The 144179-nt window shown below is 43.6% G+C and overlaps 3 protein-coding genes and 1 pseudogene across 3 annotated transcripts; 3 read left to right on the top strand and 1 right to left on the bottom strand.

Moving 5' to 3' along the window:
- Positions 1-60885: 60885 nt before the first annotated feature.
- On the top strand, positions 60886-61782 carry LOC116897068 (ubiquitin-conjugating enzyme E2 L3-like). The gene has a single exon (XM_032898692.1). It carries the CDS (start codon positions 61114-61116, stop codon positions 61576-61578), a length of 465 nt encoding a protein of 154 aa, XP_032754583.1. The 5' UTR covers positions 60886-61113; the 3' UTR covers positions 61579-61782.
- A 782-nt stretch (positions 61783-62564) lies between these two features.
- Retreg1 (reticulophagy regulator 1) lies at positions 62565-96004 on the top strand. The gene is made up of 7 exons (XM_032898691.1): positions 62565-62977; positions 86149-86275; positions 88344-88428; positions 90119-90256; positions 91524-91588; positions 91828-91954; positions 93920-96004. The coding sequence occupies exons 1-7, from the start codon at positions 62943-62945 to the stop codon at positions 94411-94413; spliced, it is 1071 nt and encodes a 356-aa protein (XP_032754582.1). The 5' UTR covers positions 62565-62942; the 3' UTR covers positions 94414-96004.
- A 5449-nt stretch (positions 96005-101453) lies between these two features.
- On the top strand, positions 101454-112984 carry Znf622 (zinc finger protein 622). The gene is given in 7 exon segments (XM_032898690.1): positions 101454-102363; positions 104014-104204; positions 104206-104263; positions 104374-104536; positions 109035-109147; positions 111662-111805; positions 112717-112984. Coding segments are annotated over 7 exon segments (1413 nt in total). The 5' UTR covers positions 101454-101747; the 3' UTR covers positions 112845-112984.
- Positions 112985-123553: 10569 nt separating this feature from the next.
- Positions 123554-125948, bottom strand: LOC116895601 (annotated as a pseudogene).
- Between the last annotated feature and the right edge of the window lie 18231 nt (positions 125949-144179).

The raw sequence follows: 144179 nt of genomic DNA, 5'->3' as shown, positions 1-144179 counted from the left end.
AGGGGCACATGAAGTGGGCAGCCGTCTTCGATCTGAGAGGCAGTTGGCACAATGGTTGAGCTAGACAGCCTGTGTTCACATCTTACTGCCACCTCACCTCATCTTGGAGCCCTAGGCAAGTTTCTGGCCTCGCTTTGCTTGTCTGTGTAATGGGATAATGATCAAACCATCCTCATTCACAGTTGGGCGTAAGGAGGAAGCAAGTGACTGTGAAACCCCAGAGGGCAGAGCTCTGCCCATTGCATAGCTGATATTTCATTCACCCTGAACTTGGCTCTAGAGGATGTGCCCCACACCAACAAGTAGAGGGGTCAAAGGCTCAGGGCACGCCTCCTAACTCTTAGGCTCTACATGCTCTCCTGAGAACATGGTCCTTTTCAACCTGGAACATGCCTCTCCTTCTCACCTGGCTAATGTTGACTTCTTTTGGAAGACAAAATTTTAAAGCCATCCTTGTCCTAGAACTTTGTATTTCTTTTGCAGTTAGGGGCTCTCTTCTGCTCCTGCAGCCGCTTGAGTGGTTCTTTGATACAGCATGGTGACTTGCCTATGCTTTCCCAGTTATGGGGCAGAGCAGGATTCAACACCATCCCAGCTGCTAGCCCAGTGTCAGACACATGCTTAGCAGAATCAAGACAGTAATGGTAGCATACAGCGGGAAGTGGATGACACAGGGATGTCGGTGCTCGTGTTAGGTGAGATGTGTTAAGTAGAGGTCCGTGATTCCATCCGAAGGGGCTCCTGGACCGATGGAATGAAGAGGGCTCCTTCCATGTTACTTGTGCTATGACAGTGACCACATTTTTCAGAGGGTATGACACAGCCCTGGCTGTGGGATCATCGATGCAGACATGCTTGGGATTGCAATGTTGACATTCTTTTCTGTGTAAGGATTAATCGAAAATTGCTTGGTTCATCACAAGATCAGTTATATCATTCAGGAGTACTTATCTGACAGAATCAGACAGTGTATCTCAGAGATGGTCGCACAGCCAAGTTTATCATAGGATTGCTTACACTAGTAAAATTACAATATTGGCTAAATGATTAAAAAGGATGTCACCACACACACACACACACACACACACACACACACACACACGCACACACACACACACACACACACACACACACACACACACACACACATACACACACACACACACCACAGAGCTGTTAAGAACAAAACAGTAACCAAAGAGTACACATGGAGGGACCCATGACTCCAGCTCATATGTAGCAGAGGATGGCATTGTCTGGTATCAATAGGAGGAGAAGCCCTTGGTCCTCTGAAGACTCATTTCCCCAGTGTAGGGGACTGCCAGGGAGTTGAGGTGGGAGTGGGTGGGAGGGGGAGCATCCTCACAGAAGCAGAAGGAGAGAGATGGGAGAGGGGGAAACTGAAAAAGGAGATAACATTTGAAATGTAAACACAGAAAATATCTAATAAAAAAGTGGAAAGAAAAAACAAAACAGTGCTGTTTTCAGGGAAGTTACTATATATGGAGATCATGTTAGCCAAAGTAATCTAAACCCAGAAAGATAACTACCGCTTGTCTTCCCTTACATGCTAGACCTAAGAAGAAAGAACATGAAAAGGAAAGTAGAAGGGACACAAAGAACAGAAAGGGGACCAGAGGAATGGGTGGGAAGGATACAAGTGGGGAAGGCTGGGGCAGCGATGTATATGTATGTAAATGCATATATACATATATAAGTACCATATATATGTGTGTGAAAATGTCATATACATACTATCTCATACAGCCAATATCATGGATTTTAAGGCAAATTGATTTGGTTAATCACTTTTAATTATAAATTTGATTTCAGTGGACCATAAGATAATATCTAATGTATACAACATGGACATTGCACCAATGACACCTGGGGTGATCTACACAACATCTGCACAAGACTGGGCCTGTCAGCATCTCATCATGGATGGAGAGAGTATCAAGAGGTCCTATCCTTCCCCAAGGACTGTTGGCAGTGGTTGCTAGGGGTCTTTTTTTCAGTAGTCTAGCCACTGAAAAGCAGCTACGCTCCAGTAAACAATCTTTCACACATCCTTGTGTCGGGAAGTTTATAAACATTCACTGGAGCACTCATGCGCACACACACACACACACACACACACACACACACACACACACACACACACACCCTCTGAGACACGAGGTAGGCAGGGGACTGCTTGAGATAAAAGAATTCTTTTTTCAGATGAGGATGGAGGATAGGGGTGGAAACAACTAAGACTCTTTATCCAAGAATAAACAAGAAAAATAATTTTTATTTTACAAAGTTAGAAATAGAAACCCCTCACTTTCTTTGCTTTTCATTTACCTTTGTTCATATGTTCAATGTTGTGATCATACTTGGCCCTTGTTACTCCCCCCACCCCACTCTTGCTTACCCGTTCGACATCCCAGCCACTCCCTACTTTCATGTCTGCTATTTGTGCACACTGAGTTGTGTTAGTGGTGCATGGACAGCTCACCATGAGTGACACCACGAAGAAAATGGCACCTCCCTTCCCAGTCTCTGCCAGAGAAGTCTCTGTCTGCAGTGGGCAGTTGTTATTGCAGAGATAGATCAAGTGCTGAGAATGAGAGAGACTGGTGAGTGCTCAGCCCTAAAGAGGACATCTATACCCTCCCTCCAAGGCTCAGGGAGCATCATGGAAGAGGGGACAGAGAGAATAAAGAGCCAAAGTATGGGAGTGAGTCCCATGAGGTAGCGTGGCCTTCAGAATCATGAACGCACAGCAGCTGGATCACACGAGACTGGCCCATCCAACGATACATTGGACAGGGGAGGGCTTCATTAGGTCCCACTCATCCCTGAGGAGTGATTGGCAGTTAATGGTCGGCTGAAGCACTAGTCCATGGGTACAAGTGTGACAAATGTAACACAGTTTGGCTACCTGTCACCTTGTTAATGAACGAGGTACGCTTTAGCAAACGTTTTCAGGAGAATCCCTGGAGACTGTCTGGTTTTATTAAGAAGCCGAGTTACAGTTCTTTGAACACAGCATTTGACATTTTCTCTGTGCCTTTAGTATTTGTTGCCGTCAAAGATTTTTATAATAAGGTTGCCTCAGAGGGACTCAGGAACCACCAACCAGGAAGGATCTGCAAGCACAATGCTATGGTGGATCTAAATGTGTGTGTGTGTGTGCAGATTCTTGGGTAACATGGGGAAGAAGAAGAATGAAATCGCTTTGGCCACTTGTGGAGGTGACACACCGAGGAACGCTGGTAAAGAGAGGCGAATGTTGAGCATTCGTCCTGCCTTGCTTGGGAACTTCATCTTCCCCGCTGATTACAAACATCCTTTTCAGAGTTGAGACCCAGCAAGGGGTGAAGGGTCTTTACCCTCACACACCACCACATGCCTTAGGTTTTCCAGGAAAAAATTTCAAACCTGATAAAGCTCCTAGATCCAACTACCAAGTATTAAGCTACTCCCAAGGCCCGGGGAAAATGTTAAACTCTATCACCAGAATTCAGCAAGTGTTTCCCAGAATCTCCAAGCCTTTGCTGAGCAAATGAGTCTGCTCCCACCACAGAAGCAGCTGTCATGGAAGGCCATGGTGGCAGAATTAGAGTGAGGGAGAAGCATGACCACAGACACCAGTCTCAGTCTCTGCTGTTGTTGAATCTACGGTCTCTGTCTTTTCCAAGAATCTGTGAAAGTGGGGTTGCAAATATGACCACGGACAAAGGTCTGTGATGGCATTGAGGATTAAGGCAGAGCTTGGGGAGGTGTGTGGCAAAATGGCTCAGTCATTAGAGTTGCTCACCGCAGAAACATGGTGACATATTGTCAGAGTTCCGTCCCCTGTAAAGTCAGAAGGAGAACTGACTCCGTGGACTGGCCCTCCAGCCTCCACAGGTGCGCTGTGCCACGTGAGTGCTCATGTATACATCATATGTAAAGTGATTTTGAAGAACAATCTAAGTATTAAAACGGGACGATGGGAGGATGGCTGCTCAGTGGGTCACTTACTTGCTGTGTAAGCATGCAGAGCTGAGTCTGCACTCATGGAGAAGTCAGCACAGTGGCGTGTGCCTACAGTCCTGAGCACTGACACTTGCTGGCCAGACAGGGATCTGGTGAGTCAGCGGACTTCCAGGGCTCTGGTCAGGTCTGTGTTTCTTTGTATTCAGACAGATACTTACGTGGCTTTCTGGTTAGCTTGAAAGCTGTTTGAACTCAAGGGAGCTTTTGCTCTCCTCAGGGCTTTGCCTCATTCTACAAAGACCATTTTTCTGATACATACGAACCTCGCATTGATTCTCACTTGGCAGGGAGAGACCTTGTCCTCCAAAATGAGCCGGAAGTGACCGAAACAGACTTCCCTACCTACAGATAGCACAGAAGCTTCTGCACAGATACATACATGAACATGTACACACAGATACAGATACATACATAGAAGGACTGAGGCAAAGTTTCACATGTTAACAGTGGTATAGTTCAGTTAAAAAAGAGCTTTGGGGGAGGTTGAGTGGAAACATTGTCAGATTAAGTTACTTTTGTGGGGATGCACTTCAAGTAGGACATGGGTATTTAAGGTGGGGCACTGGGTGAGGATATGGAGGGAATGATTGTGCATGGGGAATTGTTAAGGCTGCGTTAGTAAACCCTGGCCTCTCTTTCAGGGCATGTTTGAAACTTACCAAAGTAATGTTTTAATGACCCAAATTATCAAATAACATAAGCTCTCTAAAATGTTAGGCAATTTCTTAAAAGTGAATGCTAAATTCATCAGTGTTTCTAATATTTTCATTTCAAATCACAAATATAAACTACAGAACTATGGGTGATTTTACGGGCAGTGAAGAGATGGGTTATATTCAACATGATACATAATTAAGATAGCAAGTGTGTACAGATGTTTCTATATGTGCGTTTATTTACCTTAAATATTTGCTTGTCAATGATATTTCGTTCGTTGGAGCAACAGACGCTAACCTCGCAAGGAGGCAGCTGAGCGGTCCTGAACGCTGGGGCATCGCTTTCCCAAGCATTGTTGTGTACCTTCTCAGCTGACCATGGATTCTTAATGACCATCAAGACCCTTGGCCGAGATGCCAACTGGGCCTTTGCCCAGGACACAGAAAGGCCTCTAGAGTGTTCTTTGGCGTTGCTATGGTAGTGCTGGCCAAATGAGGTCTGTGGGTTGAAGTTCTACCATTACCTAATTTTTTTTTTTAATTCCTGGAAGTTGGAACTCCCAGGCTGAGAACAAGTAGTGGCTTCCAGAGCTTCAGTTAAGTCTGTGTTCTTTTTGTTTTCATCCAGACAATTAAGTGGCTCTCTGGCTGGTTCTAAAGATGTTTAAACTTGAGTGAACTTTCACTCTTTCCAGGGCTCTGCATCACCGATACATGCTAATCTATCACTTGACTCATGTGAGCCAAACTGCAAGTTACAACTCATTAGTGGTACTGAGTCAAGTCAGTGAGTGACCAGAACCCCACGAAGAACATCTGAAAATAGGCAGGTGGTCAGAATGCAAAATGCCTCCTGGAACCCAGGCCTCATTGAGAAATATTCCATTGTAAATACATCACTAGTTCTCAGTATATTGTCCAGAATATACTCCTGAGAAAACATATAGCACCAAGTGCAATAAATACATAAATAAAACATTTTAAAGGTAAGAATTTTCTCATGGTGGATTCCCAACAAGAATCTTGAAACCTGCCACTTCCATATGATTTGGCTAAATCTGTAACATGGACATTGGCAAGGACTAATTATAAACCGAGACTAGAGAGATATCTTAAAAGAAAACAGATGTCAAAATGCAGCCTGTCTTAAATGTAAAAGGAAAATAATAATAATAACAACAATAGTAATAATAATAATAATAATAATAAGAACAACAATAATAATGTTGTTGCTCCGTGCTGCATAGTTTTATGTCAACTTGACACAAGCTAAAGTCACTGTAGAGATGGGAACCTCGAAATGCTCCTGTATGATCAGGTTGTAGGCAAGCCTACAGGGAATTTTCTTAATTAGTGATTGATGGAGGCAAGGTGAATCCATCTTCAGTGGGGTCATCACTGGGCTGGTGGTCCTGGGCTCTCTATACAAAAGGAGGTGGAGCAAGCCACCGGGAGCAAGCTAGTAAGCAGGGTTCCTCTCTAGCCTCTGCTTCAGATCTTGCCTCTAGGTTTTTGTCTTGAGTGCCTGCCCTGACTTCATTTGATGACAGATTGTGATGTCAAAGTGTAAGCAAAGTAAGCCCTTCCTTCTCCAAGTCGCTTTGGGTCCTGGGGCTTTATCACAGTAATAATAACCTAAGTAAGATGGGTTTATGTCCCTTTGAGATGGAGGGCTTCATTCACAACTTCATCCAACCTTATGTAGAATCATACACACACACACACACACACACACACACACACACACACAAACTGCAAATAGATGACAAAGTGTACTGCATAGCATTCTAGAAGGGACCTTGGTTACATATTTCCTTCCTAGTTCAGCTTATCCACTTAAATCACTTAGCATTTTACTTTTCTGCTCCATACCTTGGGCTTTCTCTCTATAGCCTGTGGCATAAATGCCGGAATGCTACTTTCAAAATACCCAATGAAAGCAGATTAAGGAAGGAAAGGTTTATTTTGGCTCATGGTTTAAGGGGAGACAGTCCCATCACCAAATAAGGCCTGGCAGCCAGATCGTGAGTCAGATGGCCTCATTAGATCCACAGTCAGGAAACAGTGATGAATGTTGCTGTTCAGTACACTGTCTCCTTTTTATTCAAGCTTCTTCAGTGCTTTTGCTTTTTGTTCACAGTCTGGTATGTCACCAAGACTTGCCATGGCCATTGTTAGCTTAGTCTGCATTTGTCTGGCAAGAGAGTTCATAGAAACAGTGCACAGCTCCTTCTCTTCTCTTCTCTTCTCTTCTCTTCTCTTCTCTTCTCTTCTCTTCTCTTCTCTTCTCTTCTCTTCTCTTCCCTTCCCTTCCCTTCCCTTCCCTTCCCTTCCCTTCTCTTCCTTCTCCTCTCCTCCCCCTCCCCCATCTTTCTTTCTCTTTTTCTCCTTTCCTACTTTGGTTTTGTGCAACAGGCCTCTGTCTACATGTAGTACTGGCTTAGAATTCATTGTGTAGACTAGGCTGGCCTCAAACTCAGAGATCCTCCTACCTTTGCCTCTAGAGTATTGAGTTTATAGGCATGCATCACCCCATCTAGCCCCTTTTTTTCTCTATAGAGCCTTGCCACTAAACATAACTTTTCTAGGGGGTTTCTGAGTTCATCCAAGTTAATTTCAGTTATCAACTTGGCCAATTAACATATGACAATCAGAGGCTTCATCCTTTAATCTCATTGAAGAATCCAAGTCTTCTGAGCTCTTGGCTAGTTCTTTCCCTTGTAGGCCTAGCCAAAAGGAGTCTTGCAGGTATTATGTACTCTGTATGGTTAGGGAATTTTAGTTTGTTTTTCTTCAGAGAGGAGGTGGCCATATGGACTAGACCCTTGGGTGATCTTAAAAGAGGAATGGCTAACAAACTGGATCCTTTTCTTAAAAAAGAAATGTGACTATTTATTTATTTATTTATTTATTTATTTATTTATTTATTTATATTTAATGTGCACTGGTATTTTATCGGCTTGTATTTCTGTTCTGGGTGAAGTTGTTGGATCCCCTGGAACTAGAATTACAGACAGTTATGAGCTGCCATTGAACTTGGTCCTCTGGAAGAATGGCTGTACTCTTAACGGCTTAGCCATCTCTTCAGCCTACAAATTGGATCCTTAATACCATTTTTTTGCACATGTGTATAAATGTGTGTGTGTGTGTGTGTGTGTGTGTGTGTGTGTGCGCATGCCCAAAGCTGATGTCAGATGTCTTTCTCAATTGTTCTCAATTATATATATCAAGGCAGAGTTTGCTTCTGAACACAGAGTTTGCAATTCTGGCTAGTCTATCTTACCAGGTTAAACTCCCTGTTACTGTCACCGGGGGGCTGGGAACATTGGCAGCCACCATACCTGCTTGGCTTTTACATGGCTGCTGGGGATCCAAACTATGGTCATTGCACACAGCAGCTAAAAGTTACATTAATACAGCCCCAGAGCATGCTGGAACACACATGGAGAGGCCAGGCAACCTGGGAAGCTGGCCTTCTCCTTTCACTGTGGTCCTAGAGATCTAACTCAAATCAGAAGGCTTGGTACCAAGTGCTTTAACCCTCTGAACCGTCTTACCATTCCCCCTCAATGGCATTTTTAAGAGACAGGGCATCTTCTGTAGCTGCTCTGTGTTGGTAGAGCATCCTGTGGCCCTGGCTTCAGTCAGTCAGAACTCAGCTTCAGGCCATTTCCATTTCACCTGCAGCACCCACAGTTGCATTTGAGTCAGACTCAAGAGAGAGACTCCTCTGCCAAATTAGAGAGGGAAGCCCAGTGCTGACATAGACATGGACTGAGGGATTTTTCTGAGCTTGATTCAGCAAGTTTCACTGGCGTGGATTTTTTTAAAAGAGAAATTATTCTTGAGTATGATTTTTGTTCCTGTGAGAGAAAGTCAACTTGGTTTTTTTGTTTTGTTTTGTTTTGTTTTAATTGAAAATCTTCACAGTAAAATGGAGTCTCGTCTGTTTCTTTTGGCCCTAGGTTCCTTGCCTTGACTCCGTGGAGAGTGTATCATCTCATTTCTGTCATGATACTTGGACGTGTTATCATGCAAATCATCAAGGACATGGTTTTGTCCAGGGCAAGAGGTAAGAATATGCAACTTGATTATTTTTTTGTGTGTGTGCATTTTATTTCTAGAGTCTAAATGTGTAATTTTTGTGTGGATATATTTATCTTTTGAACATGAGGATCATGTAACAGACATTTCCTGTCCCCACCCACCCACCCCGTGTGTCTGAGATGGGGTCTTACTCTCTTCCCAGGTTAGCCCAGAACTCCCAGTGATCCTCTTGTCTCAGCATGCTGAGTGCTGGGATTTAGACAGGAGTCACCATATCTTAGTCTGTGTTTGCTTTTTACACACACACACTCACACACTTTAAATTTTACTTTTTTCTTCAGTGCTGGGGGTTAAACCCAGGCCCTTGCACATGTTAGCCAAACAGTGTACCACTGAGCTAAGTCCCAAACTTATAATCTATTTTATGATTCCGCCTCTTGTCAGAACAGGTAAAAGATCCGTGTGCCGGGCTCTTCCTTGGTTTTAAGAGATGTCACATACCAGGGTGATATTTAAGCAGGCCGCTGTAAGAAGAGCGGTTAAATATTTACTCCACCCTACAAGCTCATACCCGGCCCCTGGAAAATGCAGTAGTCTGAGAACAGCGTTCTTTCCCCTCAGCAAAGGAAGCAACAAGCTTAGAACGTCACCAGTAGTTACATAAAAGTTCTGGGTGGTGTGTTGGAAAGAGAAGCAAGGGTAAGCACTGCACGTTAACTAGGGTGGGAGCTTGACTCATTTTTAAAGAGTGCTTAGTTTCCTTAGGAGCTATGTCTGCCCCTGAGTGCAGACTTTCTAGGCATCTCCATGCCTCCTCTACCAGTGCTTGAACTAATTTTTGTAAATGGGCAAAAATCCCTCCTGCACATAAGAGTCTACAAACATCCTTAAGATGAGGCTTCAGTTAGGGTCTATATGGACTACTGTGAAAAGGAACTTTCCAGATTCCCCATCATGGGGATGCATTATGAGAGAGGCACCATCTCTCAAACAGGACCTTGAGCCCTGGAGTTTGACCATCATGGTGTTCCGTGGGTTAGCTTTAAAGCTGGTTCATGTTTAAGTGCCCAGTTCTTAAACCGAGTGCTACACCAACAGCTTGTTTTACGTTATGGTATGGGGGTGTGGAGGTGACTCCTTCACGCCTAGCCTTTCTGGGAAGGTAAACAAATTCATTTTGTCTAGTTTAGGCATCTCAACAGACCCACAGATTCAAATTATATTCTCACATAGACATTGCCTTCTTCCCCTCACACCCTTTCTTCCTTCTCACCCCCACCTCTTTCTAAGAATAGATGCCCAGTTCCCTCGCTTTCAACCCCAACAGCATTTGCTGTTGTGTCCCAGTTGCACTGCACCATCCTGAGGCTAATACCTCACTCCTCAGGATCTGAGGAGATATTGGTTAGGCAAGCCTTGTGTTTCTGTGTTGATTCATAGTGAGAGGAGGAGGGCTGTTTTTTTGGATGTATTTTGTAACAAGTTCCTCCCTCAGGAGAAAGCAATTCGTGGATGTGCTCAGAAGCCTCTAAACCCCATTGACCACCCAGGAGGTTGAGCAGCTGAGTACTCTCCCTTGGGTGTGCACGCTGACCACAACGCAGGCCATCGTGAGTTAAGTGAGTCAAAAAGATCAGAGGAACGAGGAGAGGAGGAGCTGAAGGACTTGGCTTCCTAGTGCGAGTGCGGGGACATCCTTGAAAACGAGGCTGTCCAGAAGTCCTTCGGCTTCAGCTCTCAGAGCCCACCAGGGGCTTCAGTTCTCACTTAAGCCAGCCATTCTAGTAGCTGCACCATGGAAATTAATGTCTGTGGAAACCCCTCCCCCCCCTTGTAACAAAGCTGTCCTTAAAAACACTGAGGAGGGGACAGCTGAGGTCTACCAGCCTAAGAGTCTGTAATTCTTGAATTTGCATTGCCAAAGCAGGCCTGCGATCTCAGTGACTTGGGGGCCAAGGCCGGGGGATCGGAAGTTTGAGGCCCGCCTGGGCTAGGGAGGAAGTACAAAGCTACCAAGGGGCTGCTGATTGAGATCCTGTCTTAAAATAAAAAGGGGATCTAGTTCAGTCGTACAGTGCTCACCCACATGCACCAGCCTTCGGTCTCGGTCCTTCATGGTGCAAGAAGAAAGGAAGGCTAACCAACATGAAGAAAACAAGAATAATTCTTATATTTTTGGTTGTGAGCCTAGCCTTTAACGGCTGAGCCATCTCTCCAGCCCACAAGAATAATTCTTAAGCTACTTGGTGTCTGTTCCCAGCTGTGGAGAAGCTGCAGGGTCTATGGTTTCCTGTGGCTGCTTTAATGAATTACCACACGCTTGGTGGCTCTGAAGCAGCAGACAGCACTTTCCCCAGAGCTCTGGAAGACGTCCGTTCAAACAACACACCAGGTCTATAGTTACCATGGAGGCTCTAGTGAAGGACCCACCCCTGTCTCTTCCTGACTTTGGTTGGTGCTGTTGCCCCTGGGTTAAAGCTGCATCATCATGGTCCTCAGCTCTATGGCTACATCAGCTTCTCTTGTGCTCGCTCAGACCTCCCTCCGCGCTCTCTGCAAGGAATGCTTGCGATTGTGGTTGGTGCCCACCCGGGTGACATGGGCTGATCGTCTCTATTCTTAACATTTTGACACTTGTAAAGTCCCCTTTTCTCTATGAAGCAACATTCACAGATACGCAGCCTGCTTTGGTGACGAAATGGCTTTATCCTGTAACAGAAGAGAAACCATGTTTTTCCCTTTAGGATTTATTTATTTCATGTATGTGAGTACACTGTAGCTATCTTCAGACACACCGGAAGAGGGCATTGAATACCATTACAGATGGTTGTGAGCCACCATGTGGTTGCTGGGAATTGAACTCAGGACCTCTGGAAGAGCACTCAGTGCTACTAACCACTGAGCCACCTCTCCAGCTTGAGAACCGATTCTTACACCACAGATTCAGGTGAAGGGCTACAGTGAGTGACAGTGACATTGTGGCTGTCTCCCCAAGCCCCTTCAGCTGGCAAAGTCAGGACATCTGGGGCGCTTTGTCTTCCCATCAGTCAGTCTATAAGTGTCTCTTTGAGCCAAGGGGACTTATAAGCATCAGTTTCTAACGAGGATGCAGACATGCTGGCCTCCGCAGCAGACCCATCTTTCTCTTGGGGTTTCCACTGAAAGATGTTCTGAGCACAGCATTTCTATGCATGAAAGAAGGGAAGAGGAAAAGATGGGCTTCCTTCTTCTGTTTTCCCCAGGCATTGGCTGGAGAAACCCTAGGGCCTTCTTTGTCCCTCTTTACTGAGCCTTTTAGGACAAAGACCCAATTGAGCCACATGAATAGCTGGCCAGGGATGGCAGCAGGGCTTCCAGCCCAACACAGTGCTGGCTCACTGGGCTTCTCTCAGGGAGACATAGACTTCATTGCAGGCTATATCTAGAAGCAGCTGTGGGATCCAGGCAGCTCCCATGAGTCACCCTGAGATCCTGCTTCTGCTCACAACAGCAGCCAGTGAAGCCCTGGTCAGCAGAGCTTTCTGGGACCTGCTGCCTCTTTCCCGTTCTGAGCTGCCCACTTTCCACATTCTTGGCTACAGATAGGAACTTTGCTGGCTATGAGCTTGATTGTGTCCTTCCCCCCACCCCTGTGTATTTTTTTTCACTATACATTCCGTCATTTTAAGTGCACATCCCTATAAACTGTGTGCACATGACTGAATAGTTAATTGTGAAGTTTTTCATGTTAGACGCGGACTCTACCCACTGAGAAGCAAGCAAAACCCATGCCTTCTCCTTTCTGCCCCCCATCATCCTCCCTGACATGCCCTTCATGTGAAACAAATGGAGGAAGGGAAGGAGAGACGCAATCGTGTGCATTAGTTTTTCTCTGCAAAGCATGTGGTGCCCAGGCCAATATCCATAGACCCTGGAAGTATGCACCCCTGTGCACCCCTGCATCACGGCTCACTCTCAGGCTCTGAGGCTGTCTTTGTAGTATGAACAATTTCTCCTATGCCCTTAAACTTGTCCGTGACCATTCCCACGGTTATCAGGGTCAGCCGTCTCCACATCGGGCTCTAAGATCTACAGAGACTACCTGTGAGGAAAGAGGGGCTAGTAGGTGTCCCTACCTCTGCCCACAGCCATGTGGCAGGGGGTCATTGTGTAACCACTCTGTCTTTCTGTTTTCTCTTCTGTGAAATCCACATTACCTAGTGGTGCCACAGCCTAGCAGTCTCTTGATTATTAAGATTAGACCTAGTTGAGGTTGGGCCTACAGTCTCTAGTCCTTCATACACTCTCCCTTTGTTATTCTGTCTTGGCTTATCTGTGTGGTGGCTGCTTGTCTGAGCTCAGCCCTTGGGGGCTTGTCAAGGTAACCTGCAAAGTCCCAGAGTCAGTGCACTCTGCTCACTTTCTACGCCTCTGCTCCTGTGTGTCAGCTGTGAGTTTACCTTTTCCCTCCTCAGCCTTTTGCTTGCCGTGCTGGGCTCTGACCCCATCTTTGTCAGAACTTCCTCTTTCTACACAATCCCTACTAGACCCATGCTCAGTGGTGGTAGCAATTTCACAGTTTCCCAGCAATCTTGTCCCCCAACCACCCATACTTATTTCTCCAACTCTTAACAAGACAGACACCTCATGTTAGAATCTCTTGTCTTTACTGTTGGCTCCAGAGTCATTGGAGAAACACTGTGAAGACTCAAGTTAGACTATTGTGAGGTGAGGGCAGACTGCTGTGTTTTCTATCCAAATCAGTAACTCCAGTCCACATTGTTGCTCACAACTACCTGGGTTAAGTTGACTTCCCATTATATGCTCTTTGACTCTAGACAGTTTGAGCTATTCTAGAAGCTACAGGAAACACAATTGTTTCAGAGGCCCAGTGGGGGCAGAAGTTTAGCATTCTAACATGATTTGAGGAACAATTCATACTTACATTTATGCAGCCAAGACGGTAAAGGAAACCAGGTCCATTGCATGATTGCCAATTGTCCAAAGAATTGGAAGCCAAGAATTTTGTGCAGCTTTTCCATAGCAGTAAATGTTAAGATGAATTTGATATGGGATGTTCAGCTCATAGGGGATATTCAAGAACACACAAGGCGATACCTTTGGCATTTGGTTCAATAGAAAGTGCAGAAAATGATTTATAATTGTTTCAAATTGAGCTTCATTAAATCTAGTAGCTAAGAGTATATAATCAAGATTTGGTCCAATAAGGGCAATCCCTGGAGTTTTAACAAGCAAATTGATTAATCGGTCAATCAATCATTCTATCTGTCTATCCATCCATCCATCCATCCATCCATCCATCCATCCATCCATCCATCTACTTTCTATCTACTTACCTATCTATCTACTATCTTTCTATATACTTATTTATCTCTCTCTCTCTGCCGCCTGTCTCTGTCTATTCATCCATCCATCCATCCATCCATCCATCCATCCACTTGTCTATCTATCTGCCTGTCTATTTATCTACTTATTTATCAATTGATCTATCATCTGCCTGTCTATCTATCTATCTATCTATCTATCTATCTATCTATCTATCTATCTATCTATCTACTTATCCATCAATTGATCTATCATCTGCCTATCTATCTATTATCTATTTTATCTATCTACTTAGCTATCTATCTTCATCATCATCTATCTACTATGTAACTTTCTATCTAGTATCTATTATCTATCTTCACATTTTCATCAATTATTTTTTTCTGTTGATTTCCCTGGAGCTTAGATACAAGTTTAAAATATCTGAAGACTGTACCTTCACTTCAGTACCATTTCTGTTACTCCTATTTGAGCAGTCATGCTTCTGTCCTCTCTGAAGTATAATGGTTTACCTCTTGTCAAATTTCGTACTGATTCTTTGATAGCACCTTTTCTTAAGTGGACATGCTTTCTTCCCCCCGGGCAGGGATTATGTTCTAGAGTTCCTGTCCTACCTTTATGATACCTCCTTAAGGGTTTTACAGACTGTCACCTGCATCCTTCATGGTAATGGACACTGACACTGTATGGATTGATAATATATACCACTCAAGAGACGTGAGCATTCTGCTTGCAGAAGCTTGGGATATTTCTAAGCTGGCAAATGCCCCTGGGGAGTGATGGCTTGCTTAAGTTTTACATTTCACTTCCTCTTGCAGGTGCACAGTTGTGGAGAAGCCTCAGTGAAAGGTAGGGAATTTTTACTTCAACAGTGTGGCTTATGGATGGCAGGGCGGTGGGATGGGTGGGTGACTTGAGTTGCAGAGGTGTATCGCTAAATTGATGTTGTGGCGACAGGGACCCAAGTCCCTATAATGATTTGCAAGACTGTGGAAAGTGAAGCTGAAGGTGAGGACAAGATGGGGAGTCACTCCAGGGATACACGCAATTCCTGAGTGGCTGGGCAGTGGATTTGTGAATCACTTGTGTGAGGATGCAGCAGGGAGGGAGAGGGACCTTTCTGTTTGATGTCTTCTCTCAGATTCAGTTTTGGAGTGTGAGTGACAGTTGTTGCAGTGGAAGAATGGGGGTAGTTGCAAGTTATAGACCTCTGTTAATATGTTCCAGAAGGGCTGGCCATGATGTCAGTTAGGGCTTGAGAGAGGAGGAGATTAAGGAAGGACAAAGGCCTCAGATACTGACCAGCCACTTGGCCTCTGTCTCACTAGGGTTACATCTGCTCCTTAACTGTCATCTACCCTTCAGGGAGGTGGATGTTTCCAAGTGGAAGAAGGCAGAGTTAGGGCAACGAGGAGAGACACAGTTTGCCTCACCCACAGTGCAAAGGAGACAAGAAAGATGGAGAAAGTTTAAGGATTAATATTCCAGTGAAGTCAGTGATTGTAGGAGCTGATTTTTTCTTTCTTTTTTTTTTTAAAGAACAGATTTGTCCATATGTATTTGTGCTAGTTAAGAAAGGATGGTGGGAATACCTTAGACCAAAGAAAGCATGAGAAAATGAAGACACAAAAGTGAGGAACAAAATAAACAGTGCCACGAAACTCCCATGATGACACAGGCCCTTCATTTCCTTGCTTTGAGAATCTGGCTCTCCTGGGCTTTGCTCACTGCAGTAGCTGATGTGGCCTGCACCGTGCACTCTGCAGCTGATGAGGCAGAGCCAGCACATCCTTTCTTGTCTCAGTCCACACCCTGCGTAGGTTTCCTTAGTTGTTGTGTGATGCCCTTTTCCAGCTCCAGGGCTCCTCTCAGTCACCTAACCTAAGTGCATCTCCCATCCTATCTTTGAGCGCCTTTGGGCTGCAATAGCTTTTTAGACTTCCCTAGTTTGCTTCAACAGCGGCTGGGCATGCTGCAGGTGCACAGTGACATTTGTCTCTACTCACCCTTTGCCCCAGGCTGTTCTCATGGTAACAGGCCTTGGTGTTTGTTTCTGGGAAGTGGGTGTAAAGGTAAAGCACAGGTGCCATAGAGCTGTTCCCAGGTGTAAGTCAGGAAACTTAAGGAAGGACAGTGACCATGACAATGCTGTCTCCAGGCAGCCCACATAAGGCCAGTGGCATTGCAGAGGGGTTTATACCATTTGCATCACATTGGCATGGTTTATGCCTGTATGATGTCCCCCTGGACCACCTGGTCTGGGACTGCCTTAAAGTCAGCTCTCCTTTAGAGACTGACTGATTCTCTTGGTAAGCTGGGTAGTCAGGAGGCTGCTGCTGAACACAGTCAGAGGAGGGATCTGAGTTTCCAGAATAGTGTTGTTGAGACATTCAAATGGCTCCGTGAACAGGCCCAGTGTCAGAGGTCTGGTCTTGTCTTCATGCTGGACCACAGTACGTGGCTTAGGTGTTCCGTGCTTTCCATGATGTACTGGCTGGTTCTGTGTGTCAACTTGACACAGCTGGAGTTATCACAGAGCCTCCCTTGAGGAAATGCCTTCATAAGATCCAATCGTAAGGCATTTTTCTCTATTAGTGAGAAGTGGGGAGAGCCCATTGTGGGTGGTGCCATCCCTGGGCTGGTAGTCCTGGGTTCTGTAAGAAAGCAAGCTGAGCAAGCCTGGGGAAGCAAGCCAGTAAGTAACATCCCTCCATGGCCTCTGCATCAGCTCCTGCTTCCTGGCCTGCTTATGTTCCAGTCTTGACTTCCTTTGGTCATGAACAGCAATGTGGAAGTGTAAGCTGAATAAACCCTTTCCTCCCCAACTTGCTTCTTGGTCATGATGTTTGTGCAGGAATAGAAACCTTGACTAAGGCACATACATTGGGAAAAATATGGAGGCTTACCTTCTAATTGCGGTGGCTGTAAGATTAGACCAAGTGAGTTCACATGATTTCAAAGCTTTGTGCTCTTTGATACAGAGTTCTCAGATTCAGTGATGCTTGGACCAGTCTGTGTATCTTTTGTTCTGGTTTGGGAAGTGTCCATCCAAACTCATGTGTCGCTACACAGTGGCTAGGTTATGGGGCAAACCTGTGTTCAGCCACAGAGGGGCTGCTGATCTTGAAGGTGTGGTTAAGGTATTGTTTTCAGCCATATAAGAGATAAAAGAGGATGGCATTACATTGTTGGCAGGAAGATAGACCTGGAAATAGTCATGTTAAGTGAATCACGCCAGTTCTGAAGGACAACTGTCACACACTGTTGCTCGTTGGTGGTTTCTGGATTTTATGCAGTTACCTAAAACCATGTATGCATACATCAAATGGAAGTGGAAGTGAGACTGTCTAGGTCAACAAAGGGAGAAACAGGAAGGGGATGGGCGTATGGTCAGAAATATGTTCACTGTACAAAATGTACTTGTATGGAAAAAATATAATGTAATTAAACGAAAATCTGAAAAAAAAATCTGCATGTCAGAAGTGTAATTTCCCTAACAGTAGTGGTCATTCCGTGTTCTTTTAGTGGTGGGGCGTAGTGGGAAGGGCGTAGGTCACATGGACTCGGCTATAGAGGTGACGGCAGTGGGTGGGGAGTTGCAGCTCTTGCTTACTGTATGGTGCCTCTGCCCCAGCAAGAAGGCCTGTATCACATGTGTCCCGACCGTGGCCATCTGTGTTTGGTCACTGAAGTTCCCAGTGATGAGGATTTCTAATGCTTCTGCTGGAGCTTCCTAGGTGATAACTTGGTGTGTGTGTTCCATGGTTCTCCGCTTCTGTCTGGTCTGGGGTAATGCTTATTTATGTATTTACCAGTGAAAAAAATGAAAGAAAAGAACTTACAGGTTAAATACACAATGATGGGCAGGGGTAGAGCGGGCACTCTGGGCTCATGCAGCTACGTGCGAGTAGGATTTTCTTTATTCCATGTTCACAGATTCTAATGCTAACCCTGACTCTCACCCTCCTCCTTGGCAGTGGCTGGACATTGTCCCCCACTGTCCTTTGGTGCAACAGCTGACATACTCAGGTTACTCAGCAAGGGTTAGTCTTCCCTTTTCCAGTGTCTGCTTTCAGTTTGGGCTTGATCTCAGCATACGCCTGGCTTCCTGTCTGTGAGCCTTTCTTCAGTTGGGGCAAAGCATTTGACATTTTTCATGGAGGTGGTGGTGCACACATTCACGTGTACGATCCTTCAGACTTTTAAGAACTGTCTGTAGCCTCTGCAAGAGTTTGCACTGCAGCAGTTCACCGTGCCAAAGCCGGGCTCTGATTTTCAACGGCATCAATAGTGATTGGGAACTTTAACTCAGATGCCCTGTCAGCCAGCAGAGGTGCCCAGAGCAGTCATTTATGCAAATGTGATTCTAGGTGAGCACACGCCGAGAACAGCTCGTGTTTCACTTGTCTGTCCGTCAGGAGCTCTGCAAACTGTTTGCAGGATTATACAGAGGTTGCTGTCTGCCGGACTGAATTAACTCTTTTTAAAAATTTATTTATTTCTTTTGCTTATTCACTTTACAGCCCACTCACTAGTCCCCTCCCAGTTAAATCTTTGCCATTCATGTATGTGTGTGTGTCTGTGTGTGTGTGTATGTATATACACACACATATATAATATATATCACCTATTTATTTAATAGTTTGTACATTATAACCCAATAGTTTGTTCATTATAACCCAAATTAAGGGGCTAGGTTTTCTGCATCAGAAGTCACTTTGTCTTAAGGTTTATTTCATTGGCATTAAAGTTGTAGAAATAGAGACGGAGAAAGCACTGGAGGATTTCTGACATCTTCTGGGACATCCAGAAGCTTCTAGCTGGGAACTGTCTGTAGGAGGCAGTGGTGGCCCTTGAATTTGGCTGCTGCTGGGCACGGTGCACCAATCTGACTCACCTTGAGGCAGAGCACAGGTCATCCTAGCCAGCAGGGGTGAGCAGGAGTCCTGGGGTTTTGCCCCTGTGTGCCCAGATCACCCTTCTTGTTCTGGGTCTCACAAGCCTCTGTTTCTTACACGCTCAGAGCAGCAGTGTGGGCACTGACATTTGGCATTGGCAAGCAAAGTTCTTTTGTTCCATGGGCTTCCAGATAATCCCCACAAGCATTGCTTTTGCTGCTCTGTACTTTGAGGGACAGGGAAAGAATCTTTGACCATTAAGGCCAAGTCATGGTGTCCACCCAGTTCACAAGCCTGGAATGAGTCAGAGCACTTAAGTCTGATGGCTCGGACGTTAAATTCTGAGGATATTATTCCTCTCAAAAAAATGAAAATTCACTTAGTGTCTCTTATGTTGCTGTCTATCTCTTCTGACAAATGAGACATAGTTTAAAAAATGTTTTTTGGTTTGTTGTGTGTGTGTGTGTGTGTGTGTGTGTGTGTGTTGCAAGGAGTTGAACCCATGGCTTTTGCATGCTAAGCAAGTGTTATTCTACTGAGCAATGCAGGTTCTGTGGGTGTCATGAGGGTAAAGGGGTATCTTTGGTGGAAGGTTGAGTTAAATGGGGAAGCAGGGTTTTCTTTTTCAGAAAATATAGTCACTGAGCTCAGATCTGCTGGATGCCTGCACAAGCCTGTTCTGGCTAGGGAGACCTGGGCGAGCCTGGAAGCTCCACACACTTGAAAGACTGCCTTCTGCCAAAAACGGAGACCTCCAATAGGCCTTTTATGACTTAAAAAAAAAAGCAACAGTTGAGCACAATTCTGTAGTTATCTATTGTTCAGTGGGATTCAAAGCCCCTTTCTTCCTCTCCTGACAAAAGAAGAGGCCCATTCATAGACAGAACAAATCCTCACAGGGGTTGATGGGCTGGGTCTCCAGGCCATGCACAGGGCTTCCCAAGATTCAAGCCAACTCGGCTATGTTCAAGTTGTACTTAGCTGTTGAGACCCATCGAGGTCAACTGCAAGGCGGGACTCAATTGTGAAGCCATTCTAGAGGAAATGACGTGGATAAGGAGGCTTATCGTCTCTCAACAACGGCCGTATGCTTACACAAAAATTATTACCATCTAAAGTGGCCCGTGCTAGATGTTAAATACCCATATTCTTCTTGGGGTGCAGACTGTGAGACTGAAGGAAGTACCAGCCCGGATGGGAAGTCAAACTCCCTGCATATGGATGGCCGTTTTTGCAATGGCAATGAATATGTTTTTCAAACAGTATTAACAATTAAACTCAAGGTATTAAAAATGAAATGAAGGCTGGGAATGCAGCTCGGCTGGTGAGTGTCTGTCTAGCATGCGTGAAGCCCTGGGTTCAGTCCTTAGCACCTCATAAAACCAAGGCGGTGGCACAAGTCTGTAACCCCAAGCCTAGCGTGGTAAAAACAAGTGAATCAGAAGTTCAAGGATATCCTGGGCTACACAGTGTTTTGGAGGCCAGCCTGAGACATAAGAATATTCTCTCAATAAAGTATCATAGTTGTGCTTCTGCATCCAGCTGTGGTTCACTCATGGTTTTATGTACCTAAGGTTCCATCATGTGCATGCAGCACAGCCTTTAAATCTCATCTCTGTGCACTGCTCACAGTGTCTGTGAGTCTCTGAGCTTAACTACACTGCAGTGCAGACGCTTGAAAGAAGGCGAAGAGGAACGCCTGGTGCACGTGTGAGCATCTGCTGAAGTCAGGAAGCTGCATCTGCTGTGTGTTATAAAAAAGGAGAAAGAAGCCAGGGATATGTTTGGTAAAGTGAAGTATGGTGCAGGGAGGGGGTGGGGGTGCCTCTGAGGGCCCATGCTGAGGCAACCCTTCCCCTGAGGTACCAACCACAGGATGAGTATAGTATAGAATAGAGTTTATTTATGGCATGGGGAGGGGAGTTGAAGGAGTAGTAGAGACAGAGAAAGGGAGGGAGGGAGGGAGAGAGAGGGAGAGGGAGAGGGGGGAGAGGGAGAGGGAGAAGGAGGGGGAAGGAGGAGGAGGAAGAAGAGGAGGAAGAAGAGGAGGAGGAAGAGGAGGAGGAGGAGGAGGGGGGGAGGAGAGGCCGGTCATGAGCACACACAGAGAGAGAGAGGGGGGGTGAGGGGAATGGAGAGAGAAGGGACAGAAGGTAAGAGAGCAAGATAGTGAGAGAGTGAAGAGGGGCAAGCAGCCCCTTTTATAGTGAGGCAGGCACACCTGGCTGTTGCCAGGTAACTGTGTGGTGGAGCCTAGGAGAAATGCTAACAACATTCATGGAAGGGTGGCACTGGTTTCTGGGCCCAGACTGATAATTTAGAGCCACTGCAAGCCTTCTGGAAAGTTTTCCTTAGGGCTTAATAAGTGTGCTCAATGATGCTTCTCCACTAGTGGCCACAAGGGGGAGCGTAGGAGGCGGGACCTCTCAGTTCTGGGAAGCTGAGAAATAAGCCACTGCTAGGGAGATGAAGCCATCCACTTCAAAGCGGGGTTAACACCCAAGCATTTGGGCAAGACAAAAACATTCGTGCTTCCCCAGTTACAAGAGAAAATCCAACTAAAACCTACATCTGTCTATTCTTAGGATGCATATTTGTAAGTGTATGCAATGTAAAGGAGAGTAAAAAATTAACATAGACCAAGAGAAGCAATAGGACAATGTAAAGAGACACATACCTAAAAAGTAAAGCAGAATGCGTGAGGAGGACACCCACAAATGAACCGCATAGACTGGGGACAAAAGGCTGTAACACTTAGTTCTAAAAGCTAAAGGCTTGGGAGGGCGGAAGAGCTCAGAGGCACTGTATGTTTTGCTACAGTTTCTACTCCATTGTTGCCTTCAAAGTTCTCCCTGCTCCCCCACTCCGCACTCCCGAATTAAAACACACAGACATTTTCTTCTCCTTCCTGGTCTAGAACCCTATAAAAAGTCAATCACCAACCCCAGAAAATAGCTTCATTTTAAAGCAGTTGTGTGGGAAGAGGACAAATTGGTGGTCCTTTGATTCTGGGTATAAAACCAACCATTTCAAGTTCTGGGCAAGGATCCCTGTTTGTTAGAAAAACATGCAAGTGCTAAGGGATGCTTCCAGAACCTTGATGTACTTAGAATGTGCTCGGCAATCCTACTGTCCCCACCGTGTCCACGTTCTAATCCCTCCCTGTGCCTGTCAGCTTAGATGGCGATAGGCACTTTGCAGATGTGGGGCATAGATATTTTCTGGCTTATGCACATGGACTTGGGGTCACCATAGGGCTCTTTCCAGAGCAAGATGGGATTGGGTTGGACAGGAGGTGAAGGAAGGAGGTCCAGGAGAGCAGGCAGATCCATGGAGCTGGACGAGTTGGGTCATCACCTCTGGAAGGGAGATAGCTAACAGATAGGCCACAACTCTAAGACTATGCTTAGGAGAGGCTTCAAGTCACAAGCCTGTGGCAGTTTGTTGCAGCAAAAATAGGAAACTAGTGGAATATTCTGTTCAGTCAGGGTTTCTAGTCCTGCACAAACATCATGACCAAGAACAAGTTGGGGAGGAAAGGGTTTATTCAGCTTATACTTCCACATTGCTGTTCATCACTCAGGCATGTCAGGAAGCAGGAGCTGATGCAGGCCATGGAGGGATGTTACTTACTAGCTTGCTTCCCCTGGCTTGCTGCTTGCTTTCTTATAGAACCCAAGACTATCAGCCCAGGGATGGCACCACCCACAATGAACCCCCCCCCCGCCTTGATCACTAATTGAGAAAATGCCTTACAGCTGGGTCTCATGGAGGCATTTCCTCAAGGAGGCTCCTTTCTCTGTGCTAACTTCAGCTTGTGTCAAGTTGACACACAAAACCAGCCAGTACACATTCGTTATGATGTGAAAGAGCCGGTCTTTACCAGAAATTGTCAAGGGCAAATTGGTCAGGTCTATCTACAAAAGCAATGCAGTTTTACCTGGTTTGTGGGGTAGCTGTGTTCGATTTACCCAAGAGCTGTATCCTGAGGCAGGAATGTCAGGGTTGGTGGGACAGAAAGACAGGATGCCAGCCACGAATGTGCCTAGGGGGATGCTGCCACTGGGCGAGAGGTAAAAGGAGGATCGAAAGAGGAACCAGTGTGGTCAGGAGGGTCCCGAGTCACAGATGCTATGCCAGAAGTCGGCATGGGGCATGGCTTGGAGGCAGCAGCATCTGTGTCCTGAGAGACAGGAAAAAAGCACTGGGGTGTGGAAAGCCACTGGAGACCTTCGTGACTGGTTCTCTGTGGGTCTTGTATATGTGTCAGGTTGGGGAGAAGGCTGCTAGGACTGTAAACAAATCCAGGGGCTTAAAGATGAGAGGAAGGCTGAGGAAATGGAGGTAGGTGTTATGAGCTGCATCCTGGGAAATGATGGCGAGTGATTGGACATGGAGACTAACCAGTGACCAGGAGAGAACCCTAGGGTTTCTGTCTGGTTCCAGAATGTTCTCATTGCCCTCAGAGGGAGCCTCAGAACTATCAGGTACTTGTTCACATTTCCCCCTCCCTGTAGCTCTAGACAGCCGCAGTCGGCATGTTCTTTATGCATTTGCCTCTGGATATCCCTATAAACAGACATATGTTCTTCACGAATTGCATCTGGCTTCTTTTTCTCAGTGCAGTCAGTTCATCTATAATGTAACTGACGCCCCCTCACAGCAGAGTGACAGACCGCTGCCTGAACAGACTGCTTTTTGCTCTGCCATCATTAATTTGATGGTCTTTTTGGTTATTTCCAAAACTAGGGAGTTGTTTGATTTTTTCACTAGTTTGATTTTGATCTCAAAACAGACAACTATGACCATGTGAATAAAGGACAGGTGAATGCGTGCTATAATACATTGAAATGTGTTATTTATATAATGTCTGTATATATTATGTGTGATGTATAATGTATGCATGTATAGTGTGTATGTTATATATAATGTTATATATATATATATTACAGCATTATAATGTTATATGTAATGTGTGTATATATAATGTGTTGTAATGACTAAGTCGAACTAACTAGGGACCTCAGCCTTGGGGAAAGAATGTTTGTGGCTGTATGGGATGAACTTCTGGTTGACTTAGTTTACAGTTACAGATCTTTTTTTGAAAATTGAACCTGGCATGAAGTAACTACATCAAATGCCGAATACTGGGTAATATTTGTACCCTTCCCTCCTACCTTGAAACTCCAGCTTTGTACCTCTTCCTTCATCTATCCTTTGAGCCAAGCGTTCTCTCTCTCTCTCTCTCTCTCTCTCTCTCTCTCTCTCTCTCTCTCCTCTCTTTCTATATTGTAGTATGGAGTTTGCAGGGCAAAGGGAAGTCGAGGGTGTTGTTAGTAGGGTCAGTGTTGTTGTTTGAGGTCTGATTAAAAGATGTGCAGCCGTGCGGTCCCCTGACTGGGGAGCATTGCACCAGAGCTCATGTGCTGTCCATTAGGCATTTTGAAGGCTATTCTTACTTGTGCCTGCTTTTAATACCTAGACAACTGGGAGAGAACTTATAATCCTGCAGCCATTTGGCCTGTGTTCTTCGAGAGTATTTTTAAACCGAGACATTTAGAGCCGTCTCGTGTCATGTGGAGCGCAAGCAGGACTGTCAGCACACTGTCCTTTTCTTCTGAACTGCAGCTTTAGATTTCCAGTGGTATTTTGAACTCTACCAAAAAAAATGCTTTAAAAAAATCCTTCTCTTGGCGTTTTTCTTATTTTTCAGTGATGACTGTTTTTGTTATAAGGAACAAGGAAATCTTCAGCCAAGGCTGTGAAGCCATCTGCTGTGGAAAGAAAACTATTGTTTCCTAAAATGTATCTCAACTCAGACATGGACATTTAATTTCAATACGTTGCATATGTAAATATTTTCTCCACTCTGCCTAAGATAATCATGTTTAAGGGGCTTTTAATGAATGTACCGTGTTCAGTATATAAAGAGTACTAAGTAGTTGGGAGGAATTTTAAGTTTTTAAAATTTATTTTTGATTTTATGGATATGGTGTTTATCAGGGCGTGTGTATAGGCAACACATGCATGCAGTGTCCTCAGGGAGCTAGAACTGGCCTCAGATCCCCTGGAACTGGAATTAGAGTTGGTTGTGAGCTGCTGTGTGGTGCTGGGAACTGAACCCTCACCCTTTGGAAGAACAGAAAGTGCGCCCAGCCTTTAGCCTCTAAGCCATCAGTCCATCCCTCAAGAGAGTGTTAAGTGGAATTGACACTTACGTTTTTACATTGCATGTTGCGTCTGAAATGAATTTGGAATAGAAACAAGATGGCCGCAGGTCCTAACTTATAAGCTGAGGGGAACAGATTGGTGTCTTCCTTGTAGAGATAACAGTGGAGAAAGGGCAAAGGTGGGTTCACTTTGGCTTGCAACGCAGAGGCTTCAGAGCATGAACGCTTGACTTTGCTGTGTCTGCTCCCTGGCACGGTGAGCTGGGGCGTCCTGGGTGGGGAAGGTGTGTTGGAGCACAGCGGCTCAGCTCACATGCCTTTCGCTGGCGTATTCCCCCAAGGACCTGCTAGACATTTGCTTTTCTATGTCCTTATTCATGTAGTGGCCTATAGACGCAGGTAGTACCTTCACAGTTCTCTCTCAATAATGTCACCCGGCAGGACCAAGCCTTCAACATGTGAACACTTTAGGAGGATGTTTCACATACAAGCCACAACATTTACATACGAGTTATTCGAAGGTCATAAAATCAGACCTTTTTTTTTTCCCAAGTGGAAGGAGGTACTGGTGCTGGAGTAAAGAATTTGTGTTGTCTGTTTAGGAACCATGGGCACTAGAAACCAATTATGAGTTTGTCTTTGATCCCTCAGTCACGTCACGAGAGCTTTCTAAAAAAGGATTGATCAGAATGTGGGGTCATATGTAACTCACAGCAGAAAGGCAGTTGTGAACTCCAAAGGAAGCCTTGGCCCCTGATTGCTGCCCATGGATGTTGGGAATAGGAGAAAGCTGTTCTCTGGTAGGCAAGTGCTTTCAGGAAACCGAGAGACCAGCAAGAAGTGGATGACGCTCAGTGACAGGTGTCTAGGGCTCATGCCACATCGGCTACACTGTCGGTCTTCCCCACCTCTGATTAGCATGACCTGTTGGCTCAGATACTCTGTTTCTTCATTTGGACTGCTCTTAAAGAATGCTATGGACCGGGTGGCTTGGATGGCGAGCATTTGTTTCTCACATTGCTGGCAGTTCAGTCCGAGATGATGGGTTCTCGGTATGATTCCTCCTCTGGGTCTGAGAGCACCATCTTCTCATTGTATCCTCACGTGGCAGTCAGAGAGCACTGTGGCCCGTCCTCCCCTTGGAAGACAACAGTTCCACAGTGAGTTCTTCATCTCATCAGCTCATGAGCTGCATGTAAATTTAGGGTTTAATTTTAAGTGGTCAGCTCCAGGAATCTCTTTCCTCTGTTGCTTAGCTCTGCCCTTTTAGATATGGCGAGGGGTGGGGGGTGGAGGGATGGAAGGGGTTGATAGAACTACTCAAAATGCAGAATTAGAGAGTTAGGTAAAGTCTTGTATGTAATCTGAGCCCAGGAAAGGATTATGTTGAAGCAAAAGCATAGAGATCATTGGCTCTCACTGATTCCAGGAGAAGGGATGACATCTAACGCCTTCTGCTGCAGTGGTGCCGGTACGTCACAGCCTTCTTAGATACCAGGGGGAAATGTTCCTCACATCCTTTTAGATGCCTTGCCTTGCTTCTTACGGTTGGATCCGGAGACATGAGGATTTGGGGAGTTCTTGACAGGAGGTATTATAGATACTTCGCTGTGGACCCTGGAGCATTAAGCCATTTCAGCTTCATGCTGCCTTCGTTCAGTTATGCTTTGTGACCGTTGGCAGCCAACTTTGTAACCACTGACAACTGTATGTGATTGTGGTAGATGCGGAGTAGGACGCAAGGGTCCTGTGTCAGTCAAGGTCAGGGGCATCGTCCAATCCCGATCACTTCACTCCTCACAAGCCTGGAGCCTAAGTGACTTCTGATGTTGAGGGAGGACTCTGAGCATAGCAGAGCCATGGGTCTCCTTTCCTATTACTGTGACAAAACACTTGGGGCCAGGTATAATCCTCAGACTCCCTTCATTGTGACTGAATACTTGACAACATCAGTCTGTAAGAAGGGAAGACTGGAGGAGAGATCAGAACCCAAGTATCCTCGTCAAGAACATACATACATACATACATACATACATACATACATACATACATAGTCCCCCAGTGACCTAACCTCTTTCAACTATTTCAACTATTCCCTTTCTTAAAAACCTTCTATACTTCTGGAATGCCATACGTTAGCAATGAACTAATACCTGGGTCTCTTGGGAGACATTTGTGATCAAAACTAACCAGTCATACTGACTCAAACCTATACTCTTAGAACTTGGGAGGCTGTGTAGAAAAGCTGTGAATCTGAGGCTAGATTGGGATACATAGAGATATTCAAAGCATTGCCTAATTTATTAAAAAAATAAAAACAAACTGAACCCAATGAACTGGGGTGGGGTCTGCATTTTGCCACTGGGATGTCAGACACCACCAAGTTGCTGCTTGGGTTGAGGGGAGGGGTGAAAGGCAGGACCATTAGGCTATGTTATTTCCTAGCTGCTGGGGTACTGGGGAGGCAGACCCAACCCTCAGGGGGAGTGAAAAGCAGTCTGAGATAGGGTTCCCAGTCTAGGCTGGGGCAGAGGCTGTGGTTCTCAAACTCTATGCACCCAGAAGTGGATGGGAACTGTGAAGAGTTGAGAATGGGGGCTCCCATTCTCCTATGTACCCAGACACCGCTGAGGAATGGGGGTGGGGGGCCTGCAATAAGCCCATGTGGGTTGGGGGGATTGGGCTTAGCTCTGTGAGGGCCATGACTGTGGAGGGCCTTCTGCGGGAGACTTAGGTGTGACTCTATATGACAAGGGCTTCCCTCTATGGTGGACGGAAGCAGTCCTTGTTGTCCAAACAGTTTATTCATAGCAGATGAGGATGTATACAGTTTACTCAGGGTGAGCTAGAGATTAAATACCTTTTGAAGGAAGGGATGCCCAGGAAGGAAGCTCATTAGATAGACACTCGGGGTACCTCATTATCATGAGGAATCCTAGTTTCTATCCTACGTGATCCAGTTGTTATGGTCCTCTTAGGGCTGTTGTTATCAGGTGCTGCAGGACAGGGACCTGGTTGGGAGCTAATTTAAATGCCTAGCAATCTCAATTAGGAGATTTATCAGGGTGTTTTGAGTCTGCTCGACCTTACCAGTTCTTCTGTCTGGTGGCCTGGCTCTACTTACTCCACACCCAAATACTAGTTCACAAAGAAAGTCGTAATTGTCACACGTGGAGACTGATAAAGCATGGTTCAGCGTCTGCTCAGACGGGGGAACTTCCTGTTGTAACTTAAGACAGCAATGGCCATTACAAAGTCAGCAAGTGTGCTTAGGAGATACTGAGTGAAGGCACACTCCCTGAAGATGACGTCTCTCCCATGATAGCAGAGTTAACCTGTGCACAGGGCACAGCCAACTTTCATCCACTCTCGAGGGCTGAACAGGTGGACACGTTGTGAGGTGAGGTCCCTCTGGCTGATATCCTGGGGCCCAAACAAGTGTTCAGTTTCTTAGTACAGCAGCTTTCATGAGAACATGAAGGTCTCGAGAATTGTGAGCATGATCGCGTTCATGCTACAGTATGCAATCTCTTTAATTCATGCCATAGTATGCAATCATGTCAAATGGTTTTGGCCAAAAACAGTTATCAATATGGTCTCCTTAAGACCTTTTCAAGTTTTTCCTGGACAGCAGTTCACAGAACACCTAGGAGAAACTGTGTACTGCATGCCTCTTGACTCTTTCTGCAGAAGGCCTTAAGTCAGTTACTGCATTACAGACAAGCACAAAACCTCTTTGGTGTACAATCTGCGCTTCTTTCTTGCTTCTGTGTCAGGGTTCAGTGGGGTTCAGCTGGTTTAGGAAGGCTTTGCTCTGAGTTTTTATCTTGCATCCAGGACAACTTCATGGCCTTAATCTCCCTTGCCGCAAAGCTGCCCGAGGTGTATTATACTCATAGAAGTGGGTAGGAAGATCATGGCAAATCAAATCCAGGCACCCTAACTTTGCCTGTTGTTCATGTCCAAGTAACTGAATTGAATCACATGGACAAGTACTGAGCAAAAGGGGAAAACTTCTGTATATCATGAGGTCGTGACAAGGCATAGATGTATAAACTACAATCAATTGTGTCTCACGATGTGATCTGTCATTAAATTTTTATATGGGGATACTTTTCATGTAATGGTGACATGGGTTTTTATTCTATATTTGGTGATTTCCAAAGCTCACTAAAATGATTACTTTTTGACGATATATGTATATTTGTATAAGCATACAAATGAATATATATATCCATATAGTATCATATATATTTCACTTACAGGATAAAAGTTTCTAAGTGTATCTGTTTATTTACCTATTTATTTATTATCTATCTTCTCTCTCTCTCTGTCTCTCTTTCTCCATCCATCCATCCCCCATCTGTGTTTCCTTTTTCCCTTTCTTCCTTCTTTTCTGGTGATCTTATACTATTCAGCCCGACTGTCAATTTCTGGGCTCTAGTAACCCTCCTGCCATAGTCTTACCAGTAACTATTAATTTACTTATTTTATCTGGGTCTTGGATTTAGGAACTCATATAGCCCAGGATGGCCTCAAACTAATTATGTAGCAGAGGATGACCTTGAATTCTTGATCCTTCTGCCTCCACTTTGTAAGGGCTAGTGCCATGTGGAGCTTATCCAATTACTCATACGTATTCATTAATCGATCTTTTTATTGTTTGAAAGTGTCATACATGGATATAGTATGTTTTGATCAAAGCCATCCTCTCTCTTCTCCACTTCCCCCTTTTCCCCACGCACATTCACTGGTGTTGGACAGACCTACTCTTTTGGATCCCTGCTTACACTTTGGCGTCACCTTCCCTGTAGGTGTCTGGCTCTGTAGCGAGAGTGTTTATTCTTCCAATGAACACTTGAGGCACATAAGGTAGAGTGTTAGTGTTAAGATGCTCCTATATTTTTCTGAGTTATAACTTGGGGAAAACCAGCCAAGTGTCAGAGAGACAGGGAAATAGCGGACTGTGCAACATTGCTGGGCTCATGGGAGCTCTGAGAATGCACCTATCGAAGGATTACTAGAATCTCCTGCTCATTACTCTACATAAGGAGACTGTGCTGCTAAGTCAAATTAGATGGGAAGATGATCATGTCATTGTCAGAAGTGTTCACTGGTTCAGATAATAGAATTATGTCACTATCAGAAATTTTCATTGGTTCATATAAGAGGATTATGTCACTGTCGGAAATTTTCATTGGTTCTTTAAGGCCTTGGGGAGACCAAGTGCACAGTTATGTTTAAACTGATGCTGTTTTGCTCATTGAAGTGATAATTTTAAGACAAAGTTAAAAAAAAAAAAGATAGACAGGAGAGGGATGTTAGAAAGAAGGCCAGTAAATTAATTTTTTACCCATGTACTCACAGTCTTTAGTATTGGAGATGGCCGTTCATTATTATGTGGAGTCTGCATTTTATTTTCGTCCCCTTTTCCCACTTCCTGTTACAATGACTGTTCAAGTCAAAGGGATCTCTGGTGCAGCACACTGACTCTAGCAACTGAATGCTTTTCAGAAGGCGAGTGTTTCTCTCAAGAATAGGAACTTTGCTGTGGACAGGCACATATATATGCACAGAAACTTAGTTCCCTCTCAGGGTTTTGTGTTCCTGTCATTGCATGAGACTGGGTTGACTTTAGTGCTTGTTCAGAGGCTCCAATGGAGGCTGAAAGATTTTCAGGTGACCACAGTCAGAGGTTCTGCCCTGGTTCTGCTTGTCTCTGGCTGGCTTGAATGTCACAGCAAGGTAGAACGAGGTGCCCAAGGAGCTCGTTGATCTGTCTCATTGAGGAGGTTTCTGTGATGACAGAAATTAGCATCTCTCTGTTTCCCTCTGTCATGGAAATGAAGTGACATTGTCACTTAGACTCAGAGCATGTTCTGGAAGCCAACAGTATTAAGTGCAAGGAAGTACAATGGAACCAGGACATTTTGAGGAACAGAGGAGAAAGACATGAAGTTTGGAGTGAAGGGAGGTGCCATCAGGGAAGAGAGGGATACAGATAATTATGATTGCAATGGCTGGATGTCACCTGTTAGTGTGAACACTTGTCTGCACTGTGTTGAGTGTCGTGGAGGAAAGAGATAGAGATGATGTTGGTGGCAGTGACTGGCTGTCACCTGTTAGTGTGAACACTCGTCTGCACTTTGTTGAATGCTTCCTGTAGATTCACTGGTTCAGCCTCAGGACAGGGCCTGAGGCATAAGAGCCTTAGAGGTTAGGGACAGCTCTTACCTGTCTCCTCCTCCATTCTTATGGCTTTAGGTAGTGTGTTCTCTTTAAAGCAGAATGTCATGTGTTTTGATTACATGCCCATATGAAGAGGCAGTGATGTGGTTATCATCTGTTTGGGAATTAGACGTGGTCAGGGCCCATGTTAGAGTCTCAGCTGGGCAGAAATAACTCTTACCCTGGGTCCCTTCCAGATGCTGGAGGATGAGGTAAGCTTTTGTTTTGTTTTTATTTTTATGACCAAAGGTGTTTGCTTGGTGTTAAAAGTTTTATTTAATAGGTTTAAAGGTTGTGTCGTTACAAAAAGGAGGCTATATTTTCATCAAGATCAAGTCAATTATTGGCATATTGGTGGAATTTTCTACATACATGCTGCCTTATGAGTGTACTATGTGTTCTAAGTGTGTACATGTTCTTAAATATATGAATGAACTTATATCAACTCATTTGTGTCTTGGCACAAGTTACCCCTTGCACATAAAGATATGCCAAGTGTTAGTAGTTGAGGTGGTGCCAGTGTAAGTAAGGGTGTGAGCAAATCCCCTCAGCCTCCTGGGCTTCTGTCTCCTCACTGGCTAAAACAAAGTGAGCAGCCTTCCTGCAAAGCCGGGAAGTGAAGTCATGGCCCCAGCAGATGGGGTACCGTCCACCTTTAGGATAAGTCTTCCCACCTCACTTAGACAAGTCTAGACCATCCCTCACAGGCCTGCTCAGAGATTTATCTCCTGCATGATTCTAGGTCCTGTCAAATTGACAGTATTAATTAGCCGTCCAAGGTCAGACATTGACATATGTACTCCTGAGTCCCATGTTGAGTTTACTTGAGGACAGCCTTTGTGTTAGCTTCCTGTCACTACGACAAAATAACACAAATGACTTCTAAGGAAGGAGAGTGTCTTTGGCTCATTTGAACGAGTGTCAGTCCATGGTTGCTTGGCCCTGTTGCTTTAGATCAGTGACTGCTCTGTGTATAACATCAGAAGCCGTGGCAGAGGAGGCTTCTTATGTCATCCAGTCAGGAGGAGGGGGGAGGAAAGGGAGGCTAGTGCTCCAGTGTCCTCTTGAGGGGCACAGCACCCATGATCTAAACCCCTTCAACAAGGCCACATGTCCTAAAGGTTTTGTCACATTTCTGTAGTGGGAAGGACCCGTTTTCAATCCCGGGGCTTTTGATTTTACCAAAAGTTAGAGGACCCTAAGGTGAGGGAGTGAGTACTGAGTTGGAAGTGTTCTCTATCTTGCATGTTGTGGTGATTTAATGGGTGGAAAGACATAGAACTTTAATGTTTTAAGTGAGTAGTTTATTTTCTGTAAATCATACCTCTGTGAGGTCTATGCCTTTCTGTCTTCAGCCCTGGCCCCTGAGCCCTCAGCTCTCAACATCCTGGCTACTGAACACAGGTAGTAATCAAAATAAATATATTTCCTGCCTACGTTTTTCTCAGACATTCGGAACCTCCTTCAGCTACTGGCCCAGACACAGGCATTGCTGTGGTATAGATGTGCTTTGTCTCTGAGAGGCTCAGATGTTGGAGGCTGGTTCTGAGGTCCAGCTGGAGACCAGTGGGGGAAGGTACTGCCTTGAAGCTTTAAGGTTCCATGAGATCCTTTCCTTACCTCTCTCAGGAGGATTAATACAGGAGGAGCAAGGCTGGTTCCTCTCTTGGAGTCTGGCATTCTGTCTGTCAATGCTATCTCATTGCCAGTGACAGCATTTATAGTTAGGCACTTAGCAGAAGTTAAACCAATAAGGTTCCCTGATCTTAAACTTCCAACCTCCAAAACCCTGCGTTAAAGGAACCTTTTGGTCATTTATTATATTACTATTGCCACCATCACTTCCAACAAAATAATTTAACGTAGGCGTAAAGATTAAGTTTTAGTTTTAATCATGAGTATATGTGTATATTTATCTCTATATTATCTATCTATAAATCATCTATCTATCTATCATCATCATCTGTCTAATCTGTGGTTCTAAGGGAAGAGTCAAATGTGAAATTGAGGCTGTTTATTTTAGATAGGACTTGCAGAAGATCATAATTTGGAGCAGTGGGGAGCTCAAGGTACAGGCAGGAGCCAGTGTCAAATACATGCTCATCCCACCCCTCCATTCTCTTCTAGCGGGAGAGACCAGACAGCATTTATAGGGGGACACTAATCCAAGTCATGAGGGGAAGCCTTCATGACATAATCAACTTCTAGATGGCTCTACCTCTTAATATGATCCATTAGGCAACATATGACTTTAAAGGGGGGGGCACAAAAGCTTAGACTGTGACATTGACTGTGAGTTACACTTTCTTTGTTGTGTCAGCTCTAAACAGTGCAGAGCCCCAGATGGTACTCACCCTGGGATTCTTGGGACAGTGGGCACATAGTCAACATTATGTACTGTACAGTCTCCCAACTCTATGCTTTGGTCTTGTCAGTTCTTCTGAATATCCCCTGAACAGCTGCTTCATTCTCCAGTACCTTTGGTCTACACAGATCCATGGGACAGGTTACACAGCCAGTAGCCATGCCTTCTCGGTATGTTCTACCTTCTGTCTCCTGTCTCACTGAGCTCAGAACATTAGATAGCCTGCAGCTGGTGTGAGGGGGATATGAGATTTCCACGTTAGCATGGGCTGGATGCGTGCTGCCCTATTTACTCCGTTCCCTTCTCCGGCATACAACCACGTTAGATCCAGCGCTAGTTCCAGTTACTAACGGGTCTGTAGCTTTGCCAACACTAGGTTTTCTTAGTGAATCATTCACTGGGCTGTGAATGAAGTTTGGAAAGGGACAAAGGACTTGAGAAGTTCAGCCTTTCAGGTACTTCCTCCCCCAAATTTGCGCTAGAATCGAATCTGTGACATCACTTCTGGGTGACAGTAGCGCTTGCCCACTGTTTACTCCTGAGATGACGGGAAGTCTCTGCAGTTCTGCCACTGCAGGTATGGTCTGCCTTCTGTGTGTACCTTTCCAGGCACCACCAGTGCCTTTGTTGACAAGGTCAAGTTGACAAGGTCAAGCTCAGGAGCTCTGTTGGTTCCTGAGAAGCCACATGTGTTTACAGCAACAGCTCCAAGGTCATCGTCAGAAAGAAAACCCCACAGGCAGGCTTGTTTTGTTGGTATTTTGTAGTTGGTAAATGCAAGTTGATTTAAGAAAATCCCTTTGGATTTCTAGAGCCAAATCGAAAAAGTTGGAAAAGTGTGGGAGGGTTGGCCCAGATATCTGGCACTTGCTTGCCTTTGGGTTTGATCCTTTGTAAACCAAACACAAAATCACATGCCAAGAACACAGATCCTAAAGAACTGATTTTGCCAGCAAGGTGGTTCAACAGGAGACTTATCTCTGACCTCTATATATGTGGTGCGTGAGCGCGCGCGCGCATGTGCGCGCGCACACACACACACACACACACACACACACACACACACACTACAGAGATATACAGACATAAATAAACAATTTTTAGAAGAACTGATTGTATATATAGCCACATTCTTTTCCTAACCAGAAAGCAGTGGAATATAAATACATGAACTGTACATTGAAAAGTGTTTGGTCCTGTACTGTCTTTAAGAAAAGCACGTCTCTGTTCATTCCAAATGTCATTCCCACGTCTCTTATGCAAGGCTACATTACTTTAAAAATACAAGTTGTTTTAAAAGCATGTCACTCACTTCAGTCACATTTGATAAGTAGAGAGCCAAGTACCAGTAATTACTTGACATTAACTAGCTGCTGAATAAAATGATCGTTAAGGTCTGACAGATACTCCAAACACATTCAAGGCAAGTGCGGGACTGCTAACAAGTCATGAGCTCTGCTCCAGAAGGAACACAGGGGATCCAGACGTGACAGCAAGCAGAGAGAGGGTTGGTTGGGGAGTAGGGTGGACTCTTGAGCAGGCAGTAAGGGCTGGGCTAGGCCGGGCCTTGACCTTTCCTTGTCTCCGGGCTCTCTGAGTCCCTGCTGCTGATTACAAAATGTGCTCTGGATGTTGTTTCCAGAGGGCACAGGTCCTTTTGATGACAGCTTATTTCTGGATTCCCGGGGCAAATGCTTGAAGTGTGATGACATTCAGGGGTGTGTTTACTAGGCCAGCATCTGATTAGTCACCAAATTCCAGGGACTCTCCCAGCTGGCGCAGAGTGTAGCACGTGAGTGCAGAGGTAAAATGACTTATTTCCTCTAGTCTCATTTTAATAGTCTATGAAGCCAAGCCTCACTCCTTCCCCTAGTCTCTCTCTGTGGGTGATGCTAGGCCATTTAAAAATGAAACCCTCTGTTCTTTGTGGGGAAATAGGGTTGCTAAGTCCTTTGCAGGGCTCCTTATAACTGTATATCTGAAAAGGTGACTCGAGTCACCTCTGTAAAATTTTAGAAAGTACAGTGAGGCCATGTCAGATTCTTATAGGAATCCTAGGTGTCACTTTAACAAGTAATGAGCTTATCTTTCCTCTCCATTCCCAGGCTGTGTCTGTGATCCCCGGTGAGGCTCAGAGTCTCAGCAGGTCTGTGTTATGCCAAGAGGAAGCGCTATATTAGTCAAGGCTGTGCAGATCCTGTGGCTTTTGAAGTAATGCCTTAAAAATGAGGATAGTAGGAGGGACAGCCTTGCATAGCTTCAGCAAGGATGGATAGCACTGATACAAGGTGCACATTGGGTTCCTCTGATCTCTGCTCTTGGTCTCTGTTGTTACTGTCATTTGATTTGAAAGGAGCCACTGATCTGAAGCTGCCCTTATGCCAAGCCCAAGACATCACAGGAGTAGAATCAAGCACTAATCCTGCAGCTGCCGGGATCCCTCACATCACAGACTCCCATGGTCCAAGTCTATCTCTTCATCTGTCCGTGAGGTTGGCGTCTGGGTCCTCACAGTGGGAGCCAGGCGCCATCTGCCTTCCACTTGAGTGGAGGTGGGTATCTGTGGCAGGATTAAATTTCCTACCACTCAGGGTTGCACCATGGCTCTGGAAATCTCTCCTGATTTGGGGTCTTGTGAGATCTGTGTTCTGCCTTGCAGTTGTCATTTCCTTCTCTAGGCTGTGGTAAAGCGGAGTGACTGGGCCATGGTGTTCTCAGTGCCTGGCCCTGCTAAAACCCAGTGGTTCTGTGAATATAGCCGGAGTCAGAGAGTCCCTGCTCTCAATGTGCTTCCTGTCCCTGGTGTTTGCTCTGAGCGCTGCGAATGCTGTGGTTTTGGTAAGACAGTGGTTCCAGGCAGTGATCCTGCTGGAAGTTGTGCATTTAGAACTGTACGTGTGAGTGGCTAGCCTGTGTCAGATGGCCCCTTTCTCCTTCTCTGTTTTACCCTCTCTCCTATCTCTGTTTCGAATTGTCCCTTTCCTGTTAGGAACTAAAGCGTTAGTCTTTGACCAAATCCGCACACAGTCCACTCCCACCTTGTGTAGTTGAGGCGGCCAGTGTGCCCCTGACAGCTGGCTGCCCTGACATCCTGTGGTGTTAGAGGCGCATCACTAACACGGGGTACCTGAGGCTCACCTGCGTCTTCAACTGAGCACTCCCTCTCAGCAAGGACTTGCCCCTTAGCAGGGAACACGATCTTGAAATCTCGTTCCTTTCATATGTAGGAAATGGTAATTAATTTCAGAGGTTAGAGAGAGATTAAAAAAACCTCAGGAGTCTCTAACGTGCATGGCAGAGAGCCTCTCTCTGAGAAGAGCTGTTAGACTCATTCAGCTAAGTTAGATAGGTTCTTGGGACAGCCATGGATGAGCGGACAGGGTGAGAATGACTTGGAGCTAATCATGGAAGAATGGAGGAAGGGGAATCAGTTGGTATTAGACCTTTCAAAAATTTTATCTATCTATCCATCTATCTATCTATCTATCTATCTATCTATCTATCTATCTATCTATCTATCTATCTATTGTGTGATATGGTGCATATGTGGACATCAGAGGACAGTGTGAAGAAATTAGTGTTCTTCTAGCCTGTGGACCTTGGGGATTGACCTCCGGTCCTTAGGTTTGGTGAAAGTCCTCTTTACCCACTGAGGCATCTTTCCAGCCCTGGTATTGGGCTGTTTTGCCTGACCCTTTTACCAGTAGTAAAAACTCTGGTTAAAAAAGTTTCCCTAAGGTTTGTGTGTTATAGATTTAATCTCCAAGTTCACACATTAATGGAATTTCAAGGTGGGACTTCTAGGGAGCGATTGTGATTAGATGACGTCATGTGAGATCTGCATAATGTCCCTAGCTCACTGAGAAGAAGAGAGACCCAACCTGGCATAGGCTAGCTCATTGCCACACGAGGATACAACACAGGGCCTTCGTCAGATGCCAGGACCCAATGTTCATGCATTCTCCAGCCTGCACGGCCTTGTACCAGGACTCACCATCTTAGGACTGTTATGATAGGAAGTCAACCAAGAGTCAGGCTGTGGTGCCTTAGCCTCTGGGTAGTTTCCCACTTGAAGTTCATATCTGAAAACCCTCAAGTAGATCCTTGATGTGTTTCTGTCTTTCATTCTTTCTTTTATTCTTTTGCCCTTCCTTCCTTTCTTTTCTTTTAAGACAAACCCCACACTATGCACCTCTGGCTGTCTAGAACTTACTATGTAGGCCAGGCCGACTCCACACTTGTACTCTTTAACCTCTGCTTCCCATGTGCCTCCATGGATGGTGAAAACCAACTCATATGAGAAAGCGTTGTCTTCTTCCTCAAGGGTGCTACTTTATGACAAAGGTATGAGATGAATTTTGAATCTCGTTAGTTCATAAAACACATCTACCCTAAAGCATCCATTTACTTAGTCATGAAACAAAAAAATGAATTTGGTTGTGCGAACCTGTAATCTTAGCACTTGAACAAACAGGGAGCTGAGACAGGAGGATTGCCTGGTCTTTAATCTGAGTGAATACCAAGCTGGCTAAAGTTCTATATAGTAAGTTCCTGTCTCTAAAAACAAACAACAACAAGAGAGGAAATAGGAGATAGGGCCGTGCTTGTGTCCTTGTGTTATGAAGTGTAGGCGTTTCCTGGTCTGGAGGATGAACCGGGGCTATAAGACAGTTTTGAGGGGTGATTCCCTCATGCCTGTTGCTCTTGAGGGTAACTCAGGCAAGCAGATTCTTCATGTTTGCGGAAGAAGGGAGTGAGTTTGGGCTCTGATCAGTACTGCTAGGCTTTAGTGTATTGTGTGGAAGTCTCTCTCTCAGAAGAAACCCTTCCGCCCACTGGCTTTACATCCACCTCTGGGAGGAGGCAATATTGTGCCCTATGCAAACAGGCTGGCTGGTCCACCTCAAGGGAGAGAAGTGAAGTGGGTGAGAGTTCACTACTTTCCTTCCAGGGACAGGCTCCAGGGGAGATAAAAGGACTCAGCCAGCAGCCAGCTCTTGGTTTGTGTCTCCGCGAGGTGAGAGTACGCTGAGGTACCAGGTGGCTCTTGTTTCAGCCAGAGACTGTGTGTACTTGAGAGCGCCCATCCTTGGAGTGTGCTCTCTGCACTTGGCATCAGACATTAAGTGCAGCCTTATGATCTTGCAAGGGCTGACCTTGACCAACAGCCCAGGAGTGGGTGGGCAGGAGACAGATGAATAATGGAAACGCCGTGAGAGGCATTCTGCGCTGGGAGTGTATGTGTTGAGAGTCTTGTTTCGACAGGGTCTTGTATGTCCTTGCCTTGTTCCCACTCTATAGCCCAGGCCTGTCTTGGACTTCAGTAATTCTTCTGTCTCTGCCTTCCGAGGGCTGGGATGACTGGTTGTGTGCCACCACCCCCAGCAATCGTTCTGTCCTAATATAATGTATTAGAACCCCCGATTCCAACAACACCTTCTTATCGCGTTTTATAAGCCTCTTCATTCATTGAATGTCAACCCTGGGAGGCAGGGCCACGGCTCCCCATCCCCTAAATGTCCAGGCCTTGCTGCAGTGACAGCAGTTAGTAGGCACTCTATAAAATACTTAATGTATGGACAAATTGACTCCTCTACTAGAGACTATTGCTTTATAGAGAAGAGAATGCTAATGGAAGACAATTCCTGCTGAAGTCTGACAGGGGAGAGCTTGCAGTGGGACGAACAGAATGTGTACACAGCAGAATTCTGACGACTTCTCTCCGCAGACAGATAAAACAGAGGTTAGGAGTCCCACGTGGAAAATGGCTAGTGGCCGCTCAGAAGAATGAAAGCTGGCTGGACCTGAGGTGTGAATATTGATATGGGTTCAGAAATACCCAGGCTACCCCTGTGGATTGACTCACACATTACCACATGATTGCCTTGGCCCTGAGAAGGTCTGCTGGGCTGAGTATGGCGTCTCTCTTCCCCACTACTCTCCTTAGGCCGGCCCTGCAGTGAAGCGGGATGAGGGAGGAGCCTTGAGCACTTGACCACGATAACCTTGGGGAGCTCCCCGTTTTGGCCTGGTCACAATACTCAAATCAGTGGGTAACTCGTATCTTAGAGTGGCTGTGGACAGGAGGAACCAGACACATAACTGAAGCCTTAGCTCACGAGAACATTCTCTGAGAGTCTGTGGTGTTTAGCTGTTAGGTATGGAGAGGCTGTGTCGTTCTTGACAGCTACTCAGGCCTTTGAAGGGGTTTTCCTGTATACGAGTGCAAGCCTCTCCAAAAGATATGCTGAACTTGCTTTCCCGCCTACAGGGAGGAGTGAAAGTTGCCAAGGTGGGACCTACCCACCAGGTGCATTTGGGTCAGATGTCACACCACAGCTGGGAACAGAGGAAGCAAGCTTAAAGGAATCAGCCATTACAGCATAGATGGCAGTTAACACATCCTTCTCTCCAATGGCAATGCTAAGGGGTCTAGCATTAGCAAGGGCTTTCTGAGCTGTAGCCCTTATGGCTGCTGAGGCTTCCAGTAGAGTGACTCACTCTGTGGCCCACTAGATGCTCACATGGTCCCATGAACAATCCTTTGTGTCAACATTTTTTTTACATGTGTGTGTGTGTGTGTGTGTGTGTGTGTGTGTATGCATGCATGGCATACATGTGCAGGACTAAGCTCTCTCCTTCCACCAGGTGAATTCTAGGGATCGGACTCAGGTTTGGAGTCCAACACCTTCATCCGCTAAGCCACCTCACCGGCCTCAATTACTTTCTGTTTAAGCCAGCCAGAGCAAGTCTTGTCTCTTATGTTACTAGGGATTTTGGCTGAACTAAACTACACCTGGTCTTCCCATGGGTCCTCTGCCAGTATGCATGGAGGGTTACCCATTTGTGAGCATCAGTTGAGAAAGGCTTAGGCCTGCACACTCCCAGGGTGGCGCACCTTTGGACATTGTTTCTCAGTGTTGAAACATGGGCCTTTTTCTTGGGAGATGAGGAAAAGGATGAGACTTGCAGGTTAACCATTTAAAGGAATCTTAGAGGACCTAAGACACTGGGTATTCATGTTGTTAGCTGCTGAAGTATGTATTTGAGTTTCTTGATAATTTCTTTCAGTTTTCAAGTCTAGCATCTAGGACAAGTATCTTCCTAAAAGGGTTTTCTTCATTTTTTTAAATTCTTTTTTTTAAAAAAGATTTATTTGTTTATTATATATAAGTATACTGTAGCTGTCTTCAGTCACACCACAAAGGCATCAGATCTTATTATAGATGGTTGTGGGATTCGAACTCAGGACCTCTGGAAAAGCAGTCAGTGTTCTTAACCACTGAGCCATCTCTCTAGCCCTTTTGTCCCCATGTTTTCATTTTTTTCCATTTTTTATTGGATATTTTAAATTTACATTTCAAATATTATTCCCTTCCCTGTTTTCCCATCCATAAACCCCTATCTCATCCCCCCTCCTCCTTCTTCTATGAGTGTGTTTCCCCACCCATCCACCCACCCCTTCCCACCTCCCTGCCATGACAGTCCCTTACACTGGGGGGTCCAGCCTTGGCAGGACCAAGGGCTTCCCCTCCCATTGGTGCCCAACAAGACCATCGTCTGCTACATATGCAGCTGGAGCCAGGTCTGTCCATGTGTAGTCTTTGGATGGTGGTTTAGTCCCTGGGAGCTCTGGTTGGTTAGTATTGTTGTTCTTATGTGGTTGCAAACCCCTTCAGCTCCTTCAATCCTTTCTCTGACTCCTCCAATAGGGACCCTGTTCTCAGTTCAATGGTTGGCTGCAAGCATTCGCCTCTGTATTTGTCATGCTCTGGCACAGCCTCTTAGGAGACAGCTATATCAGGCTCCTGTCAGCATGCACTTCTTGGCATCAGCAATATTGTCTGGGTTTGGTGGCTGGATGTGTATGGGCTGGATCCCCAGGTGGGGCAGTCTCCGGATGGCCTTTCCTTCAGTCTCTGCTCCAAACTCTGTCTCTGTATTTTCTCCTATTAATATTTTTGTTCCCCCTTCTAAGAAGGACTGAAGCATCTGCACTTTGGTAGTCCTTCTTCTTGATCTTCATGTGGTCTGTGGATTGTATCTTGGATAATTCAAATTTTTGGGCCAATATCCACTTATCAGTGAGTGCATACTGTGTGTGTTCTTTTGTGATTGTGTTACCTCTTTCAGGATGATATTTTCCAGTTCCATTCATTTGCCTATGAATTTCATGAAGTCATTCTTTTTAATAGCTAAGTAGTACTCCATTGTGTAAATGTACCCCATTTTCTGTATCCATTCCTCTGTTGAGGGACATCTGTGTTCTTCCCAGCTTCTGGCTATTATAAATAAGGCTGCTATGAACATAGTGGAGCATGTGTCCTTGTTATATGTTGGAGCATCTTTTGGATATATGCCCAGGAGTAGTATAGCTGGGTCCTCAGGTAAAACTATTTCTAATTTTTTGAGGGAGCACCACACTGATTTCCAGACTGGTTGTACCATCTTGCAATCACACAAGCAATAGTTAAGTGTTCCTCTTTCTCTACATCCGTGCCAGCATCTGCTGCCATTTGAGGGTTTTTTTTTTTAATCTCCAACCCCTTTTCCCCATTGGGTTTTTTTTTTTTTTTTATAGTGTCACATACAATGAATTAAGATCAGCTCATTGTAGTTTACCTTGCATCTGAGTTGGGCTTTATTCATTAAGATGGTTTAAATTTCACACATATAAGCTGTATTATATTGCTTCTAACCATTCACAAAGCAACAATTGGCTTTCCCAAGACAGCTTTACGCTCAGACTTCATGTGGGGCGGGGGGGCTCCTGCAGGGATCTGCATGGAGAGATGATGGGGAGAAGCTCTTCAGAGATGAGCAGATAATAGGATTAGCCTGTGTAAAACCTGCAAAACAGTGTCAGTGTGATTGCTTCTGTCTTCCTCTTAACTGTCCCCACAAACCCAGCATCAGATTAAAGAGAGAGGGGGAGAGAAGTAGGAGAAGAAGGGAGGGTGAGTCTCTGTCTTTCTGTGTAGTCCATTTCAGAGATCGTGAAGACCCTGAGTCAGTTCCCTCCACGATAGAAGTCTGGGCACTTTACTAGGGCAGGCACAGGACAGAGGTTCTGCTTCTCCTCACTGCCACTGGGGAAAAGAGCCTTGTAGTTCAGGGGAAAGGCATGAGGAAGCCTTGCTAACGGCAACCCAGTGGTGACCCGCCAACTCTCTCTGCTTATATCAGACGTGGTACAGTCAGGTATCTGACTTCCGTGTGGAATCTCCACTCTCAGATCCAACGCTTGTTTAACGTGCTTGGGGCAGGCCTCCCTTGGAAGACCCTTGTGCAGTCCCCAGCCCTCCAAGGCTGATTCCTGGGCTCACAGTGAGGTCCCACGTCACTCAGTGCTTTCCCTGCTGTAACAGCCTCTATCACGCTGTTTCTTAATTATTTGTTGATCTGTCTTTGTTTGCCAACAGACTAAAACTTGGTGACAGCAGAGACCATTTCTAATCTTTGCCCTCCTGGTGCCAGTCCTGCAATTGGAAGCAAAAAAATAAATGAGTTAAATGAGTTATTCATTTAACCACCTGATGCCATTAATAAACATTTATGATGAGCGTGTAGCTGTTACTGTAAGCAGTGCGTGATTCCCAGGAAAGAAAACAGAGCTGGCTCTGCTGTTTACAAGTTCTGTGACCTGGGGCAGGTTGCTGGGCCTTTTGTGAAGTCATTCTTCTTAGCTCCCGAATGGGATAAGCACATTTTCTCCAAGACGGCCTAAGGTTTTGTATAGTAGGCAGCAGAGGGCCGGGAGCCCACCCAGCAAGAGTGCAATGGCTGCTGTCATTGCTCGTCACCAAGGGTCACTAAAGGAATAAGAAACAAACACAAACAACAGTACCCCGGACTCACTCTCCCTTCCCTTTGAAAATACTTATTTATTACTTATTTAGGACATATGCTGCATATATGTGTGCAGTGAGAGACCAGAGTGTGTCTTCACTCTTACCTTCTTAGACAGGGTCTCTCAGGGAGTCTGAAACTTACTATGTCAGCTAGGCTGGCTGGACAGCAAGCCTCTAGGAGCCTCTTGTCTCTGCCCCGTAGCACAGGAAACCCAAATGTGTGCCATAGTACCCAGGTTTTATGTGAATGCTAGGCCTTGAAATTCATATCCTATGCCTTACCCATTGAGCTCGCTCCCCAGACCCTTTCCTTCCTTTTGATGTTGCTTTCCTGTTGACGGTTTGATGAAAGAAAACAGGAAATATTATGATAGGAGACATAGGTGAGGAAGGCATATGATTCTTTGTATCTCTTGAATATTTGTTATGGAATATATTCATGTATGTTTGTGTGTGCATGCCATGTGTACAGGAGCCTATGGAGACCAGAAGTGTCTTGGACCTGGAATTGGAGTGATCGAAACTGTGAGCCACCCAGTTTGGGTGTTGGGGACTGAATATGGGTCCTCTGGAAAGCAGGAAGCATTTTTAACCTCCGAACCATCTCTCTAGTCGTCTTGAGTATTCCTTTAAAATAGATACCTGTGCAGGATCAGCATGTCTGGCATTGTTGCTTTGTGTATGATTAGTCTCCCTCAGTCTATGTACTTTGACTTAGCCCTTTTCCTTGCATAGATTTTTCTAAAGACTCTTTGAAACAACTACACGAAGGACTGTTTTCATCGCTGTAATGCTGGTGAAGAAAGGAATAAATAATTTGCCCAAGATCCCAGAGGACCTAAGCAGTTATGTTGTCAGAATCCCTTGGCAGTACATGTACTGTTCCCACCACAGTGAGGTAACATCAGTGAAGCTGCCCTTTAATGGGGTCCTGTTACAGAGTTACAGCAGCACAGACTGCAGTTAAGGAGGGACAATAGAGGAGGACTTTCCAGGTGGGCTCCATGGAAGCAGTCTTCGAGATGGAGATGAGCACAGGGTGCCTAAGAGGGTCCATGCCTGGCGGGGGCGGGCGTGAGGAGACCCAGGAGGGGAAGTAGAGCTAAAGTCGCATAGCTTCTGGGACCAACAGAATTGGTCAATGATGTGGAGTCGAGGGCATAGCCCTGTGGACTCCTTGCAGGCTACCTCAGGCTTTATGTAGAGTTGACTTAGCTGTTGAAAAAGGCAAAAGCCTCCCTCATTGGCCATGCAGGCTGGACGAGGCTGGAAAGAGCCTGTGTTCTTTGCTCCTAAAGGACAATTACAATTCATTCTGTGCTCTGCTCAGTGGCCATTGGATAGGTGGAACAGAGAGCCAAGCACTCGAGAATGGGAAGAATTAGCCCAAATTGGCTGATAGCTAAAATCTTGACATCCAGGTGTCTGATTGACAGTGAGGTACAGCTGCTTGCCACAGAGCAAGGACTTGTAACCACGCAGTGCATCTCCGGTGCGGTGGTAGAATATGCAAAGTTTCTTATTATTGAATACCAAGTTAGCAGAGAATGCGACTCGCTTGATCGGCGACTGATATGATAAGATGCTAATTATATGACAGGGTGACCCACGTGGCGGGGCAGTCTAGGTCCTAGCAACACAATATTTATCTGGACAGCAAAGGCGAGCTGCTAATTCAAGATGCAATCTTTTTTCCAGAGACTCAGCCAGTGCAGTCAAAAACAACCTTCCCTGTTCCTCACATGGGCACCTTCATCCCCATCCTAGGTCATTGACACACAGCTCTTAAGTTATTTCTTGTCAGCTACTGACTTGGAAATTGTGATCTGATGACCTTCCTTGTATTTTCATACTTAAATAGCCTAAAAAAAAAAACAAACCAAACCAAACCAAAAACATTCCTCAATGGAAGGACATCATGCTTTCCCTTGTTGGATTTTAAGGATAGACTTTCTTCTGTTTTTTTCACTTGAAGGGATTTCTTTGATTCAAACAGCAATACAGCTTATTGAGTTACATTATTCCGGTGGAAATTACAACTACTCCAGATAGGTAACTGAAGGCAGATCAAAGTAAGGACATCACCAATGTCTGCCTTGGGGAAGTGATGAGTTTTATTTGGGTTACTTATAGGACTATGAGAGGAGTAGAAATGGCATCCAGCATGGGTGACAGTTCACGAGAGCTGGAAACCTGGGGTATACCACACAACCTGCAGCAGCTCAACAGGTTGGAGAATGCCCTTTACAGATAGCTCAGCTGGTCTGAGCCTCTTTCAGGCAGTTTGACTGGTCGGACAAGCTTCTAGGCAACTCAGCTCTTTTGAGAGTAGTTCTCAAAAGTCCTTACCACTCGTAAAAGCATGAGCAGGGCTCTAATGAATCTGGTTGGTTTCAGGGCCTTCCTGTAGCCTTTGAGTTGTTTACTTCCTGTGCTTAAGGAGCTTCCAAGATGGAAAGAACTACACTGCACAGGGCTGGGGAGAAGGCTCAATGGATGAAAGACTTGCTGTGCAAACACGAGGATCTGAATTTGAATTCTTAGAACCCATGTGAAGCCAGATGTAGTCGTATGTGCTTGTAATCTCAGCCCTTTCTGAGACACAGTGGACAGAGAGAAGAAATTCTTAGAAGCTTGTGGGCCAGCTAGCTTGGCATACACAGCTGTGAACACAAGACCTTGTCTCAAACAAGATAGCTGAAGACTGTCCCTTGTGGTTGCCCCTTGAGCTCCATATGTGGTTCATAGCACATGTGTGCCCACATTTACACATATCCCCCACACCCCAATACACAGACGGTGAGTATTTTTTTAAAAAGGGGGGAATACATATGTGGGGAAACTGTTAATGCATATCAGAGTTTGCAGTCAGGTGTGATAGCACAATCCCTTTATCCTAACATTGATCAGGCTAAAGCAGGTAATTTGTGATTTTGAGGCCAGCCTAGGCTACATATTGAGGCACTCTCTGAAAAACCAAACCAAGCAAGTAAACAAACCCATAATACCCATGACTAGTGACAGTACTAACTGTATTAATGTAGCAGTGTGATTAGCCACATGAAGAAGTTAGCTAGACGAGCTGGCATTAGGAACTTAATTAGCTAGATATGGTGCTGTGCATCGTTAATCTCAGCACTCAGGAAGCAAAGGTGGGTAGATCTGAGTTCAAGGCCAAGCTGGCCTAGAACTCAAATTCCAGCCCAACTAGGGCTACATAGTGAGACCCTATCTCAAAACAAAAGCAAAATCAATCAAACAAACAAAGAAACAAACAAGGAAGCTGAGAGGTTGTGTCCCAGCAAACACCAAACAAGTCAATTGGGAGTTGGACAATGCTATAAACTCTCAATCCCTGCTTTCAGTGGTTTACTTCCTGGAGCAAGGTTACCACCTTTCTAAACAGTGGTACCCGCTGGGGACCAAATGTTCAAACATGCCGACTATAGGAGACATTTCTCATTCAAACCATCACAATACTAATATTAAATCACAAAAAGTGTGAGGTCCCCTCTTCCTTACAGATGGTATTATAGAACTCAAGTTTTCAAATAAGCAACATGCTCTTTCGTAAGCTGAGTGGGAAGTGTGTGTGTGTGTAAAACACAAGCGCGGCAGACTCTGATTCCACACTCCAGGTTCCACACTGTCTGTGCCTGCTTCTTGTGATAATTGTAGCTGAGTGGTTGTGACAGAGACCATCTGGGCTGCAAACTGAAAGTGTTTACTATCTGGCCCTTCCTACAAAAGTTTGCACTCTCTGTTCAGAGTATGTCAAGCCTCCCACGCCATCTGATGTTCCCCTTAAGCGTGCTTCCCAAGGGCTGCAGAGTGTTCTGGAGTGTGAAGATGTTGATGGCACCTGTCTGAGGACACACAGCTTCCTCCCTCAGTAAGCCCTCTTGGCTCTTCCTTCTTCCTGTGCCTCAGATGCCACTCCCTTACCTTGGCTAGCCAAAGCCAGCTCTGCCCCTCTCTTGAGTCTGATCCCCACACCAGTTAATCTGGCAGATTCCTGTTCCACTCAGAAGCAAGGGGTGCCTGGCTAAAGTGACCTCGAATACCCACCTGCATAAGATAATGGTGGCCCCCTTTCCACTGCCAATCTCTTGGGGAAGCTGTTGACCAGTTCAAGAACATAGACACCCAGGAATATAAATTTAAAAGAGGTGCATTTCCCACTAAATGTAAGTCTCTCAAAGGACATGCCTCAGCTACACAGTGCACATGGAATCACATTTCTTCACAGTGCTTTGCTTTGTCCTGTACCACTCTGTATTAGTTCTACAGTGTTCCATTGCCGTTCTCTGTGGTTGCAGTTTTATTGACCACAGCTACTTTTTTTGAGACTGATATGTTTTCCAGAACAATTACCTTCACCTTTAAATCATGGCAGAGCACTTTTGAAAGTTAGAGTTGGTGATGTTTTTATCAGGTTTGAGAAATCGCTTCATCTCTCCTTATCATCCGACCACAGGCTGTACTGAAGAAACAAGCCTGAAGGCTTATTTGTGTGACGCTTGGCCTTTCTGATGTCCAGTGCACACCTCACACCTGAGCCTTATGAAATATGTGATGATTTTTTGTTTTGATTACCACTATTGCTGTTATCTCTGTTCTTAACCTATTTTCTATGGTAACTCCCATGCCATTGACAAGCACCCTGCTAGCATCATCTGGTGTTGTCTCTATGGCTCTTCCTCCCTCATCTCTATTCTATTCAAAGCAAACTGAATGGGACAGCTTTGGTTTATGGCTGAATCTGGCTTTTGTGTTTTGGTTTGGAGAAAGGGTCTCGCTCTGTAGTTAGACTGGCTTATGGTATACTTTGTCCCCAAAGTCATGCCCTTCCTCCTGTTGGTGCCTCCAGAATTCTGGGGTTAGAGATGACAGAAACCATTCTTGTGTATATCTTGGTTCTGAGGGCTGTCTTCAGCCAGAACAATGCACTTTCTGTCTTGTCTTCAGATGTTAAAGGTGGACTCTGGAATTTGAAGTCTACACAGCCCTATAAATCCCTGCACACGTGACTGACTATGCCTCATATGAGCTGACTTGTTTTATGTTATTTGTTTTAGTTCCACCCAGATCCTGCTTGTCTGGGTTATTACTGCAGCCCTCCCGTCTACCAGCACTTGCACCTTGAACTGGGGAAATGACTTAGATGCACTGTCCTCTCTAGGGACCCCCAGAGGCTGACACTGAGTTGCAGAGGCTATGTGACTATGTGACAAAGAGTACTCTTGGAGTCACCTTCAGGGAGGGGCGGGAAGGGGGGAAAAGGCTAGATGAAGACCATCACTGACCCCACAGACTGTCTAGAGCCAGGACAGCCATAGGGTGGCACCCTAACTCTCAGACAGGGAGCAAGGAACCTGGCATTTTTATCCCTGGTCCAATCAAGACTGACACATTGTCACTGGGAGAAGCAGTTTTCTTTAGCCCAGTTGGTCCCATACTCCTCTCCACAACTGTTAAGTCTTCATTGTCTGCAGGGGGATCTGGCAGCACTTTACAGAGCGAGCTACTTGCCGATAGTGCCTTTCCTGTGCGATTTGGGCATGACATCTGTACGTCTCCTTCCTGCCTTAGATCCTAGGCATCAGCCCATTGACACCTCCGTAGCTGGTGTATAATTGCAGTGCCTCTCGGGTCTGTGCAGAGCATTTCCAACAAGTGAGTGCTAAGCAGTGAACAGAGCTTGAGATTTTCTTGTCTGTTCCAAAGGGTAGCTCTTGGTCAGATTTTTTTTTCTTCTTCTTCTTGGAAACAGAGTGAATGCTTGTACATCATCTTCTTGGTCCATTTGACAAGCACAGTAATAGCCTCCCACAAACACTGAGAGATCCCCCCCCAGTACAATGCTTAAATTTGTGTAAATTCAAGGGGACTGGGGGGATGGTTCTGTATTTTAAGAGCACTTACTGCTCTTGTCAGGGACCTGGGTTCAATTCCCAGAACCCACATGGTAGCTCACAGCCGTAGTTCCGTTCCATTGGATCTGACACCGTCTTCTGGCCTCTGCAGGCCCCACATGGAAGTGGTTCACAGACAAAACGCTCACATAAAATAAACATAAACAAAAAAAGTGTTAGTTCATCCAGGCTACACTGTGTATTTGTTTAATCAGACACCCAATATGATGCTGTTATGAAGGCATTTTTAGATACAATAAGCCCAGAAATGGTCTATGAATAAAGTGGATCATACTTCATAATTGCAGTGGAGATTGTCCAGACAGTTTTTGAAAACCTCGAGAGTAGACTGAGGTCTCCTGGGGGAGTTTGGCCTTCAGACTGTGTATAGACTCCATCTTGAATTTCCTCTGATGGGCTGTCCAGCCTGCTGTCCTGTCCTATAGATGTCAGCCTTGCCAACCCTCTAGATTACAGGGAATAGTTTTATTTTTCCTTAAGTCAGTCTCTGTATGTGTCTATCCTGAGAAATCTAGCTAATGGTTCTTGGGACCCAGGATTCACTTCTCCATGCTCAAGTCTTACCCTGACAGTTGCCATGCTTGGGGTGGGGGGTGGGGGGCAGTTCAGGAGTGACTTCATCTATTCCAGCCTCAGTTGTAAGCAGACTTACCTGAGAGTAGCCTTTCTCTGTAGCTGTGGGGCTGGTGGTTACTCTCTGTCATCACACAGAACTCAGAAAAGGCTGCTTGTCACTGTTGACAGGGACTTCCTATCTGTTTTCTCACAGGAGGCCAGGTGCCCTGCCATGGGGAGAAGGGATAGCCATTGCCCTTCCAAGCAGTGTAAACACGATGTCCTTGCTTGCACATGACGGGCTCGTGTTCTCCGGCCTCTCGTAAAGCGTCTGACACACAGCGTTCCTTTGCTCTCAACTTATATTTAGGACTGAGGTGATCCTTACATTTTAACTACTTTTCCTGGCCAGAGAAGCTAGCTCAGGCGGAATCCGAGCAGGGCCGTTGTACTTTGAAACTTTTAGTATGGCTTGCAGTTTTGTCTTGTGGAGCAAGCAAGCAGACAAACAAACAAAACATAAAATCAAGTCGAGTAGAAAATATTTGTATTGGTTATGTATAAGGTTGAAGGCAAAGAACACCGGTGGGAATCCGCTGTGAAAACTTATGAGGAACTGTGTGTGAGGTTGCCATGGTTTGGTGCTAAAAGTAGGTACATGCAATGAAGCCAAGTTTTGTTTTATTTTTAAACATGAACTTCATCTAATAGTCTCCAGAGAAGAGAGACATGAAGGTCTGGACTGATGACCCACCTGGCAAGGAAATCTGGGCTTGGTGTATTAAGTTTTTGGAGATTTTGTCAAAGTTGGGGGGTGGATGAGAGCTCGTTATTCTTGGCTTCATAAGAGCACACTGGAAAGAGTTCACATGGCCCATTCTGTGGACGCTGCTCATACCCCAAGAATGCTTGAACCTGTACAGCATCTTCTATCACAAGCACTCGCAGGGATGGATGGACAGATGTGTGGACCGCAGACATTTATTGCCCATCTGTATCACTCTCCTTTGCTGCTGGCTTCTGGTGTTGTCTCCTGACTGCTGTTGACACTGGGTAGGAAGGAGATGGAGTCACTTTGGAAGGAACTCAGTGTCTCACCTGTCATGAGGCTCCATGCCAAGTGTGTAGGTGTGACAACCGCACAGGTGGCCTTTGGCTCATGTGAGGGGTTAGAGGATGAATGGACAAAACCAACTTTGTGACTGGAACTATCTGGTATTAAATGATGTAGAGAGTGAAGACCAGAGCCCAGGTTCATAGGTGAGTCAATAAAGAAATGGAGGAGAGAAGAGCCCCCAGTATGTGCCCGTTCTCCCTTGCATAGGAGTTAAGACTTTGGTCCCTTGTGCCACACCATCGGTTCTTTGAGTGTAGATTGGATTAAGTAGGGGAAGAAAAGATGGCAACTTGACAGTGTGCCTGTCTGAAAACACTACCTCAGCCAAGTGACCCAAATGACATGGCCAATGGTCAGTCATGTGGACCCTTTGAACACTGTGTGGGCTGACGCACACTGCTTCAAGCTTTTCTTGTTGACTCTCAGTCTAATTCTGAGAAAAAAGAGCAGACAAATCCAAACAAACCTATCTGTAAGACACCACAGAACTTAATGGTTCTCATGAAAACACATGAGAGACCCCAGCAGTTCTCATCAACCCTGAGGGACTATGTGGATTTAATACTTGAATGCAGTGTGCTGCCCTGAATGGGATCCTAGTAGGGGGGAAAAGTTAGTGAAAAAGCTATCGAGAAATAGAGGGAATCTAGGCCTTAGCGCATGGTGATGGACCAATGTTGGCGTTTGGTTTTGACTTCTTTTGAATGTGCAGGAAGCTGGTAGGGCTTGTGGCAGGGTATATAGCCATCTCTGTGCTGCCTTTATGGAGGTTTGGTCATAACCGAAGTCCACATGCAACATAGGCCAGAATAACAGGTCTGTGTGGACTCCCAGGAGTGGGTGGTACATTTCGGAGTACATTGTTCCAAGATGGTCAGGGAATCGTGAACAGCATTAGTAAGGCATACTGGGCTCAGTTGATCAAGATTGACATTTTTTGGGTTGTTTAACTATGGTTTTATGGCTCATGACCCATTAAAGAGCACTGTGATTTGGATGTGTCCTGAGTTCCTGTGTTGGAGATTTAACTCCCAAAGTTACATCTCATTGGGAGAAGAGATCTTCAGGGGTGACTAGATCGTGTGGGCTCTGCTTTATGAGTGGATTAATGTTGATAGGTTTAGTAAGTTGCTGTGGCGGGGGCATTCTGATGAAAGGGGGAGTCTCGCCCCCTTCTCTTGGATACATCCTCTTGCTTTTCTGTCTTCCTTCACAGGATAAGACAGCAGACCGTTGTCTGATGTGGGGTGCCTTGATCTTGAACTTACCAGCCTTCTGAAATATAAGAAATCGAACTTCTTACTTTATGAATTACCCAGTGTCCTGGGTTTGTCAACTTGTAGGTCAGCTTGATACAAACTAAAGTCATCTGAGAAATGTTGATGAGGCTGTAGGCAAACCTGTAGGGCAATTTCTTAATTAGTGATTGATGTGGGAGGGCCTGTTACAGGAGGCTACATCCCTGGACTGGCAGTCCTGGGTTCTCTGAGAAGGCAGGCTGAGCAAACCATGATGAGCAAGTCAGTAAACAGCATCCCTCCATGGCCTCTGCATCAGCTCCCGCCTCCAGGTTCCTGTCCTGTTTGAGTTCCTGACCTGATTTCCTTCAGTCACTTCCTACAATGTGGAAGTATAAGCCTAATAAACCCTTTCCTCCCCGAGTTGCTTTTGGTCATAGTGTGTCATCCCAGCAATAGATATCCTGAAGAAGATACCCATTGCCAGGTATTCTGTTCCTGCAGCACCAAAATGGCTGAGACAAAGGTGTCTTTGTTCCTAGCCTGCTAGACACAAATCCACATATGGGGTCCTTTCAAGTTGTCCTGTGAGTGAGAACTTGAGGTGAGCCCTGCTACTGAGATACTTGGCTTATCAGCAGGCAGTGAAAGCCGTGTGTAAATAGTAGCCTCTGATGTTATTGCTGGAGAAGCAGTGAGCGGGCAAAGGAAACTTCCCACTTACCCAGATCAGTGTGACGCCCAGCCTTCCTTGTAGCCAATTCTTCTGAAGCTTCCTCTTCATGAAGGCCCAAAGGCTGGAGGACATTGGCTTGTAGTGTGGATTCCTAAACCCTGGGGCCTCAGGAAAAGTTCCTTCAGTGTCTGAGGATATGTCCTATCCTGGTCCAAGGCTGGGTCCTGGGTAGGTCTCACCTGGCCTAGGCTACTGCTTTGCTACATAGCACAGGACAAGGCAAGACTTGGGGGAAGCTTCTGTCATCTAACCCACAGCTTCAAAATGACAGTAAAAATAGCGAACTATCATAGCTGTGTGGCCGATGACCTTCAGCTCAGCCTGACTTCCTTGCAAGAGAGCTGTGTAAATGCGCATAGCCAAGAAACATCACCTGCTGTTCAAGTGAGGAAAATGTTTAACACAGACATAAACAAAATGTAATAAGGAAGATCAACGGCTCACAAAAGTCATTTCACAAGCGGCCATTAAACAGGTGCTTATATATAATTGCCTCTGTGGTATACTGTGTTTTTAAACTCTGGAGATAAAGTTTGTTTTCAGTTGAGCACCACCCCTGTGTCACACCTGTCCTCCCTGTCCTCAAAGACCTCTGACTCCGCCCCTCGTGGCCTTGGGACATTTCCATTGCCTTGTGCTTGCTGACTGGCTTGCCAGAGCTCCCTCTTAGCTGCTTGTTCTAAATTTCTTGGAACTAGGGTTTCTCTGTCAAGGAACTATACCACTCAGATACACACGCCGCCTTAGAGCCGGGCTGTGTGTGCATGAGAAGGCAGCGGCAGATGAGGCCAGTGGAGGACAGACTGACTCATGGGTAATTTGGCCCAGGAAGAGTTGGACTGCACAAGGGTCTAAGTTCTTGTGGGCAATTCACAGGAGCGTTTGTGTGGGGCAGGGGAGAGTGCAATGGAGAGTGCGTGGCTACAGGGAGGGTGGGAAAGAGAATGAAACTTATCTGGTATCAGAAACACATCAACGAAAAACCACTGGAGATGAGGAACCGAGAAGGAACAGTCTCAGGTGATCAATACCCCGCCCCCGGAAAGACGGCCAAGTTTGTAGAGACCAAGTTCAGTGTTATGAAATGGGTCACAGTGGTAGCTGGACACAGCAGAGAAATCCGTGTGTGGGGTGATGTGATTCACACACAAGGTGGGGGTGCCTATTGTCTTCCTGTTTCTTCCCTGAAAGCTTGCCAGAAAGCCTTCTTCTCTTCCTCAGCGATTTCCTGAAGCTACCCCTGCACTCAGAATTCCCTGCCACTTCTTACCTCTCTTCTTCATCTGCCTTAAAACCTGCCAGCCTCCCTGGAGCCACGGCAGTGAATGAGGAGACCATGTACTTTACTTCACCTATTCAGATGGACCTGAACTGATACCACAATTTGAAAATTAGTGACATAATGAATTTACATTAGGAGAGTCACTGTCACCACAGGGATTAAAATGACACATCATGGTTGGAAGGGAACATGGCCTCTGGCAGGTAGCAGCATCTTGGTCTTCTGTTAGGCTGTCTGCCTACCTAGTTCCGTCTTCCCTTTTCTCCTTTTTCCCATGCTTCTGGCTTCCTCTGAACCCTCCCACTGTTCTCCTCAGCCTCTGAAGGTCCGTGTACTTCACATCCGACCTTAAACCTCTGCTGCGCTGATGTGCTTGTCCAGCATCTCTTGGATGCCTGTGCAGTCTCTCCAGAGCTCTCTACATAGCGTCCCTTTGACAAATCGTATTTGGGATTAGACAGCTGATGTGGTTTAGGCAGGGAACAAAAATGTGGCTCAATCAGTGACCAAATGGAATTGTTTTCTGGCAAAGACATAACTGTATTTTTGGTCCCAAATGAGGCTATCAGAAGTTGACAGAATAGAAGTTATGAATACTTGAGTTAAGAAAATAGGGACATATTGGATTATCATAAAACTTATGTCTCAGATAGGGAGAAAGGCCATGGTGGAAGGGTCCAGCTGTTAGTTACACACAGTAAGGGATACAGCTGGGGACTTTCTGTCTCAGGCTGACTGGAAATGAACCTTACTGACTGCCTTAGCCCATAATCTATGGCTGTAAGGGAACACCATGGGTTTGATAAGTTGGAAGGTATTTAGTCCATGCTTCTGGAAGTTAGGAAGGTCAGGGGTATGGGCAGTGTCTGAGTCTACTTGTGTCATCACTAACCCCTTTCAGCCTGAAGAAGACTAAGTTGTTCGTAGACCTTCCATCCTCAGGACCCAGTGGTCTTTCAGGGATTCCGATGCCACCAAGCTGGAGACTAAGCTTCTAATAAATGAATTTCAGACACCTCCGAAGTGGGGATATTTCCAGAAACTAGACGGGGGTGGGAAGGAGAATTAATGTGTTGGTTTTTACAGAGTTGCTATTTTTGGCTGAAAAGAACTTTGAGGAAAACCCTCCTGTGTGATGCATCCACAAACGATAAAGTTACACTGGTAGGGTTTGGTGTAACTATGAGAAAAGGCAAAGGAAAAGTAACCATTCTCTCTCTCTCTCTCTCTCTCTCTCTCTCTCTCTCTCTCTCTCTCTCTCTCTCTCTCCTCTAGCCAGCAGGTAGTTCCATAAACGGTCCCAGTTTTCTCTAAACTTGTATTTGGTATGAGGTTACACAAGGATCAACGTCAAAGCACCCTTAGGCTGAGGCTGTGCAATGTACCCTGTTCTCATTAGGACCTCATGAGCACGTCTTATTTCTGCCATTGCTGTGTCTTTCTGTGATAAGGTCTGGCATAGCATTGCACTTAAGAGAAAGAGAATGGGCTGTTGTCAAAGCCTCTGATCCGAGGTGGGTCTCAGTGTGACTCTACCAACCACAAAGCAGGAGAGAGGCCCGCTTGGCATGCTTGATTACTCAGCAGGCTGAGAGCACTGCGTGGAGTTGTTTATGCGGTGTACGTGCATGCAGGGGTACGTGCATGCGGGGTGCCTCCTTTGATCTAATTTGCTTGTTGTTGTTGTTTTTAATCTGAAGAGAACAATGTTCTCTTTTACTTAGCTCCAGATGTATTCTTGTCTTAATACAGATGTCATCCCTCATCCCACGATTATAAAATGTATGCCATGCACTCTGAGCTTTTGTGTAAATGAATTCTGTATTGGCACCAGAGGACTCTGGGCAGGAAGAGAAGGACCATGCTTACTCTCTGAGTCATGATATCGAGGGTGGAAATGTCCTATGGACGGCCCTCAGAGTCACCCACTGATGCCTTTTGATATTTCTATTTGACCCATTTGACTAAAAGCAGCTCTAGAATGTTGTTGAAACACTAGCTAAGGTTGTTTGAGCACTGGGACTTTAAGCTTTTTTATTTTTATTTTATTTTATGGGTGGTTTGCCTGCATGGATGTTTGTGCATCCTGTGTGTGCAGTGTCTCAAGGGCTCAGAAGAGGATGTTGGGTCCCTAAAACTGAATTTGCTGATGGCTGTGAGCTGCCCTGTGGGTGCTGGGACTTGAACTCTCAGGGCCTCTGCAACAACAGCATGTGCTCTTAAATGCCGAGGCGTCTCTCTGAGTCCTCATTGTAACTTTTGCTTTACGTTTCCTTTGGGCCCATTTCGGTAGCGAATTAAAGCTCTTGATCAGTTATACCTAGAAGCCAATCTTGTATATAGTTAGACATATTTTTGAAAAGTTAAAAAAAAGAAGAAACAGGTGAATCTGCTTCCCATAAGTGCGATTAGCCAGTGTATTCAAAGTAACTCTTTCAGCATGCTACCCATAGAACAGATGTTAGTGAGAGGTTTGACATTCTAGTTTCCATTTGGTCTAAAAAGCAAACGAGCGCGTGTGTTTATGGCATAGCTCAGTTTAGATTAGCTACATCTCAAGTGTTCAAGGGTTGTTAGTGGTTCTGTGCATTTTGTGGTACTGAATGCTAACAAACTGTGTTTCCCAGTCCCAACTGATACCTCCACAGCACAGTTAGCTTACACCTAAGGCTTAGGGGACATCACAAACCTCAGCCCTCCGTACAGAACTACAGACGGCTGAGGAATGCTGAGAGCAGGAGAAACAGTTTTCCTCAGGGAGGAACACCAATCCAGCACCAAGTGGTCATCTCTGAGATCGTATGCATGTGTATGTGTGTGGAGTATATATATATATTCTATGTGCTTGTGTGTGCGTGTGCACGCATGTGCGCATGCGCGTGCGCATATGTGGGTAAATGAAAACTGAAGAGAAAGGCCATGAATTTGAGAGTGCAGAGTGGAGGTACATGGGGAGGTTGGAATGAGGAGAAGGAAAGAGGCAAATGGTGGGATTGTGGAACACTACACAGTTTTTCTTTGTTTTAAGGTGTGCTCTAGAGAAAACCTAGATAGAGGTACGCATCCTGAGGGATTACCTCTGAGGTAAGGGGAATGCAGAGAGAAGGCAGCAGGGACTGGCAGACTGCTCACCTAAGGAGGCCCCGGCTGAGGGATCCAGTCTGCTCTGCAAGGCAGTGGACAGGAATAAACCATTGAAGGTATTAAAGCCCTGAGGAAACCCTGGGGAATTCTGGTGCTGACCAATGAGGAAGATAGAGAAAGGATCCAGAAGGAATCTGGCTGGGAGATGGAGGCAGAAAGGTTCCCATCCAAGTCAGGCTTCCAGACCCCTCTCTGAGGCCCAGGGAGAGGGTTGAGAATCTTAGTACTGAGGACCTGTGGTTATAGAGAATCCTTGAGCTACACTAGTTCAAATTTCTACCTTCAAGAAAATCCCTGGAAATCCCTACAGACATAGGCACTTGAGGGTGAGCTAGAGAGCCAAGCCACACCTCTGGTGGAACGTGGCGCAGAGGCATGCTCAGAGCTCACTTGGCTGTGGAACAGTGAGGGACTTCGAGAAGGGCACAGATAGGGCCTTTGAAATAAATGGGCTTCCCCTAACTCAGCCGCGAACATCCCAGGATACGCCATCCCGTTATCAGTCGGAAACAGCTCTGTGTCTCACTTTGTGGCCTGTCTGTTCCCTGTAGCTGCCCTGTAGCTATACTTGCTTGAGTTAGCCCCTCTTGTTCGGTTCCAGTTCCAGTGTTTCAGCACAGTGAGCACACAGAGGTTGAGATGCCTCTCTTCAGCAGCTGTCTGACATCCTTAACCTGTGATCTGGATTTCAGGATGACCAGGGTCACCAGTGTACAAGGGAGGGCTCGTTCCCTTTGGAACCCCATGTAGTACCCAAATTTGAGTGTGTCAGTATTATCAGAGATTTTGATTAATGTTTTTCTAGACTCTAGAGTTTAGAGGTTCTTCTAGAATAACTGACTCAGTGATAGTCTTAGGCAGCCTACCAATCCATCGGTCACAATGTGAGTGCTAATAAAACCAACAGTGACACAACATTGTCGCTGTCTCAGCACAAAGTTCTTCCCAGGTGACAGTGCCCACACAATTGATTTTCCACAGAGAAAACTCAGGATGTTGCCCATATGCAGGACTTTGTGGAGAACTTGCCAAATTCACTCCAAGGGAAAGGAACAACTACAGGACCCTCATGTAGGTCCAAAGTCTGTGCTATTAGCTACTGCTCTTGGTGTCACCCACCTCAGGCAGCTGTCCTATCATGAGGACTCTGCCAGACTTTCCCTCCACTTCACAAGTCATGCCTTGCCCAGAGTGGCTTTTGGAGATCCAGTAGTCAAGTCTCGGAGATGTATGTAGCAGGAAGTAGCTCTCTAGGATGGAGGGCCTTTTCTTACCTGTAGTCAAAGGTCCAGCAGGGTCCTCACACTGGGCAAAAGATCATGTCCCAGGAATTTTGAAGTTTTAGATTTTCCTCTGTTTACACCATCCTCAAATGTGTTCCTATTCCTCAAATATATAGAATATACCAGGTGTCCTTTAAAGAAAGTCCACAGAACTGCGGAATGGGTTTTCTGATACACTCTCCACCAAAACTTAAGCACAAAGTCTCACTTTGCTCAAATGGGCTGAGCAATCTAGTTTTTATCCTGGAAGGCAATGCGCACAACTGAGTCAGGTGTCTGCTACCTGGTGAAGTCGGAGGGAATATGAGAACACTCGATAGGAGCACCTGCTTTTTCTCCTTGCTTTTTAACCTTCAAGAGAAGGGGCTTGCTGAGGGCTTGGGGAGCTGTCCTGTTATTCCTGAGGGAGCCAGAGTTCCTCTCAAAGCTGCTGCTGAGGCGGTAGCAACAATGTTTCACTTCTAGACTGAAGATTGTAAAGACAACAGACGCCATGGAAAGTCCATAGCTTTGAAATGGTATTTTTTTAAAAGGGCACATGGAATGGCAAAAGAAAGGTGAAGCGTCTTTCTATAAGTGAAGGCACACACATTTGAGAATAGTAGCCTTCCATGCTAAACAGGGGAAAATCTAAGACCTCCACGTGTCTGGCACATGAGCTTTTGCCCAGTGTGGATCCTGCTGGATCTTTAGTTAGAGGGAAGAAAAGGCACTCCGTTCCGGAGACCCGCTGACTGTCGCCAGCAGGCCATCTGAGTGTTTGAGGCTGTGATAACATCTGAAAATCTTGGTGAGAGCTTCCTTAGTCCGTTTTAAGTTCTGGTGATCTACTAGCTTTTCAGGTCAACAGCCATGAAGTAGCCCACAGTCCCTGATTCCCAGGGCAGGTGACATTTGGGTAGAGAAGTGCGTGCAGAGTCTTGGCATGAACAGTCACCGGTCATGTGACTATATTATGGGTTCTGTGGCTTGTGCTCTTAATTTTCCAGTCTTACCCTTGTGAATTTTACAAACGACCACAAAATACCTCAAGTGGAATCCAGCTGGAGCAGGTGATGTGTAGATGGACAAAACCGCTGAACATTCCAAAGTGGTGTGACTCACTGCGCCATGGTAGCCATTGGTACTCTGACTGTTATAGCACTCCCCTGCGGATTCTTGTTACAAGGGAGAGACAAGTTTCAGGGGTGCATCTTCAGATCTGGGGTAACTAGAAGCAGAGGTCGGTTTAGCTACTTAAGAAATAGAGGAGAGCTTGGAGAAAGACAAGGTAAATTAAGGAGCTAGACTGGTCAGAGGTTAGGGGAGACTGTAGAAATAGCCTTTTGTGTTGGCCAAGTTCAGTCAAGTGCCAGCGTTATCGTGGATTTCAACATTTTAGCTTCTCAGGGCTTAAAAGGCTGCAACTTCTAGTAATGTCACGTGCTGCTTTGGCTTTACGAAGCTACTGCCACACAGGTCACGAAACTCTGAACGTGAGTTTGCCTTCGAGTTATGTGTCTGAGAGTGCTCACTTTGGCGTGGCATACAGAAAAGTTGGCTTAATACAGAGATTAGCATGACTGTGGCAAGGCTGACACACAAATTCATAAAATGTGCTGTATTTAAGAGTGTGATTTATGCATTTGAGTAGACAGACCCACCTTAGGTAGATGTACTTCAAACCTTAGACTTGCAGACTCTAAAGTGGCGTGGTTTGTGTAAAATACAGTACCATTTAGGTATATGTATTTTAAAGTGTGGCATGCATAGATCACAAAGTGGCCAACGTTTTCCAGAAGAAAGCAAGTGATTACTTTAATTTTTTTGACTTTTCAGTTCCTCAGTGATCTGGGAAACCTCTCTCTCTTTTTTTTTTTTTTTTTAAGGATACTGTTTGGATAGAAATCACGGTTCACATCTGGACAATCCACACCAGGCCAACACAGTCCCGCATGGAAGAGGTTTATTGGGGGGACAGAGACAGGGGCTGGAGGGGGCGGGGCAAGAGAGGGAGAAGAGAGAAAAAAGAGAAAGGGGCGCAGAAAGGTCTGCCTTTAATTTGAACTGTGAGGTAACTGCTCCCGGGTAAAGGTGGGAGCTGTACCAAAAGTATGCTGGGAATGTATGGCCGTTGCCAGGGCAACAGATGTGCAGGTGACATCACTGCTGGAGGTGAGAGGGGTTCCTGATACAACCAGATACCATATAAAATAGCACATAAAAGGCATCTTTAGAATTGACTAACACGGGGAAAGCAGCAGCACCAGATCCAAGATGGCGGCCAGCAGGAGGCTGATGAAGGAGCTTGAAGAGATCCACAAATGTGGAATGAAAAACTTCCGTAACATCCAGGTTGATGAAGCTAATTTATTGACTTGGCAAGGGCTTATTGTTCCTGACAACCCTCCATATGATAAGGGAGCCTTCAGAATTGAGATCAACTTCTCAGCAGAGTATCCCTTCAAGCCACCCAAGATCACATTTAAAACAAAGATCTACCACCCTAACATCGACGAGAAGGGTCAGGTCTGCCTGCTCGTAATTAATACGGAAAACTGGAAGCCAGCCACCAAGACTGACCAAGCAATCCAGTCCCTCATAGCACTGGTGAACGACCCTCAGCCTGAGCACCCACTCCGGGCTGAGCTAGCTGAAGAATACTCTAAGGACCGTAAAAAATTCTGTAAGAATGCTGAAGAAATTACAAAGAAATATGAGGAAAAGCGACCTGTGGACTAAAATCTGCCACGAGTGATCCCAGCAAGTTTGAGCAGAGACCCTGAGCAGTGCATTCAGACACCCCGCAAAGCAGGACTCTGTGGAAATTGACACGTGCCACCAACTGGCGTCCGCTTGTGGCAGTTACTAACTTTCTACAGTTTTCTTTTTCTTAATCAAAAGTGGTCTAGGTAACCTGTAAAGAAGGATTAAAAAATTCAGATGTTCTAAAAAAAAAAAAAAAAAAAAAAGAATTGACTAACACACCAAGTAGAGCGTACATGCTTTTAAAAGAAAAAAAAATCATTTCTTAGCTATTAGATCTTGCTTTGAGTCTTCTCTTATATTCCTAGAAGAAAAAAGAAGGAAAATAAAATGGATTCCGGTTTTAGCTCTAATCTTTTTGGGGTAGTTTTAAATGAGTCTCCTGGCACTTTGGAAGCTAGACCCCGTGAGGGAGCAGCGACTGAGAAACGCACAGAAGGAGCTGAGGTATGGAGGCACCTGGAGTCAGCCCCTGGCCTCGTGCCCAGGCTGCTCCCGGGCCACAGTGAAGCAGTGGGGATGGACAGAAGCTCTTGAGCCCAGAGACGCACAGACTCGCATTCCTGTGCATGCTTCTTGTGAGTTGGGAAACCTCCATGATCCAAAGTTGTTCTTGCAAAACAGTGTCCCTCACAACTTGATTGCTCCATGACAATATTTTTTTTTCTCTCTTTTTCTCCTTTTGGGTGAGACTTTTCAATGAATGGCAGGCATTATGCAAGCAAACCTCCCACTCTCTTGCCGGGGACAGCCCCTGTTTTTTTTTCTCTCTCTCTCTCTCCCTCCTCCTTCCTCTCCTCCTCCTCTCTCTCTATTTCTGTCTGCTCTCCAACTCCCCCCTGTGACTCAAAGGAGATTGGATAGCTGGAGTGAGGTTTCAACCTGCCTGTGGCTACTCCACCTTTTGGTAGGCGCCTAGATCGTGCCAGGAAAAAAAAAAAAAAAAAAAGGAAAGAGGGCAGCAGCAGGCGGCTGGGTGAAGTCATCCCTGGTGACACCTTCTCACAGGACTTCAGGGAAAATGCTGGGCGACTGGGCAGTGCCTCTGCCCAGCTGCCTGTCACGGTGCTGGGAGTGAGAGGTGACCTCTTTATTTTTAGCAGGGGGCTGTCATAATAGTTCACTCCTCTGCTTCATTCAAGGCAGGAGGCAGGCACTTTGGAAGTTTGTAAACACCGACTTTCTCAGTAGAGGTGGGACACTTTTCTCCAGAAAGGGAAGAATTCCCCTGCCGGGGTTTCCCTCTTCTTAGAGTCGCACTGTGAACAGGACAGCGATCTTTGGCTGTCTGAGTTGTGGCAAGCAGGCGCTTCTCAAGTTCTAATTATTACAGGGCAGTCATGCCTGCTGGCGACGGCTGTGGACCAGGCAGAAGGTAATTATGACATTTTATTTCTTTGGAGTCCGTTTCACATGTTGTTTGTCTTAAAAAAAAATTCTGACAAGTTTAAAGATGTTTAAGTGAGAATTATAATCCTCGGGATGTTCTTTGGCAAAATTAACAATCTAAGCTTAGAAGTAGATGCAAAAGGAGTGTTTGTGTTTCCTCGAATAAGGAAATAATGTCCCGGAACTTTCAAACCTAATTTCCCCAGGTACAGCTGGAATCTCCTTGAAATTTTTGATTTTAGATGTTGACATCTAAGCTCATGAATTCTTTTAAGTTTCCGTTTTAGAGATTTGACAGAGAGTTGTGAGAGCTGAATATTAAGCTAATTTATCAATTTCGATATTTAAATGCCTCTTAAGCTATACATTTTGAAGGCATGATGAGCTCTGTGCCATGTGGTACACGGTGGCTGGTGTGTTTATCACTCTCTTACTGCTAAGAAGCAGGCACCAGGAGGCTGACGATGCAGGGACTTAGCACGTACTGGTTCGCGCGTCGCTGCAGCCCAGACAGACATTATAGGAGTCACCTATACATCCTCATTAGATTTCCAGTAGAGGTTACCAAAATTTGGAAGAAGTAGAAGGAAAGTTATGAAACAAAGACAGGGGTCATGGTTCATCTTATTGCCAAAGAAACAGAACTCTCTAGGAACAAGAGCCCCTTACACTATTTCTGTAAACCATGGCCCTGTGGCCCTGTGGCCCTGTGGTCCCTGTGGTCCCTGTGGCCCGGCGGTCCCTGTAGCGTGGTTTATGTAAGGTGGTATAGCTGATTGTGACAGTTTTCTTAAAGATTGCATTTCTCTGTAGTTCTCCAGTATTTACCTTCCCCAAATCTATTAAATGGAAAGAAACAGATTAGTGTTATGTCCAGTGACTTCTTATGTAAAATAAGGCTAAACCAAACAGCTGGCAGTGTCCTTTGTAACAGTGCTTGGCACAGTTGATGGATTAATTAACTACCTTAGAGAACATTTTTAGAGACATTTAAGTCTTTGCACTGGCTGATAGGTTGGTCCATGGTTGGTCCATGGTTCTCATACATTTCCTTTCTCAGACATCTGAACATTCCCGAAGCAGGGCTTTCCCTTTTTTCTAACATCCGCTCCCTGAGTAGAGTTTTGGACAACCAGACATTTTAAACAAGTGGGGCGCACTGATAAGCCATTTCACACCAGGGGTCCAGGCACCCTGATCATTCTGCAATTCCGGTAGAGACTTGGCAGAGGGGATTGAGGGCTGTGGTCATGTGCAGCAGCAGTATCAAAATTAAATTAAATAGTAACTACCTGTTGATAAGGAATATCTCAAACTGCGTGTGATGTGAACTGAGCAAACTTTAAGCTTTTTCTCAGAAAGTTTCACTAATAAAAAAAATTAAATAGATCAAAGGAAGCCCGTGTTCACACACTCATAAATATGCACATGGCAACTACGGTTATCTCCTTGGAGATATCTCTTCTGGAGCTGAGAACCTCTCCCACTCCTGTGAGGTAACCTGCTCCTGTCTCTTGGTTTTCATCCTGATGAGGTAACTTTCAGTCCCCAGCACTTGGTGTTTTCATTCTTTGCTTCTGTCCCCTGAACTTGTTTGTTTTTCCTCTATGTAGAAATGGTGGGAGATTGGCACTAGGCTAGAAATAAAATATTTATAATTGGGGGAACATTTTCTTCTTGCTAAACTTGAGATTACGTGCCTCCAGATAAGTCCCTTGGTGCTGTGTCTAAACAAGAAATAACTGTTATGAGTCGCGAATCTGCTGATGAGTGCGTTCTCTGAACTCCATCAGCAGCAGTTCCTCATTGAACCTCACATCAAGGCTGATTATGTTACTTGCCTCTCATTTCGGACTTTGATGTCCCAAATTGCTCTGTAACTGCCAGGGAGCTAAATAAGAGGGTTTTTGTTGTTGTTTTGTGTTTTTTTTTTTTTTGTGGTTTTTTTTTTTTTTTTTTTTGGATTAACAAAACTCACGAAACGGCAATGCTCACATGATAGGGATGCCCATCTCACGCTGGGTTGTGTGCCTTAGGCCTCACAGGTACCTTCTGCTAGGTGACGTACAGTCCAGTGGCTTCAGGTACCATTCATCTGAAGGAAGAAGACACTCTATTTAGCAAGTAGGAAGCACTGTGAGTAAGAGTACTTGAAGTATTACTGCCAGCTTCAAGGTCAAGAGCAGAGTGAGGGGGCAGAGCAAAAAAGAAGGAAACAAATAAACTGAAGAAACGTTTGAAGCAGGCCTGGGAGGGTAGATAGCTATCTAAGCAAGAAGCACTGGATGCCAAAGAAGGGGAAAACCAGGAGCGTAGACTAGCTCAGGGTATAATGGGAAAGTTTCTCCTGTAGCCTGAGGCCTGGTGGTTCCTTATCTGACCTCCTTTGGTTCCTGCCTTGGAGTAGCAGCCAAGCTGGCCCTGTGAGTGTCCCTGATTAGATGGGCGAAGTGGGTGTGAGTCAGTCAGCCTTCACCTATTCCAGATGACATGGAAGGAGGTGGGTGCGAGCCATGGAGATGGGACCCGTCTCAACATGAAACTCACCTCATGTTTTTAGTGCCTCTTGTCGTGAAAGTGCTCTAACTGGGTAATTATCTCCACACGTTTGGTTGTTCGCGCAGTAGACACTGGCTAGGCTCTGAAGCTCATCCAGTTGCTGGGTTGGGTTATGGGTTTGTGGGTGCAGACCCTGCTGTCCTGGAGTAAGCTGTCTGGTGGAGAGATGCACAGGGTGACACAATCGGCCAGCGAGAGCGACTGGGTCACAGGGCTGAGGAAACGGTTTAAAGAGGTAACAGGAGAGGAAGCTGAGCCTATGTGCTGAAGTTCAGGTCTTCACAGGGAACACGTGGCTGTTCTGGACTCCTGGGCTCTTACTCTACCTGCCTTGCAAGTACGAGTTTGTATGCAAGTACGAGACTCTAGAGTTGTGAATTCAGTTTGTGCTTGCAGATCTTTGTTGTTCTCTTCTCTGGAGTGGTGGGGCTGTTGTGTCACTTCTCTGAAATGCTTGCAGCCACAAGTTTTGGGTTTCAGGGTCTCCTATCCTTTTTTCCAGATTTTGGTAGATTTGCATGTCTGTAATGAGTTATTTTGGTGCTGGGATCCATGACTAAACATGAAACCCACTTAGGTTTCACATATCCTAAAATTTAATTTCCTAGACTGTTTTTAGTGCGCTTGCATTGTGTCTGTGCTTGCATTGTGACCGTGAAGTGGGGAATGGGAGTTTTCACTTGTGTTGTGTGGGGTCACGTTAGCCCTCAGAAATTTACAAATTTTGGAGCACTCCAGACTTGGCAGTTTTCTTTCTTTTCTTTTTTTTTTTTTTTTTTCGGAGCTGGGGACCGAACCCAGGGCCTTCCGCTTGCTAGGCAAGTGCTCTACCACTGAGCTAAATCCCCAACCCCCTTGGCAGTTTTCTGATTAGGGCTGTAGAGCCTGGATTTGTTTCTGGGTTTTTTAAAGGTTGTTGCGTTTAGGAAAACCAAGGCTCTTTTAAACACACAATGGGCTGGTAAGTATGAGAATGCTACTAGCAACTGTATTGAATATTGTTTTGGAAGGTTAAAAGAAATTGATTTAAATAGCCTCTTGAGTTTGCACTGTCCTAACAGGTCAGACTGGTGGGAATTGAGGTATGATTTTACATTTCTGACCAGGCTTCTCCACTGAGAATGCATTTCGTTAAAATCTGAGACCTAATGCAGGAAGTCGACCAAGAGCCTCAAGCCCAGCTTGGTGCCCTTCGCCCGTCAGTTGAAGTGGATTCCTACAAGGAGACATAGTTAAGCTTTTGTGTCCTTGACTGTCTTGGACCCACCTTTTATCCGGAGATGAGTGCAGACAGGTGGAGAGGGGGTTCTGAATGCCTACAGATAAATGGGAGGTCCGTGAGAAGCACCCCTTTTGGCCTCGGTAGCAGTTACTACTGGAGATGTTCAGCAGTCACACTGTGGGTGAGGGAGTCCCCATCCTTTAGCATTTGCTGATTCTTGGGGTAGAAATGCTCACATTTTCCCTGGTCACTGAGGAGTTAGAGAACCATCACAGTGGCTTTTGTGAACCTAGAGAGGCTAGCTCCAGTGTACAAATGATTGGAGGCCAAGGTCAGAGCCAGCATTTAGTTCTAACAAGGCCACTTCTCTATTTGTGTACCCTGAAGCCATCACAGACGTTTATCGAGTTTGGTGGAAGCAGTTAGTCATTTATCTCTCCCCATTCTTCCGCACAATCATGGAAAAATAGTTATCACTCTTGAAATCCTACTTTGACCCAGCTGGGCTAATATTTGAACCTGAGTAAGAACATGTGGGACAATACAACCTGTCCTTATTGCAGGAGAGCTTGTTTTGCGGTTGATATCTTAACCACCACTGAATCGGGCAACCTGCTCCCTAAGCCCTGCAGTGGCCCGATGGATTCCTGGCATTCTTGCCCCTGGCAAAGCTGATCTGTATTCTCCAAGTATACGTGATGAGTTCTTTGCTGCCGTCACCAAAATATGACGACAGCCTCTAGTTTACAACATCAAAGGCCCATAGGGTATGAGTGGCAGACCGTGGGCGGATCTATCCCTGGTGACTGACAGAGCAAAGTCCTGATTGAGTAGGCTTGCCCTCACCTTTTGACACTTTATGGCAAATTGACACCAAAATACATTTCACGTTCTCACTTCTTTATACGTTTGTCTGAATCATGCAGAATGCACAGGGGGATCTTGAGGGACAGACTTTATTATCAGGATTTTTGTTGTTGTTGTTGTTTAAAAAACGTCTTCCTACTGAAGATGTTCCACTGAAGGATTCTTTAGCTATTTAGGGAGATAGCACTGTTACTGCAAAAAAGATCAGCTCTAATTTCAGTGTCCTAAAACCATGCAGTTATGCTATAGTTTAATGAATGTTCTTGACAAAGTTTGATAAACATAGGGTATGCACACATACACATACATGTACACACATGTATATTTCTGTATCGGGGTTCACTACTAAGTGCTTTCTCATGGCATCCAAACAATTTGAAGATGTTTTAAAAGCCTGCTGGAATATCCCATCCACTGGATTTGCCCTCATCTACCATCCATTATTGAAATTAATTGTACCACTGATGAAAAAGGGGGTGGGGTACTCGATGTGTTTTTTTTTTTTTTTTTCTAAATAGGAACTGAGATGGAAAGGTTGGAAATAGGAACTGCCATTTCCTTAAGAGCTGGGCCTAGGAACTCTAGCAATGTTATTCTTCTCACGATGTGTTAGTTGAGGGCTCAAAAGCCCCAGTTTGAGGGGAGGGGACAAGCATTTCACCCCTTACTAAGAAGGTCTCAAAGTGTTTCTCAGCCATTTCACTCTCCTGTGTTGAGAGTCCTATGCTTAGATCTGTACCCCGTTTTAAATGGGGTTATTAGGACTTTTGATACCTTGTTTCTTGAATTCTTTATATATTTTGTATACTAGTCCTCTATTGGGTATGAAGCTGGTAACATTTTTCCCCATTCTACAGGTGGCCTCTTTGTCCAAATGACAGTGTCCTTTGCCTTACAGCAGGTTTTCAGTTACATGAGGTTCCGCATATTAGTTGTTGATCTTGATGCCTGTCCCAGTGGTATGAAAGGCCCATTGTTAAGTTCTCAGTAATAGTAAATAATAATGCTAGTGACACACATCCTTAAGCAACACTAAATAGGTCACGTCTGAGTTCAGACCTCAGTCACTGTGAGCTAATAATCCTCGTGCACATCCCAGTGGCAGATAGAACATGAGAACCCACTCTTCCCTCCATGGTGGGTCCACTGTGTGGGAGGGGGGCAGAGTCACCCTGATCTCCAGCTTTCCCAAGCAGCTCTGGAAAGGGTCCCTGGAGGGTTTACTCCAGTGGTTGATCTGTTCTTCCTGTTTCGGGTGGGACTTCAGGGTATGCGGTTGGCCTACCTTGTTCTGACCCTTTCTGTGATTGTTTGAAGCCAAGTTTGTGTTAGCGTTATGCCACAGACCTCACTGAGGGAAGCTATCTCTCAGGATCTATAAGAGATGGCCTCCAAGGCCTCTCAACCTCCATTACTGTGACCCACAATCTGTTCTGTACAAACTCAGGTCAAGTCTGTCCTTTGCTCTTGAATGTGGTCAGTCTCAATTCATCGTGTTCTTGGACATATATCTTGTGGGTCTGAAGGACTCAGGGTACTTGTGAATTGTCAGGGCGAAGCCGGGATCCATCTATTTTATGAGGTTAGAACATGCATATTTATCTTATCCACCGACTTGGTTTCATCTTGTCGGCACTATGGACTTTCTCATTCCTATTTCCACGTCAAGCGGTTTAAACGTTTTCTTGAGTAAATAAAAGTACAACCATCTCTTCCTGTCCACAAATATTGTTTCCAGTTCCCCCAAAGACACCAAAGTTCTCTCTAGAACATCTGGTGCCCCTTCTAACAGTAAGGAGGATGCGGGAATGCACTCTGAACGTTCTTCTTCATGACATCACTGTCATCCTTCCATTCCAGTCCTTCAGCCTCTGTCTCTCAGGGGTCGGCCTTCCATGGGTTCATGGTTCTAGCCCAAGGCACCAACTGCAGGAGCCTAGGTAGAGCTCAGACCCCAGGCAGATTCTTTTGCTTTGGTTCTCAGGTGCTGGGTGGCAGAAAGCCAGTTTGTGTGCGACACAAATGCGAATTTTGTGTCTACAAATCTAATATAGGGTGTGTGCAAATTTAACATACACCCAGACAGAGATCACTAAATGTTTAGTCATCTGATTTTTGGAACTTCAGACTGAAGGACCAAAGGGCTTCTTTCTGTTCTGAAGACCATTTAAGGGTCTGGGATCAAATACAGTGCCTCAATTTTTTGTTTTTGTGTTTGAAAGAATAGAGGGCCAACATCCAGGGCAGAGAGGTTACTTTGAAAATTGGTATCTTCTTCAGCCCCCAAACTGAAATCTAGATGTTCTAGTTTGTCTGTGTTTGGGTGGCCCTGTTGCTGCCTAAATTCTTTCTATGTAACAGGAACCAGTAAGAGAGAGGATTCAGAGGAAGAACTCTTGAGTCTTTAAACAGTGTGTATGTTTTTCCCCCAGCAATTATTTGTGACGCCACTAGAACATACAAGAGGAAAAATAAAAATGACTTCATGAGGGAATATTGTCATCAGACCCTTTGGTCTGGAGAGAAATGACCTTATCAAGGGACTTGTGTGGTAGGAGAAAACTGAGCAAGACCCTAACACACTTTTCCAGTGCACATTTCACGGCCTCAGACTTGTTCCTCGGTCCTCCCTCTAATCTTTCCGTGCTCCCCTCCTGTCTTCCGTGACCTCCCCTCCCAGACACGTGCTTCCTCAGAATCCCAGACTGAGAAAGGCAACTGAGAAAGGCAAGGGGCAAACCCTGGATGTAGCAATCCCTGTAGTACATCTAGGTCACAAAGTGTTCTGATGCTGAAATTGGGAAACCAGAGGGCGGGAATGTCCCAGCTGTCTCTGGGGACACATAAGGAACATGATGGCTAGGAAGACAGCTATACTGTCCTGCTTCTCGGGGATCAATTAGCCCTCTCCTTAGGGATACAGATGAGACGACCTTAAAAGGAAGCTCTGAGAATCCCCCAGACCGAGCCTCTCCTACTTTAGCCTTCCTTTTGGAGAGCTGGCATGCTCTGCGTGCAATCTTCGCTCACTGGGTAAACACCAGCCAGGGCTATTAAAGATTTGGCACCGTGGCCTGTAGTAGTGTCTCAGAGAGGCATCACCAGACCGCAGCAGATTCTTTGCCCAGGGAGGGAGGGCTGCAGCTGTGCTTAATACGGAAAGAGGTGATGGAAAGAAGCAAAGCCCAGAATGTTCCTTCTGCCTGGCAACAGCAAGTCTCAAAGGTTTTCTGCATACTCATCCTCAGCCTGCGGGTGCTTCAGGGGTGGAGACTGGTGCTCCCAGAGCTGGGCACACTCCCCCACACCATGATGTTAATGAGCCTCACACAGTAATTTCTATGAGGTCGATGGTGAGGATGATGGTGAGGGTGGGGATGACGTCCCTTGCTACCCATGCAAACAGAACAAAGGCAACAACATGCAGATCTTCCTGACTCAGAATGTGACATCTCACTCTGAGCTAGTTGAACTTCTAACTGTGTCAGTTTGAAAACAAACCTATTTTCCTGTGGTGTATCTTAAAAATTAGGTCATAAAACGTATAGACTCCACCCTTAGGTAAGGAGAGGGGATTAAAAATGTACCTATGTTCTTAGAAAAGGCAGGTTGTCTCCTGTGCTGTGTAGGATCAGATTCTACCGTGTATGTTCAGTAGCTCTGGGGTAGCCGGACCACTTACTAGTGGCTGGTGCCTTTGCCTCCACAGCTGGGTAAACAGGCCAGATTCTGAACAACCTTGTTCCTTTCATTCTGAGATACTGGGGAAACTTGTGTTCAGGAACCTACTCGTTTGTGCTAAGAAAGGCTTCGAGATGAGTATTTCATTATAAAGTGAGCACACATTCAGAGAAATTACAAACCTAGATTTAATGCACTTGCTTTCCACTCTGTCTCAGACACAGCAAACATTGGCATTGACAAGCAGGGGAAAGAACTGAGATCCTCCTCGCCCTTTGTCACAGGGAGGGTAAAGACCTAGGTTAGGGAACTGTTGTGTCCCGAGTGGCCAGGGTTTGGTGGCACGTAGCTTCTTTTCCCCGTGCCAACTCTTAATAAACTGGAAGAGGTGCGTGGGTCTCTGATAAGGATCGTGAAGCCTTGTCGGGAAGTTTCTGGAAAGAGTACTGTAACACATTAACATAGTCAGCCGTGTGTGGGAAGCAGTGGTACATGCTTGCCTCGGAGCAACATCAAGAGGGATGACGTTAACCAATGCCTTCCTCTGCCTCTCTCGACTTTGGAGGACCCTGAAGCCATTCATTGAGTATGATGGTTCCTTTTACACTGGTTACAGGGGTCTCAGCACTGTAGGCCTTGGCAGTTGCTCTGCAGGCAGAGCCGAAGGTTAGGTGCCTCCTTGCTAAAGCCGGATAAACCTCCAGCACAGGGACTGTTTTAACCGTTGCTGTCGCAGTGTGCTACATGGCACGCCTGGCAGGGCTGCTTTGCTTGTGATGTAATAGGAGTTCATGTGCATGTGTTTTCCTTACTGTGCACTGCGGGATAGTTTGCTTATTTATTTACTTACGTACTTTTATTTATTTATTTTTTTACTTGTTCACTTTACTGCTCAAGCTGCTCACTGCTCCCCTCCCGGCCATTCCTTCCCACAATCTTTCCTCCCATCCCCCCTCCCCTTCTCTTCTGAGCGGGTTGGGAGTCCTTCTGGGTATTCTCCTTCCCTGGCACATCAAATCTTCGAGGCTAGGCATTTCCTCTCCCACTGAGGCCAGACAGGGCAGTCCAGCTAGAAGAACAAATCCCATGGACAGACAACAGCTTTTGGGAGAGCCTCCGCTCTAGTTTTCAGGACCCACATGAAGGCCAACCTGCACATCTGCTACATACGTGTAGGGGGAGGCCTAGGCTCAGCCCATATATATTCTTGGTTGGTTGTTCAGCCTCTGAGAGCCCCACGGGTCCAGATTAGTTGACTCTGTTGGTCTTCCTGTGGAGTTCTTAACCCCTTCGTGGCCCTCAACCCTTCCTCCTATTCTTACATAAGAGTCCCCACTGTTTGGCTGTGGTGTCTGCATCCGTCTGAGTCAGCTGCTGGGTGGAGCCTCTCAGAGGACAGCCATGCAAGACTCCTGTCTGTGAGCATAACAGAGCATCATTAATAGTGTCAGGGATTGGCGCTTACCCATGGAATGCGTCTCAAGTTGGGTTGGTTATTACTAGCCCCCAGTCTCAGCCTCTGCTCCATCCCCTGCCCCTGCATTTCTTGTAGACAGGATAAATTTGGGGTTGAAAGTTTTGTCAGTGGGTTGGTGTCCCTATTGCTCCACTGGGGTTCCTGCTTGGCTATAGGAGGTGGCCTCTTCAGGCTCCATATCCCCAATGTAGTGAGTCACAGCTGACTTCTGGTCTGAAGAGAGAGGGCTTGGAGGCTTTAGGGATGGGTTCTGATCTAGATACCGCTTTTCTTGACTATGTCTGCTTGTCCTCTGGAAAATGGGGTATTTTCCTCAACCAACCAGAGCTGTGGGGGCCAAAGTAATAGAAACAGTGCTGATGTGGTTTTTAAGCCCTTGGTATAGTCTCAAGAAATAGGAGGCTGCCCTAGTAGCAGGTCTCTTCCTGGTTCTGGTTTGATTGCTGGGTTCATTCCTGTCTGTCACTGCATTCAAGCCATGTTTCTGAAGCCCATGACATCCTGAGCTTGTAGACCACTGTGGTTTGTGGGACAAATCTATCCTACTGCCTGTTTTTGTAAGCCAAGTTTTGTTGGATCAGTGTTATGCTCTTTCATTTAAATATGTCCAGAAAGATGCAGATGTTTACTTTCTGGCCCTCCACAGGGTGCCTACCGCTACTGACAAATAACTCTTTCCACCATGAGAGTTGTGTGACTTCTAGACTGCCGTGTCCATTGTGTGCTGGGAGTAACTGTGAGACTTAATTATAAGCTATGAAAACTGCCGAAATAAGAGATTCCAAAGAGCGTGGTTTTGCGACGTTCTGCTGGGTCTTCCCAAATAACTAACTTCCCTTTCTTCCTTTGGCAGTAGAATCCTGGCTTCAGCTGGCACATGGCCACCAACAGCTGAACTCTTTCCTAGACTGTCTTACAGTCATATGGCCATGTTCTAGCTATAGGAACGTGAATGGAAGCTATGTATACAATGTGTAACAGGTACATGACTTTAGAGAGAAAGGGGAATGTTTTCTTGGTACTCTTCCTTCTTTATGGTAGTGATGTGAGTGAGTTAACTGAAGAGCTGAGGTCTTGGACCATTTGGAGGAAGTGTCATTCAAGAGTAACGAGTAACAATACAGAAAGGGTCCAGGATTCTAACAGCATGGACATGCCCATATCAACCCTGGACCTTTAGGCTCAGCTGCCACATAGAGAAATGACCTGCTCTTTTGCTTAAGCCTCTATTACTCTGACATTTGATATAGTAGTCAAACACATCTTGCCATGTATAGTTGGACATTTCTATGAGAATTAGGTTGGAGTTAAGTTGAAGGTATTTGAGAGAGTTGGCAAGAATAAGTTGCCATGAAGTTGGGTGGGGAGGGAGGTAGAGGATTTGGTACGAGTATGTGTATGGGGTGAATGTTATCAAAATACATTGAATGAAATTCAGAGAGTTAATCATCATTAAACAAAATCATTAAAAAAGTGTAGACAAAAATAAATATTTTAAAAGTCCCAATATTATGTCATTAAGATTTTACTCATTTGTAAATAAGTAGAGTTAGAAATGAAAAAAATAGAATTAAGAAATTATTACATAAATACATATTTATGTAAGAAAAGAAGTCTTTGTTCCTAGCTTTAAATTAGTCCATGCCTTTCTAAGTCCCTAGGCTTAGACATAAGCCCCCCACTTTCTGGATTGAATTGGATACCTTAAGGGTTGTACTGTTTTGACATTAGTTGTAAACCAGCCCCCAAGTTAAACCATGAGTCTATAAATCCACACCATATTCTGACTAACATGACTTAGAATTGATGCATAACCTAGACCACATTGCATAAGAGTTGTTGCATAATACTGAAAAAAAAAAAAAAGCTTACAAGTGACCGTTGTTGATAATACTACAGCCCAGGAGATGATAGTCTTTAAAACCCTATAATAAAATCTGAGACTGATTTAATTATTCAAGGCAGTCAAGGCCGAACATTAGGGGTAACCAATGTTTTGCTGTATTTTCTCTTTATATTCTAACTTCAATTTCTGGGATCTGCAGCACCATGTTTACAATAAATTCCATGATCTTTGCCCTGAGGTTTTTGATCTGTATTTTATTGACTTTGTCAAATGAGGAAAAAGCTCTGGGGAAGATAGCAGTGTGCAGTGGTCCCCACGGACTGAGCCTGCTGGCTCTATGGAAGGCCGGGCAGCAGGGCAGCAGGGCATTGGGGCATCAAGACAGCTGTCCCAGCCCATAGTTACCCAAGGACCTGAAAATCAGCTGAGACATCGGAGTAGTCCATCATGAATGAGAGATGAAATGGTTTTAACCTCTCTCCATGATAGGACCACAGGCACTGGAAGAACCTTCTGAAACTTTTTACATTTTAATATCCTTATAATAGCAGAAAGTCAAATAGTCTTGGCATTTTTCCAGGGTAGTAGGAGGTCTGTTGTCTGGGTACCATGGGGCCTTAGATCTGACATTCTGATAGCACTTGATGGGTCTCTGATACCTGCAGTCCCAGATGTCCCTGCTGGTCTCAATCACAGGGATGTTTTAAGCAGTGTTGTTAGCATTGCACATTGTTTTCTTCTCTACCTAACACAAAGTTCTAAGTCTCTTCATCATAAGAAAGTACACACCTGTTTCGTAGAAATATAGGACTTGAGGTATTCAGTTTCATCTGACTTCAGACTTCAGAAGGTTTGGAAATATATAACCCAGGGCCCACTGATATTCCAGAGGGGACCATGATTCCGTAAATCATTCAATGTCTATTTATGTTCAGCTCCTTCTTTACAAGAAGCCGATGCCTCATGTGGACTCTCGAACAGTACGAGCTGTGCTGTTGATCTATCTGTCCCCTTTCTTTCACAGCCTTGCTTAAAAGGACACTAAATTCTCTTGCTCTTGATACAAGTAAGTTGACTAATGACAAAACTCAGAGAAGTGTTCCATTCTTCCACTAATCATCCACTTGTGTCTTAAAAATATCATACGGGACATTGATGTAAAAACTTGAATGAATCTAAAGATATATTTAATCTTTGGGGTGTCTTATGGCTGTGACAGGTAGAGGGATCCCTCCAAATCTGTTGGAAGTGAGAGTTTCACATATAGTCCAGGACCCCACGCCTCCGTAATGGTGCTGCCCAACAGTAGACACATCCTCCCATAATGGAATAATCCTCACTAGCGTTCTTCGAGACCCTTCTCCCAGGGTGGTTCTAGGTCGTGTCCTTCCTGTTGATAATTAAAGCTAACCATCACATCATCAAAAAATAACTCAGAGCATAGACTACCTAACAAAGGAATGATAAAGATCTCTGTCTGCTTCTTTCGTGTATTGCTTATTTAAAATAATTTTCGTTCATTTAAAAAGAAGCGGTTTTCTTTTGTCCAGCCAACCCCACTAGTTTTATTTGGCTGTGTCAACATCCCAAAGACTCACTTCCTCTGTAGCCTTCACCTAAGGGACTGGGTTCCAAAAAGTTTAGGATAAGAAAGTTTAACACCCTGTGACACTGATCTACTTGCTTGTGCAGAGTTGATACTTGGGATGGCCCGGCTCAGTTAAAGGGACGCTCCACAGTAGTTCTGTTTTTGTGGTTCTGGAGGCTTCCCACCCAGGAAAAGTAAATGATTTGGGATGATTAAAAGACATTTTCTTGGTATTATTTTTTTCCATTTTCATTCATGTATGCAACATATAGCATATAAAGAGAAAGTAAACAGAAAGTAGCTGAGTATTTGTGTATCCGTGTGCCTGTGTACCCAACAGAAGGCATCTAAAATCATTTTACTACCAGGCCTGTCCAGTCAACAGTGCCCGCATGGAGAAGAGGAATAGGTAGATCGCCCACATCTGAGGAGCTGTGATGGTGGGCACATACATACACAACATCCTTTTGCCCTCCGATATCTCGAAAGTGATTTCCTGAAAGTGCTTTTGGCTAGCAGACCATCTCCAATATACTGCTTGACATTTTACACACACACACATAAATTGCAGGTGGCGGTCATTAGATTCCCCTGCGCACCACTGGCAGAAACTTGAGCCAGCCGAGAGCTCTGGTGGCAAAGATAAGTATCTGTCACCCACAGGTAAGAATGAAGGAGGACTTGTGATGAGCAGGACTGTCTGTCACTGGTATGGCTCAGCCTAGACTGTCCCGATCCTCTTTCATTATATTGTATTCCCTTCCATTTAGGAATACACATTCTAAAAGGGAGGCTTCTTCAGCAAATTAATAGTGCTTCCTACGAAAGTGAGTAGAGTGCCTCTTTAAACAGCTGTTTGCAGGCAGCCCTTCACAGATGTACATGCCGACTTCTGTATTCCAATCACACCGAAGGACTAACCCTTTCCATCCGCGGGCAGATTCCTATTGCTATGTGTGAGTATAAGGAGGTAGAAGAAATATGCTCCTATAGAAACACCGTCTACCTCAGGCAGGAAGATTTTATATTTACGGTTTTGTTTCACTCTAGGACGTCTCATTACAGATTGGCTTCTTTCCAGACTGTGGCAACACTTAAGGAGTGTCACCTTTCGTCATGCACTTTCTTGATTGTGCCTTCCACACCCCTAAATTCATACTGCACCCATTCTCCCTTCAAGCTGCCCCTGGGTACTGCATTAGGCTTATTTACCGTTAACACCTGCACCATTTACACCGGTTCTTTTTTTTTTTTTCCCAAAATCTGCTTCAGTGTAGCAAAGCAGAGGTCTCCGGTTGAGAATGAAGTTGTTTTTGTGCCTGGTAGAGTGCGGTCATTTTGGTATGGTTGCATTCTTTTAAAAGCTGCTGGTTATTTCCTTCCATTGCTGGCTAACCTGTAGAGAGAAGCAAATAAATGTACACTTTAAAGAAGGGCTTGAGGCATGAATGTGACCTACCGCCATATGGTCCACCACTTTAATAGTTAATACCTGTGCTATGCAGGAGAGTCACCGAGTTTTGTCATAAGCCAAGTTTTCCTTCTTTATCACATGCATCACGGTTAATTTTCATTGGCCTTTGTATCAGACACAATGTGGACTGACTCGGTAATTCTGTCAGTTCGGGCTTAGATTAGACCCAGTCTATTCTCTAAGAGCAAAATCAGGAATCATGTTGCTAACTAATTTTTTTTTCAATTCTAAGAAACATGTTCTTTAAAAAATTGCCACCAAAGGGGAAGCCCTTGGTCCTGCTAAGACTGAACCCCCAGTGAACGTGATTGGGGGGGGGAGGGTGGGGAGGGGAACACCAATAAAGAAGGGGAGGGGGAGGGACTAGGGGGATGTTTGCCCGGAAACCGGGAAAGGGAATAACATTCGAAATGTAAATAAGAAATACTCAAGTTAATAAAATAAAATAAAAAAAATTGCCACCAGTATCATACAAGTAAACCAAAGGTCAAAAATGCAAGGAACAGACATTTACTTTTGAGCCCAACTGCAGTAGATCTGGGACTGTAATTTGCTGGCAACCACAGATCAAATAGAATGTGAAGCTAGCAAAGTTACTCCACAATGACAGTTTGCTTTCCGTGAAGCCCATTTCTTCACTCTGATTTTTATCTGCCCTCTGAGGATAGAGTGGAAGTCTTTTCCTGCTTAGGGACAGCGAAGTGATTGAATCAAATCTTGGCGCTGGTATTGAAGAAGGAAGGGCATCTTAGTCGTCAACCTGTCCTCAATTGAGTGCTTGTCTTCTACTTGGGGAGGTCATTTCCTTGCTTGGGCCCTTGCCTTATAGAATTTAGTTATTAAACACTAACAAAGGCAGGAATGTTGAAAGCGGCTGGCGTCTTATCCTCGGGCACTTCCAAAGAATCTCACAGCTAGCAGAAGAAAGCTTCCTTCTAGGGGATGGATTAGATAATCATCCCAAAGTGGCACTGTGTAGTTTGAGATACAAGGAGAAGGATAGTCTCAGAGTGGCCAATTACTGCTCCTTTTCAAATTAGGGAGGGAGGAAGACAGAGAGGTATGTGTACATGCATGAGTGAGGCTGTGTAAGTGTACATGTTTGTGTGTGTGTGTGTGTGTGGGTATGAGGGGTCTAAACAGAACACTAAGTTGCCCTAAAAAGGTGGGGCTCAGCTTCAGTGGGTAGGAAAAACAGGCCCTGAGCTGACGCCTCTTTCTCTCTGCCCCTGGGAGAAGCTGCCCCTTGGCTAATTGGTCTGAGAAAGTGAGAGCTTCCTCTGAGTGCTCTGGAATTGTTTAATCTTCTGCTTGCTTGTTTAATCCTCCAGTTGACACATCCCATTTGCTCCGTCACGGCTCTAATTCTGCGTCGTGGAGAGAGACATTTCCCTGTTCTTATTTTGTTCCTCTCCCTACACATATTCACTCACAGAGGGCACAGCGAGTCTCCAGAGGATTAAAAAAAAAAAAAATTCCGACACGTTACACTAAGAAATGTTCAGGTCTGTAACCAGATATTGACTGACCTTTCTAAGAAAAATTCAACAGGAATTAGCATCAACAGATGGTCACCAGCCGTGAGCATGAGACCCTGAGTCACTCGCCGAGAATGAAAGGTCTCTAGGCCAAAACATATTTATAGGTGTGAGGGCTGGACCAGCTGTTTGTCACAGTTGCTAGGTGACAAGTTATTACAAATCCCTTTTTAAAAGCTTGTCACATAGGACGATGACATGGCTAACTTTCTGAAAAAAAAAAACTGTTTCCCTTCGATTTATATGTATTTCCTATATCCAATAAAATCACACTGTGAAATAGTCTCCCACAGTGCTCTGCCGGGAATCTTCTACATATGTTTTAAAATGATTATTGGATCACAGTTTCACACCGGACTATGAAAAATCTACAAAGTTTCCAGAAAAGTGTGTGCGTGAAGCTCTGTATCAAGTGAGATATATGTCTATCCCTTTCTGCTTGTCTCAGAGAGGTCAGAACAGTGTCCACAAATTTGTAAAGTGATTTAAAATCTAATGGGGAGTGAGCGTTACAAGGATCATGAAAACAGTCTAAAAGGCATGGCTGTCAGTAACAGGTCTCCTGATCTGGGGTAGAATGGAGACCAGCACACCAGTCCTGACTCGCAGGGTGTCGAGATGACTGGCTGAGAGAAAGGGATCACGTGGTGATTATCTGAGACTGTGCTCACCGACGGAGCTAACCGCAGTCATGGCCCTCATTATACAGAGGATATAATTTAGTCTGAGCGGCTGGCCTCAGACTGTAGGATTGCTTGTGGGGACTGCATAGAAACTGCTAATGTGCTTGAAAGAGAGAAGAGGAACCTTGATTCCTTAGGCCCAATTTTGACGGGAGCCAGGGCGGCTCTTTACATGTCTCTGTCTTGACTGATGGTAGTTAGGGATGAATGTCATTCGCCATTCATCTCCGAAGTGATCTGTATGTTCCAGTGTGGACCGTGTACTTTTTGTGCCCCTGTGCCGGTCACTCCTGTTCCATGCTCTGACCTTGAGACACATAGACATAGATGAAGACTCTAGACCTCAACCTCTTTGGCAGTAACCTGGGCTATAATAAATCAGACATGACGTCTAACTAAGGCTATTGAGTTTGTAAGGAGGAAGAATACCTGTCCCCTGGAAGGTGTTGTCTGTGGTAGATTCATGCTGCATTACACCCTGCACTGGAAATGGGTTACTGTGTTTATTTGAATTGTTATTCAACCTTTCTGGCTCTTTTCAACCAAAAATAAAGTTACCTAAATAAAACGTCTTGCTAATCTGTGTAATCTTATTCTGTAATTAATTTTAATAGTTGTCTACCTCATCATTTAAAATGTACACTTTTCCATTATTTTAGCTTAAAAAGTGTTAGTATTTTATTTTGTTACAAATGGCAAAAATAAAACCAAAAAAACCCCCAGCTTTATGCAAAAGGAAATTGACTTTAGTCTGTGGATGGCTTTGCTTTCTACACTGCTTCTTATTTGGTCTTAGCAGTACCAAGAATTCAAACTGGAACTTCAAGATTCATTTATATTCTAGCCCCTCCCCCAAAACACACACACACACACACACACACACACACACACACACAGACACACACACACACTTTGCTTTTCCTCTCTCTTTTCCCCATCCTTTCTCTTTGGTAATTATCTCCTTTAATCTAAAGTTAAAAATATGTGAAAGAATTTGAGTTTTGATGTATTAAAATATTTTTTGTTTTGAAAAATTGTCTTCAGTTTTAAATACTCTTTTCACTTTGGGAAAGTTTATCTTGTAAGGTCTACAACAATCAAAACATTTGTATTTAACAAGTTTGTCTCTAACTAACCCTCTACTTAGTTTTCAAATTAATTTTTCTCTAGTAGCTTAAGATTAAAAGCTACTTCTAAGAGGTAACTTTCACGGATGAAGTCTTTTTCTCTTTCTCTTTCCCTCTCCCACTATGTCTGTCGTCCCCCCTTCTCTGTGCTTGTGTGTGGGTGTGTGTGTGTGAGTGTGAGAGTGTGTGAGTGTGCACACGTGTGCCATTTCGCCATGTGTGTTTAGGTGTGTGTTCTCATCGTCCGTGTAATGATTGAGGTTGAGGGCCATGCCTCCTCATTTGAAGTCTCTGGAGTCAGGAATAGTACCAGTGAGCATACTTGGTGTGTACTCATTGGAATACGAGAAGTCAAGTGCCCACAAGAGACCTTACTTTTTGAAAATGACACCAAGACTCACTTGTTTCAGTATGAGTGTTGTTAGTGGTCAGACCCTAGCTAGCACATCTCCCCTCTTTCAGAAAGAGCGTTGACCATCATGTTTCCTAGTCTTAGAGAACCCCTATTGGCGAATACTGTGTCCTACACCGTGAACCACGAACAGCACATGAGAATTCCATCAGGTTAAGTGCTAGACTACAGCCAGTTCTTCACTGGGCCTGATGGCACACGCTGTAATTCCAGCACTCTGCAAGTAGAAGTCTGAGAATCAAGAGTAGTATGCTAGACTTAGCTACACAGCACGTTCAAGGCCATCCTGGGCTACATGACATCTTGATTCAGAAACCCAAAAAACCCAAACAAATAAAAAAACCCTCAAACCTTGCTTTTGATAACTTTATTTTTTAAGGTTATCTGTTTTGTGTGAGTCTGTGTACATGGGTGTAGTTATCCAAAGAGGCTAGCGGCAGTGGCTCCCCCTGGCTCTGGAGTTTTCTGGCAGTTATGAGCTGCTTGAGGTAGGCATTCTTGAAGCTAAGCTCTGGTCCTAGGTAAATGCAGTGCGTGCTCTGAACTGGTGAGCCATCACTCCAGCTCTGATAACCATAATTGTAAAGGAAAAGAAGTACAAACCAAGGCAAAAGATGTGCACAACACTCTTTGGTTTTTTTTAAAAAGCTATTCAGATCCATTTGACTTTTTGAGACCTATGGAACGACTGAATCAGGGTTGCCCTTCGGGGGCCTGGTTGTAAAGATTATTCCCAGGACCATGTTACAGCTTAGTGTAGAGATGACTTTCCTTGGCTGTTGAGCCAAGACCCCACTGGTTGCTGTATCAATGACTGTGGATTTTAAGGTTTTCCTAATTGAGTTGGTGGGACAAGGAGTCTTCTGGGCACAGACACTGCTCTTTTCTGCTGTCTGAGCTCCTCATACAGGCACACCTAGCAATCCCCCGCTGAAAATGTCAGAGAATTCCCCGGCAGACCTACTAAGTGCACTCTCTATTCATCTACCCTTTGGCCTGCAAACTCCTCACTCTTGGATCAGTTCAGGGAGGTGACAGATCCCACCTGGGTGGCTCCTCCCTGCTCCGGGTTCTGGAAACTGTTAAGGTGGTGAGCTAGGCAATCATATTAAGTCTCTGTCCTTCTTTGCCTGATGCCCAGGGAAGGAAGTAAATTTAGCTCCTGACATACCATCTTGCCCTAGCAAATGTCCCTGTCTCTACTTTTTCTTTAAATAGTACTTCCACATAATTTGCTCACAGTGACTCTTAGGGTAAGAAACACATGGTTCAGAGTGCCTGGGGCACTTGTTCTTGCAAGTTTCCAAGCGTCCTCCAAACTGCTCTGCTGGGATCTTCTCACGTGAGGTCCAGGCCCATTTCAGTACAGTCTGGGAGCCACCAGACTCACCACCAGTGAAGAACTCTCAAGGGTGGACTTCAACACAGCATGCACATAACTAGTTATAGTTTACCAGGCCAATGGAGGCAGAAAAGCAAGGATATTGGCTTAAAATTCAATTCAAAGCTCCTTCCTGTTGATATAGGAAGGGGCTGATGGTCCAAGGAGCCGATGTATTATTGTTTGCAGACCATAAATTCTTCAGCTATTGACAAAGGAGCTTGAGTTTAAGGGTTGATCAGTACTTTGCTAAAAAGACTAACGTATTTTTCTTGTGAAAGAATACTTAAATGGCATTGGAGCTTTTATTTATTTATTTACTTACTTATTTAGAGAGAAAGAGAGGAAGAAAGAAAGAGAGGAAGAGAGAAAGGGAAGAAGGAGAAAGAGAGGAAGATTTGCAGATTTGGAGGGCCAAGCCTCTTTAAAAGCTGGAGTGGCTACAAGGGGACTGGGATCTGTGCAGTGACTTAAACAACTAGGACTAAAAGCGTGAGGGCCCTGGGAATCTGAGGCTGGTAGAACCAGGGGTGACCCTCCGTGGACCTTCGTCTGTGGCCGCAGTGTTTTACTGAGTCACTGTTAGGGAACACCAGGTTGGGAGGGAGTCGTGACACCCAGAACATCACTTTGTTTGGAACCTGAAGTTTGCATGTCCTGTCTGAAAGCAAGGAGAGCTGTTGACAATAACACTGGTGGTGACTAAGTTTTCTCCCTTAGAGGAACGTTCGTCATAGATGATGGGTGGTCTTTGTTTAAGAACTTGGTAAAATCTAGAACTGCTTCAAGGGCTAAAGTGCATTTCACTTCCCTGTTATATGTTTCCCAGACTTTCTAGGAAATCCTAGAGTTTTGTGATGGAGCAATGAGTGGCGTGCAGACGTCACTCGTACTACCCCCCAGCGTACGCATGGGTCTTAGTTTCCGCTGAGCATTTGGATTCTGCACATGACCTGCTCTGCTTTCCTGGAAAGGCTTGGTCTTGCATGAACCCACACTGGTGTTGGTCAATCACAGTTCTTCTTGCCTTCATTCTAGGAAGGAGGGAAACAGGGAATGTTCCTTATTCTCAATAACAACATGTGTTTTTAAAAGGGTAGCAATGAACTTGTTGTTTGAAGAGTCACGGTATTGGAAATCAGGAATCTTGTTTTTAGATCTTGACCCTGTGCCTAAGTACATGAGACAACTTGGGTCAGTTCAATGTTCTCCATCAATATGAGGGGATGTGAAAAACTGACATTATGTCTGGCCTCATTCCAAATTGTGTAATTCTACGTTACCCATAAAAAGCTGGAGATGTATGTTAATGGCTGACTCACTTGGAGACTATGGAGATGAGTATTACTAAATAATCACTGAATTGTTTTTTAAATTGTATCTTTATGAGTATGGGTGTTTTGCCTATATGAATATCTGAGGACTGCATACATGCATACACATGGAGGTTAAAAGAAGTAGTTGATCCCTGGAACTGGAATTACAGATGGTTATGAGCTGCTGTGCGTGTGTGTGTGTGTGTGTGTGTGTGTGTGTGTGTGTGTGTGTGTGTGTGCTGGTAACCAAACCTGAGTCCCCTGAAAGAGCCACGAGTGGTCCTCACTGCCAAGCTATCTCTCCAGCTCCTCCTCATAGCGTTTTTAACAATTATATTGCAGTGATCAATTCTTTTGGGTTCACGGTCCATAAATATGAAGTGATACCCTTTCTTCATCTCTGAATTCATATTTTATATTCAAGTCCTATCTCCATCAAATTGTATTTGGCACAATCTGAACATTTATTCTTGTCTCCAACATTTATTACATTTTCCAAAATCATTTGTCCGAATAGAATTTTCGATCTGCACACAATGGATTTCTGTTTGGCATTATAACAATTCAATTGTCAATGAGAATTATTTGTTTTGCTAATATCGACATTGGAAATAGTGGGATATGTTGTTTTAAAAGAAATTACATGAGATTTTTCTCAAGGTGGAGAAACTGAGTCGTTTCTCAATCAGTGAAAACCAGTTACAAATTGAGCATTTTCTTCCCAGCAAATGATACAATTTGTAGACATTTATAGGAAAACAATAGCCTAAGTATTTAAGCTTTAGGAATAATTAATTATTTATTATGAAAGGCATGAAGGGGGAAATTAATCATATTTTACTGAAAATGTGAATAAATTAACAGATAATGTCCACTTGAAGTCTATTAAAAAGTCCTTAACATGACCTTCAGTGGGAGGCTCATTCCAATGTTAGGATATTACTTACTACTAAAATACATGTCCTCTCCCTCCCCTTTGCCTGTATGAGGGTGCTCCCCTATCCACCCACACTCTCCTGGCCCACCGCTCCAGCATCCCTCTAAGCTGGGGCATCAAGCCTTCCTGGGACCAAGGGCTTCCCCGCCCGTTGCTGTCAGGCAAGGCCACCCACTGCTATATATGTATCTGGAGGCATGGGTCCCTCCCTGTACACTCCTTGGTTGGTAGTGTAGACTCTGGGAGCACTGGGTGGTCAGGCCAGCCTATGTTGCTCTTTCATTGGGGTTGCAATCCCCCTCTGCTCCTCTAGACGTTCCGCCAGCTCTCCAGCCAGGTTCCCTGAACTCTGTCTGATGGTTGTAGCCGGAGCGTCCCAGACACCAGGGAAACTTGGGGTTCCTAGGACCCAACAGGGATGACTTTAGCTGAAATGCACAAGAGAAGGGGGAGATAGATCCTGTAGAGACCTCCTCCAGCAGATAGGCATGGCCCCTGGTCAAGGGATGGGGACATCAACCCATCTCTAAGTTTTTAACCCAGAAATGTTCCTGTCCAAAAAAAGAACAGGGACAAACAATGGAGACTGAAGGAAGGGACACTGCCCCTCCTGGGGATCCATCATGCCTGCAGATACCAAATCCAACACTGTTGCTATGGTCAAGAGGTACTTGCTGACAGGAACCTACTGTGGCAGTTCCTGAGGAAGTCTGGCCAGCAGCTGACCAATGCAAATGTGGATCCTTGGAGCCAAGCAATGAGTTCTTGAGGAACCATGTCCCAGAGCCCCAGCCCTAGCCTCCTCCTGCCGCCTCCCCAGCCCCGTGTTGGAATCAGATAACTAATGGTGTAGCCAGTTGTTTCTCTCAGTATCTAAGCTTTTTGAGTTTGGTATCTGGCTGGTTAGCTCTCTGAGTAACTCAGAGCATAAGGCGGCCAACAGTAATCTTCAGTGAGTATTTGCTGAAGCTCTGACTGTTCGGTGGTTGGACACTGTGCTTGGTGTTATTGTAGCTGATGTTCAATTACATTTTTTCCCCTCTGTTTAGCTGGGAAGTTATCAATTCCAAGCCAGATGAAAGACCCAGACTGAGCCACTGCATTGCAGAATCATGGATGAATTTCAGCATATTTCTTCAAGAAATGACTCTTTTCAAACAGCAGAGCCCTGGCAAGGCAAGTTTTTAAATACTCAGTGTAACTTTGGGAACAAATGAGGTGACTTGTTTTAGCTGGTAGAGACTCTCTAATTTGAACATACTAGGCTCGGACGTGGTCACATGTGAAACTCTTAAGCATTTATCTATTATAGAGATTTATTTAGTCCAGTACTTAGAAGGGATTGAGATAGGGCTTTGCCATATTTAAAACCGAAAGGAAATGGGTGTTATTAGGAGCTATGGTCTGGTTCTGAAATCAAAGGCAGTGGAGATAAACGCAGTCCTTTTAGGGGTTCAGAGGCAACTGAGTCTCACTTATAATCTAAAGATGGAGCTGAGACTGGTTTGGTTCACTGTGAGGAAACTCACTGAGTGTGGTGCGCACAGTGATCCCAACACTTGTGTAGGTGGAAGGACCATGAATTCTACTGAGCTTGGCTACACAGCAAGATCCCCATCCCGGAATAGCAACCCAGAGAGAGGATGAGGAAACCAAACTAGCTTTGGCAGACACATTCGCTGTGGTTAGGCAGCTGGGATAAGAGTGCTTCTTTGTTTGTCTTGTTTTGTTTAAGATAAAAACTCCGTCAGGAAGAGTCTCGAGTGATGAGAGGGACTGCATGGAGAAATGCACACTAGAAGACTGTGGTCAGGGCTTTACTTGGTTGAGGGGCAGTGCTGTCAACAGACACTGATGGTTCTAGCACTGTTTTTAAGATTAAATTGTCCACTAGCTGTAAAGTAGAGCTAGAAATACCAGCATGAGGATCTCCTCTGTGTGCTGTGGGTAGGCAGTCTCATAACGTCAGCAGTATTACGTAATAGAACAGCACCTGGGGACATCTTGTCCATATTGAACTGGCAGTGCTGTATTTTTAAAGATTTCTTTAACCACAGTCAATTTTTAACTGATACACATGTGAGGCATGGCAGACTTTAGTGCTTGTTTGACCAACATGACATGCTCATAAATAGTGTTGGAAGATTCTCAATGTGCAATGTCTGCTGTGTATTACATTAATGTGCCTTAGACCTTTAAACTAATATCCATTAGTTAAAGGTTATGATGCTACAGAATATAGGTTACAAATCCCCTTGCACAGCTGACTTCCGGGTGTGGATGGCTACATCTGTGTTGGCTTGTTTCTTCCTTCAACTTCTGAGACATTTCTTCATTTCTAGAATTCCAAATTCTTTCAAGGCTCTAGTTTTGTTTCACACGTTCATCTGAACGCTTTCTATTACCCACATGGAATGAAATACCAGTTACCCTAAAGTTTAGAGGGAGGCCTTGTTCTTTCTCTTAATGAGGTTTTGGACAGAGAGTGTAACTGTTCCTAGTTTTGAAAGCCCCTTAGTGAATTTGCTTGGCAGTTTAATTCAGTACTTCCATTTAAAAGTAATGCATAAAAAATTAGACACCTTATGAGCAGAGTGTAGAAAACAAGTGGAGGAGGAAAACAGAATTCACTGCAGAAGTTTCATTTCACTTGGTTTAGTTTTGGGCTAACCCAGATGTGGGTGGATACAGTTAGGGAGGATTACGATGTTTACAGGTTTATGCAGAGGTTTATCAGCAGTACAAACTACATCAGATTCACGTAGGTGCTACTATATCATGCGTGGATCTGTCTATGGATTTCAGGGTTTTATGGTAGTAGTTTGAAGTTGCAGATTTGCTTCTCAGGGTGAGTAAAGTTGTTCCTGGGGACGTGTTACTATCTGGGTCTCTTGCACTTGGCAGTAGTGCATCAATAGGCCTGAGTAAGGAATTCATCATTCCAGAATTAGCTCCTCTGCCTGCAAACTGATTATTCTCAAGTGTTCAATGCTTCCTCGGTGTTCCTAGGTATAAAAAGTGCTGTTGAGGGGCTGGGGATTTAGCTCGGGGGTAGGGCGCTTACCTAGGAAGCGCAAGGCCCTGGGTTCGGCCCCCAGCTCCAAAAAAAAAAACAAAAAAAAAAAAAAAAAAGTGCTGTTGAAGAAACACATGGCATACGTAATACAACATACACATCACGCATGTGCCCTACTGTGTCTTGCTGTTGTGGATAACTGTCCCATGCTATTTCTGTTACTTCTAGTTTTGCCTCCTGGTCTGCAGTGTGTGCACATTTTTTACAATCTTGGGAAGTTACATTCCTGGGGTCATTCTCAGCTACCTACTGTGTAAGTATAGTAAAAACGCTTGACTACTTTGTGTGACACGTATGGCTTCTTTAGTGCTTCTCAGATCTTCTGTTTAGTTTGGAAGGGTAAAGGTAAGCTCTGAACTATTAAACAGGTCTCCTACGCATGACTGTTCTCCTGTCCCCTAGAGATAACTATACGTAAAGATCTAGAAACACAGATGCAAGATGCAGGGTCATAAAAAGAATGTTAACCTATACACTGAATATTTAGGCCCCACTCTGTACAAATATACCTGCACTTTTGCCTTTGTGCATGTTTTATGGGACCAAAGGTAAAATCACAACGAGATACCAATGTATTCTGCCAGAAAGGCCTAAATTAAGAACATCACATCAAGTATAGAACACTGATACAGAGCAGCCCATATTCTTGCTTATTGGGGGTAGGTTGGTAGAATGGTGCAATCAGAAAACCGGACGGCTGTGTCTACTGTATAGTTGGGCATCTCACAGTGAGATATTTATCCAAGGGAAACAGATGGGAACATCTCTGCAAATAGTTATACACACGTGTTCATAGCAGGTTTGGTGTTAGTAGCACAAAGGGATACAATTCATATGGGCTTTACAGAGACATGATAAACTGTGCTCTTATCCATATAGTGGATTATTACCCAGCACTAATGATTGATACATGCAACACTATGGATAAATCTCAAAGTAATTAGGCTGAATAGAAAAAGCCAGAGCATGCACTATATAGTTCTATTTATGTACAACCCTAGAACAGTAGAAAAGTAGATCAGTGGTTGCCAGGGATGAGTTGGGTGGGGTCAGGGAGAGGCAGAAAGGAAGGATTAATAAGGACATGAGGCAACTTGCTTGTAGTAAACTGTTTACCGTCTTGATCCAAGTATTCTTGGTTGATTACATGTCGCAACTTATCAAATTGTAACTTTGTACATAGCTTGTTATATGTGAATTATAACTCTAAAAAGATGTTCACGTTATAAATTCTGCTTTTCCTAAAATACATGAAGATTTAGCTGTTAGCTTTCAGCGGGGCGGTTATCTCTGCTAACCCCACATACCCTTTCCTGCGCTGGCTTTTGAGTTTCACGTGTCCTCCACTGGGCTGTAAAGATGACTAAGGGAGGACACTGCCCAGCAACAACCAAAGAACCAACACTGAGAGCAAGTACAGCCAGTGTGGCTGTCTTCCCTTCTGGATCCCTAAGGCACAGCACATCTGCCAAATGGTTGAAGCTCTACCTGGTCTTCCAAATAGAACTTACAGTGGTTACTGGATCCCCATTTCATAGGAAATAAGTTATTAAAGTGCTGGCAAAGGAGAGATAACAGCAAGGCATTCTCCATCTTGTTTTTGCTGAGCTCAACTACATGCCTAGCTACAGCAGCCCCACCAAACACCATCCCAGGGTCACTGACAAGAAGCTAGTAAGGGTGTGTGTTCTCACGGTAAATGGCAGTAGTAAACAAAAGTAAGATTTTAGCAGAGGACAGTGGTTATAAGTTTGTGTGTGTGTGTGTGTGTGTGTGTGTGTGTGTGTGTGTGTGTGTGTTAAAGTATGTTTTTACCACAGAGTAAGAATGAAAATTAAGAGCTGCTACTTTCCCCATGATTGAACCATTATCTTGTAAAATACTAAAATGTAAGCATCCAGAATGAACGCCTTACCTGTATTATTTTCTTCTTTGTTTTTCAGTACTGTTTGCTTTTTTGTGTCCACTGTTTAAATGTAATGATATTGGACAAAAAATATACAGCAAAGTCAAGTCCATTCTATTAAAACTAGATTTTGGAATTGGAGAATATATTAACCAGAAGAAACGTGAGAGATTGGGTAAGTCTGGTTTGAGTATTAGCTCTGTGTGAGCAAAATGGGACTTACTCAGTTGGTTCTGTAAAAGCTACCTGTGTAATCTGTGTGGTCTTTTCTAGTCAGGCCTATCTTCTTTTCTCAAATGTACAGCTAAGTAGGTTGACTCTTAAAGTCTACATTGTGCCTGTTTCTGAATGGGACATGGATATAATCACCCCACCTTGGCAAGGAACAATGAACATTTGGATTAGAAAGATTTGGAGTCAGAGATCTGCTGGAGACAGCACAGCAGTTGCAGTATTGAACTCACACCCATAGAGGTACAAGAAACACCAGACTGTGCCTGTCAACATCTCATCCTGGAAGGGGTCAGCGCTCTTGAGCTCCCACTCCTCCCTGAAGTACACTGACAGTGAACAGGGGCTGCTGGGAGGGGTGCCCCTTTCTCCAGTAGAGTGGCACTGACACATTGCCCAAGCTTCAGTAAAGATGTTCATCCATGTTCATCCATGTTCATCCAGCCATGTTCATCCATGTTCATCCATGTTCATCCAGCCAACCCCATTTAAACTCAGGGGCACACAACGAAGACAAGAGTAGGAGAGGTGATGGGAAGAAGGGCATCAGCAGGAGGATAGGGGACAAAGGGAGGTGAAGGACAAAAGTTCATCGTACACATACATGAGACGGTCAAAGGATGGAATGTAAATGAGTCACAAAATACACAGATTGGCAGGGGCTGGAGAAAGGGCGTCAATACCTCTATATTTTGTTATGCATGATGCACTTTATTTTATTTGGGTTGGGTTATTGAAAATTTCAGAGGTAAGGACAAGTGTGGGAGCCATGTAAGAGGAGACTGAAGTAACAGGGGAAAGAAAAGGGGAGTTCTAGGACAAGTAAGGAAACTAATGTGTAAGAAATTATATATAAAATACATATATATGACTTTAGTTTCTCAGACTATAGGATGCATGAGAATGACCTGGAGTGTACAGCATAGTACAGACTGTGACTCAGGAGGCCAAGGATAGCACCAGAGTCCGCCTTGTCACAGAGTTCCCAGGGCTGCTGCTCCTGGTGGGTCATGCTGTGAGAACACAGATGGTGACCATTTCCCCTGGAAAGCAAACATTTGTAAATCTCTGTAGCTTCTTCAGTGCAAAAAATTACAGGGAATCATTGGAATGCGTAGCTGGATGTGAGGAGAATATATCAAGGTAAATGCACTACATATAACCTTTGGAGGAGACTAAATGCCACCCCCACCCCTTTTGTTCCTCAACAGAAGCAGATAAAGAAAAAAGTCACAAGGATGACAGTGAAATAGACTTTTCGGCTCTTTGTCCTAAGGTATAATTGGTCAATTTGTTTCTGTGTGGTTTGGCCATTTATTTACATAAAATAGATCGATTGTCCTAATTGACTAATTTATAACACAGATTGTCTTCTATTATTTTATGACATGACTGAATAATCTCAAAGGAAATGATCATTGATTTTTTTTAATTTTAAAATTTAGGGGGGTATTACAGATTTTTAAAAAGATTTCTTCAGTATAAAATGTGCCACTGGTATTTCTGTTGATACAGATTAGCCTCACAGTTGCTGCCAAAGAGTTATCCGTGTCAGACACAGATGTGTCAGAAGTCTCTTGGACTGATAATGGGACCTTCAACCTTTCAGAAGGGTACACTCCACAGACAGACACTTCTGATGGTAAGCTCATGCTTCTGGGGTTCTCTTACTTTTATTGGTACTGAATACAAGAAAGACTACTTAACTTCTATCAACCACCAAGTGATTCATAAAATGTGGACCATCTGCACAGAGGACATAACTTGGATTTAATAGTGAATGAAGTACTGGTACTTGGTACAGCACGCCTGAACCTTGAAAGAACTGTGCTAAGTGAAAAGAAGCTAGACGCAGAGGCCACCTATTTTATAATTCTAGTTAAATGGAATGCCCAGAATAACCGAGTCCATATAGAGGAAAATTACATCACTGGTTCCCATTCCTTCCTAGTAGGGAGGAATGCTGAGTGATCATTAATTGGTCCAATTTCCTTTTTGGAATGATTGAAATGTTATGGAATATGGCACCTCATGCCAAACCTGATGACCTGAGTTCGGTCCTTGGGATCTCCATGGTGAAAGGAGAGAAATTACTCCTGTGAGTTGTGCTGTGACCTTCACACGTGCATTGTGGCACCCCACTCCCCTGCCACCACCCCAGGCACACAAGTAATTAAAATGTAATTTTAAAAGTGCAAATGAAAATCAATCTGCCTTGTACTCTCATATTGCTTACAAATGTCTCTAATGCTGGTGTAACATTGGAGGTACCAGAATGCACAGTCCGTTTAATTGAAATGTGTATTCTTCCCTTCTACCTTTACATGGGTTGCAGGAATTCAACTCAGGCTGCCGGCTTCCTCTTTACCCACTGACCCACCTCACTGGCCCCTTACATAATCATGTATATCTTCTTTGGCTTAAGATCATTACCATCCTAAGGGCAGGAATTAGTGTGATGAACACTGTATCAGTTGCTTTACCCATCATTGTGACAAACACCTGATAAAAACGACCTGGAAAAGCCTTGATTTCGGCTCACCGGTTGGGGGTAAAGCCCGTCAGGGTGGAAAAGCACGGTGGTGAAGGCTGCTCTAGCCGCAGTAGAAGAACATGAGGCAGATGTCATGTCACATCTGCAGACATAGAAATGCCTGCTGCTGATCAGCTTGCTTTCCCATTTTCTCATCCTTTTATTCATTTACCCATGTGCTGACCACATTCAGGGTGGATATTCCCTCCTCAGTCAAACCTCTCTGGAAACCTTCTCTGACATGCCTCAAGGAGTGTCTCCTATGTGATTTTAAGTCCAATCGAATTGACAATGAAGAATATCAGAAATACCAAAAGCTTTACTTAAACCTGATAGTTCATACTAGGCAAAGTTGAATATCCTTATCTATACTATTTTATGCTTAATAGGAAAGCTAAAAACACGATGAAAATGTTGTTGTAAAAATATAGAAAATGAAACAGTCTTTTACCTACTCTAGGTCCAGCACCCCAGTGCCCCAAGATATCTGCTAGATATCTTGCCAGAAATACACATCCCAACTCTGCATCGGCCCAGTGTCTCTAGCCGCCGTACACTTTCTTACACTTAAATCACTACACAACACAATAACCTTTGATCCAATTGATAAGATATAATTGCCCACCTAAACATACAAAGCCCAATACACATCCATCCCTGAAGAACATTCATAACAACCTGTAAAGGTACATCATGGAATCTTAACATCGACTTCCATATTGCCCTGCTGCGGATCTGCCTTCCCTTCTCTTGTCCTTTCCATCCCAGTCTCCTCCCCTTCCCTCAAACTTTTCTCCTGCCCATCCTTCTTTCTTGTCCAATGACAGGCCTCATTCTATCGTGTACCTGCCTCACCTGTGACATTCTCCCATATGAAAATACATATTGTATTTGTCTACTTATGGAGAGAGATATTGTCATAGATCCAGTAGGGGTCTAATCTGTGGGAACAGTGATTCTAGTAGAGCACTGGCTGTAGCTGCTCTGAGGGTTCAGGTCAAAGCCACTGCAGACAGCTCTTACTTCAGATGTGTCCTGGCACTTACTCACCAACCTCTGTTACACACTTTATAGATCTTGACCGGCCCAGTGAGGAAGTGTTCTCTCGAGATCTTTCAGATTTTCCATCTCTGGAAAATGGCGCGGGAACAAATGATGAAGATGAGTTAAGCCTTGGCTTACCCACAGAGCTCAAGACAAAGAAGCAACAGTTGAACAGTGCTCACAGACCAAGCAAAGACAGGCAGTCAGCAGCTGGCCTCTCACTTCCTCTCAAGAGCGACCAAGCCCTTCACTTGATGAGCAACCTGGCTGGGGATGTCATCACAGCTGCCATGACGGCTGCCATCAAAGACCAGCTAGAAGGGGCCCGGCAGGCCCTCGCTCAGGCGGCGCCCACTCCAGGGGACGACACAGACACTGAGGAGGGGGATGATTTTGAACTACTTGACCAGGCAGAGCTAGATCAAATTGAGAGTGAGCTGGGACTAACACAAGACCAAGGGGCAGAAGCCCAGCAAAGTAAGAAGTCCTCAGGTTTCCTTTCAAACCTGCTTGGAGGCCATTAGCCGGGAATCAGCTTGCCGCAAAGCACAGATAAACCACCCAAACATTTCAAACAAGCAGGGGGAAAAATGGAAAAAAAATTGAATTGTAAGCTTTAATTACTTTAGATTTTTTGTTTTCTTTTCCCTTCTATAGTGAGTTGGATATGTACCAGCTGATAATGATAGACTGACATTTCTGGTAGTTATTTTTATGTAATAAGCATGGAAATGAACTTTATAGTTACATATATACATACTGTGGTGTCATAAGTGCTTAGGGGCTGTTTGTAAAGAGAAACAAAAAACCACACCAAACCCCATCAAACTGAGGTCTTTCTATACGTAATCTTTTTCTTTATAATTTTCAAGCATGCAGAGATCGACAGCTGTGAACACACATGGCATCGGCCCCCTAATTACTCCTCTTGGAAGTGGTTTATCAAATTCTGATAGATTTCAATGTAAGAAAGGAGAAATTATCAAAATGTTTATAGTTGAAGGGCTATGGAAATGCTATCAAAATTAATTTTCTAGGAAAAACTTTAAAAATAAGTACTATCTATAGGCTGAAATATTTCCATGTTACTTCTACAGTTGTAGACAGAGGCTTACTTGTCAGGCGGCATGCTCCACTGACTGCCACATCTAGTCTTGAAAAGAGGTGGTACTGACCCACAGAAAGCAGCCAGTTCTGTGTCTCTTCATGATGCTCTTGTAGTGTTTGCAATGGTAAGTGCACACTATTTTGCACACTCAGATGTAAGCAAAACCTGACGTTTCTGTAATGTGTTCCAGTCTCCTAGGATTGTGAATCTAGTTATAGGTATGTCCATGAGTGATGTGCTCATTGGTGATCATCAACACCCCCCATTTTTTTTCAGTTTACAAATGCAGAACAGAGGAACTTGCTTGAACTTTAAAGTTTATTTCTCTGCCGCTGCACTCTCAATATGCAATCCATTTCTTACTGGGAAGCTAGTGTATGCTTTTTCCTTTAAACTGTTTTTTGATCACTTTTACATAATCAAATTTGACTTACAGTGGAAACCAAGATAGTTGTTTTTGTGAAACAATCTTTTAGAAGGACTGAGGGACCATGTCAGCAACTATCTTAGATCTTCAGTTATAGCTGGCATTTCTACACAGACACACAAGATCCTTACAAAGGAAGGGTAATCTAAGACTGTAGAAATCTGTGTTTCAGTTTCATCTCTTTTATTTCTAAAGACTAACTACAGGTAACTTGACCTTTAATGCACCATCTCCTATTTATTTATTTTTTTTCTCTCTGAGGTATTAAAAATATCTAGACTGAATTTTGCCAAATGTAAGAGGGAGGAAAGTCCCTGAAGACTCTGACTACTTGCTTATTTTTGATTGACCTTCTATGCTTATGTCATTAGTGCCTCACAACTGTGTTTGACGTCCTTTATTGATACAGAGTGAGCCTGTGCCTTCATTTTCTTGCCCATTTTGGTACTGATGTAAATTTGTGTTAGAAAATCTTGGAACTCTGTGAGTCTGGGAAGAATATATCTGAATCCTATTCAATACATTTGCTGGATGTGAAGAAAAATACAGCCACATATTTATAAAACAGTTGTTACCAGTATTCTTTTTATGTGTATGTTTCTTCATTTAGAAAATATTCTTAGTCATGACATTTTAAAAAACCAACAAAAATGGTCACCGGTTTCTTCACTGAAGAGAAAAAGATGAATTTTATGATCAGTAATCAAAGATCATGAAAGCATCACTTTACTGGACAAGCTTACAAGAAGATACACTAAAGAAGGCTGAATAGTGATAGAATGAACAAAAGAATTCTACACTAAGGTGTTACAATATACAAATTAAAAGAAGAGTCAGTAGGGAAAAGTCTCCAGTGTGTGTGTGTGTGTGTGTGTGTGTGGTGCAGAGACGTGCACTGCAGTCACATTCATGTCAGTATGACTTGGGCAAGAATCTGTGACTGATTGACACAGGACCGCAAGGAGACTATGCTCGGACTTCTATTTCAAAAATAGGATATTGAAGTGTGTGTGTCTCGGTAGGAGCGGTGTTTCTACTTTTAGGCAAGAGGAGCAAGTAAGCCCTTAAGAGTGATCTAGTATAGAAGGGGGCTACATATTCACTGCTGTGAGAATTTATACAAACTGCAGGACTTTCTCAATATGAAAACAACTGGATACATGTAAGATACATGTGGAATGTAGTCACTGTTTTATTTTTTCCATTAATTAATTTATTTACATCCCATCACTGCCCCACTCCTCCTCCCTCACCCCCTCCACAGTCCCACTCTCCATCTTTCCCTTCTCCTGTGAGAGGGTGGAGTCCCAACCCCCCACAGCATGAACTATTTTAATTATAGAGGAGTTACAGAAAATTTCCCCATTTCCTGAGGAAAAGCATACAATGGGAACAGCACACACTGTCATGTATTTTGGTAAGAACCAATCCGTCAGTGCTCAAGAACCTGAAGTCTGAGGTGGAAGGTTAACCCAGGTTTGCATATTGTCCTAGAACACTGTTGCTTTTTATTACACTGAAAATCTTCAAACAGGATGAAATCTCTTCCTATCTTCATAGAATATGGGGAAAACAAACTTATCACAGCAAATATCTTCATATCTAGGTGTATGTACAGACTTGTTGGTGGAGGGGTCTTGCTATGTTACCCATGCTGGCCTTGAACTCATGTCAACCTTCCTAATAGCCTCCAGAGTGCTGTAACTAAGGCACTTAATTGAACATGTATACTTATTTTAAAAAGCACACTTTTCTCCCTTTGGAAAACTGGTAAATGTCAACATGCTACTGATAAAAAGCTACAAGTAATTTTAATATTTTTGTTTGTACTATAGAGTTATGTGTCCACCTTTATTGGTTGCAGGATAATATCACGTGGCCCTTGGTAAACTCTTTTCACAGACCATGGAAGCCCCAGGGCTGTGACAGTGCACTCTGTTCCTCCATTTGCACTGCAGCATTCGGGTTAGAATGTGTTGGAGAAAGCTGTCCACAGAGCAGCTGTGAAAACTTACAGGCATCCCTCAAGATTGGGGCTGTTGACATTCTCGTAGAGAGGGGATGGGAGGGTCATCAGACTCTCATCTGACATCTTAGGCATCTTCTCCTGAGCTTTCCAACCAGCTATACATAACCCTGCATTAACTATATGGTATCTCATGAGGTGCTAGCCCATACAGAATGTGGAAGGTTAGCAGAAGGGGGCGGACCCCATCTATGCAGCCTGCAGAAGTCATCATCCAGGAAGAGCTGACACTTTGGTGCTGGGGCTGCTCTGTGTTCACCATAAGTAACTCCTCACCCATGCTCTATAAGGAAACACATCTCCTTGGTTTGCCCAGCTAGACTTGAGCAGAACTGAACTTTGACCTGCCATCAGTCCCTACCTGGGGTGATTAGACATTTGTTTGTATTTCCCCAGGAGCACATCAGTACCTCTGGTTTTGGTGTTGATACTATGGTCCTAAGACATAATGTCCACGTAATATGATCATCCTGAAGCAACAGCCTCTTAGCCACCCGCCCGGGCACAGTTTGAGAGAATGAATTAAAAAAAAAAATACTTGAAGCATATTAGAAGGGAATCAACCTGGCATAAAATCAAGATGCTGATTTTTTTCCCTGCCTACATTGTATCTAAGCCATTTAAAAAACATAGGTAATTTATAAGTACCTGTTTACAAATTTCTTAATGGGTTTAGAGCTATAAAGGCCTTATAGTTCAGTAAATGCCTGTGAAGTTAATGGATGGGAAGTATTGTAAAAGTGCATGTTACTTCACTTGTCTTCGGGGACCACATGCAAGGTTCCACACTAGTTATTTTTAATGGTTCTAATGCTGCTGGTGTGGAACTGTTTCCCCCTAGACAAATAAAGACCACAGTAACACCCACTTCACAGGGTGCTGTGATCAGTGTTTCTTAAGGGCAGGATTGGCAAACTACGCTAGGGGAAAGCCAGGCTGCTACCCACCTACACGTGGAATGTCCACTAAAAGTAATTAAAACTCTGAGACTGGGCCTCATTCCCTAGTACAGGCAGGCCTTGAACTTATGGTAATCTGTCTGCCTCAGTCACCTGAGTGCTGAGATCTTAGGGATGAGCCATCACTCTACCTGTATTTTATAAATTATAGAACCTGTAAATAAACTTTTATTAGAATATACCTGAGCTTATTCGTTTACAGATTGTGATTGGTTGCTTTTATTTTATTGCAGCAAACCCAAAGGGCCTGAATAAAGGCAGGATAGGACTACAAAGCCTGTCGGTCACACTACCTGTCCCTGTATGGTAACCTTTGATCTAAGTAATAGGAAACACTAAGTAACAGTATTCTGTTAAATCTTCAAGACCCTGCATTTAACAGATGACTTAGTCTATTTTTGTTCCTATAACAGAACTCCTGAGGCTGGTAAGTTTACAAAAAGTTCTCAGGTCCAAGAGCATACAGAACTGGCATTGCGTTGGCACTGATGGATGCACTGCTGGTACACATGTGGAAGAAAAGCAGATGTGAATGTAGATGTATGTAGAAGCTAGGTATCACATGGTCATGGTGGAGGCTGACCGAGGTTCAAAGGGCAGCTCTCGTAGTGACCAATCTAGTACCAGTTTCTAGACAAAAACCTGAATCCACTCATTAAGGTAAAGCTCCTATGACTTAATTACCTCTTAAGTGTTCCATTGCCTTCTGACTCTGTTACACTGGGAAACAAGAGGGAACAAGATTCTGGCACATGAATTTTTAAGGGACAAACCACATTTAAATAATGGTAAGCACAATTAGCATCCTGATAAGAAGTGGTAAATACACTAAGATTACGCTGCTAGCACAGGGAAAACCAGACTACAAGGTCTATTCTTGAGGTCACTACAGAATCAATGAAGGGAGCAATGTTGCTTGAAGAAGAAAAGTAAAGAGTACGGAGAAGCCAATGATGCTGAAATACGATTGTGAAAATAAACAAGAACAAGCAGAGAGGAAATCAAGGATATCGATAAATGCAAAATCAATAGGAAAACTCTAGAAATGCTTTTCTTTATATGGCTATCTTCTGCTTCTCAGGGAAGCCTGAAAATACATGTATTTTGCTCACTTCAGTTGATGATAAATACTAGACATATCTCTCAGGATGAGATCTGTCTAGAAAGCTGTTACTGCAAAAATTCTGTATTATATTAAAATAAAAGCTTTCTGCAACAAAGGAAAAAAATCATTAGATTTAACCTTTGCAGCACAAAATTTTAAGAAACACTGAATAGAGTCCGTCCTGGTGTTCTAGTGTTGGGTATGCAGCAATGAAAGGGAAGCCTGTTTTTATGGAATTTGTAGTCAAGATGACAAACATAAAGCCTGCCTGGCCCTACTCCTCTGCTCCTCATGCACCTCTGAACAGTCCTTTCACATTAGATGAGCTGGCCTGCATCTGGGAATACCGTAAAAGAACTGAGTCAACACCGGACCTGAAGAGGAAAAAGGGAAGCTAACTGCTACCCTCTGAAGACAAATATTACTATGGAGCAATTCATTTGACAAGGAAACAAAATCTCTTGCTATTGTCCAAGTGAGTCTTTTCTGATGAGACCCCTCCAGCCATGGCAAAATACTCAACCCTTCAGGTTACTTCAGCCTTGGCCACAAGTTCACCATGAACTCATGTGAGAGCGTACATAAGAAGTGCCTGACTCGGGCACAGTTGGTGCTTGTCTTACAGAAACTGAATGTTTTGATGCTAAATATTAGAGTGATCCAATACACTGTAATAGATAACAGTGATAAAAAGCAATACCTAGTAAGGACTTAAGAAACGGGGTGTTGCCACACATATGTAGCAGAGGACTGCACTGTTTGGCCTCAGTGGGGAGAGGATGTACCTAATCCTCTAGAGTCTTGATACCCCAGGAAGGGGTCGCGGGGGGGGGGGCACCCTCTCAGAGGCGAAGGGGAGGGGTATAGGGAGAACTCTGCGATGGGGGACATCCCCTCTGCGGAGGGGTAACATTTGGATGTAAATAATCATAATCATAATCATAATCATAATAATAAATGGGGTGCTGGCACTATTTTTGACAAGACTCTAGAAAAGCCCCCATAAATGCATTTGGGCAAAGGCTTACAAAGCAAGCTGGCAGTAAGATGTTCAGGCAGAATAGCGTAGCAAAGGATTTCTAACACAGTACCAAAAATTTACTTGCTTACTCTATTAGAACGATTGACATCATGTTTGAAGCAGGGTGAGTTAAGGGCAGGGATAGAACAGAGGATGGGTGGGGATGGACAGTACGTGGTTTAAATCTTATTTAGAATCAAAGAAAAGCCACTTGACCTTGAATAAAAGGGAACATAATCTAAACCGAGTAAGAACAATAAACTTTATTGGAAGCTCCGGCACTGTTCATTCTGCTTGAGCCAGGCAGTGCGGATATATCTACGAAGCTTTTCAGATTCACATTTTTCTAAGAAACACTGCTCCGTATATGTGAAGTTATATAGGCAAATCAGGCGAATGAAATAGGGGCATTTATGAACTGATTCGAATTGCTGCTGATATGCACACGGGGACTCGAAAACTTCGTACCAACGATGGAGTGTAAAACTTACCACAGATTCTTTTAAACTTTTAGATGCTGAAACAGCATCTAAAACAAACAGCATTTTGATCATTAAAAGCAACTTCACATAGTTTGACTTTTTATGTGGCTACTTGGATTTAAAATCTCCCATGTGGCTCGGATTATATTTTGTGCGACAGTGGCTAGGTCCTGCTTTTGGTGCCCTTCGATGCAAAGGTCTGGATTCCACAGTTTCCGGCCACTAGGACAGCCGGCCAAGAGTCCGCAAGTCCCACGCGGTCGCCAGGTTGGATATCTCTTTCCAGAGGCCCGGGAGACGGTCTTAGGGGATCCACCTCTCAAGAGACGTCCCAGCACTGTCCCAGGCACCCACGCCCTTCTTTCTCTCACATACCCATCCCTTTGATCTCGTCACAGCACGTGACACATCCGCTAGACACAGTCTTGACCCCGCAGCATCTTCCAGGAACACCCACCTCTGATTGACAGGGCGGCCCCAGCAACACCCGGAGAGAAATGAAGTTCTACCGTTTTCCGGGGCGTGGCCAAGGACGCAGGCGGGACTTCCTAGCCAGCTGTCAATAGTTTCCTGCGTGTACCGGAAGTTCCCTCAGGGAAACCCCGGAAGCCAGAGTAGTGTGGCTCTTCGTACCTACAGGCGAAGGAGTGTTTTGGGAGCTTGTGAGACTAGAAGACTGATCAAGACTAGAAGGTTCTCGGCTAGGTCGTCTCTTCCTTCCGGCCCGACAATGGCGACGTACACCTGCATCACCTGCCGGGTGGCGTTCCGCGATGCGGAGATGCAGCGGGCTCACTACAAGACCGACTGGCACCGCTACAACCTGCGGCGCAAGGTGGCTAATATGGCCCCGGTGACCGCCGAAGGCTTCCAGGAGCGGGTGCGAGCGCAGCGGGCGGTGGCGGAGGAGGAGAGCAAGGGCACGGCCACCTACTGCACCGTGTGCAGCAAGAAGTTCGCCACGTTCAACGCCTACGAGAACCACCTTAAGTCCCGGCGGCACGTGGAGCTGGAGAAGAAGGCGGTGCAGGCCGTGAGCCGCCAAGTGGAGATGATGAACGAGAAGAACTTGGAGAAGGGACTGGGCGTGGACAGTGTGAACAAGGATGCCATGAACGCCGCCATCCAGCAGGCCATCAAGGCCCAGCCTTCCACGTCTCCCAAGAAAGCGCCCTTCATGCCCACGGACGAATCCAGGAGGATGGCGGGCGCGGTCCGACGGGGCACCCCGGAGCGAGACCCGACGGAGAAGCCGCCCCGGCTCCAGTGGTTCGAACAGCAGGCGAAGAAGCTGGCGAAGCAGCAGTGGGAGGAGAGTGAGGAGGAGGGAGAGGAAGACGACGAAGGTAATAATGGCCCTGTCGGGGTTGGGGTGAGGCTCCGGTTCCAGGAGACATTCCGATTGAGATGAAGTTCTGGGTCGGTTTTCAGAGATGTCTCCCTCGTAGAGGTTGAACTCACGCCTGCGCATGTCAGGGAAGCATCCCTCTGAGGCCCAGCCCGAGCCTTCTTCTTTGTTTACATTTGTGACCCGGTGTCACTTTCCCAGGCTGGCCTTGACTTTCTTATCCTTTTACCGCAGCTCCCTTCCTGGGAGTTGGGTTTCAGGCTCGGGGCATCCTGCCTGGATTTAAAGTTGTTACCCGATTTATGTCTTTTAACTAGTTCTGCAGATGAATTGTAGGCCTCCATTTTTATGCTTGCTCCCGGTCCCACCAAACTTCGTGTGGACCGGAAAGGGAACAGTATTTGGTGATTGTTCAAGCATCTTATTGACAAGACGAGATTTGATCTTTTTTTTATTTATACGAAGTTTTCGTAATATGTTTTGAAGGAAATAGCATGTGTTTGTTCGGTAAAATGATGGGTTTCAATAGGACATTTTAGAGTGAGAGCAAAGGTAGTTTAAATGCTGCACTGGTCTGCATCTCCACAGGACATTTTGTTTGTCTGGTTCTCTGGTGGATCCGGGACCTAAGGCACTGATTGAAAACAGAATAAATGAATAGAGGTGAAACATGCTTCTATTTATTAGTCTGGATCAGGAAGGGTTACACTGGTGCACAGAAAGGCATGCTGTTGGCACACTGCTGTAGAATTTGTGGTTAGAGTGGCTTATGATTTTACATTTCACTTAGTTGATTAAAACTGAGTGAGGGTTTCACGTTCAGCCTGCAAGCCTGACATGGGGCTCTTTACTTTATGGGCTGTTTAATCACCCCCACAGCACTGTTAACACTGACAGTGTTTGTGTTCATGTCTTATGTCTTGGTCAGTTTCTGCTTCTATATTCAAATATCTTAAGCTGGGTAATTTATAAATAATTTGTCTGTATTTTGCCACAGTCAGTAAGAAATCTAGCTGCTGGAACCTTGACTGTCTAGTGAGGGCCTCTTCTATGAAGGGATTTTTTTTTAAGGCTTCTCTTACATGATTGAAAAGGCAGAGAGATGTAGGCTGTGTACTCAGGGAGGACGAGCAGAAGACAAAAGAGGAGACCAGCTCATTTAAGTCCTTTTCTTAGGGTATTGACTCATTCATGAGGCTCCTAGAGGCCCTGTTTGTTACATTGGTGATGAAGTTGAACTTGGAAGGACACATACACTCAAACTAAAGCATTCATCCAACAACCTTGCACACACCATAATATACACTAAAGTAGTCCTGTGATGTGTAAATTAGACAGTTAACATAACCAGATAGGATTTATTTAACTCAATGTCCAGTACTGGGCTAGGTGCATCAATACACAGGAAGGAAGTTAGCGACTATTTCACAGAGCTCACCATGTGCTGGAAAAGAAAGATTAAAGAGGTTTTTAATCATTTAACGTGTCTGAGGGTAATTAAATAGCTAAAATTGAGGTCTTGAAAGAGAGCTTGGCTTCAGGGGAACAGGCAGGACTTGTGGTACATCATGAAGCATTTGGTATCTGATTGTGCTTACTTCATCACACTTTTAAAAGTAAACTTGTTTTTCAAAACTTTGGCTTAAAGATTGGGAAGATATTGATTCCGATGATGGATTGGAATGTGAGAACCCTGGAGTGGAGGAAGAGGATGCAGAAGATGCAGAGGCTGAGGAGAGCCCACCCCTAGGTGCCATCCCAATAACAGACTGCTTATTTTGTTCCCATCATTCAAGCTCCCTTGTGAAAAATGTGGCTCATATGACTAAAGTCCACAGCTTTTTTTATTCCTGATATAGAGTATCTTTCAGATTTGAAAGGATTAATTAAATATTTGGGTAAGTACAAGTGTTTTGCTTTTGATGAAATATTTTTCAATTTGTGAGAGTAAGTAGTGAGATTTAACCTGACTACTAACGATTGATTTTATATTTTTCCACATGACCAGGAGAGAAAGTTGGTGTTGGCAAAATCTGCTTGTGGTGCAATGAGAAAGGGAAATCCTTCTATTCCACAGAAGCTGTGCAAGCACACATGAATGACAAAAGCCACTGTAAGCTCTTTACAGATGGTGATGCTGCGCTGGAGTTTGCAGACTTCTATGATTTTAGGTAAGATGAGAGTGTGAGGCGATTCGAGGTCATGTTTATACTGCAGTAGATAATATACGGATCTAGCCACCTCTTCTGGAAGTGAGTTGGGCTCACTATGCAGTGAGTTGAGATAGTAGCTCAGCTTTGCCCAGTATATTCTTCACCTGTACTACACGTCCCTAAGCTACAGGCTCACTTGAACACATCTAGAAAAGTGAAGCTCTCTAGCCCAAAGTGAGTGTGAATAACTTGCTTTTGTTCTTTATGATTAAATAGTCAGAACTTTAATTTTGCTAGTTACTTTATGAATAGAAATACAAAAATTGGGTTTCCCATTCTGGGTTCCCTGAGAAACCGAATCACAGACCATCTGGTAAAGACACTGAACTGCTTGGTAGTCTGTGCCAGATCTTGGCATTTGGTAGTGAGAGATCATCTCATAGATGGTACAGCTCTAACTGGAGTCTTGAGCAGTTGATACACACGCAACAAGTAGGTTAGGTGTTCATGAAGAAGTAGCTTCTTTTGTCAGAATGTATGTGAAGTAGCATAGTGTATGTACAGGTGTGTGTAAGTACCATGCCGAGTGGTGCAGCCACAGCCCAAGTGATACAGGTGCTCAGAAAATTTTCACCCTTTTCACCTTGCTTTTGCCTTCTCTTCCTGATTTTGTAGTTTGCAATTGAGGGAGGCAGTTGAATTTCATAATTAGGTGGTACAATATAGAAGACAGATTTGAGTTTCTGCTGGAGATAAAACACATCCTCCCTAAGCAGTAAGATAATATTTATCCCTTTCTAGTTTCCTGCGGACAGCAGTGTATTTGACTGAATGTACTTTAGACTGAATGTCTAATTGAGAGTAGGCTAAGCAAATAGCAGAGGTAAGTCAAGAGACCATAACCTTAGTTATAACTGGCTTGCAATATTGAAGTATAGACATTCTGATTTCTTTATCTACATCTGCTTCTTGTCTGTTTAAGTTCTTACTCTGTCTTGTAAATTTCAGTAGCCCCTATAGGCCATGACTACCAATTTATATCTCTAAAGCAACCATTTCCACTTCAAACTTAGAAGTGCTCTTTAACACTTGTATTGCATTCTGCTATACAACCTAACCTACTTCATCTTAGAAAAATGGTAATTCTGTCCTTCCCAGTACTGTAAGCCAATGATTTTGAAACCATCCTTGGTATTTTATATTATGTTTGCATTAATTCTTAAGTCTGTTTATCTACTTTGACATTATCTTTACTATGTGACTACTTTTCCCTTCCTCCAGTGCCCAGGTCTAGGTCACCATCCACTGTCATTGAATCTTGTTCCCTGCTTGATCTTACTTTTCATCCTCACTCTCTCTGTTACAGTCTCAAAGCTAGCTTGAGGGATCCTTTTATAACATTAAGTCATGTTAATGCTGCTCAAACTATTTCAAGGGCCTCCCTTCTTAAAGTAAAAACCAAAGTGTGATAGCTTACGATGTCCTTGGTGTTCTGACTCTAGCCATGATTCTGCTTTTCAGATTCCTGGGTATTTTTCTAACAGATATTAAGTATGTGAATCTGAGCTGTTTTAGCTTTAGCTCAGAGTCCAAAGACTTGGGTTTTCATTTCCTGAATCACTCAAATCTCACCTTGCCTAATTATTTTTACCCTTATTATCCTCAGAGCCCTTTCTGCCATTCTTTGCTTATGGTTTGTTGTCTTTTTTTTTTTTTTTTTATCTTTATTAACTTGGATATTTCTTATTTACATTTTCGTTGTTATTCCCCTTCCGGTTTCTGGGCCAACATCCCCTAGCCCCTGCCCTTCCCCTTCTATAAGGGCTTCCCTCCCCATCCTCCCCCGTTACCACCCTCCCCCAACAATCACGTTCACTGGGGTTCAGTCTTGGCAGGACCAAGGATGGTTTGTCTTCTTGATGGCATATCACCCCTTGTATTGTACTGTTACTGCTTACTGAGTGTGCTGCTCAGGCTGTTGCTATCAATTACAATTGATTACTGATATAAATGGATAGTCTCCTGGCCAGGGACAGCTCAGTAGGAAAGTACTTGTCTATAAGGTCTATAAGGTATTATTTCCTAATACTGCCACCAGTAAAACCTCAAAAAAGAATAGTATTTTCCTTTGTCCAAGTGTGCTTTTTGTGATCTTAATGTATTCTTTTGGCTCTAAAAATAATGAATGGTGTGAGCATATATAAAAATGAACATTAAATGATTTATTTGCTTTACAAAGCAAAAGTTAATAATGTTTAATAGGAAACCTTGGAAAATAGAATATTTACAAGGCCAGCATTAATTAAGTGCTTACTACCTGCGAGGCACTGTTCTCATTAAGTACTTTGTGTGGATTTACAAATGAACAAATTATAGTTCTACCCTTCCCAGATAACTCTTGTTTTGGACTTGAAATTTTCTTTGAGTGTATTTCCACGAGTTAGCATTATATGCCTACATAGGTAGATTTTGTGTATACTTAAACACACAAATTGAATGAAGGTTGGATTCCATATTTTTGAACTTAATATAAATAGGATAGCAGAGAAGGGGCTGGCACCTTTTGTTCAGCTATATTTTGGGAAAGTCATCCATTCTGATTTTGGTTTGTTTTTTAAAATTTCCTTCAGGTTTGTTGTTATGTATGTGCGAGTTTTACCTGAATGTTCATATGTGTCTATGTGCCCAGTGCTTGCAGAGGTCAGTAGAGGGGCTCAGAACCTCAGGAACTGGAGTTACAGATAGTTATGAGCCATCATGTGGGTGCTGGGAACTGAACCTGGGTCCTCTGCAAGGACCTCTTGACCTCTGAGCCATCTCACCAGGCCCATTCTGTTTCATAGTGTTACAGACTTTTCTTCTACGATTACTAGATTGAATGTTCTCTAGTTCTTATCTACTGTAGTGGTTTACATTTGAGTGGCTTCCGGTTTTTTTCTGGTTTTGAGCTGATAGAAATAATGCTGTTCTACTCTCCTGCTAATATCTGTAAATGTGCATATTTTACCCATTTTGTGTATATCTAGTAGCTGGCTCATAGGAGATGGACAGACACAGATGTGTCTGAGTGCACACATTTCCTCCTCCCATGAATTTTCTATAGTGTCACTCTTAGTGGGGCAAGGTTTTCTTTTTAGCCATATGGCTGAATGGATAGTGGTTTTACTTTGTATTTTATTATGAGCAATGTAATTGTGGACACTTTTACATAGTAATCAGCTGCTTGCAGGTGTTTTTGTTTCTTATTTAGTCTTTTATCTATTTCCTATTGGTTTAGCTATTAATATTTCAATATTTATTTGTCCAACTACTTTTTAATTGAAATTTATTATTGTTTGTGTGTATGTATGAGCTGCATGTGTTATATGTGTGCACATGTACACATGCCATGTTTAACACCAAAGTTGGTGTTAGATGTTTTCCTTGGTCACGTTCCACCTTATTTTTTGAAACAAGATTTCACTGGGACTTGGAGCTCACCAGTTCAGCTAGACTGGCTGGCCGGCAAGCTCCTTAGGTACGCCTGTCTTCACTCCCCTAGTGTGGTGGTTATAGGCAGGCACTGCTGTGCTTTGTTTTTATGTAGGTGCTGGAAGTCGAACTTAGCCTGGTTGCATGGCAGATACTTTGCCCACTGAGCATCTCCCCATCACTGTCTATAGTTACTTCTCTGTATGGCCATTTAAATATGAAATTTCAGATATATTTAGAAATAATTTCTTTTAGAACTATACTGTCCAGTGTGGTAATTACTAGGCATATCCTATGCCTGCTTAAATAAAAGATACACATTAAAATTTCAGTGCTTTAGTCACACTGTCTGCATTTTTAAAAATTCAGTACTTGAAAGTCTTTATATCTAAAGCTAACGTGAGCTACATAGAAATATGTTTTTCTATCATCACAGAATTCTGTTGGGCTGCATTCTTCTGGAACTTGTTTATAGTAATTGGGCTATAACTGCATGTCCAGCTCTGTATTCATATTTTCTGCATTTGGTAGTCTTTGTAGAGAGAGGGAAAACGTCCTCTTAGGGGTTATTTGGTCACATTTGTTGCAGAAAAATTCTGACAGTAGTTTTTATCCTTCAGTTCTTTAGTGGGCATTACCTGGAAGTGGTTGGTAGCTTTGCTCATTTGTCAATGCAGGTCTCCCATTTGGTTAAGTCTGTTTAGGTGTTGTCATGGTTTGAGTATGCTTGGCCCAGGGAGTGGCAGTATTTAGAGGTGTGTGGCCCTGTTGGAGTGGGTGTGTCACTGTAGGTGTGAGTTTTAAGACCCTAGTCCTAACTGCCTGGAAGTCAGTCTTCCACTAGCAGCCTTCAAATGAAGATGTAGAACTCTCAGCTCCTCCTGTACGTCCCTGCCTACGTTCTTGCCTTGAGGATACTGGACTGAACCTCTGAACCTGTAAGCCAGCCCTAATGAAATGTTGACCTTATGAGTTGCCTTGGTCTTGGTGTCTGTTCGCAGCAGTAAAACCTAACTAAGACAGTGATGTTATCTCACTGTTACAGGAGTAGCTACCCAGATTACAAGGAGGGGCAGGATCCTGCTGAGATTGAAGACTTGTCCTCAGAAAAGATCTTGGAATGTGATGATGAAACCATGGAGCTGATACTTCCCTCTGGTAAGTGTAGTTGTCAAAGTAGCTTTGTGCCAGTGTGTTGTAGAAGAAGCGTGTCTTCATCCATTACCTGCTGTACTGAGGAAACGAACACAAGCCTTAGTATGTGTGTTTTCTCAAGTGTGTGCAAGTTTTAAAAGGAGTTACTGAGCTCTAGGTTGGCTGTTTCATTAAAATTGGGTCATTGTTTTTCCTTGTTTCTTTTCAGATTTAGAATATTTTGACTAGGTATTAATTTTTTTTAATGCAGACTGATAGACCTCTCATCCTCTATCCCTCCCTCTCCTTTCTGTGTATATGTATGTCTTTTTCTTTGTGTCTTACATTTTCTGTGTGTATGTGTGTGTGTATGTATATTATATATATATGTATATGTGTATGTAATATGTTCGTGTATGTATGTGTGGGCACACGTGTGTGTGTCTCTGTGTAGAGGTCACAGGTTGGGCACTTTTCAAAAGTGCCAACAGGGAGAATTTTAGTGTTCCCAACATAAAGAATAACCTTGTATAAAAGTGCAGCATGTGGATCCATAGTTTTTAAGTAAATGACCTCTGAAATCTCCAGGTACACCCAGTTTGTGTGCCAGCATTAGCGTGGATGTTAGTGTAAAGCCAATTTGGGAAGAATCATTACAACTAAGAGTTTGCTGTAAACTGGTTTCAAAAGCATCAGTTATGGTACTTTAAGTGTAGTTACTCAAGATTGTTCCATAATCAAATCAGCAGCTAGATGGTTCCAGAAACAATGAAAAATAGCCAGTAGAGGGCGCTCAGAGCATTTCTTTGGAAGACTGTGTCTTGGGTCCGTTCCTTTGCACTTCCTTCATTATTCTTCAGTTCATATGGAGGAAAGGAGTGTGAAATATACGTTGATTTATCTGCCAGCTGGCCAGATGGAATTGCTATTGTATCCATTGGAAGTGCATAGTTAATCTTAGAAAATTAGATTTGGAGCTACTCTAGTATTTGATATCAATTGCATTGGGAGTTCAGGAATGGACAGTTTCAACAGTTACATGATGGAAGGTAGATGGACAGGAATGTCCTAAGTCAGGCATAATTTGTTACTGGGCAGTCACAGTGTTCTAAGGCTAATCTGTTCTTCCCAAGGGCCTACAGGTTGAGCTGCTCTTGTGCTGTATGTGGTGTTAATGCCAAGTTCTCACTGTTAACTGACTGCAAGAATAGCTCACTTCTCTCCTACCAGCTCTCAGAAGCTGTAAGATATTCTTCCAAATGTTGCTTACAAATATACATATTGACTTACTATATACTAATTACTAATTCATTTAGATATAACCATCCTTGAAAATCTGGACCATCCTGGCCTAACATTATAATTTGGAAATTCCAGTAAATAATCTTGAGGTTTACTGAGAGGACCTTCACTTAGATATGTGTCTTTTTTCCATTCGATTCATCTCACATGGATGTTCAGAGATCATGTTTCCCTGAGTTGAGGCACAGGTACAAACCAAGGCCTTGCCATAAAAATGCCTAACACATCAAATAGCTGGTTTAGAGAGATACCCTTTATCTATTCATACTGGTGTACAAAGACCAGGAGATTAAATTTGAAGTTTCTTTTTGTCATGACCTGAGTCTGATCACAAAATATCACATCTGAGGCAAGGAAGTGTTTTCTAAGCATACAGGGGACTCATAAATAACTTAACACTTTTTTCCATGCCAGTTGCACAGATGTTAAAAGCAAATATAGCCTTCTACAGGTTATGTGGTAAACTATTCATGTTTGCTTATTTGTCAATGGTTTTATTTACATAAGTTGAAAACTACTTTAGGAACCATACGCAGGATTTTACCCATACATATTTATTTATTTTTAGTGGAAATGACCATTTCATGCCTTGTGTATATGTTAAATGTCTTATGTGTTCCTATTTGGAAAGGTATTTTATTGCATGTCCTAATTATTCTTATTGTAAATAGTCACAGGTCTAAATTTAGAGAATTTAGCTTAATCTTTTTCATGTAATCAGGTGGTTTTCTTCATTTAGGAAGGAGTGTATCAGCTTTATCAATGTGGCCAAATAATACTTAGATGTTGGTGATCAGCCCGTGTATTTTAATATGTTCAGTAGCATCTCTGTCCTTCAGCCACTAGATGCCAGTATCACTCCATCTGTAACAATGAAGACATCTATAGTCAGTGCCAGATTTCCTGTGGGGTAAAATTCTCTCCTGTCGGAGGATGACTGGAGTAGAAAACTGAACCAGAGAAAAGATGCTTTCATTTTTGTTCTGCTCCAATGATGGCTTGTAGACCTAATGTCAAGGCTTCCCTGCTTCATCTTCTTTCTCTTGGGGCTTTTTAGCCTTTATGTATTTTCTTAATACTGGTCTTTTTCTGTAGTATATAACCATTGTCCTGGTTATATCTGTTTTCCTTCTAGGGTTCCTAAGTCTTGGTGCATTGAAGATCTTTTGGGAAGCTTTTGGCTTATAGCCCTGACTTGAAAGAACAGTGTTTAAATATTGCTCTCTCGAAAAACAGGTGCCAGAGTGGGTCATCGCTCCTTGATGAGATACTACAAACAACGATTCGGCTTGCCAAGAGCTGTGACAGTTGCTAGAAATCAAAAGGCTGTGGGCAGGGTCCTCCAGCAGTACCGAGCCCTGGGGTGGACGGGCAGCACAGGTACATCCTGCTTATATGCATGAATTTTGTGGGCGCTTGAGTGACATGTTATCATTTGTGTTGTCCTTCTGACTCCTTCCCAGGGGAAACTTGATCATAGTTTTGGGACTTCCATTATCTCAGGATACTTAGGGCAGTAAGTCTAAGACTCCATGACTTAAACAAATTAATGTTCCTGGCCTAGTAAGTTAATTTGCACCATGAATGTTTCCAGAAGATAATATGGATAAAAAAATCTTAAAAATCATTACAAACTGAAGTTATCTGGAGATAACACAGAAATTAAATAGTATCTTAGTGGAGCTGTAGAACCTAACATGACATGTGTAGTCTCATGTTATAAACTCTTATATCATGAGCATAATTAAATTTCAACTTCTGTTTGCTCATTTGTACAAGGGAAATGATTAACAGGACTCACCTTAGAGAGTTGAGAGGCTTGTCTGCCATGATGCATGTGTGATATGTGCACTTACCACAGTGGCCCCCTTTGGCAATTTTTCCCAGTAGCAGTGGATTGAAATGAGTAAAGATGACAGCTGGAGTTAAGCTTTAAAACCACAATGTGCTTAACTCTCACAGTGTGCTCTACAAAGCTGTCTTCTCTGCTCTTCTGGGAAATAAAGTCCAAGTGGAGGTGGTGAGGATAACTTTCTTTCTGTGCCCCAGAAAACCCTAGTATCTAAAAACATTACAAACATTACTGTTTACAGAGTTCTGATATGCACAGTTCTTACATGAATGCAGATTTCTGAGCCCCATTTCTTGGAATCCCCACATTAGACTCTGTCTTTAAATATCAGAACCCACTTATTCTAAGCCAATTTTGGAAATTCTCAGCAAAGATGTGACTTACTCTGACACTAAATAAGAGACCCTTGCCTCATTTCTTACCCTCCTTCCAACCACAGGAGCAGCTCTCATGCGTGAACGGGACATGCAGTATGTCCAAAGGATGAAGTCGAAATGGATGCTGAAGACAGGAATGAAGAACAATGCCACCAAGCAGATGCACTTTAGGGCCCAAGTGAGATTCTGAGAGGCTGAGACTGAGAGATTATCTCTGGCAGCACTTCCCTCCTTGTCTGAGGACCAGTGAAGCCAGATTGCCGAATGGTTCTTTTGCTGCTACTTCATTTGTTCTGATCTAATAAAGTCAAGATCATACTTGTCTTCCAATGTGGTTTTTGAACAGTGTTTAAAGCTTTAAGTGGTAACACACTTGTTGGGTGTTACCTCCTGACAGTTGCTTTACTGCTGCAGCTTTTAGATGCTCCCGCTGTTTGCATAAAGTGGGAAACTTAAGTAATTTCTCTATTAGAAAATTCGTTTAAAACGTGGAATAGCTCACACTTTCTGTTAGAGGAACTTTAGTCAGGGGCTTTGTGGCTTACACAGGAGCAAAATTGACTGTCACCTGTGAATGTGTGTGGCTTAGGAAGGAGTCCATGTCTCTGGGCATATTGATAAAATGCAGAAAAGGAAAGAACAGAACATGTTTAGGGCTTACTATGAAGGTTTTTTATTTCTAAATAAGCATGAAGAATGACTGCCAGCTTTTATGTAGTTTTTAGGACTGCCCCCAGTTAAATCTCTGAAGAGATTCTTAATTTAGATCGCTTAGCAGAAGGCACTAATACATTGGCAGGGACGCTAAGCTCAGTGTTCACTGAGCCACCTTAGTGACTTGGGGAAAGAGATCCAATATTTGCATTTGGGGGGTGGTTCTTTCAGTCCTCTGAGCGCAGAGCTTGTGAGGGCTCAGTGAGACAAAGGACCCATTCCATATTAGGCTTTCCAGCAGTAGGTTTGTGAGTAAAGTCTCTTTCAATATAGAAAGTGCCATACCCAGGTCAAAGCTAGGACAGTCCTGTGACAGTGACTAAGGGTCCCCTAGGCTGCGGTTGCCTGGACCCTGTACTAAATGGCCTTTGTCAATCTTTTGACACTTAGGGTACAAGCTACAGGTCCTGATGCGGTATTGAACGCTGTGTTGCGCAGGATACAAATTCACTATTGCATGAAAGAGAACAGAGCTCCTTGGTTTGAGTGCTGTTCCTTCATTTCTTCTAGCATCCTCCCTACAGAAGTACTCTTGTCTCTTGACATCTCCGATATGTATTTAAATCTACCTTTATAGTGTATTTCAAGTGGTATGTTTTTAAATTTATTGAATATGTGTTCTAATTGTGTTAGACTTCTAGGTTTCTTTTCATTCAGCAAGTGTCAGGCATTTAGCCTGTTACTTCTGACGGTTACTGATGTTTTTCCCCTGTGTGTTTACCTCCTGCTGAGTGTAACTTGCTTGTCTCTAACATCAGTACCTGATGTTCTTCCCCTGTGTGTTTACCTCCTGCTGAGTGTAACTTGCTTGTCTCTAACATCAGTACCGTATCAGGGCCTGTAGCTTGTACCTCGAGCTTTACTTGGGTTTATATGCACATCTTTCTGTCATTTCTTCTTCCTCCTCCTCCTTCCTCCTCTTCTTACAGTGGTGGTTGTATTTTCTAACTCAAATTACCAATGCTATCCCCATTTACTTTATTACCTATCTTTTCCATCCAGTAGGAGAACTTTTTTTTTTCTTTCTGATTTTGAGTACAACCTAGTTTTCTACTTCTGTCCACATAAAATATAAAACTTAATTGATATGACATTTTGACTTGTGTACAGGCTTTCCTCCTGGGAATAATCCTGGGACCAGACAGAGTCCTACCAGGTTGGCTTGTGTGGCGTCAGTTGGAGACATCACAATTGGATCACAACTGAAGACAGCATACACTTGTTCCTCTCCATGCATGTAGCAGAGGTACCTGGTGGTCTGGTTTTCACTACCCATCTCCAGAATAGACATGATGTAGTCTTTCTGTGTTCCTGTTCCGTTCCTCAAATTCATGTTTCACTGAACATAAGCAAATTTTTATAATTTTTCATCATAAAATATGGTATTGTTTCATAGAAGAAAAAGACTGGGAGAAGTTCAGTAACATTTTAAGGAGACAGTGGCTAGAAGCCTGAGATTTCTTGCTCAGGCCTCCTAATACTGCTGCACACTTGGTTCCAGCTGGAGTCTGTTTCCCTAGATTCCCTACAGTAAGTTGCAGTGGTGTAACTGAGTGGGCCAATGGTGTGCACGGAGAGGGTGGTATAGTTAATTGCAGATTTCCCTGAGGTAAACTGCTTTGGCTCTGCTGCTTTCCCCCCCTAAGCTGGAAGTCTGTCGTCATCCATACAGATAGGGATAATGCCCGAGGGGTGGCAGAGCAACAGCACAGGTGAACCAGTGTTTCCAAGTGACAGGGAATAAAGCTCTTGCTGATGGCTTTGGTTAGGTTAATCAGTAAGTGAAGCCATAATGCTGTGGAGTTTCTATTAGTTTCTAAGGTACTCTTAAGTGTCTCCAAGTGATGCTACCTTAAGGTATATGTAATTCAAATTTGTTTAAGATACAGTTGACAGTAACTGTCTTCCCATTTGACTATTCGAAAGCTGAGGTGGGTTCTTATGCAGAGCTTGGTTTAGAAACAGTGGGAAGTGAGTACAATTTATAATCTTGGGGTTTTTTTCTCAGGGACACATACACGCGTGCGTGCGTGCGAACGTGCGTGCGTGTGTGTGTGTGTGTATGTATTATGTATGTAGAGGGCTGGGAGGAAGGGTATACTTCATTTTAGTTTGTAAACCATCCTCCAGGATAATCAGGGCAGGAACTGGTGCAGAGACCATGTGGTGCTGCTTCCTGGCTTGCTCTTCAAGTCTTGTTCAGCCTTCTTGTTGAACCTGGGACCACCAGCCCATCAGTAGCACTGCCTGCAGTGAGGTGGATCCCCCCACATCATTCATAAAGAAAATGCTACATACAGGCCAGCTTAGTAGGGACATTTTCTTGTTTGTGGTTCCCTCTTACAGAATGACTACAACTTGCGTCAAGGTGACGTAAAAGTAACCAGCACATGGAGTAATTGATTTTCCCACGAAGGTTGGCAAAGGAAAGCCTGTGTGACTAGGTAATGTGATCAGGTTGCCTGACTCCCCAGGCTGGGGCATTTATGAATATATGAGAATAAAGCCTAAACTACAGTGGAAACCCTAGCAATTAGAAATTCAGGGCAATATTTTTATAATCTCATTTATCTTCTCTGTTTTTGGACAATACAGACAAAATGTTTTCATAAATTGCATGGCAGCTACATGTCTGCTTGTTTCTTCTTTGACTCCCAGGTCTGCCTTTCCTTCCTTTGATGATTGGCTGGACCCACTCACAGTAAAGGGTAGGAGCAAGGCTGGCAGTTTGGGTGGTCGTCATTAAAGGCTTTTACTTTTCTTTCTTGTGCTCTTGACCATGCAAGAAATCTGATTATCCTGAGGAGTTCAGATGGCATGGAGTCCCAGGCCACATGGAACTTGTGATAGTCCCAGATGAAACCCCAGCTAACTGCCAGCACCAACCACCAGCATCCAAAAACCTTTCCTGGCACTCACAAATAACTTTACAAAACAACAGTCCCTACCAGTTTCCAAGCATAATCTTAAGACAGAGCCAAGTAAACACTGCCTGTGAGCCTTTCTCAAATTGAACGATGGAATTGGTGTTACAGCTCAGTTGCTTTCCTAAGGTTTACATTACTAAGTTTGCACACTAGTAACTAGAATGCACTGTTCATACATTTGTCTTCCACTTTCCATCTTGTGTTGGAGTTTCTTTATGAATATACATCTGAGGTCTGAGGTTTGCACATGCTAAGTTCATCTTCATATCACCCTTAAGAAGCAGGGAGTTCCTCCGTTACAGCTGAGGACCCTTAGGTGTAACAAGCCAAAGCCACAGTGCTCTCAGTCACTGCCTATGCTGAGGAATGAGAGTCCTTTTTAACTATAGAACTTTAGACTATGCTCAGACATTGGAACTGATTTAAGTCACTACCCACCACTATGTTATCTTTTAGCTTCCAGTTTTGGTTACATGTAAAAAATCTGTGTACTCTGGATGGCATACAATGTAACTTGTCTATGGAACACATTAGTATGTGACAGCATGAAGAAACATTTCTCCAAATGCTCCTGTGTTTGCTAACCACTGTTCTGAAAGCTGTTCACAACAAGTAAGGTGTGTTTATATTTTTGTTTTTGATTTATTTGTGAGTGTGTGTGTGTGTGTGTGTGTTTTGCCTGACTGTATTTGTGTTGTGCATTATGCATTCCTCTTGTTCTTAGAAGTCAGAAGAGGATGTCAGGTCACCTAGAACTTAAGTTACAGATACTCATGAGCCACCATATAGGTACTGGGAACAAAACCTGGGTCCTCTATAAGAACAACAAATGTTCTTTTGTCTTTTTTTTTCCCAGGAATTGATATTTATTATCAAAGTCATATTTTTTTTTTTTAACTTGAGTATTTCTTATATACATTTTGAGTGTTATTCCCTTTCCCGGTTTCCGGGCAAACATCCCCTTCCCTCCACTCCTTCCTTATGGGTGTTCCCCCCCAACCCTCCCCCATTGCCGCCTTCCCCAACAGTCTAGTTCACTGGGGTTCAGTCTTAGCAGGACCCAGGGCTTCCCCCTTCCACTGGTGCTCTTACTAGGATATTCATTGCTACCTATGAGGTCAGAGTCCAGGGTCAGTCCATGTATAGTCTTTAGGTAGTGGCTTAGTCCCTGGAAGCTCTGGTTGCTTGGCATTGTTGTACATATGGGGTCTCAAGCCCCTTCAAGCTCTTCCAGTTCTTTCTCTGATTCCTTCAACGGGGGTCCTATTCTCAGTTCAGTGGTTTGCTGCTGGCATTCGCCTCTGTATTTGCTGTATTCTGGCTGTGTCTCTCAGGAGCGATCTACACTTCTGCACTTCTTTGCTTCATCCATCTTGTCTAATTGGGTGGCTGTATATATATGGGCCACATGTGGGGCAGGCTCTGAATGGGTGTCCTTCAGTCTCTGTTTTAATCTTTGCCTCTCTCTTCCCTGCCAAAGGGTATTCTTGTTCCCCTTTTAAAGAAGGAGTGAAGCATTCACATTTTGATCATCCGTCTTGAGTTTCATTTGTTCTAGGCATCTAGGGTAATTCAAGCATTTGGGCTAATAGCCACTTATCAATGAGTGCATACCATGTATGTCTTTCTGTGATTGGGTTAGCTCACTCAGGATGATATTTTCCAGTTCCAACCATTTGCCTCTTAATTTCATAAAGTCGTTGTTTTTGATAGCTGAGTAATATTCCATTGTGTAGATGTACCACATTTTCTGTATCCATTCCTCTGTTGAAGGGCATCTGGGTTCTTTCCAGCTTCTGGCTATTATAAATAAGGCTGTGATGAACATAGTGGAGCACGTGTCTTTTTTATATGTTGGGGCATCTTGTGGGTATATGCCCAAGAGAAGTATAGCTGGATCTTCAGGCAGTTCAATGTCCAATTTTCTGAGGAACCTCCAGACTGATTTCCAGAATGGTTGTACCAGTCTGCAATCCCACCAACAATGGAGGAGTGCTCTTTTTTCTCCACATCCTCGCCAGCATTTGCTGTCACCTGAGTTTTGATCTTAGCCATTCTCACTGGTGTGAGGTGAAATCTCAGGGTTGTTTTTGATTTGCATTTCCTCATGACTAAAGATGTTGAACATTTCTTTAGGTGTTTCTCAGCCATTCGGCATTCCTCAGCTGTGAATTCTTTGTTTAGCTCTGAACCCCATTTTTAATAGGTTATTTTGTCTCCCCTCATGGTCCAACTTTTTTTGAGTTCTTTTTGTATATTTTGGATATAAGGCCTCTATCTGTTGTAGGATTGGTAAAGATCTTTTTCCCAATCTGTTGGTTGCCGTTTGTCCTAACCACAGTGTCCTTTGCCTTACAGAAGCTTTGCAGTTTTATGAGATCCCATTTGTCGATTCTTGATCTTAGAGCATAAGCCATTGGTGTTTTGTTCAGGAAATTTTTTCCAGTGCCCATGTGTTCCAAATGCTTCCCTAGTTTTTTCTTCTATTAGTTTGAGTGTGTCTGGTTTGATGTGGAGGTCCTTGATCCACTTGGACTTAAGCTTTGTACAGGGTGATAAGCATGGATCGATCTGCATTCTTCTACATGTTGACCTCCAGTTGAACCAGCACCATTTGCTGAAAATGCTATCTTTTTTCCATTGGATGGATTTGGCTCCTTTGTCAAAAATCAAGTGACCATAGGTGTGTGGGTTCATTTCTGGGTCTTCAATTCTGTTCCATTGGTCTATCTGTCTGTCTCTGTACCAATACCATGCAGTTTTTATCACTATTGCTCTGTAATACTGCTTGAGTTCAGGCATAGTGATTCCCCTGAAGTCCTTTTTTTATTGTTGAGGATAGTTTTAGCTATCCTGGGTTTTTTGTTATTCCAGATGAATTTGCAAATTGTTCTGTCTAACTCTTTGAAGAATTGGATTGGTATTTTGATGGGGATTGCATTGAATCTGTAGATAAACTTTTTGGTAAAATGGCCATTTTTACTATATTAATCCTGCCAATCCATGAGCATGGGAGATCTTTCCACCTTCTGAGGTCTTCTTCAATTTCTTTCTTCAGTGTCTTGAAGTTCTTATTGTACAGATCTTTTACTTGCTTGGTTAAAGTCACACCGAGGTACTTTATATTATTTGGGTCTATTATGAAGGGTGTCGTTTCCTAATTTCTTTCTCAGCTTGTTTCTCTTTTGTGTAGAGGAAGGCTACTGATTTATTTGAGTTAATTTTATACCCAGCCACTTTGCTGAAGGTGTTTATCAGCTTTAGTAGTTCTCTGGTGGAACTTTTGGGATCACTTAAATATACTATCATATCATCTGCAAATAGTGATACTTTGACTTCTTCTTTACCGATCTGTATCCCCTTGACCTCCTTTTGTTGTCTGATTGCTCTGGCTAGAACTTCAAGAACTATATTGAATAAGTAGGGAGAGAGTGGGCAGCCTTGTCTAGTCCCTAATTTTAGTGGGATTGCTTCAAGTTTCTCTCCATTTAGTTTAATGTTAGCCACTGGTTTTCTGTATATGGCTTTTTACTATGTTTAGGTATGGGCCTTGAATTCCTATTCTTTCCAGGACTTTTATCATGAAGGGGTGTTGAATTTTGTCAAATGCTTTCTCAGCATCTAATGAAATGATCATGTGGTTTTGTTCTTTCAGTTTGTTTATATAATGGATCACGTTGATGGTTTTCCGTATATTAAACCATCCCTGCATGGTTGGGATGAAGCCTACTTGATCATGGTGGGTGATTGTTTTGATGTGCTCTTGGATTCGGTTTGCCAGAATTTTGTTAAGTATTTTTAAAAAATCCGATGTTCATAAGGGAAATTGGTCTGAAGTTCTCTTTCTTTGTTGGGTCTTTGTGTGGTTTAGGTATAAGAGTAATTGTGGCTTCATAGAAGGAATTCGGTAGTGCTCCATCTGTTTCAATTTTGTGGAATAGTTTGGATAATATTGGTATGAGGTCTTCTATGAAGGTCTGATAGAATTCTGCACTAAACCCGTCTGGACCTGGGCTCTTTTTGGTTGGGGAGACCTTTAATGACTGCTCATATTTCCTTAGGAGTTATGGGGTTGTTTAACTGGTTTATCTGTTCCTGATTGAACTTCGGTACCTGGTATCTGTCTAGGAAATTGTCCATTTCCTGTAGATTTTCAAGTTTTGTTGAATATAGGCTTTTATAGTAAGATCTGATGATTTTTTGAATTTCCTCTGAATCTGTAGTTATGTCTCCTTTTCATTTCTGATTTTGTTAATTTGGACACACTCTCTGTGTCCTCTCGTTAGTCTGGCTAGGGTTTATCTATCTTGTTGATTTTCTCAAAGAACCAACTTTTGGTTCTGTTGATTCTTTCTATGGTCCTTTTTGTTTCTACTTGGTTGATTTCAGCTCTGAGTTTGATTATTTCCTGCCTTCTACTCCTCCTGGGTGTATTTGCTTCTTTTTGTTCTAGAGCTTTTAGGTGTGCTGTCAAGCTGCTGACATATGCTCTTTCCTGTTTCTTTCTGCAGGCACTCAGCGCTATGAGTTTTCCTCTTTAGCACAGCCTTCATTGTGTCCCATAAGTTTGGGTATGTTGTACCTTCATTTCATTAAATTCTAAAAAGTTTTTAATTTCTTTCTTTATTTCTTCCTTGACCAGGTTATCGTTGAGTAGAGCATTGTTCAATTTCCACGTATATGTGAGCATTCTTCCCTTATTGTTATTGAAGACCAGCTTTAGGCTGTGGTGGTCCGATAGCACGCATGGGATTATTTCTATCTTTCTGTACCTGTTGAGGCCCGTTTTTTGACCAATTATATGGTCAATTTTGGAGAAAGTACCATGAGGAGCTGAGAAGAAGGTATATCCTTTTGCTTTAGGGTAGAACGTTCTATAAATATCCGTTAAGTCCATTTGGCTCATGACTTCTCTTAGTCTGTCTACGTCTCTGTTTAATTTCTGTTTCCATGATCTGTCCATTGATGAGAGTGGGGTGTTGAAATCTCCTACTATTATTGTGTGAGGTGCAATGTGTGTTTTGAGCTTTAGTAAGGTTTCTTTTACGTTTGTAGGTGCCCTTGTATTTGGGGCATAGATATTTAGGATTGAGAGTTCATCTTGGTGGATTTTTCCTTTGATGAATATAAAGTGTCCTTCCTTATCTTTTTTGATGACTTTTAGTTGGAAATTGATTTTATTTGATATTAGAATGGCTACTCCAGCTTGCTTCTTCTGACCATTTGCTTGGAAAGTTGTTTCCCAGCCTTTCACTCTGAAGTAGTGTCTGTCTTTGTCTCTGAGGTGTGTTTCCTGTAGGCAGCAGAATGCAGGGTCCTCGTTGCATATCCAGTTTGTTAATCTATGTCTTTTTATTGGGGAGTTGAGGCCATTGATGTTGAGAGATATTAAGGAATAGTGATTATTACTTCCTGTTATATTCATATTTGGATGTGAGGTTATGTTTGTGTGCTTTTCTTCTCTTTGTTTTGTTGCCAAGATGATTAGTTTCTTGCCTCTTCTAGGGTATAGCTTGCCTCCTTATGTTGGGCTTTACCATTTATTATCCTTTGTAGTGCTGGGATTTGTAGAAAGATATTGTGTAAATTTGGTTTTGTCATGGAATATCTTGGTTTCTCCATCTATGTTAATTGAGAGTTTTGCAGGATACAGTAGCCTGGGCTGGCATTTGTGTTCTCTTAGGGTCTGTATGACATCAGTCCAGGATCTTCTGGCCTTCATAGTTTCTGGCTTAAAAGTCTGGTGTGATTCTGATAGGTCTGCCTTTATATGTTACTTGACCTTTTCCCTTACTGCTTTTAATATTCTTTCTTTATTTTGTTGCGTTTGGTGTTTTGACTATTATGTGGACGGAGGTGTTTCTTTTCTGGTCCAATCTATTTGGAGTTCTGTAGGCTTCTTGTATGCCTATGGGTATCTCTTTTTTTTAGGTTAGGAAGTTTCTTCTATGATTTTGTTGAAGATATGTACTGGTCCTTTGAGCTGGGAGTCTTCACTCTCTTCTATACCTATTATCCTTAGGTTTGATCTTCTCATTGAGTCCTGGATTTCCTGTATGTTTTGGACCAGTAGCTTTTTCCGCTTTTACATTATCTTTGACAGTTGAGTCAATGATTTCTATGGAATCTTCTGCTCCTGAGATTCTCTCTTCCATCTCTTGTATTCTGTTGGTGAAGCTTGTATCTACAGCTCCTTGTCTCTTCTTTTGGTTTTCTATATCCAGGGTTATTTCCATGTGTTCTTTCTTGATTGCTTCTATTTCCATTTTAATTCCTTCAACTGTTTGATTGTGTTTTCCTGGAATTCTTTCAGGGATTTTAAGATTCCTCTCTGTAGGCTTCTACTTGTTCTCTAAGGAGTTCTTCACGTCTTTCTTGAAGTCCTCAGCATCATGATCAAATCTGATTTTGAAACTAGATCTTGCTTTTCTGGTGTGTTTGGATATTCCATGTTTGTTTTGGTGGGAGAATTGGGCTCCGATGATGCCATGTAGTCTTGGTTTCTGTTGCTTGTGTTCCTGCGCTTGCCTCTCGCCATCAGATTATCTCTAGTGTTACTTTGTTCTGCTATTTCTGACAGTGGCTAGACTGTCCTATAAGCCTGTGTGTCAGGAGTGCTGTAGACCTGTTTTACTGTTTTCTTTCAGCCAGTTATGGGGACAGAGTGTTCTGCTTTCGTACGTGTAGTTTTTCCCCTCTACAGGTCTTCAGGTATTCCTGTGGGCCTGTGTCTTGAGTTCACCAGGCAGGTCACTTGCAGCAGAAAAGTTGGTCTTACCTGTGGTCCCGAGGCTCAGGTTCGCTCGCGGGGTGCTGCCCACGGGCTCTCTGCGGTGGCAGCAACCAGGAAGATCTGCGCCGCCCCTTCCGGGAGCCTCCGTGCACCAGGGTTCCAGATGTATTTTGGTGTTTTCCTCTGGAATCAGTAATGTGTGCAGAGAGCAGTCTCTTCTGGTTTCGCAGGCGTGTCTGCCTCTCTGAAAGTTTAGCTCTCCCTCCCACGGGATTTGGGTGCAGAGAACTGTTTATCCGGTCTGTTTCCTTCAGGTTCCGGCGGTGTCTCAGGCAGGGGTCCTGCCGCTCCTGGGCCCTCTCCCACGGGAGCCCAGAGACCTTATACAGTTTCCTCTTGGGCCAGGTATGTGGGCAGGGGTGGGCAGTGTTGATGGTCTCTTCCGCTCTGCAGCCTCAGGAGTGCCCACCTGACCAGGCGGTGAGGTCTCTCTCCCACTCAAAGTCATATTTGATGTCAACAAGATACCACAACTACAAAAAACATTGCGCACATTGCAATCTCAATGCAAACAGTCAAATGGAACCCCAATCATTAAAAAATTAATTCAAATTACCCCAAAAAGCAACTGAATTTTTTAAACATCTTTATACATCCAGCCAACAAATTAAAATGGTTAACAAGAAAAAATACAAATTCAGAGGTCTGATATTGATGTTTAAAAAAGGCAACTGCTTAAGTGTTTCTATCAATTCGAACATCAATCTCTCGGCCACTCAGCTTCATGCCATTCATCATCCGGCAGGCTCTCTCAGCCACCTCTGGAGACTCAAACTTAACCACACCGCACCCCTTGGACTTTCCGTTCTCCATCTTCTTGTTGGTGTACAGCACGTGGCGCATTCATTGAATTTGTCCTTTAACATCTTCCATGTAAAATCAAGTGGGAGTTTTCATCTGGCAGGCCTTCCTGGCTACTCCAGGCGCATGACCTCTAGCTCCGCCAAAGGAACCTGCGAAACTTCCTCCAAAGTTGTCCCGCTCCAACTCAATGGCTAGGTCAAAACTAGCACCGCTGGCGCCACCCATGGACAGGCCCATTCGCTCAATGCCAGCGCCCAGTGCTGGGCCCATGGCAGGGCCCATACGCTCCAGGCTGTTGGCATCCATTAGTTCCAGGCCCATGTGCTCAAGATTGTTGGCTCCCATGCGCTCAAGGACTATGTGCTCCAGGTTGTTGGCTCCCATGCGCTCCAGGCCGGTGGCCATAGGATCCATCACAGGACCCATGCGCTCCAGGTCAGCCCCTATGCCTGTGGGCCCATTCGCTCAATGGCAGGATCCATGCGCTCTACACCAGAGCCCATGTGCTCAATGGTTTGGTCCACATGGTCAATGGGTGCGGCCATGCACTCCAGATTGAAGCCCATACCGGCACCCATGCGCTCCACACCAGAACCAATGCGCTGCATGGTCTGGTCCATGGGCTCAATACTGGAGGCCATGTGGTCAAGGCCTAGTGGGCCCATGCACTCAATGCCGGAGCCCATGCGCTCAATTGAGCTCATGCGGTCCATGACCAGGCTCATACGCTCAATCTCAGAGCCCACTCGATCCATGCCATGGCCTAAGCCTGCACCCATGCGCTCCATGCCAGCACCGCTAATGCGGTCAATGCCAGGGCCCATCCTTTCGATCCCAGGGACACTGCCTCCAGCTCCACCTCCTCCTTGCTTTGCAATGATCTCTCCTCTCTTCAGTGCATTACATAGGATTTCATTTATCCAGCCCATGTTCATCCCGGATCCAATCACCCCATGTTTTCCATACCACCACCAAAGGGTCCTTCCATGCCTCCAATTTATTTATTCCAAATCCTATGCCTTCCATTCCCATTCCTGCAGGTCGTGGGTTTCCCATTCCAATGCCTTTGTTCAGGTGTTGGCATCAATAGGCTGCCCTCCCGGTCCTAACCCCATACCGATACCACCAAGTCCATGGGGAAGTTGCTGTGGGCATTCAGGAGGGAAAAAGTCTCCCTTTGGTAAAGCTCTCTCATCCATCCTGACGTGCATCGGTCTATCAAACAGCAACTGGCTATTAAACATAGATAAAGCTTGCACAGCTTCAATGGACTGTTTGAAAGTCACAGTGCCTAGTCCATGACCTTTCTCATCTTTATCTTCCAGAATGTCTGCTCGGACCACCGCACCAGCCATACTAAATACTTCTTTCAATTTCTTCAGCCAACTTTATAATCCAGATTGCTACAAATACTGTGCTTCCAAGTCGTCCAGCCTGTAATGCACGGATAGTGTCATTTGGGATGTTAGGATTATTTAGGCTACTGGGTGGGATATTAATCATTCCTGGGCCACCTGGTCCCATACCCATCCCACCTTCGTAGCCATCACCTTTTGCATTGCTCTCCTTGCATGTTCACCATCAGGATCTTCTTTGACTTTCAGTGGCCTTCCACTTAGACTATGCTTGTTTAGGACTTCGGCAGCTTTCTTCATGCTCTCCTCCATCTTGAACTCAACAACAGCACATCGCCTTGACTTTCCTTCAGCGTCCATTAAGAACTCCACGTATGTTACCTCACCAACTTTTTCTTTAACCAGGTCTTAAGTGACTGCCATTTCACATCAAAAGGTATATTTGTAATGAAGGCTCTGTATCTTTTAGTTGGGTTGGCATACAGCTCAAAGCGATTGCCTCCTCTTTTTATGTTTTTCTTCTTCCTCTTCTCATTCTGAGTAGGTCGTTCTTCACCCTTTGGGCCCGGAGCTCCATTGCCACTCGGCCTGCAGGGCACGACTCTCTCTTCCTCCATTTTGGGCTCTGTCGATGCCATTTCGGCCACCGCTTCGATCCCTGCCGCCATTTTCTCCGCGTCTGGGCTTTGTGTCACAACAAATGTTCTTAACTGCTGAGCTATCTCTTCAGCCCAAATTTGTTTTTCTGAGTAAACACAGTAATTCTTTAGAGGAGCTAAGGAATATTCATTTAGCATATTCCTATATTTAATAAAACTATATTTGGGTAATTAAAACCGTACTGAGACCACCCAAATTATGTTTCTTAAAATCTATAATTTTGATTTTGTTAAGAATTCCAAACCCTTGGCTGGAGAGATAGCTTAGTGGTTAAGAGCACTGGTTGCTCTTCCATAGAACCCAGGTTCAATTCCCAGCATCCACATGTTGGCTCATAGCCATCTGCTTCCAGTCTTAGGGGAGTCGATGCCCTTTTTGCTTCAGTAGGCACTACCTACACGTGGTGCAGGAAAACACTGAGGCAAAACACCTAGACCCAAAATATCTTCTAAAATTTTAAGTTCTGATTACTTATTATATCACTTATGGGGTTTTTTAAAAAAATTTTATTAAACAGCACACCTGGCAATCTGAATACCATTCATTACACTTGGAGTTATATATCAGGTATGTAGGATGGTTCCAGTTTCCCTTTATCCAAACACAGTGCATGCGAATGTGAAAGTTAAGACTCTAAATGAAGGGCTTCGGGGTTCCCAGGGGTGTTTACTATTGTGTACTGCATGGTAACGAAAATACTAAGTTGACAGTAAACTGAGTGAATGGAAACTCTTAACATTTGAACTTGAAATGACTTGTTCAGAGATGTCTTTCATATTTCCTGCTTTAAGCAAGTTAAATCAGGGCAATTTATAAATGTATTCTTTTTCATCTTGAAACTTGGGGGCGGTATTTCCAGACATATTTACATGTATATAATGTGAAAATTCAACAACAGTGTTAAAACTTAGTAAGATGCTACATGTGATTTATATCAATGAACTCATTTAGTCTCTAAACAGTTCTGAGGACACAAAAAAGTCTCTTCAGTTAATGAGTGGTACGGTCGGGGTGTGATTTCAGGTATGGAGGCTACAGACACAGCACTTCACACTAACAACTGTAAAGGGATTTGTTTGGTTATATTGTTCTTTTAAACTGAGATCTTCTTAGCATACTCAGATTTCTTAAGATTTTTTGCTTGGGATAGTTGAATCTATCAGTTATTTTAAATTATGACAAATTAAAAATGTTTATTTATTGAAAAGTAATAAAATCAGGACTGGAATGTGATTCGCTTGCTAGAGTGCTTACAGATCGTGCAGGGAGTTCGATCTAGGCACTGCATAAACTGAGTAGGGTGCCTCCTACCAGTGATTCAAGCATTCCAGATGTAAAAGGAGGAGGATTAGGAGTTCAAGGTCAGCCTCTACTATAGAGCAAAGTCACAGCCAGTCTGGGCTACATGAAACTTTGTCTCAATAAAAATAAGAGCCATGGAATCACTATTTGTTAACATTTTTTTCATAAAAAATAGCACCTGAAGCTATAGCTCGATGAGCGGGTTTAAATTGCCTTCATCTGTTTTGTGGCGCTATAGCGATGCCACAGATCAATTTGTAAAGAAAAGAAATTTATCTCACAGCTCTGGAGGCTGAATTCAGTATTAAGGGGCTAGCAATCTGGCAAAGGCCTTTCATGGTATAAATGAAAGATCAAGAGAAAGTCAAGCCTGCTTTAATAAACTCACTCTTGCAACAGCAAACCCACTGTGACAGCAGTATTAATCAGTTCATAAGGGCAGAGCCTCTGAAAGGTCCCTGTCTCAACACTTTTGCACTAGGGACTCAAAATATGAAGTTTGGAGGACACATTCAAACAGCACATAGCATTTCATGACCAGAACTGCCCCCAAGTTCATGCATCCACGATGTACAGTTATTCTACCCAAGTAGCTCCCCAAGACTTTTCCAACAGTTCTCGTTGGCTGGTGTCTCACGATGCTGCTTTTCTAGACTTCGGCTGCATGGTTGTGGCTGTGCAGATTGTGGTCTCTAAGGATGCCTGACTCCCAAATGCACCAGACATTCACCTCAGGGAATTTTCTGTATTAGCTTTGCTCTTAAGGATCTCTGGACAATGCCCTACTGAGTATTCTCTGTAGTGGCTCTGCCACTTTGATGTCGGCTTGGAGCTGTTTGTCATTTGAAATCTAGATGAAAGTTACCATGGTCTTCACAGCACTTGCACTGTTTGTAAAATTAGCATCCTATGCATGTCACCAGGTTATCTTGTATCTCCCAGAGCGGAGGGTCAAGCTACACTCTTGAGCTTGGGACTCCTTGGGACAGGATTTGATGACAAAGAAACACTGAGTTTGAAATTCGAGAAGCAGAGGCTGCTGGTGTAAGGCAGTAAATGGTGCTATTCCACAGACACATTTGATCTACTTTGCCTCAGAGATTTCTGGAAAATGCCTTTTGGGTCATTCCCCTATTGTTTTGTTGAAAGGAACCTGTTTTCTATTTACACCAGTCTCCAGCAAGTAGATGGTTGACCACAAACTTGATTTTCTTACTTGAACATAATGTTTCATTCTTAACATGGTTAGGCTGAGAGTCTTCCAAATCTTCCATTGTGCTTCTCTTCTGACTGTAATTCCCACCCTAAAATCACTTCTTTTGTCGCTCGTCTAATTGTAAATAACCAAGAGAAGCTACGTGCCATCCTAGGCTCTTTCCTGCTTAGATAATTCTAACTCCTTCCTCTTAAATTCCATTTTCTACGAAGGCTTGGAGCATAGACACAATTCCATCAGTTCTTTGTTAGTTTTAAGGATGCACTTGAGATTCTATTACTCTTTTCTTTATTTTCCTCTGATATCCTCATTACAAAGTCCTTACTACCCATGTTTCGATCTGTAGTCAGACTAGATCCTTTTCCTTTACCTTTTGTTTTCTGAACTTTCCCCAAATTTTCTCCCAATGATTCATTCATAGCAATACAGGATTCTTCAAGTCTGCCCTTCCAGCCTCTGCCCACTTTCCCATTCCAAGCAATTTCCCACATTGTAGGTATTTGTTAGTCATGGGGCCTCATTCCAGTACCTTTTTGTTGTTTCAATCCATTTTCTGTTGCTGTAACAGAGTCATGCAGACTGTATAATTTATATAGAAGTATATTTCTCATAGTTTTGAAAGCTCAGAAGTTCAACATCAGGTGTCATTGAATGATCTCACTGTGATATCACATGATAGTAGGGGGCAAGGAAGAAGCAAGAAGAGAGAGTGGCTCCTGGCTGTGACCCTGTTACTTGGAAGTCTGAAGTAGGAAAGCTTCAATGAGCTGGAGGCCGGCCAGGGCAGCATAATATATTCTATACCCTGAGCTAATGTGGACAGTCCTGTCAAAAAACAGCACAATGGAAGAGGAGGAGGAGGGAAGAGGGAGGAGGAAGAAGAGGGAGAAAGAGAAAAGATAAACAAATGCCAAGCCAAAAAGGGCTGAACTCACAGGTAACTGACAAACCATAGTAGCATTATTAATCCATTCATAAGAACAGATCCTTGGCTGGGGAGATGGTTCCGTTAGGTAAGTGCTTACCTTGCAAGTCTTGGGACCTAAGTTCAGATCCCCAAAACTCAGGTGAAAGCCAGGTGCACTAGCACGCACATCTGTAATTCCTGTTCTCCTATGGGAAGATGGAAGGCAGACACAGGAAATTTCTCTTAAAGTGTGCAGGCCAAATAGCTTGGTGTGTATAGTGAAGAACAACCAAAGACCCTATCTCAAAACAAGGTGGAGCACGAGGACTAGCACCTGGGGTTGTCCTTTAACTTTCACACATGTACAGTGGTGCATGTGTTCCTGTCAAACAACAATAACACACAGACACATACACAAAGCAGAGCCTTTGTCACCTAATGCCCCCATAAAAGAAGTCTGACTTCTTGTCATTGTACCTGCATTAGGTTTTCAGCATATGTACCTTGGAGAGAACACATAGCACACACTATTTCTTTTCAAATCTCTTTAAATGACAATAACTGCACTGCTATATCTGTTTTTGTGTATTCAAAACATACATTCTGAATACAAAATGAGTATATAAAACATACATAGGCCCGGGAAATTCTCTTGTTCTCTAATGGGAAAACATGGATAAAGGAGTGAGCCACGTTTCTGTATTAGTACAAAATTAATTTTGGCTTTGAAAACTTTTTGCAAGGATCTTCATGGCAACCTTGTGTTTCTGAATTGCACTTTGAGAGCTACTGCATTGTATTGCTCTTCAGGAAACATGGACAAAGATCTGGCTGAACAGGAAATGCTCCCTGAGAAACTGTGCTTGGTAAGGTAAGCCCAGGCCTATGTGTAAGGCTGGGTTGCAGTGGCTAAGCCTGGGCTGCCCTCCTGCTTCTGCCCTTGGCTGTTCTTGGCCCTTTCTCATATTCCTTTATTAGAGGACTTGCTACCAGTCCTTTGCTAAACATTGTACCCATCCCAAAATCTACTTGATAAATTCTCAAAGAATGCTAAGACAGAAGATGCCTGATCAAGTTGATTTTTTTTTTTTTTTTTTGCTTTAGATTGGCTAATCCAGGAGGAAAGAAAAAGAGACTCAACAAGGACAGATTCCCAACTCTTGATTAAAAGCCTTTCAGTTGGTTGGGTCACTGATCCATATACCTGGGTTTCCAGAGATGTTATCTGGGTGCATTAAGTGCACATCTTTGACCTCCCTAGGACATGGTGTCAATCAATGCATTAATATTTCTAGAAAAGAATATATTCCACTGACTGCAAAGCATGGTGCAGCCTCTTGTCTATCATGGTGCACATTCATTTTTGTTGGTCAGAGCTGTGGAAGTTTAGATTATAGATATGATGCGCCTTCCTCATGATGCACCAGTATAAACTGAGGGATTGTGACCAAGCTATTCCATTCTTCAATTCCATGAATAAAAAACACATATAAGGATCTAGAAATACCTTGGCCTAGTGCTTGCAATTTTGTCACCTCTACTGGATCCGAGGACTGGACTAGTGGCCTGTACATCTTTGCCTGTGGATACTGCCAGCATTGCTGAGACTAAATATTGGTTTATTAATGTTAGTGGAAGGGACTTAGATGCTTGGTGATTGTAGTTGTATCAACACATGCATTAGTGAAGGTGTAAACTTTATAATTAGCTTATTGACAATATCCCTGGCCGAGCCTGTAATACCCTGAAGAATCAATATAACATGAATGGACACAATAAGATCTATTACTCATTACATTCTGAGTAATAGAGACCAAAGAGGTGACAGCACGTAAAAGTTGGTAAATAAAACCTAAAGATGGACTTCAGACCTGAGACCAGAGGTAAGACCAACATTTCTGCTCCAAGTGACCTGCCTGGCAGACTCAGGACACACAAAGGCAAAATTCCTCTGGGATCAGACACTTCCGGATTCTAGCTGAGCTTGGATCTCGCTGATCCGGGCCCACAGCTCCCTGCTCCCAAACCCCATGGGAGAGAGAGCTCATTGCCCAGAAGTGTGGGCAATCCTGAGACTGCAGGGCAGGAGAGACCACCACTTCTCCCCACCTTTGCCCACATCCTAGGCCCAAGAGGAAACTGTATAGTGCCTCTGGGCATGGGAAGATTGCAGCAGTCAAGCTGCAGGAAACCTGTGGTCCAGACTGTGCCGGATCTGAAAGGACCCGGTCAAACAGCTCCCTGCACCCAAATCCCATGGGAAGGAGAGCTAGACCTTCAGAGGGGCAAACACACCTGGGAAACCAGAGGAGACTACTCTCTGCCCACATTTCTGACTCTAGAGAAAAATGCCTAACACAATCTGGGCCTCCTATGCACAGGGACACAAGAGATAGGGACAGGCCCTTCTGGTTCACGCCCACTGGGACAGCTGAAAGCCAGTGGACAGAAATGACTACACATCTGAGAGCAGAATGCTCTGTTACCATAACTGGCTGAAAGAAAACAGGAAAACAGGTCTACAGCACTCCGGACACACAGGCCTATAGGAAGGTCAAGCCACTGTCAGAAATAGCAAAACAAGTAACACCAGAGACAACCTGAGGGCGAGAGGCAAGTGCAGGAACCCAAGCAACAGAAACCAAGACTACATGGCACCATCAGAGCCCAATTCTCCTACCAAAGCAAACACTGAATATTCAAACACACCAGAAAAACAAGATCTAGATTTAAAATCATATTTGATCATGATGATGGAGGACTTTAAGAAAGAGATAAAGAATACTCTTAAAGAAATGTAGGAAAGCACAAGTAAACAAATAGAAGCCCTTAGAGAGGAAACCCAAAAATCCCTGAAAGAATTACAGGAAAACACAATCAAACAGGTGAAAGAATTGAAAATGGAAATAGAAACAATAAAGAAAGCACAAAGGGATAGAACCCTGGATATAGAAAACCAAAGGAAGAGACAAGGAGCCATAGATAAAAGCATCATCAACAGAATATAAGAGATAGAAGAGAGAATCTTAGAAACAGAAGATTCCATAGAAATCATCGACACAACTGTCAAATATAATGTAAAATGGAAAAAGCTACTTGCCCAAAACATACAGGAAATCCAGGACACAATGAGAAGATCAAACCTAAGGATAATAGGTATAGAAGAGAGTGAAGACTCCCAACTCAAAGGACCAGTAAATATCTTCAACAAAATCATAGAAGAAAACTTCCCTAACCTAAAGAAAGGGATGCCTATAAACATACAAGAAGCCTACAGAACTCCAAATAGATTGGACCAGAAAAGAAACTCCTCCCATCACATAATAGTCAAGACACCGAATGCACAAAACAGAGAAAGAATGTTAGAAGCAGTAAGGGAAATATGTCAAGTAACATATAAAGGCAGACCTATCAGAATTACACCAGCCTTCTCACCAGAGACCATTAAAGCCAGAAGATCCTGGACAGGTGTGATACTGACCCGAAGGGAACACAAATGTCAGCCCAGGTTACTGTATCCAGCAAAACACTCAATTAACATAGATGGAGAAACCAAGGTATTCCATGACAAAACCAAATTTACACAGTATATTTCTACACATCAAGCCCTACAAAGGATAATAAATGGTAAAGCCAAACACAAGGAGGCAAGCTACACCCTAGAAAAAGCAAGAAACTAATCGTTTTGCAACAAAACAAAGAGAAGACAATCACACAAACATAACCTCACCTCTGAATACAAAAATAAAAGGAAGCAACAATCAGTATTCCTTAATATCTCTCAACATCAATGGACTCAATTCCTTAATAAAAAGACACAGATTAACAAACTGGATACGTAATGAGGACCCAGCATTTTGCTGCCTACAGGAAACACACCTCAGAGACAAAGACAGACAATACCTCAGACTAAAAGGCTGGAAAACAATTTTCTAAGCAAATAGTCTGAAGAATCAAGCTGGAGTAGCCATTCTAATATCGAATGAAATTGATTTTCAACCAAGAGTCATCAAAAAAGATAAGGAAGGACACTTCATGTTTGTCAAAGAAAAAAATCCACCAAGATGAACTCTCAATCCTAAATATCTATGCTCCAAATACAAGGGCACCTACACACATAAAAGAAACCTTACTAAAGCTCAAAACACACATTGCACCTCACACAATAATAGTAGGAGATTTAAGCACCCCACTCTCATCAATGAACAGATCATGGAAACAGAAATTAAACAGAGACGTAGACAGACTAACAGAAATTATGAACCAAATGGACTAAACAGATATTTATAGAACATTCTATCCTAAAACAAAAGAATATACCTTCTTCTCACCACCTCATGGTACTTTCTCCAAAATTGACCATATATTTGGGCACAAAACAGGCCTCAACGCATACAGACAGATAGAAATAATCCCATGTGTCCTATCAGACCATCATGGGCTAAAGCTGGTCTTCAATAACAATAAGGAAAGAACTCCCACATATACATGTAAGTTGAACAGTGCTGTACTCAGTGATAACCTGGTCAAGGAAGAAAGAAAGAAAGAAATTAAAGACTTCTTAGAATTTAATGAAAATGAAGGTACAAGATATCCAAACTTACGGGACACAATGAAAGCTGCGCTAAGAGGAAAACTCATAGCTCTGAGTGCCTGCAGAAAGAAAGAGGAGAGAGCATATATCAGCAGCTTGACAGCACACCTAAAAGCTCTAGAACAAAAAGAAGCAAATACACCCAGGAGGAGTAGAAGGCAGGAAATAATCAAACTCAGAGCTGAAATCAACCAAATAGAAACAAAAAGGACTATACAAAAATCAACAGAACCAAAAGCTAGTTCTTTGAGAAAATAAACAAGATAGAAAAACCCTTAGCCAGACTAACCAGAGGACACAGAGAGAGTGTCCAAATTAACAAAATCAGAAATGAAAAGGGAGACATAACTACAGAATCAGAGGAAATTCAAAAAATCATCAGATCCTACTGCAAAAGCCTATATTCAGAAAACGCGAAAATCTGGAGGAAATGGACAATTTCCTAGACAGATAACAGGTGCAGAAGTAAAACAGGAACAGATAAATCATTTAAACAACCCCATAACTCCTAAAGAAATAGAAGCAGTCATTAAAAGTCTCCCAACCAAAAAGAGCCCAGGTTCAGATGGGTTCAGTGCAGAATTCTATCAGACCTTCTTCATACAAGACCTCATACCAATACTTGCCAAACTATTCCACAAAATTGAAACAGATGGTGCACTACAAATTCCTTCTATGAAGCCACAATTACTCTTATACCTAAACCACACAAAGACCCAACAAAGAAAGAGAACTTCAGACCAATTTCCCTTATGAATATTGATGCAAAAACATTCAATATAATTCTTGCAAAATGAATCCAAGAGCACATCAAAACAATCATCCATCATGATCAAGTAGGCTTCATCCCAGGGATACAGGGATGGTTTAATTTATGGAAAACCATCAACATAATCCACTATATAACCAAACTGAAAGATAAAAACCACATGATCATTTCATTAGATGCTGAGAAAGCATTTGACAAAATTCAACACCCCTTTATGATAAAAGTCTGGGAAAGAACAGGAATTCAAGGCCCATACCCAAACATAGTAAAAGCCATATACAGCAAACAAGTAGCTAACATTAAACTAAATGGAGAGAAAATTGAAGCAATCCCACTAAAGTCAGGGACTAGACAAGGCTGCCCATTCTCTCCCTACTTATTCAATGTAGTTCTAAAAGTTCTAGCCAGAACAATCAGACAACAAAAGGAGATCAAAGGGATACAGATTGGAAAGGAAGAATTCAGAATATCACTATTTGCAGATGATATGATAGTATATTTAAGTGATCCCAATAGTTCCACCAGAGAACTACTAAAGCTGATAAACACCTTCAGCAAAGTGGCTGTGTATAAAATTAACTCAAATAAATCAGTAGCCTTTCTCTATACAAAAGCGACACAAGCTGAGAAAGAAATTAGGGAAATGACAACATTTATAGTAGTCCCAAATAATATAAAATATCTCGGTGTTACTTTAACCAAGCAAGTGAAAGTTCTGTATGATAAGAACTTTAAGCCTCTGAAGAAAGAAATTTAAGATCTCAGAAGATGGAAAGATCTCCCATGCTCATGAATTGGCAGGATTAATATAGTAAAAATGGCCGTGTTACCAAAAGTGATCTACAGATTCAATGCAATCACCATTAAAATTCCAATCCAATTCTTCATAGAGTTAGACAGAACAATTTGCAAATTCATCTGGAATAACAAAAAACCCAGGATAGCTAAAACTATCCTCAACAATAAAAGGACTTCTGGGGAAATCACTATCCCTGAACTCAAGCAGTATTACAGAGCAATAGTGATAAAAACTGTATGGTATTGGTACAGAGACAGGCAGATAGACCAGTGGAACAGAACTGAAGACCCAGAAATGAACTCACACACCTATGGTCACTTGATTTTTCACAAAGGAGCCAAAACCATCCAATGGAAAAAAAGATAGCATTTTTCAGCAAATCATGCTGGTTCAACTGGAGGTCACCAGGTAGAAGATTGGAGAGTGATCTATTCTTATCACCCTGTACAAAGCTTAAGTCCAAGTGGATCAAGGACCTCCACATCAAACCAGATACACTCAAACTAATAGAAGAAAAAGTGGAGAAGAATATTGAACACATGGGCACTGGAGAAAATTTCCTGAACAAAACACCAATGGCTTATGTTCTAAGATCAAGAATTGACAAATGGGATCTCATAAAACTGCAAAGCTTCTGTAAGTCAAACGACACTGTTGTTAGGACAAAACAGCAACCAACAGATTGGGAAAAGATCTATACCAATCCTACAACTGATAGAGGCCTTATATCCAAAATATACAAAGAACTCATGAAGTTAGACCGCAGGGAGACAAATAACCCTATTAAAAATGGGGTTCAAAGCTAAACAAAGAATTCACAGCTGAGGAATATCGAATGGCTGAGAAGCACCTAAAGAAATGTTCAACATCTTTAGTCATAAGGGAAATGCAAATCAAAACAATCCTGATATTCCACCTCACACCAGTCAGAATGGCTAAGATCAAAAACTCCAGCAACAGGAGATGCTAGTGAGGATGTGGAGAAAGAGGAACATTCCTCAATTGTTGGTGGAATTGCAGACTGGTACAAACATTCTGGAAATCCGTCTGGAGGTTCCTCAGAAAATTGGACATTTGTACTACCTGAGGACCCAGCTATACCTCTTTTGGGCATATACCCAAAAGATGTTCCAACATATAACTAAGACACATGCTCCACTATGTTCATCGCAGCCTTATTTATAATAGCCAGAAGCTGGAAAGAACCCAGATGCCCTTCAACAGAGGAATGGATACAGAAAATGTGGTACATCTACACAATGGAATACTACTCAGCTATCAAAAACAATGACTTTATGAAATTCATAGGCAAATGGATGGAACTGAAAAATATCATCCTGAGTGAGATAACCCAATCACAGAAAAACACACATGGTATGCACTCATTGATAAGTGGCTATTAGCCCAAATGCTTGTAGTACACAAATGCACAGAACACATGAAACTCAAGAAGGATGACCAAAATGCGGATGCTTTACTCCTTCTTTAAAGGGGGAACAAGAATACCCTCAGGAGGGGACTGGAAAGCAAAGTTTAGAACAGAGACTGAAAGAACGCCCATTCATAGCCTGCCCTACATGTTGCCCACACATATACAGCCCCCAAACTAGATAAGATGTATGAAGCAAAGAGGTACAGGGTGACAGGAACAGGATGTAGATCTCTCCTGAGAGACACAGCCGGAATATGGCAAATACATAGGCGAATGCCAGCAGCAAACCACTGAACTGAGAATGGGACTCCCGTTGAAGAAATCAGAAAAAGGACTGAAAGAGCTGAAGGGGCTCCAGACCCCAAATGAACAACCATGCTAACCAACCAGAGCTTCCATGGACTAAGGCACTACCCAAAGACTATACATGGACTGACCCTGTGCTCCAACCTCATAGGTAGCAATGAATAGCCTAGTAGGGGCACCAATGGAAGGGGAAGCCCTTGGCCCTGCCAAGGCTGGAACCCCAGTGAATGTGATTGTTGGGGGGAGGGAGGTACTGGTGGGAGGATGGGGAAGGGAACAGCCACATAGAAGGGGAGCGGGACGGGTTAGGTTGATGTTGGCCTGGAAACTGGGAAAGGGAATAAATTGAAATGTAAATAAGAAATACTCAATTTAATAAAGATGGAAAAAAAGAATCTTTAAAAAATCAAAACAATACAACCCCCCCAAAACCCTAAACATATTGCTCATAACTTCCAATGTCCAATCTCTTCACAGAATAATCAACTCTGGCGTTGTTTGAAGACAAAAATCCTGGTTCCAAATGAATGTTGGACAAAAGTAATGGATTATAGGACTCTAAATAACACTCCTGAGAACTTTATCAGAATTCGAAAGTACACAAGTGTTATAGAAATTCTTAGTCTTAAAAAAACTTTCAATTATTGTTTCCATGAAATTTAATAAATCTCTATAGTTTCAAGGTTCAAATCACTTAAAATTTTTACTTAAAATATTTTCTATCTTCTCAGGAAATAAGTAACATCCGTGCATGCCGCGGACATTACAAGGCAGTTTACCCTTGCACCCAGCTTAAATACATCTATTTTAATCACAGCAGACCTGAGCTCCACTGTCACAACTTCAGCAGTATGGCACTTCAAATACCTCTGTGCCATGCCAAAAAGTAGGACGACGTGTTCTGTTAAAGGGTAGAGGAATAGAGAGACACAGACTCTTACACTATGTGTATGTTTAGTGAAAGGGGTTGGGAGAGTGGGAAGGATCTGGATTTTCTTCTTTATTCTGCCTCCTTCCACACCCTCCTCTGTCACTGTGTCTCTTTATTTCCTTTTATTTTGCCCTTTAAACACTGATATTTAACTTTGTCTGTACACCAGACTACTGCTGCTCTTCATTGTATAGAACATCTTTAGGAAAAAACACTAATTAAAACAATTAGTGGAAGCCAGGGCTTCTCCCCAGATCCCTGGTAACAGGTATGACTGCCTTGCTGAAAGCCATTGGACATGTGACCCCATCTCCCTCCACAGGAACTCCTTCCTCTCCCGTTTAGGAGTGCTGACCTTGCTGTGCATAGTCCCCTGACCTTGCAGAAGGAAACATACTTCTCAAGACCACACCCCAGTGTGCAGTGGGGTGGGGTAACCTACACTTTATGTCTTTCCTCCTTCCTTGACTGGAACAAATCTGACAGCTATCCACGGCATTTCCAAAGGCCTTTGTGAGCTGAATCACAGGTAATTTTTCTCCCTCTGTGGACTTCTTTGTCTTCTACTCTCATATAATAACTGACTCTGAAAACATTTAGCAATAAAAGTCCTTCACAGAAATCTCTTATTCAGAGTTCATCCTCACAGAAAACTGTGGGTCTAGAGTGAGCCATGGAAGGGAACTCTAATTTGAGGCTAAGTCCTCAGCTGCCCAGCATGGCCAGCAAGGATGCTCTAGCCATGTGGTTGGAATACTGATGGTCCTAGCTGTTTGCAACCATACAATTACTGCAGCTTTCACTAGTGATGAGATGTGAAGGCAATGTACTTGTGGGTGCTGTGTCCAGAGTCCTTGAGAGGTCCAGGGCCAGTGGTAATTGCTAGTACGGTGCAATAGGATAGCAGCTGCTTAGTGCTAGAAAATGAATTAGAGACAGGTGATGAAGGTTACAGTGATTAATCACCAATTTCAGGCTCAGTGTGAAGGCTACAAGGCAAATGGTAGCTTATAAAGAGACTCCCATTTCCTACAGCCAGAAGCAGAAACCAGCCAGGTCATACCTTGTACTTAATTCTAAGACCAGCAGAGCTCCAGAGAAGGCAACATTTCTAACACTAGCAAGTCTGCTATATCAGGGTCAGAGATCTGGCTTGATTCTGAGACCATCCTGGAATTTCTAGATTAACTGAACCTCCTGAGCTTATTCTCTAATTCAGAGTTCCTTTTGCTCACTCAACTGAAGACAGATTGGAAGGCTTTGCCTCACAGCATGTTCTGAACTCAGAATCTGTCCTGACCCCAAACACTAGACCAATAACTAGAATCAGCAATGGGGGCCTCTAAGTCAAATCCAGCTTGTAGTCTATTTGGGGTAAAATGGCATTGGATTCCAACCGCCATAGCATTCTATGCCGCATTGCTTCTGGGTACTTTCATGCTACATTGGAAGAGGTAGGTAGTCACAACCAGGAGGCAAATGGCCCATACAACTTAAAATATTGCCAGTTTGTTCTTTTGGGATAAATAGGTGCTGGTTCTGGTAAGGAAGAAAAATTAATATATGCCAAAGAATATGCAAGACCTAACATAAGAGTACATTCTGAAGAGTCTGGATTAAGTAGGATGATGGCATATAGCATTGGACAAGGTTTATCTGTGTGGGAGCTGTCCTGGGATACAGGACTTACTGCTCTTGGTTTACTTGTGGATTCTCTTGATTGCCTCGTCCTTTTTAGCAAAGCGATTACCAAACTCAGTAGGACAGATAAGTAAGGAATATATTAGCAGACAGTGATTAAAAAAAATCAAAGAGCTGAAAGAGCTAGACATGCTGCCTAGAATGTGCATGCTCTGTAAGGAAAGAAAACCCACAAGGACACTGATTAGACAAGCATCCATTTGCCAAAGCTAAAAGGCATATATATATATATATATAAATTAATATTAATTAATGAAAAAGCTTCATTTGTAAAGCACAATAAAAGATTAACAACCAATAATAAAATAGACTAATTATAAATATTGTAATAAAAAGTATATAAACTCTCTTTTTCCATTGTACTATACTCACTCTTCTTGTCCTGATTGGCACATTGACACAGTGTCAGTGTGGTGAGGAACACGGGGTTAATGACACAGCCCTTTGATGTAACAGTGGACTACTGCATCAGGCATGCTTGAACAGAAGCACTGCGATACCACAGCAGTGAATGTCGCAAACAGGATGGCCACCGAGTGACTAGGGTTGTAGGTTATAGCATGAGCACAATGAACGAAGAAGAATTCATATCTAGATTTGAACAGTGAGAATTTTATCATGCTAATCAGAATGCAGTGCAATTTAAAACACAAATTGCTTACTTCTACAAGCTTTCCCTTTGTTATTGTCAGACCATAGTTGACCAGGAGGAACTGAAACAGAAAAAAAAATCCTGACAAGGGTAGGGATATTGTATTAGAATATGTCTTCTTAGGAGCAAGGCACATGGGCAGATGGCAAGGAAATAATTATGCCAATTCTGTTTCGATGTAAAATGTCGCCTACAGTATGAAGTATAGGAACACTTGGTCCTGACTGGTGGTACTAGTTTGAAAGGCTGTGGGCCATTCAGTAGGTTGGGCCTTGCTGGGTGAAATGGGTCCTAAAGGCAAGCTTTATGTGTGACAGCCTGGCTCTGGCTGCACTGTCTCTGCTTCTTCGTCAGCCAAGATTTACACAAGCAGCTTCCTCTTCTTGCCATCTCATGGTGGATTATACCATCAAAAGGAGTGAAAGCAAATCTTTCCCTAAGCTGCTTCTTCTCAGGCATCTGATCACTGTAATGAGAAAGGCAACAATTATCCACCCACGCCATACTGAGGAGCCATGACTAATATCCAGACCTTCGTCAGTTCTTTGATGCAAGACCTGGCCACTAAAACTAAAGATGGATTGCAGAAGCATCTTGCTATTTTAGGACAAGTGCTCATGATAGCAGTTTCCTCAGTCTACATCAAAAGGAATATGTGGACATTCGGGGTAACTGTGTAATTTGAAAATGGGTAAGTCACATACACTTAAAAAAATCCTTCAGCATGGCAAACTGTACAGATATATAGAATTTTATATTTCATCATGATCCTTGGCTAAAGTAAAGATTGTAAGGGCTAATTAATCCACTTCTCAGTAGGATCTTTTACTCTATGCATTTATTTGGTAATCTTTTGCTTCATTTCTGATTATATAATTAAAAATTTTATCCATAGAAGTTGGCTGAATACTCTTGTTAGCTCTTCAGTTTGTAAGGTGAACGTATCATTGTCCAGGAGGTCAAATGGAAGCCTCTGGAATTTTCCTGCCATGACCAAGACAATACACTAAACTCAGAATCTCACAAAGGGAGAGTAGCAGAGAGATCTGCCATTCCAGACACATCCAGACATGAAAGAGGAGAGGTTCTCATGAATCCTCACCTAATCCATTATTCATCACCCTTCAAAACTATAGGAGGAAGATGAGTCTAGGAGGAGCTGGGGAAGAGAGAACCATAATCAGAATGTGTTGTATGAAAAAAAATTATTTAAAAAATAGAGGTCTATAAGGACCAAATAACAAGTTATGAAATCCAATTAAGGTGGGCCACCGTAAGAATCAACTAATTGTCTACTCTATCTACTCCTGTTAGTGAATGTGTAACCTATGAGCTATGGAAACCGAGCTTCCAATAAACACTGTTTCTTGAGAATAACCAGTCATGTTTAGAAACTTGATTACTTGGCTCCCTTGCAGTCTGGAAGGGATAATAATGTGTCTTGATTGGACTTGGCACATACTTCATAAATAGCTTTATCCTTTTGGCTTATGGATATTCAAGCAGTACCTCTCTCTACCTGACAGTTTACAACTTTCTTGATAGAATGACATATGGTCCTTTGTAATGTCTCACTTTACAGCAAAGGTAGAACAAAGGGAGCAATGGGTTCAGGACTATGGGGTCCACTGCCCTTATCATACCTAGCCTACCTAGAAGCAAGCTAGGGTCAAGTGTTTCATCTTAAATGAGATGAACTTGTGGTCTAAAGATACTAGATATGAACAACTCAGTGGAGTGATGTACTTATTTCCCAAGCAGTCAGAGGAGTTGGATTCTAGTTGGGCTTGTGGGCAAAGGCTGATAATCCCAGTTTACCGGAGAGGCTAAAGCATGAGGATTGCAATTTTAATGCTTGCCTGAGACACAAAGAGAATTCAAGGCTTATCTAGGCAACTAAAGGAGAATCTGTCTCAGAGAAAAAGTTTTTTTTAATGCATTTATAAAAAGCACAAGGGATATAATAGCTCAGTGGTAATACAGTTGCTAAAAAGCATGTGGTCCTAAATTCAATCTCCAGTACCAAAAATGAAAGAGAATGTGGAGAATTGGGAGGAGGAGGAGGAGGAGGAGGAGGAGGAGGAGGAGGAGGAGGAGGAGGAGGAGGAGGAGGAGGAGGAAGAGGAGGAAGAGGAGGAGGAGGGTAGAGGTGGTTACTTGACTGACTTTTGCAGATGACTCATCACCATGTCTCCTCAGGAATGGCCTCCGCTGAGTGGGAGCTACCTCATCCATGGTCACAGCTGATCATTTCTGATGACATGTTTATATGTTGCTGCTAGAAACCCCGAAGGACCATTTCCACCCAGTCTCCCTCTGGAGTTTTCTCAGCTTCCAGTAACAGCATCACGATTCGACTGCTTCCGGTGCCCTGCCATTGCAGGCGATGCTCCTCAGTGCTCTTCCTAAAGCTCCTGCTCGTGACCTTGCCTATTAGAGCCCAGCTCCCCTGGGCATGACCTAAGAGTGTGCTCTGGTTTAAACATTCTATACATGCCCTTTCTCCCCAATTTACAACTCTACTTAAAAATAAATCATTTGTTAGCACATACTTGCTCCATAGCAAACTGAAAATGAAAGTATGTAGTCATTTAATTTGGCTCAAACTATTTTACTGAACACAAAGGGCTTTGTTTCTGAGGGAAAAGCTTTGCCATAGAGCATCATCCCTGCCATGAGCTTTTGGTGTTAAATTATTTAGTTTTTAATAAAGTCCTAATCCATTGTTTAGATAGATGTTTCTAAAATATTTTTTAAAATGTAGTCTGTTTTTAAAATTAGATCTCCATCTGTCATTGCATGGAATGTGTGGGGGCACATGGTGAATGGACTTATTTTTAACCCTTGGAAGCTTTTAGCTTGTTTAACTGCACTCTTGAAAAAGAAGTGCCTCCGTGAGCCCATTGATCCCTTCACTCGCAATTAAATCTGCTTTGTTTTGTGATTCACAGTGGCATATTTTGAAAGCCCCAGTCATCATCTTAGCCTTTAAACAGGACCCAGACATTGATCTGCATAATTTGTGTCCTTATTTCCTCTCCAAATTACTTTTTTTTTCTTTTACAACTAGGAAGATGTATTCACCGAGCATAACATGAACCTTTTCAGTTACTTTGATCAAGAATTTTGATGTTCCTCCTTAAATTGGTGATAGTGTTAGGAGCCAAAAAAAAATGTAGACCATGTTTAATCTTTTAATTAATCATCAATTTAAAAACAAATCGGATAATGCTTAGACTGGTTCTACTCAAATACAGATAAGCTATCAGCACACAACATATGGAGAAGGGGTTTCTAATAGGCATTCCTTCCATTATTATTCCCTTCCTTTAAAGTTTTTCCCGCAAGTATAATTTCATTTCTAAATAATTTAAGGGTTTCTCTATGTAGCTCTGGCTATCTTGGAACTTGCTCTGTAGACCAGGTTGGCCTGGAACTTACAGATCTCCACCTGCTTTTGCCTCCCAAGGGCTGGGATTGAAGGGTGTAGGTGTGCACCACTACACCTAGTGATTTAATATCCTTTTAAATATCATCCTTTTTTTCATTTGCAAATAGGATTTATTTTTCAAATTGTCTTGTTTTCTCCATTCTTAGACGACAATGTTTACATTCTGAAAGGAAGTAATGTTTCAACTCATCTTACTTGAGCATCAATGACAT

This window comes from Rattus rattus, chromosome 3 (assembly GCF_011064425.1).
Source record: "Rattus rattus isolate New Zealand chromosome 3, Rrattus_CSIRO_v1, whole genome shotgun sequence".
Taxonomy (NCBI): domain Eukaryota; kingdom Metazoa; phylum Chordata; class Mammalia; order Rodentia; family Muridae; genus Rattus; species Rattus rattus.
This window is presented reverse-complemented; position numbering and strand designations above follow the sequence as displayed.

What these genes read in the sequence shown, in the direction of transcription:
- LOC116897068 (XM_032898692.1), top strand. Translation starts at nt 61,114, where the DNA reads ATGGCGGCCAGCAGGAGGCTGATGAAGGAGCTTGAAGAGATCCACAAA.
- Retreg1 (XM_032898691.1), top strand. Translation starts at nt 62,943, where the DNA reads ATGCCTGCTGGCGACGGCTGTGGACCAGGCAGAAG. An exon ending in AACAGCAGAGCCCTGGCAAG is followed by an intron (nt 86,276 to 88,343) that starts GCAAGTTTTTAA and finishes TGTTACTTCTAG; the next exon opens with TTTTGCCTCCTGGTCTGCAG. An exon ending in GAAGAAACGTGAGAGATTGG is followed by an intron (nt 90,257 to 91,523) that starts GTAAGTCTGGTT and finishes GTTCCTCAACAG; the next exon opens with AAGCAGATAAAGAAAAAAGT.